The sequence below is a fragment of the Etheostoma cragini genome, chromosome 5 (genome assembly GCF_013103735.1).
Source record: "Etheostoma cragini isolate CJK2018 chromosome 5, CSU_Ecrag_1.0, whole genome shotgun sequence".
In the NCBI taxonomy this organism is placed as follows: domain Eukaryota; kingdom Metazoa; phylum Chordata; class Actinopteri; order Perciformes; family Percidae; genus Etheostoma; species Etheostoma cragini.
Window position 1 is genome coordinate 12,904,046 of NC_048411.1, and position 143,079 is coordinate 13,047,124.

At 41.2% G+C, this 143,079-nt stretch overlaps 8 protein-coding genes and 1 long non-coding RNA gene across 29 annotated transcripts in view; 5 read left to right on the forward strand and 4 right to left on the reverse strand.

The window, feature by feature from the left end:
* Positions 1-754, reverse strand: part of sgsm1a (small G protein signaling modulator 1a) — a 27,088-nt gene extending 26,334 nt beyond the window's left edge. For all 5 annotated transcript variants that reach the window (XM_034871971.1, XM_034871970.1, XM_034871969.1 and 2 more), the window contains exons 1-2: positions 683-754; positions 499-542 (exon numbers count right to left, since the gene is read on the reverse strand). In XM_034871971.1, coding sequence (XP_034727862.1) covers positions 499-542; positions 683-701 — 63 coding nt within the window. In that variant the 5' untranslated portion in view covers positions 702-754. The remainder of the gene's footprint in view (positions 1-498; positions 543-682) is intronic.
* Positions 755-4,826: 4,072 nt separating this feature from the next.
* On the forward strand, positions 4,827-11,619 carry slc6a4b (solute carrier family 6 member 4b). The gene is made up of 13 exons (XM_034871972.1): positions 4,827-5,112; positions 6,057-6,191; positions 6,386-6,605; positions 6,756-6,894; positions 7,006-7,140; positions 8,398-8,501; positions 9,558-9,685; positions 9,787-9,899; positions 10,088-10,219; positions 10,397-10,496; positions 10,612-10,712; positions 11,266-11,433; positions 11,517-11,619. Exons 1-13 carry the CDS (start codon positions 4,887-4,889, stop codon positions 11,595-11,597), a joined length of 1,782 nt encoding a protein of 593 aa, XP_034727863.1. The 5' UTR covers positions 4,827-4,886; the 3' UTR covers positions 11,598-11,619.
* A 4,883-nt stretch (positions 11,620-16,502) lies between these two features.
* Positions 16,503-17,774, forward strand: LOC117944917. The gene is made up of 2 exons (XR_004656695.1): positions 16,503-16,723; positions 16,903-17,774. It is a non-coding gene; the product is annotated as an uncharacterized LOC117944917 (long non-coding RNA).
* An 862-nt stretch (positions 17,775-18,636) lies between these two features.
* Positions 18,637-26,341, reverse strand: ankrd13a (ankyrin repeat domain 13A). Its single transcript, XM_034872129.1, has 15 exons — positions 25,844-26,341; positions 25,021-25,156; positions 24,546-24,670; positions 24,393-24,438; positions 23,917-24,060; positions 23,626-23,815; positions 22,533-22,599; positions 22,343-22,424; positions 22,092-22,153; positions 21,874-22,004; positions 21,582-21,739; positions 21,295-21,426; positions 21,050-21,210; positions 20,853-20,917; positions 18,637-20,134 (listed from the first exon to the last, which is right to left on the reverse strand). Exons 1-15 carry the CDS (start codon positions 25,949-25,951, stop codon positions 19,936-19,938), a joined length of 1,806 nt encoding a protein of 601 aa, XP_034728020.1. The 5' UTR covers positions 25,952-26,341; the 3' UTR covers positions 18,637-19,935.
* Positions 26,342-26,704: 363 nt separating this feature from the next.
* git2a (G protein-coupled receptor kinase interacting ArfGAP 2a) lies at positions 26,705-42,511 on the forward strand. 12 transcript variants are annotated; one of them, XM_034871655.1, is made up of 22 exons: positions 26,705-27,270; positions 30,001-30,134; positions 30,516-30,628; positions 30,780-30,885; positions 31,552-31,638; positions 31,745-31,875; positions 31,980-32,074; positions 32,401-32,446; positions 32,809-32,814; positions 32,896-32,947; positions 33,035-33,107; positions 33,269-33,366; positions 33,482-33,593; positions 33,712-33,854; positions 33,956-34,105; positions 36,073-36,321; positions 37,131-37,220; positions 38,699-38,781; positions 38,936-39,121; positions 39,381-39,512; positions 40,649-40,712; positions 41,118-42,511. In XM_034871655.1, exons 1-22 carry the CDS (start codon positions 27,219-27,221, stop codon positions 41,328-41,330), a joined length of 2,415 nt encoding a protein of 804 aa, XP_034727546.1. In that variant the 5' UTR covers positions 26,705-27,218; the 3' UTR covers positions 41,331-42,511. The 12 variants fall into 12 exon arrangements, with proteins under 12 accessions (XP_034727546.1, XP_034727547.1, XP_034727550.1 ...); XM_034871656.1 differs by having other exon boundaries at positions 32,899-32,947; XM_034871659.1 differs by lacking the exon at positions 37,131-37,220.
* Positions 42,512-42,582: 71 nt separating this feature from the next.
* Positions 42,583-48,679, reverse strand: tchp (trichoplein, keratin filament binding). 3 transcript variants are annotated; one of them, XM_034871667.1, is made up of 13 exons: positions 48,513-48,679; positions 48,074-48,268; positions 46,914-47,124; positions 46,761-46,817; positions 46,354-46,422; positions 45,505-45,678; positions 45,296-45,408; positions 45,134-45,200; positions 44,861-45,033; positions 44,702-44,783; positions 44,423-44,608; positions 43,412-43,555; positions 42,583-43,305 (listed from the first exon to the last, which is right to left on the reverse strand). In XM_034871667.1, exons 2-13 carry the CDS (start codon positions 48,262-48,264, stop codon positions 43,273-43,275), a joined length of 1,500 nt encoding a protein of 499 aa, XP_034727558.1. In that variant the 5' UTR covers positions 48,265-48,268; positions 48,513-48,679; the 3' UTR covers positions 42,583-43,272. The 3 variants fall into 3 exon arrangements, with proteins under 3 accessions (XP_034727558.1, XP_034727560.1, XP_034727559.1); XM_034871669.1 differs by lacking the exon at positions 48,074-48,268 and having other exon boundaries at positions 48,513-48,672; XM_034871668.1 differs by lacking the exons at positions 48,074-48,268; positions 48,513-48,679 and adding an exon at positions 47,842-47,864.
* Positions 48,680-49,437: 758 nt separating this feature from the next.
* Positions 49,438-54,002, forward strand: gltpa (glycolipid transfer protein a). 3 transcript variants are annotated; one of them, XM_034872820.1, is made up of 6 exons: positions 49,438-49,580; positions 49,759-49,886; positions 52,486-52,544; positions 52,654-52,787; positions 52,878-53,028; positions 53,184-53,366. In XM_034872820.1, exons 2-6 carry the CDS (start codon positions 49,784-49,786, stop codon positions 53,364-53,366), a joined length of 630 nt encoding a protein of 209 aa, XP_034728711.1. In that variant the 5' UTR covers positions 49,438-49,580; positions 49,759-49,783. The 3 variants fall into 3 exon arrangements, with proteins under 3 accessions (XP_034728711.1, XP_034728712.1, XP_034728710.1); XM_034872821.1 differs by lacking the exon at positions 49,438-49,580 and adding an exon at positions 49,616-49,634; XM_034872819.1 differs by lacking the exon at positions 49,438-49,580 and having other exon boundaries at positions 49,652-49,886; positions 53,184-54,002.
* Positions 54,003-56,238: 2,236 nt separating this feature from the next.
* trpv4 (transient receptor potential cation channel, subfamily V, member 4) lies at positions 56,239-69,150 on the forward strand. Of its 2 annotated transcripts, XM_034872386.1 has the most exons (17): positions 56,239-56,649; positions 57,778-57,859; positions 58,519-58,967; positions 59,569-59,747; positions 60,783-60,935; positions 61,718-61,858; positions 63,299-63,597; positions 63,700-63,879; positions 64,079-64,237; positions 64,750-64,842; positions 64,962-65,035; positions 65,363-65,528; positions 65,623-65,689; positions 65,983-66,287; positions 66,799-66,926; positions 67,016-67,137; positions 67,271-67,371. In XM_034872386.1, exons 2-17 carry the CDS (start codon positions 57,851-57,853, stop codon positions 67,369-67,371), a joined length of 2,625 nt encoding a protein of 874 aa, XP_034728277.1. In that variant the 5' UTR covers positions 56,239-56,649; positions 57,778-57,850. The 2 variants fall into 2 exon arrangements, with proteins under 2 accessions (XP_034728277.1, XP_034728276.1); XM_034872385.1 differs by lacking the exon at positions 56,239-56,649 and having other exon boundaries at positions 57,851-57,859; positions 67,271-69,150.
* A 3,370-nt stretch (positions 69,151-72,520) lies between these two features.
* On the reverse strand, positions 72,521-121,401 carry fam222a (family with sequence similarity 222 member A). Its single transcript, XM_034871552.1, has 3 exons — positions 120,492-121,401; positions 95,294-95,436; positions 72,521-79,495 (listed from the first exon to the last, which is right to left on the reverse strand). The coding sequence occupies exons 2-3, from the start codon at positions 95,388-95,390 to the stop codon at positions 78,030-78,032; spliced, it is 1,563 nt and encodes a 520-aa protein (XP_034727443.1). The 5' UTR covers positions 95,391-95,436; positions 120,492-121,401; the 3' UTR covers positions 72,521-78,029.
* Between the last annotated feature and the right edge of the window lie 21,678 nt (positions 121,402-143,079).

Consider the following 143,079-nt stretch of genomic DNA (forward strand, 5'->3'; position numbering starts at 1 on the left):
CACACACACACACACACACACACACACACACACACACACACACACACACACACACACACACACACACAGTTTGTGTGAATAACCACCAGAAGGCTGATGGTTTGCTCTCCCATAAACACCACAAACACTATCCTACAGACAATCTGTTTCCTTCGTGCTGCTTCTCCACCCGAATAATTACAGAGCTGCAGCACGAACACTCATAAACAGGCAACAGCGATAAGATATAGTGATTTTTTTAAAGGAAAAAAACAATCAATACTTTAAAGACTATATTAGTATTATTATATTTGGTATCGGCTTGTTTTAAAATCTTTCCAAAGAGGTTGCGATTCAGATGAGCATCCAAGCCATTTGTCACAGGTGTCATCATCAGTAGGCCTAAATACAGATGTTTGTTAGGGATCACCTATCTGTGGACAGGATGAACTATTATACAGCTTCACACAAACCAACGTGTTGTTTTTTTCCGATAACTGCTTAGCTGAAAACACCCACCTCCTTCTTGACGGTGCGCAGCAGCCTCTGACGGGTCTCTGCCTCTAAAACACAGCACAAACAGTCCCACACAGGACATTTTTTTTTTTAACAATATGTCTCAACTTTGCTTAGCCAAATTGTCAAAAGAAACACAAACAGAATTTTGAAAGATGTATTCCTCATATGTTTTTGTTGCTCCCACCTGCCATGTTTGTTGCCATGGATCCTGTCTCTTGTCCGCAAGCGGCACCCTCCCATCCGCTGAGTGCTGCCTGTAGCCGACACTGCGATGTAGATCACACAACTCCACCTCCTCGTGCACACCCGTCTTAAAGGCACATGCAGCGCTTCCACAGAGAGGCACGAATGTCAATGAAACAGGCTTATAATTAAAGCAAAAAAGGTTTCTAGCATGGCAATCAGAATATGATCTCCATTAGATTTAGTTATACAGTAAATTAAACTACAATGTGTATAAGTTTGACTAAAAAGTCATAATGCCGTGACTACTTATTAAATTTGTTAAAAAAGATAGTCAAAACAAATGGAAAAATAAACAGGGACATATAAATTATAATGCATGGAGATAGGATTCATAGTGCCCGATATCAAAACATTAAGCCAATATCTTTACGCCATCTTGTGGTCCAGATAAGGAAATACTAGGAGACAAAATGATGAACCAGATACTGTATCTTTAAAGATCTTTTAAAAAATGTAGGCCTATTAATCTGGTCAAGTCATTCAACACTTATGTGATTCAGTATCTATGATGAGACAGAAATCGGATAGGCTACATTACATTTTAAAGGAATTTGCTCCACCTGTTACTGGATCCACTTGGTAGAAACGCCCAGAGTTCAACACGTAGGGCATAGCAGGTTGAATTTCTGGTTTAATATCACAAATAGAATAGTGATGCCGATAGACATCTAACTTTAATTAAATGCTCTTGTTAAAGGAACGGGTACATATGCCAGGGAATTTGACAACTCCATGTAATCCTTCTATACTCCATATACTACACTTGTTACCTGGAAGCCTACTAATTACACACATTATATTGCATATTGTCCAGAAGATGGCGACTGTGTCATTTTTTTTTGAGCCCAAGACCCTAAAAGAGAAAAATTAATTCCGTATGAGGTACACATTTTCAGCTTTAATCTAAACAAAAATCATGCTTCCCATCTAGCAACACTTTTACATTTAAGTGTGTATTGTATGAGTGAGAACACGTTTAGGAAAACCATCTGAGTCAAAGTCTGAGCAGGAGGGGTCGGTAGGCTTCAGTGCACCAGAGTGTGGAGTTTCTTTGGGCCATGGGTGCATTTCTGCCTGCAGATCTGAGCTGTCAGGTAGATCAGGATGTGAAAGGATGGAGGACATAACACAGGATGACAGACTGAGCCCCCCCCCTTTCCTGTTGTTAACAGAACCAACAAAATGCACATTCTGTGAATGAACACGTTAAGATGCGATTCTTGTCCTAAAGCTCTAAACCTTGAATCCTATTCACTTGTTGAGAAATAATAATACCTGACCAAAAACAATAACTAAACAAGTTAGACAGTCAAGTGCTATTTTGGGATATTGTTACAATATTGTTTATTTCTTTTGCTGAGAACAAGGAGCCCTCTTTCTGCTTCTTACTGAAAATGCTTTGGTCCCAATTTGGTCCTCTATTTTCTTCACACGTATCTTCTTCAACCAAGGATTCCCTTGCTGGGATGACTCACAACTTGCAGCGGCTTTAGCTAATGTGAGGTAACGGCATTCCTTGTCAGATGCCATACCAGCAGGACTTCTGCCTGAGTAAATAGCACACCAGAGCGCCTCTTTGGCTTGCCTTTGCTTACTTGTCAATAGTAAAAAACAGTACTATTTTTATGTGTTAGTAAATTCATTACTCACAAACAACAACATTTATTTAAAGTAAAGAGTGAAATGGATTATCAGCAGAAACATAGACACGTCTATGTGGACTGATGTTGTCACATTTACGCAGATAATAATAATAATAATAATAAATTGAATTTGTATTTGTATTTCCCGAGCTCAAAGTCGCTTAACAGAGTAGAGACAGTTATTAAAAAAAAAAAAAAAACTAAGGATAGGCAGATCAGAAAAACTTCAGTGAAGAGGAAAGTTTCATATGTGCACTTCTACGTGCTAAGGAGACAATGAAGATAAGAAGAGTTTACAAGGGAGCCAGCAGAAAACAATTCAAATCAAATCCTACATTTGAGAAATAACAGTGCTGTGTCATGCCAACGTCTGTTTGTCTGTCAGCGAAGAGGGGCAACATGCACATGTCCATGTGTGATTAGACTCGACATGCTCTAACAAGCACCAGGTCAGGCAATAGAGGCTCCTGTCAGTCTGATGTTCTTCTGCCCATGTGTGCCAATGCAGATTGACAGGATTGTATGTTAGAGAAGGCCAGTGCTGTATGGTTTGTTGTTATGTTGTTATGCTTTTGACCCTCAGGGGCTACCACACTTCGGCTGAGCAACCACAGCCCTTTTCCTCTGGCTGATTGTTTACTCTTCCTAGTCCTAACTCTGGCAAAGAGAAGACATCTGGAGAAAATTTCTGGAGACCTGTGCAAAAAAAGTCTATGCATTTTTCTATTGTTAACAGTTCACCATTTCTCAGCTTCAGGTAATGCAGCCAGACAATAAATCATTCTTAGTAAATGACTATTTGTGATGGCACTGGATGTCAATTGTCCTATCTCTGTGTCATATCCATTTCCTAAAGTAACTTCATTTGATGCACTCTCTCCTGCGTGACTGCCGCTCCCAGAATATCCTGTTAGCAGCCTTTTCAATGTGCTCACTGCTAAAAGCGATGGATTTGATTACGTCTTTCTATTAGGTTTTTTTTCTAATTAGTGCAGTTGAGCTGCTGTGATTCTCTACTACTGTCTTCACCAAACGATATTAACAAAGGATCTCAGAAAGGCAAGATGGCTCAAGGTGCTATTACAGCTTTCAATGTCAAACCTTTGGAAGTGCCTGCTTATTGGTTTGACCATTTTACCAATTTAACTTTTTCTTTATCTTTGACCCACCTGTTTATTGCCTTTACATTGTTTTATTTATTTTATCTATAATGTATTTATTACTTCTATAATATATATATATATATATATATATATATATATATATATATATATATATATATATATATATATATATATAGTCTTTTTTCATGTAGAAAAAGATCATGTTAGAACGCTTTAGGACAGCTAAATATGTCGTTGTTTTCGCAACTGCTGTTTTCAAATCATGAACTTTGAACCGCAGCTTTTAAGCCCACATGGAAGAGAAATCTTACAAATGCTCAGACATATTTACATTTCCACGACTGGGCAACTCCATCTGCTGGTGAAGATCATGTGATACGATTGAAAGCCCCAGGACAACCACCAAATGGACCTTGAGGTGGGATTGCTTCCTTTACTGTAATCACTGTTTTTCATATATTGTTAAAATGGTATCATAACTCATGTTGTTCAAAAGAATATGTTCTGGTGTATATATAGGCCACTGTGATTTTGTGAAGACAGAGCTCTACGTATGCATCATTGGTATTGGAGGATGATAAACAGCAGACATAAATCTTGATAACCATAACTGTCAAATCAGTATTTACTCATTTCTGGGCAACCTGTTGCTTAAACAGAATAAATACATATATTTTAAGAGCGCTAATTTATTAAGCTCACGTTTAGAAGCTTTAACACAACATTGGCCAGTGTTTTTTTTTACATGTTGTTGGATTATTAGAACTCAAATAGACTTAAAATGTCTAATTTTCCATTGAAAAGTGTGGCCTGAAACCTCATGGAAAATGATACATTCAAAGCCTCTATCTAAATACTGGAATATCCAATTCAAAAATCGGGTGTTGTTATGTGTGAATGTGATTTGCAACATAAAGTTGATTTAAGCAAAAGGTAACCGTGGTGAGCTCTGCCTGTCACATCATTGCCAGTAAAGGGAGGTGATCTAAAAACCATTAAGATCAGCATTTTATTTTTTGGAAATCTTGTCGCTGTTAAATTGGAATGAAATAGAATATAGCTAAAAACACAATTCATTAATTATTTAATGGAAAAATGAACTAAAAGTAAGCAGAGGTGCAGTCCTGTCAGTTTAAGCTTAACACGTACATCTTATTGTTCAGCAATAACACATAGGACCTCTAAATCAGCTTGAACTTTTTTGGTTGAAAGTGTGTGCCATCAGTAAACACTTCTGTGATCTCTCTCCACTAACAGGTATCCCCAAGTGTCCGCTGCAGCTCCAACAACTCCTCCCACTCCTCCCTGTCATCACCACAGGAGAAACATCCTCCTCTCTGTGGAGCTGCTCCTCTGACTGCCTTTCCACAGTCCGATGCCCCGACAGGACTCAGCAGCCATGGCCGGCAGTCTGACCCACCAAGGCTCCCCGAGCCCCGGCTACAGCTCCAACAACGCGGCCCCGGTGCCGGTCATCACACAGACGGACTCAAGGGACAAATGGAGCAAAAAGATGGATTTTCTCTTGTCTGTCATTGGCTTTGCGGTGGACCTGGGAAATGTTTGGAGATTTCCGTACGTATGTTATCAAAACGGTGGCGGTAAGTAGTTTAGAGATTTTAAACCAGGCCAATCCAGCTTCATTTCATACATTAGGATTTGTGTAACTTGACGTCTAACGTAAGAAGCCACTTTGCAAACACTTTTCAATCGATTCAATCTCTCTGGCTTTGAATTATTCAAAGGACAGGCTGAAGCTTTGCATCTGGCAGCAGAAACTGTCCATGGTGCTGAAGCGCATCTGTCGCCTTCTCGACAATAAAAAGTTTTTTTAAACACTTTTCCTAAGACATAGCCTGTGTCTAGCCTACTTTTCTTTGGTCCCTTTTCAAACATTTGGTTTTTGCAATACATGAGATTTGAAAATTCAAACGGTTTTTAACGCTTTATTTCCAGTTTTTTGTTAATACCCTTTTTATCTGATTGGATCAGACATTACGTTTTTTTGTTTGGAAAAGGTTTTCCTTTTAGTTCTACTTTAACATCGGCAACTACGTTCGGTTACATTACAGCAGCCAATCCGGTTGTAAAGCAAGGCAAGTTTAATTACACACACACCCTCCAACATGGAAATTCAAAGCGACGCAGACTAGACATAAAACGGTATTTAGACAAGATTTAAAATACAAGTAAAATCACATAAAAAGATTGGAAAAGCATTAAGATAAAGAAGATTTAAAAAAAAATATTTAAAAAAGATTTTGTGTGTGAATATCCATGTTTAAATAAAGATTTTGAGTCTTGTAAATCCGTAGTCATCCCCAAACATGCCCTGCAGCTTAATTAGCTGACATAAAAATGAAGCCAATGAGAAGTCAGTTTTTTTCAAATTTCCATTTATTTCGTAATTTTGTAATTCTTAAGTCCTCATTCTTGACTTCATAAATGCCCTCACCTTGTCATTACACACCAGACAGACAAACAGTCATCCAGACCTTCATATAAAAACCCTACATAACATGTACCCCCGTGCATCTCTGTGCAGGTGCTTTCCTTATTCCCTACATTTTGATGGCCATCTTCGGTGGTGTGCCACTCTTTTACATGGAGCTGGCACTTGGACAGTTCCACAGAACCGGAGCCATATCCATATGGAAACACATCTGTCCCATTTTCAAAGGTGAGGCCTCACACTGCGCTGCTCAACAGAAGACATTCAGATAGTTACCTTGGTAATCTGTGACACAGTGATAGGGTTTTCACATGAATCTTCTATCTCTATGTTGTTCAAAAGTAATTTGATCCCTGCAAACGTGTCCCCCAGTGAATCATTAGAGAGACTTTCACAGGTGACTTCCTCCTCTTCTGTTTCAGGTATAGGATATGCCATTTGTATCATCGCCCTGTATGTGTCCTTCTACTACAATACCATCATTGCCTGGGCCCTCTTCTACTTCTACTCCTCTTTCTCAACCATCTTGCCTTGGACAAACTGCGACAATGTGTGGAACACCCCCGACTGCACCAACTATTTTGGCATTGACAACGTCACCTGGACGAATTCCTCAAAGTCTCCGGCAGAGGAATTTTACACGTAAGTGCATGTAAGTGTGAGTAACAAAAACCACATGTATAAATAGCTTTTACAGTAATACTCTACACAAACATTGACGGCTAGGGATGTAATACGGGAAATGTTGTCTTGCATGCTGAAACTCTGGATGTATGTGTTTTATGATTACAGGAGGAATGTCCTTGAGATCCACAAGTCATCAGGGCTGAGAAACGTTGGGGGTGTTCGCTGGCAGCTGATGCTCTGCCTTTTTCTCATTTTCACCATTGTATACTTCAGCCTCTGGAAGGGCGTGAAGACTTCAGGGAAGGTAACACATTGCAGTTGCTTCATTACCATCACAGTGTAGAATATAACGTGTGTCTTCCTTACTTTAATCATACTTCCATGATCTCTAATTTACCTCTTTCTTCCACACCAGGTTGTGTGGGTGACCGCCACCTTGCCCTACATAGTGCTTTTCATCCTGCTAATTCGAGGCGCCACTCTGCCAGGAGCCTGGAGAGGTGTGGTGTTTTACCTGAAACCCCAGTGGGGGAAGCTGCTGGAGACCAGTGTGAGTTGTTCAAAGTTGGCCAGTCAGCTGGTTTGTCAGAAAAGGTTACAATTCACTCTTCTCTAAAGAGGAAAGCATGGTCACACATCATATGTTTGGTCCCTTGAGAATTGTGTAGTCTTAATTAAAAAGATCCATATCAAAGCATAAGAAAGAAGAAAGAAGATGAAGACAGACAAGCTTAATTACATAAATACATGCAGATAATAAACTGAGGAATCTCAGTTTGCCCCAGGTAATGTGGCATCACTACATGCTGGTTTAACATCAAAGAAATGTTGCTTTGTAGTGTGTATGATATTTTATTCCGTGTGTTTAATTTGACCTATTATTTTTTATTTTTTTATTTTTATTTTTTTCGACAGATGTGGACATTCAAAGCATTTATTCATCCACAGATATAATCTCTTTTGTCCAGAGAAGTTTGTGTATTGGTTTATGAAAAACAAAAATGTACTAATGTGCTCAATTTTACTGTGTATAACTTCCTAAAAGGACTTTCACTCTGGGCAAGAACAGATCATATGTCTAAGTTGTGTTTCTCCACTGTCTTGCCAACATTTAGGGGTTCCTGATTTGTATTTAACTTGTTGCACTGGTGTAATAATACATCTAGATCATCTAAGCATGAGAGGCAGTAGTTTAATATATACCTCCATTCCTTTCGAGACAAATCCATGAGAATCTGCCTATGTATGTTTTTCATTTAGATCTATGAAACATCCTAATTTTCCTCTCCAGCTCACTGCGGTTGTTTGCTGAACATGTGTGAGTGCTTTGGTTGGAAGAGAATATGGATGAGACTAAATGAGATGCATAAATAAGCCACAGAGCAGGATAATAAGATGCATAATTGGTTTAGATTTTCTGCCCATTAACAAAGGCCTCCCTTTCTGTCTCCCTCACCAATATCCAACGCTGCACTCTTCTTTTTAATGCCGAATGCGTGCAGCTCTTTAGATCTCCCTGCGTACAGCTGTGCGACAACTAGATTTATACACGACTGACACCACACCTCTATTGCATGGCAAATTATATAAAAGGATCAGAACACACAAATAAAAAGGGGAATTTGAAGATATTTATTTCATTTGGAGGGTGACTTAAATCGCTAAAAGTAAAGACAGGGCAGAAACTGAATCGAATCTGTGTACAAAATACTCGGTTTGCATGCTGATAAATTCAATAGCAACCTAAAGCATCCTAGAACGTGGAGTCTTAGAAAGTGTAATGTCTGTAATGTTCTGTCTCTTCTAGGTTTGGGTGGATGCTGCTGCTCAGATATTCTTCTCATTGGGGCCCGGGTTTGGGGTTCTCCTGGCCCTCTCCAGCTACAACCCTTTCACAAATAACTGCTATCGGTAAGGGCTAAGCTTTAATGTAGACCCCCCCCCACCCCCAAACGCTAAGTCATGTGGACGTACATTTGTGGTTTGAACACAGTTTAATAACCTGCTGTTGGATTTAATGATTGAGTTTAATAACTTAAGTGCACAGTACATGGTCAGAACTTTAAGAGCAGCTGTGGGATTTATGATCATGCACTAAATGAGACAGTGTGGTCGAGACATTGTTATTAGAGACATGAGTGGTAAATACTACATGCTGGTTATAAATGCCATGCTGTACACAGCAGATTAAACTGTACAACATGACTAACAGTGGGTGAGTGTCTGATGTGATTAGTAGAGCAGAGTGGCATTGGAAGGAATACACGGATCATGAACCAATGCTGCCGTTTCCTGAACCATCAAACATATTTCAAACACACACACACCGACACCCACACACACACCCACACACACACACACATATATACATATATTTCCAGACCCATTCCAGATTTAGCTTTTCAATTTAGTTTTTGATTGAAAAAATATAGTGTGCATGCATTATTTGCCATTCAATTGTCTTCTTTAACATTGGAAAAGTAAATTCCAATTGCAAAATACCTGGCAAACCAATTCTGGCTCAAAACATTAATTAAAAAAAAATACTAACCGGAAGTCCTTTTTGGAGCGTGAGTTGTAAAGCTGATGTTTATTTATTTATTTAAAACACTTAATGATGAATATGAATGAATAATGCTGTCAAGGCTGCCTGCAAATGGAAGATTTTCCATTACTAAAAGCCTTCTGCTGATTGACGCTTGTTTATTAATCCAATGACAGGTCTCTAATGAACACACAGCAAAAATCCTTCAGTAGGGTAGCGTTGTGAGATGGCTAGTTGCTAGCCAGGAGCAGCATCATGTGTCAGACACAAAGCTGAAAAGAAACTATAAAGGACCTCATCAAACAAAGGTCAGAAGGGTTTCAGCTCAGACAGCAAGAAAGATTTGGTTTAAAGAAGGATTTTATGAATGACGATTATTATGCTGCATATCCATGAACAGGATTTCATTTCTTCCTCAACAGTGACGCCATTGTGACAAGTTTGGTGAACTGTCTGACCAGCTTCGTGTCAGGGTTTGTGATCTTCACGGTGCTGGGCTACATGGCAGAGATGAGGAAGGTGGAGGTGGAGGATGTAGCCAAGGATAAAGGTCAGCAAATTAGTTTCATATTTAAAATCATGGGAAGACTCTTGGTTATGAATCAAATGCTTGCCCTAATCTCTTCACCATCAATATTGTCATGCTTTCAGGGCCAAGTTTACTCTTCATAACATACCCAGAAGCCATTGCAAACATGATGGGCTCAACCTTTTTTGCAATCATCTTTTTTGTGATGATGATTACGCTGGGACTGGACAGCACGGTAAGAACTGAGAACTTTGGATGTACATGGTGTCCACACGGTCACTTTATGTACAGTATAGCAGAAAACTATTCAGCTGTATGCAATGGTGTTGTGATGACATTAATTGAATGGCTTTAATATCGCTACAATATAATAACGTATAGTTTAAACTTTCTCACAATAACAGCGCTCTCTGTGTGTTTCAGTTTGGTGGGCTGGAGGCGATCATCACTGCTGTGTTGGACGAATACCCAGATCATCTTGCCCACAGACGTGAACTTTTTGTTCTGGGCTTGGTAGTTGTCTGCTTTTTGGGCTCTCTAAGCACTCTTACAAATGTAAGTTCTTCACATTTTAAATTAGTTGAACCAAAGAGAACAACCCCTTGTGATTTCAATCAATCAGATTTACAGTAAGGTTTGGGTGGTTCTGGATACATTGTAGTGAATTAAAAAGTGACATTTGCAGTTTGATGATGGATTATGTAAACAGTCAGTGTTCAATGTTATTGACAGGGTGGTGCCTATGTGGTGAAACTGCTGGAGGAATTCGGAGTAGGATGCTCCATTATTGCTGTGGGTTTCCTTGAGGTCATTGCGGTCTCCTGGTTCTACGGTAAACAAGAGATTATTATCAGCTGACTGGTTTTCAGTGTCCCTCAATAATCAAATGCATTGTTAGCGGGTTAAAAACAAATAGCTGCATTGCATGTTCATTTTGTTGCTTTCAGGCATCAAAAGATTTAGCAATGACATTGAGTCCATGCTGGGCAAATCTCCAGGATTATTCTGGAAGGTGTGCTGGGTTGCCATCAGTCCAGCATTTCTAGCGGTAAGATATGAAATATTCTGAACCTTACAACAAGTGGAGCTTAATATCCATAATGCCAACAATTACTGAGATTAAATAAAAAGACAATATAAGTAATATCCAACCTGTAGTCCTTAAATAAGATCAAATAAGCATCATTTACTTAAGTCATCCAGAGACCAATGGACAAAAAATGGACCAGGACAAAACAAGCTCTGTGTAACATTAAAAGACTACTGGACCAATAGCCTTTGAAGACATAACAACTGACCCCCGCTCTGTAGATTAAACCCTCCTCTAAATAAAATATCTTTCTCAAGCTCAACCAAATGTCAATTTCCCTTCTTTACATATAGTTTAATATCATTATCTCTTATTTAAAACCATCTCTCTGGTTGTCTTCCTGTTGAAATTTTGCCTTATTACACTATCAAAACATCCCATTTTTCTTTGACATTGTGCGGAAGTGTGATAGATATATTATCTTTCCCCAATCCTATGTTTGAATACAAAAGTTACATTTACATATGAAAATATTAAATATGGAAATGTTATGTATCCCATCTCTTCTCAGTATATTATAGTGAGCTCCTTGCTGAAAGCACCGCCCCTCACACTGTTCGACTATAAGTACCCTGACTGGAGCATCACAGTGGGATACATGATTGGCTTCTCATCCTTCATGTGGATCCCCATCTACATGGTCTACAAGCTGGTGTGGACCCCAGGATCTCTCAAACAGGTCAGTGTGCAAAATGCTGAAAACATGAACTGCTCTGACACATTTTCCTTTTCTTTAACTTCTGACTGTCTGGTTTTCCACAGAGGTTGGCGGTTTGTCTCAGACCAGAGAGGACCATACCAGACATCCACGCTGACAACCTCAACATGGTTATTGTGCCATAGAAAGGAAAACACCTTAACACAAGAAGAAGAAAAAAAAGTGTAGTTTCTATTCAAACCACAGTTTTAAGTTATTATTTGTGACTGAACCAGAAAATCTGACATCGTGACTGTTACCTGCTGATGATGTCCAACATGTCAACTTTCACTGCGCATGTACACTCTGTAAAATGGTAAATGCTGCTAAACTCATAATTTAGGAGGAACTGAGATAGCAATACTCATACCTTACTGTAGTAGCTTCACCTGCCATCTTCAATTGTTGCATTTGTGCGGTTGTAGAAGTCAGTAGCGATTACTTAAACTTAATGTTCTGCTTTTCCCCTTAATCAGCTTAATCAGCTCAGAACAATATGCCAAGGAAAATAAAAACATGTATTTCCATATGTAACATTCAGCACATTATTGTCATTGCATGGGGCCATTTTCTCTTGTTAAGTTGCATATCTTTTGTTGTTTGTGAAAGTTAGATGAGACAATGGAAGTGTTGCACTTTGAGCAACAGTGAGGTTAGTACAGTTTTGGCAGCAGTGTTTTGCATGTAATTTCATGTAATATTAAACTGTATTCAGTGGGCTGTTTATAATCTCAGTCGACAACATACTCTACAGTTTTTTATCTAATGTTTTTCTTACCTGCTCTGACGTATTTTTGTGCCATTTTGAACAGATGCATGTTTTTGGTGGACCTAATTCTAAGCACTTATTTTAGCTGGACAGAAAGGTGAGAGAGATTAAATAGGACCATTTCTAAATCAGTTTGACAGTAAATTACAGGCCCTCCTTTATTTTTTTGCCAATGATGTATTTCATATTTATATAGTAGTAGTCTGTAATACAGTGCTTGTATAGGATTTCACACCAGCTGCTGGATATGTCTTCTAAGTGTGTTGTTTTCGATTTGTATCATAGAACGCAGAACCTATGTACTACATGGAGATACAGTACAATATGTACAGTTGGACTATGTACAACTGTAAATATATTGGTTCTTTATATTTAAAATAAATTTTGATCTTCATCTGGAGGCCTTCATTTAAGTACAGATAGCCTGTTTGCCTTAATCTACCTAAATAATACACTGTATGTACAAGCATTGTAAAGGTTCTATTAATATTGTGCCTCTCCATTGGTTTTATTCTCTAATTTAAGACTGATCAAATACTTTCTTGCAGATACACAGCATATCTCTTGTGTCTTTGTTACATGTTAAACTTATCTAAAAGCGCTTTATACTTTATTTATATTCACAGAATAATGTGATGAACAAGGTGATGATTGTTGTGTGATTTATGTCCTTTTCAACCTGGCTTATGTACTAGTTAGATCTGTATAAACTAATCATAGTGTATATTACATATTTCATCTTTGTGCTTCTTTTCGTTCCTGGAGGTTAAACATAAATATAAACAAACAAAGCAAACACCATTTAGAAAAATTCCACTATCTGTATTATGTTAAAACTAAGACTTAACGCACTCAACTCACATTGAAACTTAAAAAACTGGGTGCTGGATCCTTAATGTGGATAACAATATAATATTGCATCTAAAGTCTTTGTAATGGTTGGCAATGAAAAAACTATTAATTGTAGTCCTGTTCAAAGTACCGTTATATATAGTAATATGTATATTACAAAAGGCACTGTATTTTTTACTGAATTGGACATGTATAGCAGGCCACATATGAGATGATTTGTTCATGTAAATCTCCATATGGTGATCTACAGGTCTTTGTAATGGCTGTTGGCGGTTACTGCTCACCTCTATTAGATATTCTAATTAACAAGCTAATTTACAATATCCAGGATCCATCAACATACAAGGGAATAGAGCTGCCTACACACACACACACACACACACATATATACACACAATTCAGAGCTTTACTTATTCAACTGATCTTTATAACCAGGCCCAATCACTTTAAGGGCAATAGGAATGAAAGTATAGCAGAGTAGAAAGTGCTTTGGAACACATGATTCCCCATTGAGCTGCTGGTTGATGGACGTGCAGATCAAAGCCCTTTTGTGTCACTGAGTGTCCATTGAAGTAGAGAACAGGCAAGCGCAGGAGACATGTAAAAAAGACACTGCTAAGTAGATGTTTTTTTCTTTAACTGACAAGAACAGGTCGACAGGCAGTATTAAAGGAGAATTCCTGTCGATTCCAACATGAAGCTCTGTTGTTTGTAAATTTGGAGTGCTATCAGTAGAGAAAAACTAAACCAATCGGTGCTGCCTACACCGTGTTATCCTCCTACTAGAGTTAGTAGTCCAACAGGCTTAAACAGGGCATGTTTTGATCGTGTTTTTAGCCTCTAACCATGTTCAAAATTTCATTAAAAGTGCCTGCCCATGTGCAGTGATTCCTTCTGAGGGCACACAATGAATCTGACTGCAGTAGATGTGAAAGAAATGCATGAAACTTGTGTTAATTCAGCTCTGTTTGGTTCCTGGGTTGATACTGCAAGGAGTGCTTTGGGACCCTCTACAAACTACAACACCAAAAAGAAGCGACTGTTATGACTCTGCTCCGTTTCAGCCAAAGCACCTCTGCTACATACGCAGCTCAAGACATATTGTGTAGGAGAGACAGGGATTTTGCACTCCTGTGAAATAAATTCCACTAACACAACAGAGCAGAAACCTGAATGTACAGGTATTACTTCTTCCTTTTTGTTGCATCAGGAATATATTTACAGGTCCTAACGTGGTTTTCTTTGGTTGCAATATTCTGTTACAGTAATAATGAGGGGCCACAAGAAAAAATATATTTATTAGCTGCCATATTGTTTACAGTACATCATGATGTATTTCCCCTTAGTATCTCTGGGTGTATTAGACTGATTTATGGCAATGCTGGATATTTGTATAATCATTGTATCAATGTGCTGATTTGTATGGCATTTCATTTGCTGGATTTTCTTGATTTTGTGATATTAAATTACTTATACTGTAATAGAAGATCTAATCAACATCGCCAACCAAAATTAGAAACACAGTGAAGAAGATGCTCATTAGTTCTCACATGCAACTTAGGAGTTTTGTAGGCCGGCCAAACCTGCAATAAACAGTCAGGGTAAACTAATTCACCTGAGTGTACTGTACACAGAAAGATGGAGGGTACATTTGATTTTAAATTAGCACTCTTTGTCCTCAACTAATCAGTTAGGACAAAGACTATTAAAGCCATAGTAGTGGCTCACTGCGGTGCTTTGAACAGGTTACTGTTGTGTCTAAGTTCAGTGTGCAGTATGTAGATGAAACAATCTTTTGAGTGTCATGATGTAATGACATGAACACATCAAGTAGTTTCACTGTGATTGTGTGAATGTAATGCTCTCGTACATGTGCAAATATTATGTTTATAACTAAAAAGAGTGCATTTCCTTAAGATAATTAAATGTCCCTTCCTGACTTAGGTCATAGCATAAAAAACAGTTTCATTCAGTGTAATGCCTTTGGCAGCATATTTGAATTCATACTGTAATAAAAATATTTTCTTGTTTTTATCAATTTATCTATGAAGCCTCCTGTTTTAATTTCAGGCCACCGTGAGCGACATTTCCTAACATTCATTAAGCTTCCCTGGCATATAATTAAGAGGCATAAGTGTTTGGTGTGCACTCGTAAGTTCTATAGAGGATGAAGGTAAAGGCCATAAACATCAGTCATGCAGAGTAATTACATAAGGATATAACTGCAAGCAGCTTGACCTTTATTCGTCTTCATTGCTCTATGACATTTCAGAACTGGGGAAACATGATGGTGGCCTCCCACTTGTTTACTGGATACCAGTAAGAGATACACTTTGTATTTTCACACTCAAACTAGAAAGACCTGAAGCTTTGATTAGCCTGGAGCAATCAGGGCTGCACAAAGACCCAAACTCTTTACTTTCCAGCAGTTGAGGTGTGTAATTATTAATCTGGTAGAGCTAAAATGATTAATCAATTGTCAGAAAAGTACTAATTATATAAGTAACTTTTAAGCATAAATGTCAAAAAAATTCAATGGTTCAAGCTTCACAAAAGGGAATACTCGTGTTTCCTTAGTCTTCTATATCTTTGGGTTTTGGACTCCGTTTGATCCGTTACAAATTGTGTTGGGCATTTATAGATTTTATAATGTAGATTTAACGATTCATTGAGAATATAATCTGCAAGTAAATCACTAAAATGAGACATTATTTACAACCCTACAATCAAAGATGAGCAACCCTGTAGATATTTTTTCTGTTGATATCGTGAAAAGGGTTATTTTCATCATCAATCATTTGGTTCATAAAATGTCAAAGATGTCACAATAACAGTTTTCCAGTGCTGAAGGATTTCTTTTTGTCTGACTAACAGTCCCAAATCTCTAAATTTACTTCTAGTGGGCTTAGAATGACCTGCACATTTAAGAAAGCTGAACCAGTGGACTTTGGGCATTTAAAGAAAAGGATAAATTAGTACCATTTATTTTACAGTTCGCTAATTTCAGAATAATTTTCAAGGAAGTTTTCTGGAAATATACAATTTGGTACTGACTTTAGTAAATATAACAGTGTCCAATTGGTACGCTTCTAATTAATACATTCTTATTAATGTATCAACAAGTATACGTTTCAACAATCATACAGAATTTACCTCCAATCCAATCCAAATATATTTATAAATCACATTTAAAAACAACAAAAGTCAACTAAAGTGCTGTACCATCTGAGAACAACAACACATGTAGAATGCAGCATAGGCTACTTATTTGGGCAACTTCTTTTTTTTTTTTTATCTTTGATTGGCAAAATAAAGTGTTTCCAAAAATGACTTAAATATTTAACCTCTAAATCTCAAAATAGTTGTCAATTAACCTTCTGCCAGTTGACAAATCGATGAATCAACAATATAACCCAGCGGCTTTAGGACCCCGATCATACAGCGGAAGAAGAAACGCCTCACTGTCATCATCATCATCATCATCATCATCATCACCACCACCACCACCACCAACAGCATCCTCCACCGCTATGATGCTCCATCTCATCCCACAAGCTCTAATCATGTGTTTCAGTGTGCTAGTTGAGGGACAACCCGAGGACTTCAAACTGACCGAGAGAGCTTATGTTGTTCTACAGAAACAGAATTTAGGTGAGCATTGATGTCAGACTGTGGATGCAGTGTTGCTGACTGGCTCTTGTGGGGTGTTTATCGTTTTGTCTTTGCTGTAGAGTGACAAGTATTGGCTATGCATGAATTGAAATACTTAAAACCAGTAGCTAATCCTGTGTATCTGATGCTTTATTGGCGGTGTGTTTTCGTCGTCACAGTCACAATGGGGACGGTTCTCGCAGTCCTGCTGGTGCTAATGATCATCATGGCAGTCTGTGTCTACAAACCGCTGTCTCGTCGCTGAAACTGGCCCGAAACCTGCAGGAGAAAAGGACCGAGACAGAGCCTGTGTCCACCGGGAGCACCGAGGAGCTGCAGCCCCGGGGCCTCGGCCGGCTCCGGACTGGAGGGACCAGACTCGGGGGATGAACCGAGCTCTGCCACCACAGCTACCATCCACCCAGACTGCACAATTCACTAAGCCTTTAATCATATACAAGTTACTGGATGTTTGGACGCATCAGACGATCACACATATTTTGATTTTCTGTAATTCCTTTCTTAAATTTACATCTGTAAACAGTGGGGAACATGATCGATATAATGATTTGTCTAATTTACCTCTCAATAATCTGGGCTATTACATCTATTATTACTATTTAACTATTAATTAACTTCTACTATTTAAATGTATCACGTTTTCTTTGTATTTAATTATTTGAACTTTGCACCTGAAGGAAATGCTGTATTTGTATTTTCTTATTAAAAAACAAAACGTGGTCTATAAATTGTAGTTCTGCAACCATTAAATTCCTTTAAGTGGGATTATTATGTGAAAGAATTGGCACTGTTTAGATGTAAATCAAACAGTTTAACAGTTTCTTTTCTCTAAATGTGGAAATCTATTCTTCAGTTTTCTGAAATTAGCTGTAAACCTATTTGTTTTATTTATTTAGTGGATTGCTTGAAACATACTGACTTTAAATCAAAAAGTTGTAGATAGTTTTACTATGTTTACATTTAGGGCCAGGTTGTTGTTTTAGAAAATGAGAAGGCTTCTGTGCAGATTAAATCCAGTGACACCAAGAAATAACTCTTTTAATCTGCTTAATTAATCGACTTGATTTCCTCAAATAAAAGTCTATATAATTTTGTTCTGTGATTGATTATTAAGATGAAGATGGCCCATTTCCTGCTTTGTACTTTATATTGTGACTAGAAGCTCTACAAATAAACTGCCAAGAGACAACTAGGTTCATCGATCGTACGAAAGTAATACACAATAACAATTAAATGGAGGCGGTCATCACTGTATCAATTTAGTCATTGAAACTGGCTCCCATTCAAAATTTAAATTTAGACACCTACTATTATTAGAACTGATTCTTCAGTACACGGTGGCTCTGTATCCTGCATTATCCAATTGTCCAACACTACATGACCATGTCAATATGACCATATTTAGCAGCTATCCAAAACATAATGCTGTGTTGAAGAGGTTAACACTGACCCGACAACAAACATCATAGAAAAGTATGTAAGGTTGTCTACTCTGTTATCAGCTGCCTTGTAAATAAAGTACATGAGCAAAGTCACGTTTAGTCCTCAAGGAAATAAAGTGCTTTTATTTTACAAACATTTTGAAACAGACACATTTTCTTAAAATTTAAAAAAAAAAAAAAAAAAAAAAAAAAACTTGCAGCTGAAACGGTGCATTACAAAGAGCTGCATTTAATTAACCAAAGCTTGCCTTTTTAAATTGACTGTTCAGCAGTTTTGCAGAGTGGGATCTTTACGAAATAAGAAGAGCTTTAGCTGCAGCCCCTGAAAGTCGGACACAGCCACGCGGAGAGAGAAGTGGTTGGTTGTCAGTGAAATCAACTATAGTGGTTAATGCATGTTACTCAGCATCACGCACCCTGGTACAACTGAAATCGGTTCATCTTGTTTTGAAGTTACAAAATAAAATAAAAATAAAAAAATCTGTTCAAAACTTTAGTCTATGTGGCACATCAAATCTCCACCACCTCTTGCTTCCTCCAAGCGTCGTCAGAGCAAAGGAATCCCTTGGCACATGCTGAAGAAACTAATCCTACATATGGCGGGCGTGTTTAATCTTAAACCTGTGCTGTCTGTCTCAGAGGTCTAGAGTTGTTTGTGGCTACAAAAGGCTAAAAGACTTCCGTTAGGAATCTGAATAATCTCTGCAGCATTGGTTACGGGACTGCTTTATAACTGCATGAAGGCTGTAAATCCACAGACAGACTGGTCCCTGCATTTGCGTTTTTTAACAGAGGTGATGATGCTTAAAGTCGCTCAGTGATAGTTAACAACAATATGTCCCTTCTCACCATGAAATCTCCGAAAATGTTAAAATAAAAATCAACCCTGGAAAGTTAGAGCCCCATCCTTGTTGCAGCGAAGATATTACGTTACCATGCAGCTGATTTTTAGTTCCTCTCACATTAACATTGCTTCTGTTTAGCCATCTGTAGAGTGTATGTACAAGGAAATTCATTTACCTGTGAACCTTTGACTCAATGAACCCAACTTTCTGAATGAATATTGATATGGCAGATATGCACGAGTGATACCATCTTGCACCAAAGAAACAATAACCGGGCCACAATTTCCCATAGATTTACAAACTAATTCCAAAGGGATAGGACAATTTGTACAGTTGGAACCCTGAGATTTCTTTTACTCCGTGAGCCTAGGGTCATCAACAAAGTGATTCTCCAGGAAGACCTTGCAGTGAAAAATCTTACATCTGTCCCTTTAGGTCCACAGTACTGGTCGCTTTCTATTAGGCTAGGCTGTTTTTAATCTAGCCATCTAAGATCCAGGGATAGGTACCTTGGGAGGGGGGGGGGGGGGGGGCATTTGCCACTCTGGGCAACAATAGGATTACCACGTGGGGGTTGCTGCTGTGACTCATTTGGATAGAAAATAAATAAAGCAAAGAACCAAGCCAGAATGATCTGATCTGTCCATGAGTTGAGGATGAAGACGCACTATGCTAAGATATAAATATATAAAGGAGTATGATCTTACCAAAAATACTTTTTGGAAAATATTGGATAGCGAGAATCTGATATTGCCTGTGCAAGAACGATCTGCTACATAAAGAAACTTGCAGTTGCATAGATGACTACAGTGGTAAGGAAGGACAATTGAGGTGTGGTAGTTGCTTCTGGATCTGGAAAAGTTGCATTATTATTCCCTCTTATTTTTTTATTTCTATTTTTATTTTACTTGTCAGTGAGCGATAGCTGCAAGATCCTCTCCAGATCCTCTTCCTCCTGCTTCCTCAGCCTATCCTCTTCCTCTTGAGCCCTTGCAGAGAGCTCCATGGCCAGGCAGAGCTCTGACTCGGGGCTTGAGGCAGAGGGGGAGCTGACAGAGCTGGGGGTGTCTCCATATTCCACTAGCAACCCCTCTGGGATACTCCTAGAATGACAGAGATGAGAAAGTAGCCCCTTTCACACAGATATTTCACAATATTGCCTCAATGAAGGTGTGCCTTTATGCCAGCTTTGTTTATTCACTCACAGAGGCATTCAGGGACCAAAAGAGGCATGACTTGTAACAACAACCTCGGCGTCTAGCGTGTGTGAACCGATCTGCACCGTTAATCAACTATGCAAACTCAACTGGACCTTTATGAATAGTCTTTATGTAGTATAGTAGCACAAATGTCAGTAGAGAGGACAGAGGCAGCCACGGTGCCTGCTTGTGTGTGTGTGTGTGTGTGTGAGAGAGAGAGAGGGGAGAGCGAGTGGAAGATTAGGTGAACTATTGCATGCAGTGTTTCTGCAAGTTATTAAAAAGTTTAGCTACTCAAAACGCTGCTTTTTAACTTTTTGACTGTGGGCCGACTCATATATTGTACAGTAGCTCGTGCCATCTGTCTATTTCACACAGACATTGGTTAGGCTCTGTGTCTATTTCTGCTGCCGGCTTAAAGGCACAACAACTCTGTCCCCTCTTTCCGTCTTTGTATCTTTCACAGACTGCGAGGTGGCTTAAAGGTGCATAAGTTCCGCCAAGCTGAGTGAAAGGAGCTAGCGGGATCCAGCTGTTCTGTGGCTTTCACTAACACAAGCAATCAAGAAAAAGGACTGTTCCTTTTACTACATGTAATTTCAACATTGACCCGTGTTCCTACCTGTCACTCTGGCTACTGGGCATTACATCAGTGAAATCCCCCTCAGCATCATCCCAAATCCCCTCCTACAATGAAAAACATCAGGAGTATTTTAAGGATACAGCGAATAGCAAGGACAGCATGGCAAAATGATTGAAACAGATCTGTGTGTGTGTGTTATGGTATTTGCTAGCCAGCTGAGTGATGATTGTTCTGACCTGGCCTGGGACTCTGCGAGACTCCAGTAGACTCTGATGGATGGCGTACTGCAAAAGCTCCTCGTCGTTGTTGGATACGGTTGTGTGTCGGCTGCCTCCTCGCCGATGGTAACTGGCGGGAACCTCAAACACTGAAGGACACACTTGAAACGGAGGCAGAGCTGGAAGGATGGAAAAAAGAAAAGCGGTTTAGGAATCACAGATGTGAAGGTCATATTTAAAAGTTAAACTGGCCGCATTCCTACCTGCAGCTTCTTCCTCTTCTCCTGAGGATGTTGGTGTAGCTGCTGGTGTTATGTTGGCCTCCTCTTCAGTACTGCATTTATTGACATTTCCAAATGTAATCCTGGCATTCAGCACATGAAACAGGGGAATCTCTGCCCCAGAGGAAAACACAACATATGTAAAAACAGACTTCAGAGGGGGGGGGGGGGGGGGGGGGGGGGGGGGGGGGGGGGATGAGAATAGAGACTAGCTTTATGTGCTTATTGAAAGAGTAGATTCCATTTAACTTGATAAGAACGTCACATACCTATTTTAACAGGAAATCCAGGAGGAAATTTTAGGGTTACGAAGTCTCGTAGCCGTGCAAAATGGGAACTGGTCCGAGCCATGAGGTCAATAATGGGGGTCACCTGCTCCACCAGGGACAGAGGATGTTCCTCACTCATCCACAATGTACCTTTGAACCTGTTGGAAACACGATAAAAAGGAAAATGATGTTCAAATGTGCACACACACAACTTTATTTATTGATATAGATATTGCAGAGCAAAGAGAAATAAAGTCTGATGTTTCTGTGGCCATAAATCTGTGTTTCTTACTTCTGAGTTCGAATGCTCAGTTCGATGGGCCGGCCGATGTCTCTGTTCCCCAGGTCAAAGTCAGGGTCAAAGTATTCCTCTGGAGTGATCGCAGTGGGATTGGTGGCAGTTGCATGCTCAAGAGTCAGGTCCTATAAAGTGTAGCACTTGTATCAAATCAGCTACCAGGTGGGAACCAAACACATAACTCTAATGCAATTCCTAAATGCCCGTTTTACCCCTTGTGCACTGATGTGCTGCTCCACAGTCCCAAGCAGAGACTCCAGGATGTTCTTTTCACCTTTTAAACAAAACAGTCAAACTTCAGTACTCTCATTCAATTTGGTCAAATGTCGATTTGTTATTCTTTTGGAAAATAGTATTTACATTACTATTACTATTTACATCATAATTTACTATCTATCTGTATGCTGAAAATATAAACACTGAAGGAAAGAAAAGTCATACATGAAGAATATATTTCACCTACTTTTTATCCTGGTAATCTCTTCGTCTGTGAGATGCTCGGTCCTTGTCCTGATTACCACACTCACATTGTTCACACTGAAAACCTGAGAAAACAACCAGAGCTTAAAGTCACACTACCGTAAATGGGCTCCACAGTTTTCAGTGGCACTAATCTTTAGTTGTAATTAAAAGAAATAAAAACTTATGTGAACCTTTGCTTCAAATCCATTGACCATTTCAGTTTTGTCAGCTCTCCAGCCCCAAATCCCAGACTTGATCCTGTGAAAATCGAATTTTGTGAAAACAAAAGCTTTATTTAAGTCAAAATAGACCATTACATTTTTCAGCGTGGAATATCTTCCACAACACAGATAATTCAACAATGCAATACATTATAGATATGGGACATTTTAAGTAGACTGTTAATGCATTTAAATGATTACATTAATCTGGGATTCTTCACTCATTTTAAAAGGCTTTAGCAGTGTTGCAGTCCAATGTTAAGTTTTGTTTATAAATACGATATATTCTTTTTAGCCTCAATTAACCATTTATGAGCTTCAATAATAAAGATATTCTCTTATCAGCAATCGTAACTGCTTGAGCAGGAGAAGCACAGGAACAATTAATAACATGAACGATAGCACAGTTGTTGTTCCACTAAGCAGCTTAGCATCTATACAGAATATCAAGGCTGCGGCACGGACAACCTGTATGGGGTGCAGCCGTCTCTAATGTTCCTAGGTACATCTGTTTGTGTCCACTGTGACAAAGGCCTGTCAATCATGACCTCTATAATCACGGTTGTCTGTCAACTGTCATCAGTGTATGAGGACGCTATCCAGAAGAAGATTATCAAGATAAAATAAAGACAATATATTACCCCAAACTAATCACATTATGTAAGACTAACATTCCTAGTTCAATTTGCTCACATTTTTAATATCCATTGTAAATTCTTAGTTTGTAGGGTTACATAAGGCGTCCACTTAAAAATGAGCATTGACGGTCAGACAACCTTTGAATGAATAAGTCATTGTAAATATTACATGTTACAGACAATTGGATGCCAGAATGATACTGGAAATATCATCCAGATGTGCAAATGATTATTAATAAGCCTAATGGTATCACTGTTACACTGTAACCTTACTCAGGGAGTAATGACAAGTGGGAAAATGCCCCGAGATGTCAACTCTTATGAAACAATATCCCTGTGGAAGAGCTTGTTCTTGGCTGATCAGAGGAAGTTAGATCTTTACATGTTGCGTGAAAAAGGACAACAGAAAAAGATGCGACTCTTGCCTCTCGAAAGCAATATCCTTGGTGTCCAAGTAGGTGTTGACAATCGGACTGGTCAATCTTTTGGCAACTTCCTGCTCAGCTGGCTGCATTGACTCTAGCGTGACATCCTCGATTTCTTGGGATATGTTGAAGCGCTCAGTGTCCACAACTTCATCTTCATGGTTCACCTCCATCAACTCTGCATATGAATCTGTAAAAATACAGTCAAGGATTGACCTAAATTATTTTACAGAAAGAGAACAGATCATAAAGAAAACTCTATTTTGTGAAAGAGAGTTAAAGCACACACACCATCTCCTTTGAAGATGTAGCTTCTGCGCCCTCTGATCCAAGTCATGTTTTCAAAGCCTAGAAGAGTGGCATCTACTCGCAGACTGGCGCCACTTTTCCAAATGCGACAAACATCACTTGGACAAACCCGGGACAGAAGAGGGACTGTGAAGCAACAGCATATGAATGTCTCACACATGAAAATCAACGTCAATCATTACTTAACCAAAACAAATTATTCCCCTAACACGAAGCAGGTATGTAGTTTATCATGTATGACCTGATCAAACCTCTGAACTGGCAAAGATGATGTATTTTGCCTAGATATTTATTTGCACTTTCGATACTTTCTTCTTTACATACTGAATGCTGAAAACAAGCATGTACTACATGAACAGGTCACTATGCACACACAATGTACTTTACTTTTATAATGCACGCGCGCACGCACACACGCACACATCCACACATGCACGCACGCAGACGCACACACTTACTCCAACTGGTGAATTCCCACTTCATTTCCATATAGAAGTCTGGAGACTGTAGATGAAATGATAGAGCAATTAACATTAATTTTGTATTTTTTTTTTAATCAGGCACACTTATAGATGTATCACAAGACCAGGACAAAATGGAAAATGGAAAACCTCTCGGATCTTTGCCAGCAGCTGAGGCACTCCTCCCAGAGCAGTGGAGGCTTTGAGGTAGTCTCTGCGCTGAAGCACTAACTGAACCATCTCTGGATCTCCCGTGCTGACTGCCTCTTGAAGCACTACGTAGAAACAGACAAGTTTAAACAATACCACCAAACCTTTTAAGATAACAGCATCTGTTACCCAGGAGTAGCAACTATCCATTAAAAAAACCTCAACAATGACAGTAATAACAATGGAAAGTGAAACTGTTTCACTGCAGACAGAGGATAGAATATGGATTTCTTTCTACCAGAAACCCCATTAACAGCAGATGTTAATGGGGGGGTAATATGAGAAGGGTTCTAATTGATCAAACAACTCACAATCCTCAAAAAGCCAATCTACAGGATGTGAAGTGACAAGTGAAGGAAACAGTGATGATATCATCGTATTATTTGTCGGTAATGTAGCCAGGTGTATATCTAACCTGTCCAATTCTTGCCGTTTTCTTTAGTCACTTCAGCACCGTGTCTCAGAAGGACTCTCACTGACTCCAGGTGCCCGAGCGACACAGCCAGGTGTAGAGGTGTCTTACCTCTGGGATCCACGGCCTCAATGTCATTCTGAGAAAATCCATCAACAAGAAGCCAACACATTATTAGTAAGCCTAAATCCTGCAACATTGACATGGCAACCTGCTATAATATATAAACAACAGGTCACTGCAATTAGATCTTGTAGAGTGCTTTTACACCTTTAAATCAAGGTCATCACTGGTAATGACATAGACCTGCGGTAGCCAGTACACAACATTATGTCTGGTCCTCGTATGGGTCATGAGGCAAATGTGTTATTGATTAGCATTGCCGGGTAGTAACAGTTATAGCAATTGGATCGTAGTAATTATATTTCCCCAATACACAGTATAAATTTGTTAATACACCAACGATCTATATATTTATTTGGTAAAGAATTTCTTATTTTATCACATCTACTCTCATTTTATACTGTGTTTAAGTAATGCAATAAATTATGTTAGCTAGCAGTATGCATTAACAGCTGAAAACAGGATTTGAATCTGAACTGGAATAGAGTTTTTAAAGTTAACTTCCAAACCTGTGGATCGGTGAACAACTATGTCCTCATAGACATTTCAAATGGTATCTGTGTGGTTGGCATAACAGAGCATCTGTCAACACGACTGGCCTACTTTTCCTGAACGGCTACGGCTGTGGTGATTTAACAGCTCACTCCTGGCTTCAGCTAGCTAGCAAGCATCTGTGTACAGGCATATTCCGTATTTAACCAACCTGTGCCGACTTTATTTGTTCTTCCAGTGTCCTGTAGTCATTCTCCCACACTGCGGAATGCAGGGGAAACTTCGCTCGGACGTCTTCGCTAACGTTAGCCGTGGACATCTTCCTCTTTGTAGAGTCGCTCAGTGCAACGTTAGCCAGCTTCTAACAATTACAGCCATGGAGAAAACTGCGGTAGCTGCACGCTAGTTCTGCGAAAATGTACGATAAATATGACCCATGCCCTTCATATTTGACAATAACAACGTCGAGATATGTAAACCAGTGTCCAACTTTTCACCGAGCCTTTCCCTAAATAAAACTTTTGAATAAGGAAGTGCCAGAAGCACTTCCTTACCCAATGATGACAGGGGTGTCCTATGTAGAAATAGAATCACAACTGAATTAATCCAATCTAATTAAGACCGGAGGCCGTAACTTTTTAAACGAACCTTAATGTATGTGTAATAACATTGTCCTTGATAAATTCACGACGGAAATATGATTTTAAAAAAAATATTTAAAAAAAACCACACATCGCCTTTAGGTAGATAAAAAGGAATAGTCCATAGTTCCAGTTGGACTGAACCATTTCACATGTTTGAATGGGGGTTGCGAAACATCCAACCAAAAGTAATTCCTACATAAATGTGATTCCTTGTTACACTTGTACGCGTTTGATATGTTAAATAATTAGAAATTAACGCAGTTTTTCCTGAAAATATTAAGAAAACAAAACAAATAAAATCCATACTTCAAATTCAAATCAAATCATACGTTTTACGATTCATCCCTCAGTAAGGTCTATCAGGTTGTGTACCGCACAATAACAAAGCAAACTCCAACAATCATATTGTGTTGAATTTTAGTTTTAATCTTAGTTGTCAGGATTGGAGTTTGCTTATCCAAGCGAAAGAGACAAGGAGGCGTAATTTCCGGGGAGCAAGAGAGAAATGCATTTCCTGTGAGGCATGCATCTGGGCAAACCCTCCCCTCTCCATTAGGTCACAGACGCAGCTGCCACTGGTGCTCTAGCTCCCCTGTAATCCTGTCTGCCAGACACTGAAGAGTAAACTACCAAACGCACACAGGCTAGTTAGCTAGCAAATCAGGTGCTAAATCAGCTAACTTGCAGAACTGCAACATTGTACCTTAGTTACTCTTGTGGGGTAGCGTTATAATGCTTGTAATTCAAACACTGGCCAATACGAAAAGGCTAGCAACAGTTAAATGAAGAGCAGTTTGTTGGGTTGTTTTAATTAGCTAGGTCTAACGTTAGCTATCGCGTATTGAAAGCGGAAGGCATCCCCACAGAAAAATAAATGGTTAGCAGAACGCAACGGGCATAATACTCTGCTCATTTTAAAAGGCAATTCTTCCTGAGTAAAGGATGTCTAAACGCCTGCGAAACACTGAGCTCTGCGCTGATTGCAATGTTCCAGGTAAGCAAATTTACACCCTCCCTCTTTTAGCTGTTCCGTTATTCTTATTACTAAAGTGCCCATCAAGTAACGTTAACGTTAAGACCAATGCGCTGCACTTCACCACTCTTCTGGTTTAAATCAGATTATCATTGCTGGCCCATGCTGCTTTCTGCTTTACAGTCAATTAGATTAATGTTGCATGTACTTTTGTTTTGACAGGGCAAGTTGTTAGTGTTGTTGACAGTTCACTAACGTTATAGGTCTCTATTGAGGATGCAATTACAACTGAAGCAGCTGTCATAATTTTAACTGTTTCACAGGTAACAATATGTGTGAAATAACGTCTGCGGCATCCAAACGTTTCCAGCGAATTTGAGATGTAAACTTATTAGGAAATGTCATAGATCAGCAGGAAACGGCTCTGTAAGATCTCACTAGCATGACTGAACCTTAATAGAAGGTCAGTGGGTAACGTTACAGTGGTCCCCTGTCCAGGTGCCTTTTGTACTCCACACCGGGGTGTTGGTAGTATATACAACATAGATAGTATATGTTGTATCAATATGAGACTAGATATCGCCTTAGATTTTGGATATATCATAATTTCGTAATATGGTAAGTGTTGTCTTTACCTGGTTTTAAAGGCTGCATTACAGTAAAGTGATGTAATTTTCTGAACTTACCAGACTGTTCTAGCTGTTCTATTATTTAGTATTAAGTCATTAAATCATTTCTGGAGATAATATTTATCAAAAATCTCATTGTGTAAATAACAACAAGTATCAATAGTCACTCATACAATATCGTCGCAATATTGACATTGAGGTATTTGGTCAAGAATATCGTGATATTTGATTTTCTCTATATCTACCAGCCCTAATTGGTAGTAAACGACAAGTCCATCCCATGTTGACAATGTGTGACTGAATTTGAAACTAGGAGATTTAATAGTCCAGATGAATACAACTTAATCCTGCTTTCTTCATATGTCATCAGAGTAATACCAGTATCTTTTGAAAGAGATGTTTGTAAAAAAAAAGGTCATAAAAATAGTATAAGGAATGATAGAAAATGGCCGAAGCTTTTCAAATCAAATGTTTCTGTGAAATCTGAACAAGTTATAGTTGCAATGTGTGTGAGGTACTTTTAGGAGTCCCATTTATAAAGAAAGGATGTGATGTGTTTCAGCAGCACAGGAAGCAAAACAGGATGCTGAGTGAATTGACTGCATGTTTTGTTTTCTATTGTGGCACCACAATGTATTGTAAATGTAATATACTGCAAGAGTAGAATGTGAATTGTTTGAAGTAATGGCAAACAATATGAAAAAAATGATGCTGGTCTCTTTCCTTTTTCACAATAAAAATGAAGATAAACAATGTCAAGTATGGTAAATATTTAGTAATGCTCAAGTTTTAGTACCTTGTCTATTATCATGTCGTTTAGACTAGTTAAACCTCTCAGGTCTCCACAGCAGCTGGCCTGGATTGCCCTTCCATACGGCTGTTACCAGTTGTTGGCTGTGAATATTTTTAGAGTTTTAAGATGTGGTATTGAATTTAGCAGCACTTGTTGAGGAAAGGGTAAAAAAAGGCATGTCAGCTCCAACTCTCAGGTCTTAGTGGAGATGAGACTGAACACTGAGGACCAGGTGCCAGAATTTGACCAGCAACCCCTGCAGCTGTTCCTCCTACACCGCAGCTGCTGCTAAGACACTTAGAGTCTTCACTGTGCTGTCACAATGCCAGACACTCAATCTGCCTAACAGTTTATCGGCTATCGGGGTATCATGTGAATTTACAGTATTCCTGGCCTTGAGATTATCGCAGTCAGAAGAATCTCTGTATGAATGGCACATGGCACAACTCTGACATTTGTATAAGAGGAAGTGTTTTAACTGGGTCATGTTTAAGTAAACATATTTATTTTGGTCATAGCTTACTGTGTTTTGTAAATGCGCTGTCTCTTTTTCTCTATGCATTTCCTGAATATGCAGCACCAAAAGTTTTGATAGCACTTGGCTTTTTTTCTTCTTCTACAATGTTTTGAAGGAGGAAGCTGCTCTTTTACTCAACAACAAGGTTGTGGCGCTTCAAGCTACAACTGCTAGTCTTCACTTCCTGTTTTCACAGTGCTCAACTAAGATTTGTCCTTTTTCAAATATCCCATGAAAAGACCATGACCAACAATACCTAGGCTCATCTAGTATGTACACCTGGTACAACGGTGTGGCCCACTACTGTGTGCCTCAGAGTTTTTAAACAACAATGGACGTCAATGGCGCGGAACAATAAGTTGTATCAGGCTTTGGCTGCACAGACAACATTTGTTGGTAGGATCTATTAGATGTGGGTTTTGATCTTTTTCTGGCATTTGTTGACAATAGGATAATTAAAATCACTAGTCATAGCCTTTATGTGTCTGTCTGTATGGTTTTGAGGCCATTAGTAAGAGTGGGTCCAGTCAATGAGGAACCGAAAAAGAGAAGTAGAGTGCTACCATCTAGCTTGTAAGTGAGTTGAATGATAGTGCTGAGAAGTGGAAATGAAGGAAATGAGTTGATACATTTCTGAGTCATTTTAAAACACCTACAAAAAAAGCTAGAGCAAATCAAATCTGTGAGAGCCAGATAATACAATATTGTACCATTGGCTAGCCTTTAAATCACATCTTTTATAAGTTGCGATACATGATTAGATCACTGCAAGTGTGATGATTTTTACATTGTAGTTTTCTCTTCCCTCTCAGAACCCCGCTGGGCCTCGGTGAACCGGGGTGTGTTGATTTGCGACGAGTGCTGCAGTGTTCATCGAAGTCTGGGCAGACACAGCTCCCAAGTCCGCCACCTGATACACACACCATGGCCACCTACACAGCTACAGGTAATAACCACAAGCTGAAAAAAGGTATATTAATATTTGCCTGTGTAAGGCTACATATCTTTATGCTTTCAGCTGTGAAGCTTTGTAAAGGTTGAGTTCTATGAGGCTGTGGTTTGTCACTCCTGAGATGCCTTGAGATCACATCATCCTTGCACACAATCTGTATTACTGCAGTGTTAAATTCAGCACGCCTCTATCTTCGCTCAAGATCAATCTGGTGACAACAGTTGTACATCCGATCCCACTGAGGTGTATTGATGTTATCCAAATATAGAAAGTGTTTGTTCGGAATAAGAACGGTTAAAAGCCAGTCAGCATTCTGCAGTTTCAATCAATGGGACACATTTTACAGATGTATTTTTATTTTTTATTTCATTCCAGATGGTTCAGATGTTATACAGCAATGGTGCAAATTCAATATGGGAGCACTCTCTTCTGGACCCTGCATCTGTGATGAGTGGAAAACGCAAGGCCAACCCTCAGGACAAACTGCAGTGGGTCATTATTTTCTGAAAATGTTCACAGAGAAGTTAATTCATTAAACAAAAAATGAATTGTTTAACTTCCACGTGTAGTATGTGCCACTGACTCATTATTGCTTCCTTCTTTCTGTTTGGATCTCTGTGCTTCATGTTGTTCCAAAAGCCCAAACAAATCAGAGTTTATAAAAGCCAAATATCAAATGCTGGCATTTGTCCATCGCATGCCTTGCCGGGAGGACGACAGCTCTACAGCCAAGGATTTAAGCAAGGTGAGGAGAATTGGCAGCTCAATGTGCTTTGGAGAAAACTGAAAGATGTTTTTGTACAAAGATTTGTTGTTAAACTTGATCAATTCATAGTAATAGTTTTTATCCATCCATTCGTCTGTCCCATTCTTGAACGTGGCATCTCAGGACTCACAATTTCTTTAAATTCCGTGTAGCCGTCCACTTAGACTCAAGGATGAACTCATTAGATTTTGGAGGTCCTGGTCACTGTGACCTCACAATACATGTTCTTTGGCCAAAACTCACTCATTCCTACCCTAATTATGACAACAATTTACACAAATGTCTAATTGGATAAAATGAGGAAGGGATGGCATTTTATATCCAAAAGGTCAACTGTGACATCATAACATAACTCGGGCAACATCATGGCATCATCACAGATAACCCAGCAACAGACGGTGAGACATTTGGTCCTATAGTGATTTTGGAACATTCATCCTTAACCTGTTATTTAGATTTGCTGTGCTGCCTGGTTGAAGAGGTGTGTCTTAAACATCCACATTTCACCAACAATGCACTTAATCCTAATTAATAATTAATATTGTATGAGATGGGTGCGGACAGACAGGGACGTAAACTGCGACTTCATTGGTTTGGCCAAGGCATACATCCGCAACGCGATAATTCTAGTTTTTCCCCCCCCAGCAACTTCACTCAAGTGTACGCACCGGGAATCTAGAGACTTGTTTGAGGTTGCTATCCCTGGGAGCACAAGCAAATTTTTTTCACCCGGTAAGATTCCTCTGCTATTTTAAATTCAGTATTGTAATCTTTGCATTTACTTTTCTGTTGATTTTAGATCACAATGGTTTGTCCTGTGAATCAACCTCTCCTCTAGGAAAAAGGAAACACTCCCTTGCATGTAGCTGCAAAGGCAGGACAAGTATCTCAGGCTGAACTATTAACTGTTTATGGAGCAGATCCTGGAGCCCCTGACAGCAATGGCAAGACTCCCATAGACCATGCAAGGTTTGCTTTTTTTTTCAATAATCTTTTATAATTCAAAAACAACATATTATTTCAGCCATGGAAGTAACATATAATGTTTGTTCTTTTAACATGTCTCTTTGTAGGGAAGCTGGCCACCATAACCTGGCAGATCGATTGGTGGAGATTCAGTATGAACTAACTGATCGACTGGCGTTCTACCTGTGTGGGAGAAAGCCAGGTATCTCTCTCTCTCTCTCTCTCTCTCTCTCTCTCTCTCTCTCTCTCTCTCTCTCTCTCTCTCTCTATTGTGTATATATATACACAATGAGTGACTGAGTATTTCAAATTTTTGATGGTTTGCAAGTTACCTGATAGGTGCATTAAATCTCATCAGTGTGGCACTCCAAGCAGATAAAAACAAACTCCTCACTGTAATTCATTTACTTTGTAAATAACGATTTGTATAGTATATTTAAATCATGCTTAAAATAAAATGTTTACATTTCCCATAAGTATTGATGATGTTTTGGCAGTCCTCCAGAACATTCTTGTTGTTCCTTTCAGATCATAAAAACGGCCAGCACTTCATTGTTCCACAAATGGCCGACAGGTAAGAAAACACAAGCTGTAAGGCAACATGATGCACGTCGATATTAAGTGATGTGTCTGTGAATTAGGTCTAAGTAAACAGGCTTAACTTGAATTGAGCCAACGAGAGAGTAGAGCGAGGCAGTTGTGTATGGTTGTACTGTTGCTCTGAGGCCTGTTCTGTTTCTATGGAGATCGCTGAAGCATCTACTATCTGTGTCAACGTAAACAGACCCAGTAAAGTAGCTGAAATACTCTGTAACTGCTGCAAATACTGAAAAAATGTTAATCCAAACAACTCTAACTCTAACTGCGAAGAACAGTCATATTATCACTTTAAATGACACATTTGATCTTTGTTATTGCTCTCTTTTGATGGAAAAGGAATATGTAAGTATTTCATAATAAGTAAGTGTGCATTATGCCTATATGACCATTCATCAGCTTATGAAAGTTATGTTCTGCTTGTAGCAGTTTAGATTTATCTGAACTGGCCAAGGCAGCGAAGAAGAAACTGCAGTCTGTAAGTAGTTTTGCAGAGTTTCACTGTACTGAGCTATCGTCTCTCCCCTAACTTAAGTCTAAGTGTCATTTACTGATTTCCATGCAGCTTAGCAATCATTTATTCGAGGAGCTGGCCATGGATGTGTACGATGAGGTGGACAGACGAGAGACTGATGCAGGTAAGATGAATTATCCAGAAAGAGCTCTGTTTTGTATCCAGAGAAGACATTTGTACTGGATCACCTCACTATGACACTTTAAACCCTCCACTGGTGCTGCAGCTACACTCCATCCTCTAATCCCGACAACATTGAGCTCATTCTTAACCTATTATTTGTAGTTTGGTTGACTACACAGAATCACAGCACTCTGGTGACAGAGACGACTGTGGTGCCTTTCCTTCCTGTGAATCCAGAGTATTCATCAACACGAAACCAGGCGAGTCATCTTTACAGCTACTCCCTGCAAATGTTGTAGTGTTTCCCTCCGCGCACATTTACTTTGAAGTAAAATTGCATTCCACTAATTTGACCTTGTTTTTATTTTTATTCAGGGACGACAGAAGCTGGCAAGATTTAATGCACATGAATTTGCAACTCTTGTGATTGACATATTAGGCGACGCTAAGCGCAGACAACAAGGGAATTCAATAACCAGTCCCAAAGGTCAGCACCTTAAAGTTACTTTATTTCAAGACCTGTTACTTGATTCCAAGCTCTTGCTGACACTGAATCCTCATGCATATGTACAGTAACTATTCCAGCCTGGGTCTCTTTATTCCAGATAATGTTGAATTTATCCTGAAGAGTGTGGCTGTCAGGCATTGCAGTGACAGCCAGGACAACGATCAGCCTGACTACGACAGCGTGGCGTCTGACGAGGATACCGATCAAGAGCTCTCCACAAGCAAAGGAGATAGGACCAAGGTAGTCTGGCATCACTTTCACAATCTTAACCCCTGAAACAGTCTCTCTCTCTCTCTCTAGGTGCCTTTACCATTTTTGTTTTCAACCCCTCTTCCAAACAGAGCCTGGATTCTGACCTCTCAGATGGCCCCGTTACTGTGCATGAATACATGGAGGTGAAAAACGCGCTCTCTGCCTCTGAGGCCAAGATCCAGCATCTCATGAAAGCCAACAACAGCCTGAGTGATGAGCTGAGGCTGATGCAGAAAAAGGTATCCACCTCGCTCCACCAATAAGATCACTAACACGGGGGGCCGGACTGAGGGGGGGCCACAGTGGTCAGCAGAGCTCTTCTCCTGCCCAGTGGGATCGCTCTCTGGTGGGGAGGCCGAGCTGTCTGAACAGGAATGCTGTGACACCCTGCTGGTCCACCCTCTGTTTTGGCCAGCATGTTTGATTTCAAAGCTTTTTTTTTGTTGTAATTTGATTTTTTTTCTGTATTTGAGAAGAAGAAATGCAACCTTTCTACAGTAAATAACAAAAATAGTTTACCAGTAGTCCTTTTTTTTGTAACGAAACTATGCTGTCTAATGTTACTAACGAGCATGTTTTAAGAAAAAGCATGAAGTAATTTACAGTGGTTTTTAACCCCTATGTAGTGACTAACTGAGGTTGTATGTGTGTGCCTTGCTTCATCACATATACTATGTTTACTGCATATCATTAATTTGGATGGTTTCCAGCTGTTGTTTTTTGTAACAGCCTTTTACTACATGTGGATTTATTGTTTGACATGTCTTAGTGGTCTGGTTACATTTCATAGAAATGTAATAGAAAGAGTATTCCTCAGCTGATACAAACCAGGAATACTGTTCCTCTATTCCATAAACTGCTGATTAAAAGTTTGAGATTCTGCACATTTGTATGCACTGTGCTTCAACTTAGCAATATATATCCTGCTAAACCCATACTATTTTGAAAATTATAATTTCTAGCCACAGATGTTCTCAGCATGTAACAGGTTTTATTTTGTTTAAATTAACCTTTTTTCTGGTTGATTTTTTTTTTTGTATGTTAAAATTGCTTTAATTTGGCTGATTTAAAGGCAAGGCGAGATATATATATATATATATATATATATATATATATATATATATATATATATATATATATATTTCCTGTTGCTTTTAATTCTGTTTGTGTGATTCTCGCTTGCACACACAGCGTCATTACGACACTGCAGTCAACATACAGCACTGTAGCGTACTGTATTGTTTTCGGATGATTGTGTGATGGGTTATGTTTGAACAGATTCACTCAAATGACCATATTCAGATAAAGATGTGGAGGAGAAAGCAGGACATGAGGCTTGTCATGACATACATATACTTATATATTTACGTGGAATGACAGTACTTACCAAACATAATTCAGTCATTATTGCAAAGGTTATTAACTAAACCATATTCTTACTCCATACTTTTTCTGACTTCACACCAGATCAGATAAATGCAAGTAGTTGCGTTTTTTTTCTTCCCCTAAACTGTTATATCCTTGAAAAAATCTGCATGATTTTGTTCCTTCTTGAATGCCCCTTATGCTCTTATAATTCTTGATTCTTAAGTACTTCTTTGACTTAAACTGCATCTGTGTTGCTTACCTACGCAACAATCTTTGGCTTGCTTATCACTTGCTTTGCTTCTTCTTTTTTGTTTTAGACCAAGCCAAAATCCCTCCCAAAGCAAAATGAATGTTATTCCTATGCTTTTTATGAGGTTGCTGTTCAACTTGATGAATAATTAAAAGAGATCATAAGATGATATTTTTGGGAAAAGGTTCTAAGTCATGTTTCTAACCTAGAGTCTGTAAGCTCAAAGCCACAAGACTTACAGAGTTTCTCTGTAAGTCATTATCATTGCAGCAGCTTCTGCTTTTCTAGAATATATTATATCCTAAGTTTGTGTTAGAGAGCATTTTTCAAATATTGACTGAACCTTTTGTATTGGGAAGAACAAAAATCTAAAAAGTTAGATTCTCCAATTTTATGACACCCACAAAGATGTTTTTATTTTTGCCAAATAAAGACCTTGGCAAAAGTAATTTGACTAAGCATGCTGACAGTACAAAAAATTTCACAAAGCTGAAATTGTATGCTTTAAAGATAGAGTGGATCATAACAGGCAACACCACTTGCTTTGCTGAGAGCACTTCTTAGTGTATTGCTGACCGTCTCTTCCAGCTGCAATCTCTGCAAAGCGAGAACAACTCTCTCAGGCGGCACGTCCCAACCAATATCTATCAGATCCCCAGCGGTTCAGACTACCCCGACCCCTCCAGTCCCTCAGCCCTGAAACGCCGGCAGTCTGCACGGGCCAGTCGGCCCATGTCTATGTATGAGACCGGCTCAGGCCTGAAGCCCTATGTCCCTAAAGGGGAAACTCCCTACCCAGAGGAGGGTATCCCCACCCTGCAACCCTTCCCACCTCATGTAAGTAAGACCTGTTCCCTGCTCTCCTTTGCCATTTCCTCTCCACTGCCCTGTTTCCCTGTCTTTCCCTCATGTGTTCATCCTGACTGCAAAACCTTTATCTCTGCCTTTTGGGGGTTTTTGAACTGATTTGCCACTGGGTAGTTTTTTGGATCATCATAGACACTCCTCCGAAACACCATGCCATTTATTTAGCCACACAGCCAGTCACATCTCATCTTGTCCAGATACATGTTCAAATCCATTATTTGCATAAATGTGTTACTAGAGTGCTGCTTGTTTGTCAGACGAAGTTAGCTGTAACCACGAGGAGATGCTATTATCATGATATACCTTGAAGGTCTGTACTGTGTTTTATGTGGATGAAGCATTAAAACAACCATACAAATACTCTGCGGTTTTGTAATGCATGATAATTTCACAAACTCACTTGATTTTCTCATCTGTTTGGATTCTCTCTTTAATTTAGATACAGTATTAATGCAGTTAAATTTGAGCCTGTGAATAATCATTTTCTGGTACTTTTCTCTTATTGGATCAACTCCCAGATTCTTCAGTCAAATGTTTTCCAGCACACTGCTCAGAAAGGAAATGTAGCAGGATAAACAACCAAGATCCTTTTGACTACATAGCATTAAATTATGTTAAGATCTTCCCTATAGTTTTCTATAAATTCCATTCTCAATACATAGTATCTGCTTAAGCCACAACTGGCTCAAAGAGACTTCTGGGACATCTAATCTCTTTCATTTAACCTTTTTTAGTTTTTTCATTTTAAATTTAAAATGTGATTTGAACCCTGTCTTTAGACGGAAAGGGGCGCTTTTGTGACCACCTCTTCATCCCTTCCCTCATTTCCATCCACCCTGTCTTGGTCGAAGGATGAAAGTGCTCAAAAGGTTAAGTACATCCTCACTCGGTGCACATCTTGTGGGACAAAACGAATCCACTTGGAGCCATTTCCACCACTTCCCTGTCCCTCGCCTCCCTCTGTTCTCCATATGCTGCTCCCTCTCTGCCTTGCTGCATGAGCTGCCCCTCCACCAGCTGCCCTCACCATCAGATACCTGCCTTCATCAGCACCATGCTCACAGCGCCGCTAAACAACCAGAATTATGTGGTTTTGTCAAGGCAAAATCTCTGTCTGATTGCTGAACGTTGAGCAGAAAGTTGCGCTTGTGATGCTACTTAGCACCAGAAACCTGTGTAGCAGATGATATTGGAAAGGTTTGATTGGAAAAAGTCTGTTAGTAGTGTTTCATTTTTTATCAAACCTGTCTGTTAAAAGAAGGAAACACATTGAGTGAATTAGATTGTTACATGTATACTTATTTCCTCTTGAGTTGTTAAACTCATGTTAAATTTCAACCACTCATAGTATAAAGAGAAGTGCTTTTCTAACCCTGTTTTGACAACTGCTTGGCCATTTTGCACAGTGAGCTTCCAACAGCATGCTCTCACTTCCTCCAGTAACTCACAAACATCGTGGTGCTCCAGGAGTTTACAGTCTAAAAAGATGCGTCTTCTGTTCAGGAGGAACAAAGATGTATCTAAACATGTATGTGCTTATTGCATTTCCTGAGGCCAGTTTATGTGTGCTGCATTTTGTTCTGCATACAAGAGGAGGATGTGTTCAGATTCTTTGACATGGATTGACCAATATGTCATATGTGGCTTGAGTGTACGTTTTTGTCTCTGCTTCCTGTTTTATACATTTAGCTGTAAGTCTGATAAGGAATCGGCATTAAGGGAAGTTACAGTAAACCCTGTCTGTTGTGAAGAAAAGGCGTGTGATTTAGATTCTTTATAATCTCATCTGCTTGACTCAAATGACCCTCTAGGGTCTCCTGCTCTATATTTTGGAGAATGAGTAAAGCTTGTGTGTCGTGGTTCTCATACAATGTTTCTAGCCACGTGTCGAATATTAGAATTGGCTTTTTGTTTGACCGTTTTGTTAATTGTCATCCATGAATCATCCTTATTTCAACACATTGTCACATTTGATGATGATCATAGTCACTTCCAATCGTCAGCATTAGTGATTATGTCATACTGATGTGAGTAAATTATCTGAACCTATCTGCATAATTGGTTTTACTAATCCTATATTGAATGCTTTGAATTGATTATGCGCTTTCGCTTCACAGCTTTATTCGCTTTATTTCAGTCAGTCGTCTCCATCGCTTTTACTTGTTTATATTCCAATTTCACACACACCAAACAAAGAAAGGGGTACATTGACAATACATGTGTTTATTTGTCAATGAGCATTAAAATAGTGATGTCACTACAGCGGTTTCTGGTTTATATCCTCAGTGGCAGGGGACGTCTTGCATGAGGCACTTTATCATTTTTGTGCCCCCTCTCTCCCTTCTAGGCCTCGAAGTTAGAGATGCAAAGCAGCATGCCGGAAAGTGACTATGACAACACATTCAATGACTCTGAGATGGATGATTCGGGGTAAGAGCATCACCCAGAATTATGCTTTTTTTTCTAAATGATGAGTGAAAGTTTTCTGGCTCCTTAATACAGTTTAAAGGGGGTTTGTCTTCAGAGTTAAAACAATAAGCAGAGATTTGGGCATTAGACATTTCTTCTGAATTTCCATCTGCAGTTTGTGCAGGAGAGGGAGGCTGAGGAGCAGTGGCTGGCTGGGGGAGAGCAGCTCTATCTCCGAGCTGGATGATCTGGAGTCAGACCCCGCGCTTCCCAGCACAGAAGACGTCATCCGCAAAACAGAGCAGATCACCAAGAATATCCAAGAGCTGTTGCGATCTGCTCAGGAGAACAAACATGACAGGTCAGAATCTGAAGGAGAAAAAAAGGATATTTGTTTATCAGTTTAGGATCTTTTTTTGTTTTTTTTTTAGGTTTCATTTCCTTGCTTCTATTTTTACCCCTAGGTTCCTCTTACATTCATCATTATTGTCATGTTTTTTTGCATTTGTCTCTTATTATTTCCCCTTTTTTGTTAACTTCACTCTTCGTCATTCAACTTCAACTTTTCTCCGCTGTTATGATGTTGTTTCGGTGTCCCCGTGCCTCACCCCTGTGAGCAGACCATGTGAGCGGGAAGGTGTGCGCCGGCTCAGGCACAGCCTGGGATGTTTCAGCACTCTGGTGCCCTGGGCAGAGAAGCCCCCCCCTTCCCTTCAGCCACTCAGCCTGCGCTCCCCTGACCCCATCTCCTGGTACTCTGGCCTCTGTCCCTGCCTACCAGGCACACTTTTATTTTCCTCTCCCTCTCATTGTTTCTGCCTCACCCTTTTACCCTTTGCCTCACCCGCTAACAAGCTATCTCTTGTTTTTATGATTTGCTGACTTTCGAATCTTCTTAACCCTCCTGTTTTCCTCGGGTCAAATTTGACCCATTTACTAAAACCTTCTATATCACAACAATGACAAAAGAATATTGAAAAAGTAACATATGTTGGAAAAAGCTAGAAAGGCACAGGAAAAAAAAATCTACAAAGACATGTTTTTTTTAACCCTTGTGTTGTCTTACTGTCAACCATGACAAAAAAAAAACGTTTTGGTCACTTTTTTTCAACATTATAATCACTTTTTCCGACATTTTGTTGACATATTTTTAATGTTGACATTTTTAGCGCTTATTTTGACTTATTTTAAATTTGATAAATAACTAACTGAAAACGGGTCAAATTTGACCCAAGGACAACATGAGGGTTGAAAATATTTTTTAGAAAGAGTGACATGAAAAACATCGGCAAAGGTGACAAAAACATTTAAAAAGTGGACAAAAATATTCGGAAAAATTTGTTAAAAAATTGACAAAACATAGCACAAATTTTTTTTCTTTAATAACATCCTCAAAAACGTGTGTAGAAAAAAAACAACAAAATGTTGACATTTTGACCCAGAAAAACCCCAAGTTGCATGGTTGACAGGAAGACAACACAAAGGTTAGGTTAGTTGATGCAAAGTTAAGCTTTATCTCTCCAGTGACTTGCTCTTGATTTATAGGTGACATTGAATTTAATGCACATTCTCAGGTTGATGTTGTTTCTACTGTGTCGCCATAATTCTTTAATGCTAAAATGTGCTATGTAATAAAACTGCCTGGTACTTACAATGCTAAAAATATGTGCAAGAAATATCTGTAAAACGGCATGTTCTGTTGGTGTTAACCTGAAGGAGAAGTTGATAATGCAATGTGTGGTGTGAATACTACATAACACTGGACTTTGCTTGCATTTAGGAGCTTTTGGTTGATTGATATTTTCTCCATGTTTGTTATGTAATTTTGAGATTTTTTATGAAATGTGACATCAATATGTTGAACTCAACAAATCTCTTCTTCTCACAGCTTCATACCCTGCTCAGAAAGAATACATGTGGCTGTGACAGAAATGGCTGCCCTCTTTCCCAAGGTATGGAAACAAGTTTGGAGATGTTTTATTTGAGGGAATGGGTGATTCACCCATTACGTTTTCCATGCGTTACTTTAACGGTATCACAAGCACAAAGACCAGCGCCCCAACTACAGCAATATTTTCAGTTGTGCCCATTTCTGCTGCTGTATTTTACTTGGTCTTTTACTCTAAAAAAACAATGAATTTCACCTAAATGTTTATGTTTTTGTGTGTTAAATATAAATTTGTTTCAGTTTGTTAAAAGAAAAGAGAGTATGGTAAACAAACCAAAATAGTTTCTGGCCGGATTCAGTCCTAAACCTGCAGAGGTCAATGTGCTTTAAAAAGGATCCGCACAATACCGGCTTTCTTTTGAACAAACACTGTCCATTAGTATTAAGATATTGTAACCTTTTGTTGCAGAAGCCACGCTCAGAGACTGTGAGAGGCTCGTTGCGCTTGTTGACCTCCAGTGCGTACCGGCTTCAGAGCGAGTGCAGGAAGGCGTTGCCTTCAGAGGGCTGCCCGGGACCGGACATGCAGCTGGTCACCCAGCAGGTCATCCAATGTGCTTATGACATCGCCAAGGCAGCCAAGCAGCTCGTCACCATCACCACAAAGGAGAATACCAACTAACAGCACTTACAGGGCTGCAATGCAGTCAGCATCTCAGTTTTGTTCTTTAAAAAAACTATGTTTTTTTAATTTTGTTATTATTTTGTATTTCTGGTATATGCATGCATTGTTGTTGTTTTTTTAATTTATGAATTAATACTTAAAGACAACTCTGAACAAAAGAGTGGAAAAGGCAGCACCTATACCAAGCTAATGTACAGTTATAGCACAATTTCTCTTCAGGTAAATTAATAACTTCCAAAAATGATGTTGATAAAAGCAGCAGCTAGCAGGCCTGGGGACTGTAATAGTTTATAGATTACAACTTGAGTAAAATTTGCTCTTAGCTACAAATAACATTTAATCAGTCCATATTGTAAATAGCTTTTAGAGAGAGAAGGAATTAAGCACAGCACAGTAGATCCACATGATGATATTGGTTAATGGTATCAGTCCAAAGCCAGGCATGAAAGCTGAAAAGCCATACATGTGCCATGAATCTGCTGTCATGGAATACTATTAATAACACTATTGTAGCTACAGGAGCTTCCTCCCAGTAATTGCACTGTGCAAGCATCATCATACTGTAAAGTTGAATCTCCCAAATCAAACTGACCATTAAATGTTGGGAACTTCATTTTTGCACACATTGAAGCTAAGCAATGCAAATCTTTGTTGCATCGAAAAAACAATTTCTACGGTCCAAGTGTAATCCAGTCTGCAGTGCACTTATTGCGGCTGTTCATGCGTGCCCATTGTCAAGTCAGTGAATGAAAATGATGCTCGTTCAGGGGCCATGTTGTATTCTTCACCAGCACCAAGATGTACAAATGATGTGCTGTGTTTCTCCCCACCACACTGTATTCTGCCATCTTGTGTGCCATTGCAGTGTTGGTGATGTTACAAGATATTTAGAACTAATAGCCATACAGGTTGTATGTCCATGTGTTTTGTGCTCTGTTCCGTTGCTGCTAGTTTCGTATTTTATGTGCAACATATGGGATAGAAGTCTAGACGTCTCCTGTATAATTGTGCAAACCAATGTTCATCCTCACCAAGTGTTTCAGAGTTCATTTTGAAATCTGATCAAGGTAATATCCCTCTCTGTACTTGACCAGAGTGCAGGGATATATGTGATGCAGCTGTTAAGTTGCACTTTGGAAAAATAATTATTTTCTAAATAAACTTAATTTATAAATATAGCCTGTTGTGTTTTGCCAGAATTGGTATCATGTTTCACTTTTCATGGCTTTTATACAAAATACTGAAGTTATTTGATTTTGAATAGTTTTATTGAAAAGTCTACAGATTCACAATAGAAAATATACAGCTCTAAAAGTGCAAAGAAATCATCAATTCTTTTCTACATATACATTTATGCAAACCAGCATTAACTTTACATCAAAATGGCAAAATATGTCTTTGCTTTATTCTTGCATGTCTATATGGACATTTAAAGAGACATTGGTTGACAACATTGTTCATTGTCTGCAAACTGGCCGTGAAAAGATCCCCCCACAACGCAGCTCTACTGTAAATATTCACACTCCTCGGTCTGTGCAAAAATGCATTTTAAAGTTTGCAAAAGTAAATCTGAAGCTTCGTGAGTTAGTCAGATGAAGTAGGTATCTCTCCACGCTGGCTCAGCCAGAAAACACAGCATCAATTAGAATTATAAAAGGAAAAGATCTACTTGGTAGGATGAAGTTTAAAATGCACTTTTACATTGAATAAGGACTGGGTTTTTTTGTCCCCAATCATTTACTTTGAATCCCGGTAGGAAGGGATCTCTTCATGGTCAGTATGAACAATTACAGCAACCGCTAACTTGTTACGATTTACATGTGAGCATTGTTTTGGGACACACTTGAAAAACACATGAAATTATCCCATAAAAAGGTAATTTACAGGTAGAAAAATAAACCTCTCACAATTGAGTTTTGAGCTCAGTCTTGCAGGTTGCTCATGTCCAGGCTGATCGAGGTCTGCTGTGAACCTGAAAGGAACATTTCCAAGCATATTTTAACATTGAAAATACTTTTTACCTGAAATAGGAACATTCATGACCATCAGTTTCCTGCAGCTTCAATTTCATATTTTACCTTCTCCTGGTATCCTTTCCTGGCCATCCTCTCCATCTCCCGCCTCAACTCCTCCTCCTGGGTTTGAAGAGCCACCCGGTCCTCCTCCTCCTCCTGCTCTATCCTGCACTGCTCCTCCCACTGCTCCTGGCGCTGCTGCTCCACCTATACAGTATACACATGGAAACAACTTTAGGTCTGTTTTATTATTTTTTAAAAAGAAGTATATCATCTGATTCTGTCTTTTGAGTTGTAATGCATGACAATTCAGTCAAATGTATTAAGCTGCTATCGTAAAATCATTTTGAGAGACTGTGGGCCTTATTTTGCAAAAGATGCACAGCGCAGCGCAAAGTCCGACGCAACTGTCTCTGCTAGTTTAAGACCAAGGCAGTTGTCAATTTCCTGTCCAGTGCCCACGTTGTTTAAACAGCAAATACACCCGCGCCCATGGACTTGCTGGTCTTACAGGGAGGTGTGTTCAGGTGCATTCTTGGTGTATTTCTATCTTAAAACAGCAGAAAGTGGTTGCACCATTGGCCAACACGAACCTGGTCTTAAGTCAATAACACAGCATTTCATTGTTATTTTAACAGCGCCAGGATCTATGTGTCTTTAAAGTTGCAGTAGGTAAGACTTATGAAACTCACTTTCAGTCATATTTGCTGAAAATGACATTTTGTTCGACTACATGAAGCACGTCATAAAAAACAAAACAAAACTTGTTCCTCTGGCACCACCTACAGCCTGTAGTACAATTTGCAAAAATCCACCGCTCCCTGTTCAGACCCTCCAATCATTTGCTGGGGGACGTCTAACTGCATATCAATCAATGCTCATGCACACACATTCATTCCCCCTTGTGGGGGGAGGGGCTAAGGAAATGAAGTATATAAGGGAGGAGGGACATAGAAGTTGTCAATGTTCAAATTGTTTGGCTAGGTCCTGGATCTTCTAAATCCTACCTACAGCACCTTTGAGTTATCAATTATTAACTGTGCTGTTTGGAAGGAAATTGATAAAACATAACACCTGAGCATTTATCTCTTGCATCCGTGCGGTCCTACGGCACTCTTCTTGCTCTTTCTCCTGGTGTCTGGTCTCCCTCTCCCTCTCCAGCTCCTGGATCAGCTGTTCTCGTCTCCTCAGGGACTCCTCCTGAGCCTCTCTGTTCTTCTGCATCTTAAGCTCCAGCTGCTGCTGTCTCCCTGACAGAACCTTTCCAGGAAGAAGAAAAGAGAGCTTAGTTTAGTAGTCATATCTTTTGAATGACATTCAAATAAAGTTTCATTTGATTTTAAAGCAATTCACCTCTTGCATGAGTCGTTCTCTGGCTTTCCTCTCCTTCTCCCACTGTGCTTCTCGTTTCTCCCAGACATGTTGAGCTTCTTCTCTGAAATGGATGAGATACATTGGTTTGTATTTGAGTCCCTTCCTGCACAGTCAGAACTTCCTGAATCTGGTGTTCACCTGTGTAGGATGTCAAACTCAGCCTCCCTCTCCCGCTCCAAATGAAGCTGCTCTTCAATCACATGTTTCATCCAGGCAGCATCAGCAATGGCTCTTTCCTTTCGTGCAGTCTCCATCCTCCTGTCCTCCTGCTGTCCATCCAGCAAGGCTGCCAGGATCTTACGGTCAGCCTCCTGGTGGAAACAAAGGAATTTGAGGATGGTGTGAAAGCCAGGCAAGTTAGATTACACATAGAACAATGTACTGTATCAAATGAGGGTCAAGTGGACCAACCAGCTCCTCCTGCACTTGCTGGGCTCTCCTCTTTAGCTGAGCGCGATATTGGCGGATTAAGAAATGCCTGGTGGAACACAAATCCAGTGAGCCCAATGCCTCACCAGAATAAAAGTATAATTTTACTTGTGATGAGTTTTATGCAAAAAGAACATCCCTTACCCCATCTCAGACTTCTTTCGCCTTTCCTCCACCTTTCTCCTTTCCTCGTCTATTTTCTCCAGCTCCCATTGTTTGACCAGCAGAGCCTCTTGCTCCTTCTTAAGGCGAGTTGCCTGTGACAGAAAAATGTTGTTGTTGATGCTTGAAAAAAACACATCTTCAATATAATTTTTTCCCCAGCAAAAATACTTTGTCCAAGTTCTAAATACCTCCTTTTCCCTCAGCTTCAGTTCTTCCATCTGCTTGCGAAGATCCTCTGCCCTCTTCCGCTCCTCTAACTTCCTTTTCTCCTCCGCTTGCTTCATCCTCTCCAGAGCCTCTTTTCGGGTTATCTCGTACTCATTTTCAAAGCGTTTCTTCTCATTTTGCTTCGTCACTTCTTGCTACATGTTTGGAGAGATGGGTTACTTACAGTGTGTGTCTAAACTTTCTTAATTATGCACCATGTTGATTAACATGAGTAGATTTCAGACTTGATACTGTGCTCACAGATGACATGAGCCCCGTTTAATCAAAGATAGATTTCTTACATAAATAATTAGTAGCGTAAAAGGATAAGGACACCCGTTAATGACTTGTGGGTCCTATGTGTCATCACTGACTTGAGGGAAGTGATGCTTAAAATTACTAGAGAGCGATTTCTACATAATGGTTAGAGTCAAATTGTGTAAGAATCTATGGTTGTAGCCAATATTGAATACTTAACTTGCACGTACAGTACATATAAATACATATTAATACACATACATACACACTCACACACATATACCCCCATACTCATACACATTCTTACTTTCTGCATGCATGCATGTGTAAATGTATGTATGTATGTATGTATGTATGTGTGTGTGTATGTATGAAAGTATGAATGTATGTATGTTTGTATGTATGTGTGTGTGTATGTATGTATATATTTATGTATGTATGTATGTATGAGAGTATGCATGAATGTGCAAGTGCAAATTGCAAAAACTTGTATTATCCTTAGACAGTTATTAAAACACTTGGATAAACAGACACTGGACCGTCTTGTCTGAGAGCTGTGATGAATGTCTTACCTGTTTCTTCTCAGATATCTGCGCCTGCCATTGGCCGACAACATGATCTTTATGTAATGCCGACTCCACCTGTTGACAGATTAAAAGAGCGAGTGAGGATGAGATAGAGATACTGATGAACCTGACCCTTAGCGGAAGGGATACCAGAACATTTTATTCTCTTAAGTCAACACTGGATTCGGGTTAACAGAAAGTCATGGAATATCTGCATCACAAGCCCTATTAGTTTCCAGATCAAGTGGATGTCTTGACAAAAAGTGTCTGTTTTCTCCTCTTGCGGAGCTCTTCAGACGCACAGGATGGTTACAAGATTCCTGAGGCAATTTATCACTTCATCAACAGTGACACTTGTGAAGTAAGAGGCTTTGCAACTTATCACTTTCCATGAATAGTTTAAACTTAGCTACCTCTCGCAACTCTGTGTTGTTTTTCTTCCAGTGCTCCTTCAGCAGCTCTTGTGCAAGCTAGAAATAAAGGAAAAAAATAACAGCGATTATACACTTCTGGCAGAGCACCGTGAGCAGTACTGAAAACAAATGCAACTAATTAAAAGCAACTACCTTTTTTCTTCTTTCCACTCTTGCCGTACGAAGCTCTTCAGTCTTTTGCACCAGCTGACTTGCCAATGTGCTCCTGTCAGGAACTACTTCCCTGAGCTCCGCCTCCAGCCGATCTTGCTCCTCTTGAAGCATGGCCCTAAGCCGATTCCTGCGCTGCTCAAGGCTGGCCTTCTTTTCCTCCTTCAGTCTCTCTTTATGGTACGCCGACATACTGATGGAACGGAGGAAAAGAAACATTAGTTCTTTTTCTCTGGCTTCAATTTCTGTCATTTGTCTGCTGAAACCAACATGGTTTCAGCAGACATACTAGAGGAGAAAATGCTACAGGTATATTTTTAACATTATTTATTCACACATATTGACTCACACACAAACTCACATACACACACGCACATATTATGCATTGCAACGTTGCATAGATTTATAGGAACTGACATTTAGTTCCTGAGCCTAAAACACAAACTGTGTATGTGTATGTGTATGTATAACGAATAACTAAACACTGAAAAAGAGGTCTTCCAAACTATTGCTCGTGGTAAATTTCATTACTATCCTATGATATTTCATAGTGGGAAGATTATTAATACTTTTATTAATGACTGTACATTTCTTTCACCACTTGTGAATGTTCTTTCTACAGTACATTATTACCAGCCCTTATTGTTTACACATGTAAAAGGACATGAGAACAATGAGAACGTTTTTTAAAACTAAGTCGGGCTATTTTTCACATATATAATAATATCAAAATGTCAGAAGTGAGAGAAAAATCTAAACCAACCTATTATTGTTGTTCCAAACAAAGAGCTGATGTGGGCCTAACATGTTGCCCAATTATGTACAAATTCACTGCGAGCAATAGTTTATAGATTATTGTCTCTTTTTAAACATTCATCATACAGACACCTTACATACAAAGGATACTTACAGAGCCATCTAAGTGAGGGCAGTGAAAGAGAAACGGTGTAAAAATGCTGTAGTAGCCTCTCGGTAATCATATTAATAATAAACATAAAGATGGAACAGAAAACGTCGTGAAATTGAATCAATGCATCAATGCAATGCTTTAGTTTACTTCCCACTGTTGCAGATATTTTTGCAATGCAATGATAAAAGGGAGCGTTGTGTCACTGAGTCAGTCCTGCTCTGCATGAAGTCACCTCTGCTGGAAGGACTGGCGGGAGCTCCACGCCGCCTGCCTCTGGCTGCGGACACCCTGCTCTCTCAAGTATTGAGCGTGCAGCTCCCACTGCTGCCGCCACCGGGCCTCGTGCTCCCGCTGCCGGGCCAGCTGCACGGCCACCACCCGGGACCGGCTGGGCACGTGGGCCGAGAGGGTCGGCAGAGCCATAGACCTGAATCTTAATGAACATACACTATAAGAAGTTCAATCCAATCCTAACTAACGTTTACTGACTTATTCGTTAGCTATAACACTACACTATGTGTGTGCGTTAAATTGACGCTAATGGCCACAGCCACTAATTCACACAGACAATAAGTAACGCTGTTGTGTTACCTTATGTCTTTGTATTGGGTCGTGTAACGTGAACGCTTGTATATAAGGGCTTTTCAGCTTGATAAATAACACTTACTTACCCTTTCGATGGTAAAGTGAATTGCTTACTGTTGATATTTTTCAAAAACAGTCAGCGTATTGCATTTCTACACAGACAAATTGCCGACATTCATTGTTATTACTATAGACAGTTTAAGAAAGGTTTTCAGCTACATAGCTACCGATTCACTTCCTAGTTACCCCCACGCTACGGGATGAAGTAAAGTTCAAAATTGCCTACTGGATGAAAACGCGAATCGCATTTCCGTTATTTTTTTATTTTTTTATTTTTTATTCTGTTGTACCTGTAGTGATTTTAAGTAGGATGTTTCAATATAAAAACACCCAAAGCCGAAGTCCTTCTTTCTTAAATTGTACTTTATATTCTATTATGATTGTAACCGAGGGTTTCTTGTATTGTGTAGACTATTTGGCTGTGAATGAAGACACGGGCTCCCAATGCCTTCACAATAAAAACTCTATGTTTACTGTAACTTCCTCTTAACCTTCAACTGAGATGTTACTAAAAAATATCTTACACGATCAATACATTTGTTGGATAGCTTATAAAGCTGTTATTTTTAAGAAACTTCAACAGAAATGTAGCCTACTCGTTTAACTAGGAAATATAGCAGATTTGATGATGTAGGTGATCTGGCCATGGTTGATACGTAGACATCATCTGTGGCCAGATAGCCTACATTTGTATTATGTATTTTACACTTATTTTAATCTCTGCTCTTTTAATGGAGATAATAAAACAGTTTTTTAATAGGCCTTCCATTAATATTATTACCCAGTTATTATTTTTGTGTGTTGTTTTTTTAGGCCTACACATTAAATATAGATATAATGAATATGCTTAGGCAACCATCTGTAGAACACTTTGAGATATTCCAGAAAACTCCATTAGTTGGCAGTAAAGCAGCATATGTGATTAAACGATGAAGAGTAGTCAGCTGATTAGAGCACATCAGGTGCTCTTGTTTGTTTTGGACTTCTGTCTAAAGCGCCGTTTATCGTTTATTGTTTATTATTTAATATCCAGCCGACGGCTCATGTAATCGACTTGTTACTTATAGCCGCGGGTCATCATCGCCACCTGTACGGTAGTCTAAAGCGTCCGGTATATATATTTTATAACGCCATTACCTGGGTTCAATGTGTGTGTGTGTGTGTGTGTGTGTGTGTGTGTGTGTGTGTCGGGGTGGGGTATGGCACACAGCTTCCTCTGGTGTCACTGTAAATCCGCAGTGGAGGGTTGACAGCTTGTTGCTTTCTTTTTAGAGGTAAGAGTGTGACTGGACTAGAGATGGCTCTGCTAATGGAGCACCAGTTCAGACAGCTGCCAGCTGACAGACAGGTGGAAACTAGACCGTTTCTGGAGGCTGTGTCATACCTTCCACCGTTTTTTGGTAAGTGTAGTTTCAACAGTGTGACACAGTTAGACACAGTCTAGGCACCACTGCCATTCTTGGATATAAAGTTATGTGGATATAAAAGTAAAACAATGAATTCTCAGACGGAAGTGGATGCAGAGAGAAGTGGAAATGTAGGCCTATTTCTATTCATCTTTTTATAATGGTTGAGTTGTCAGAGATGTGAAGTTAGCCTGCAGTATAGGCCAGATTGATGGCACTGAATAAGCCATTAATTCGTTTTATACATGTAGATGTATAGTGCTGTATGATTTAAGCCCATTGACTGTTAAATTGGCTGAAACATGCACACAAATGCAGGATTTTATCTGACAAGTCTCCTGCATGGACCTTTTCCACCGTCATACATCTTTCATGTGGAATTTGTTTAACTTTGATTAATAAACACAAAAGTTGTTGTGAGGGAAATCTGTCACAACACTTCCATCAAGCCAAATGAAACATTCTCCCTCTTTCAAAATTCTAATCTTTTTTGGATCGTATTTCTCTCCATCAAGCTGTCCACAATCCTTTAGCATGCATAATTTAATCAACTGGCCTGGATTTTAAGTTGTGAAAATTGATGTACGGTGTTGAGTTCCCCTTGCCCATTCACCAGCGGCATGGTGCACCAGGGCATCTTTGTGCGGGTTCATTCTGTATTAATATGCCAAAGGTCCTCTATTGAATTTGCCATGTGAAACCCTTGAGAGGATCCAAGTCTGATGTCGAAATTAAGCGCTTCCCTCCTTGTCGCCATTGTTTTTAGTGACCTAGCAATCTCTTGGCCAACTTTCCTACAAGTCATTAAAGTCCTGCACACTCTCATAGTACATTCACATAGGTGTTTTAAATTAGTTTGCCTAATTAGACCTCTTCTTCAGGACTGCATGGACAGGACGTCCTGACTCCCCCTAGTTTTACACCTGCTAGTTTTATAAGCAGGATAGTCCATATTTTTATGATTCTTTTAAGTGTGGCGTTTAGTGTCCTCAACTAACTCCCTTCATGGCTCATTTCCAACTTCAACCTGAGAAGACGTCTAATAAGCCACCATAATTAACACCTGTTTGGGTGTGCAGAGCCTTTAACGGGCCAAGAACTGAACAACTGTTTGTTGATACAAAAGTAGTCAAGGAAGAAGTTTATATATTTTACTGTTTCTGTTTTATAGACATAATTGTTACTCTTCAGAAAGTTGTTAACTTGTTTCCAGATGCATTGTGTCTTTGCAACAAAAATCTTGTGAGGACAGTGGAAAGTATCGAGATAGCCACACAAGATGTGGATGTCTCCGAAACAAGATATGGTGCGGTGCCATCATTGTTGTGGCGATGCATCCCGTCAGCACAGTACAGCAGACTTTGTCATGAGTAGTTTCCACTAACAGCTAAGAAGCTGAAAGCCGTGTGTGGTCGGGGCTCTAGATGTGTCATTGTTCGCCATCCCGTCACCAAATAGCCTACTTCTCTAGTAACCTAATTAAAGGACACCTAATGATAATACTGTGATGATGGGTATGTGAAAACAGCAGAGACTGATGGCCCAAATCAGCCTTGTAGAGTTATTGTAGGCCACATCAGTGTTTTAACCACTTTGGTATGTTCCCAGTATTTCACAAAGGCCAGAAACAAGGTTCACGCATCTAAGCAAAACGCAAGATCAATTTAATGCGTTTTTGCGTTCTTGAATGTGTCACCTGAAAATTGTTATACAAGTCAAGCTGCAATCTGTTTGTTGCTGCTAAGCGCGCAATACCATTAAACAACAAGAGAAAGCCAACCCTTTCTTTTTGGGTTCACTATAGCTCAAAATAACCACGGCCTCTAGCTGAACATCTCCGTCTATGTCTATGTTAGGACACTTTTTCACTTCTTCATAATTTTCTTCTTCCTTCTGTGCAAAAAGCAGTAGTACCACCTCAGAAGCCATGTTTGTTTACTACTATAGTCATTGATAAAGTCAATGCTTTGCATAGCTCTATACTGAAGACTGGGGTTTCTTACCTCCACCAGTGCATAAGAGCTATGTTGACTGCAGGACACATAGTTTTTCCATCTGGGCCAGGCATTGTAATTTGCGTGTGTATAAAACCTCCTGAAAATCTTATTTTTGCCAACCTTCAGTGGTTTAGCTTCTCACCTTGCTGCAGTGACATACAGGTGTACTCCAGGGCCCTGTGACAGTTGGGTGTGGTGGTTACATATGCAGCAAAGCCCACTTTTCAACACCCAACTTCACCCATCCGTGGTGAAACCGGCTTGAAAGTTTCAACCAGATAGGGGTTCTCAAACACAGCTTTTCAGCCGGATGTTAGTCTTTGCCTTGTGTAGGTCTGCTTGGTCCACCACTTAACTAACACTACATACATTGCAAATTCATAAAAGCAATAAAAAAAGATAATATCTTGCAATCAGCCGAGTTTTTAAAGTTACTCATTTAGCTTCTGTGTTGATAGAGGCTGGTGATCAACATGAGAAGCTGTACATGATGCTGATATTCTTGTTATAGGCTCAATAGTTTTTGGTTACATGTCCTATATGTTGGGATCCACTCCTTATGTTCTCAGCCCCTGTCTGTAAATATTTCTCCTCAGACTGTCTTGGCTCTACTATTTTTGCACCAATAAAGGCAGATATATCTGGTAACATCACAGTAAGTATGATTATTCTTTCATTTAACCTGAGTTAAATCTGTGGCTCTTCTCTTACATCTCTCAGTAACGTTATAATACTTTTTTTTTTCCCATTGTTTTACTTAATAGAAAATCAAGGCGGTTTTCGATACCAACCCAGTGCGGTTCAAGACACTCCAGCATATTGTGGAGGCAGAAAAGGAAATGCATGGAGCCGAATGGCCCAAAGCTGGAGCAACGTTGGCACTTATGTGGCTAAAAAGGTTTAAGAAATTTTTAAATATGAGGTTTTCTAGATTTATGGGTAACATTTTAAGCCCATAATCACTGTGCATGTCTTCTTTGTTGACCAGGGGTCTACGATTTATTCAAGTGTTCCTACAGAGCCTAGCGGATGGTGAAAAGGATGATAGCAACCCAAACCTCATTCGAGTCAATGTCACCAAGGCCTATGAAATAGCCCTGAAAAGATATCATGGCTGGTTCGTGCAACAGCTCTTCAAGGTGAGTTTAGGATTGATAGACAGGTCTTTTATGAAAGCTACATATGCCCCAGAGCAGATGTAAAACTCTGTCCGTGTTTTATGTGAAGAAATGTACTCGCTCAACATACAAAGTGAAATTGTGTGTAAATTTGGCATTTTAATTTGCTCTTCCAGGCAGCTCTTTTTGCTGCTCCATATAAGACGGATTTCTTGAAGGCCCTCTCCAAGGGTCGGGATGTCAAGGAAGAGGAATGCTTGGAAAAAATACGAAAATTTCTCATCAACTTCACTCCCACTGTTGATGCTATTTATGAGATGTACAATAAGCTGCATGCTGAGCTTGATTATACAGTGTGACTGCAAGAAGTTCCTCTTTCCTCCACTGATTCACTTACAAAGTACAAAGTCATTTACATTCTGCACTCTACATTTTGACATGGTTCCCTTCAGGTCATCTTACAGCTCACTGTGGGAGCGTATTTTTAATACTCTGTCTTTACACATCAAGTATTTGTGTCATCTGCGTGCCTGTTCTGGCTTTCTCATTACGCCTTTTCCTCACTGTTCTTTGACTCTGAGGAAATTTTCCCAAAGCAGTTGTAGATTTACACTCAGTATTTCTTTGTTCTCTATTTTAAGTCATGAAAACTATGATAATGATATTAGTACAGATTTGTATGTGTGTGATCATGAGATAATTATACCAAGAATGAAAATGCTACTCAACATATGTTTTGGAACTAGGACTTTTCCAGAACTTAAAACGCTTAAAAAGCTTTAAGTAAGTGAGTAAGGTGTCCGATGTTGAGAGATTGAATGAGCCACATCCCTATCAACGCTAATTGTAATACCACAATGTTACATTTGCTGTAATCCTTCACACCTTTTGTAGTGATTTAAAATGTCTTAAATTTGAAATGTTATTGTTATATATCCCGAGATAAGAAAAGGGCTGCATTTACTTTTAATAATACAAAAATTTGAAAAATGACTTAGAGTAACTTATAAAATTCCAAAGCACATACTTTCCATGATTTACAGACAAAAAAGTCATATGTTTTCATCATACACAACAGTGTGTAGTTGTCTTTTATCCAACAATTTTCCTTGTAAGGTATTAAAAATTACTGAATTAATTAAATTAAGTAATTTAATAAAAGTTATTAAAAAAACATACAAAACACATGAATAGAATATTTTACCGGCTTCATATTTCAAAATCTCCCAGAAACAAGAAGCCATACACAGTTCTATACGGCTTCTAATATTTAACACCTGTTTAAGATGGAGCTACGCAGCATTTCAGTAACCATGTCAGCCTCTTGCCTTCAGTCCTTTTATCTTTTTTATACATGTCACATTGTACAAACAAGGCGGTCTAATTAGTTCAAATAATTACTGAAGGTGTGGTCTACCTCTTTTATACTTCCATGCTATGCAGGACTTCTAATGTTCCAAAGCAATGCTTCATCAGTACTACTTGCTTCTCCGTCCACGCTGCTCTCAGGTGTTTACATAAAACTCAGTGTGTATTTTCTTTAAACCTCTTTTTTTTGAGGGGATATCAAGAGTTGCATTATGACTTTTGCCTTTTACAACATGTTTGACGAAGCTAGATTAAATTTCAATAGTGATACTTTGTCAGCATCTCCACCTTTAAATAAAGGTTATTTTTGTGGCCTTTGGTTAGTCAGTATTGTTTGGAGTGTGCTTAAATGCTTGTCCAATGTGTCTCTGAAATAATGTTGCTGTGCGTGTATGGTGTAAAATAACAAATCTTGTAATTTCAATTTATGTAGACCATAATTTGCAATAAAATTTGTGCAATAAGTCCTGTAATTTTCTTTGCTTCTTCTTCTTCTTTCTTTGCTACAGAGTAGAAATTGTCCATTAGTTGTGGAAAGTAAATATGTTCTTTAATCCAGTTCCATACTTGCACTGTACTTGACTATATTTATTTGTTTCCACTTTAAATTTCTACTCCTCTCTACATTACACATACTGTACTTTTTAGTCTATTACAATTATTTGACCCCTATAGTTAGGCTAATTGTTACTTTGAAGATCAGCATTTTACACACACAAACACACACATATATATATATGTATATGTTATGTAATTGAGTATTTTTTACAAAGAGGCCCTCATACATTTACTTAAGTAGGTGATCTTTATACTTTGTCTTGCATTGTGTCTTGCCTGGAAGGGTCAACTACAGCATAAGGAGAAATTAGTTAATATTTTACGTTGAAAAAGCATTAACAGTTATAGATAAACACAAGACAATAAACTGTAAGAACAGGGGTACTTTTTTGTGTCTGGCTCTTCATGCTGTCTTTGTCTGCCTCACCGCTACTTACCTCAAGAGATTTATTAAACCACTTCATTGTGTGATTTTGAACTGCCAACAAATGGGGTAATATTTGTGATTAATTATCACAGTAGGCATGTTGGTTGCATGGTTCGGCAGCAAAGTCACCTGCAAAGTGCACACTGGGATAGAAACGCTCCCAAACGATCTTACACTTTTAACTCTTTACTTTAAACCAACAAAGACAAGATGAGTGCTCAGACAATTTAAACATCTGTAGTACCATGACAACTGGTATACAATGGAGAGCAGTGGTGTAGTCTACGTGATGTGCAGGTATACACAGTAAACCCACTAAGAAAGTCCCAGGATTTCCATATACCAACTTAAAAATACCCAATGACACGCAAAACACACACTTTCCATTATGTTTTTGATATATTTTAAAATTAAGGTATTTCCACCGTAAATTGGTGCATAAAGGTGTGTCCAGAAACAGGAAATGAAATCGATGCTTTAGACCACCCCACTGATGGAAAACTCCAGACTATTAGATTGACCTTGTGGAGAATTTACTACGAATGGGTGCCATTTACACTTTAGGAAAGAAGGCAACAGGTAGCAATAGTGAGCAAGTGACCTTTCAATAACACGCTTCAGTCAAAACCAACACATCAACTCGTCGCTTTTATCAATGGAAGAAGAGTTTATGAAAATGACCAGCGCTCTCAGGAGAAACATCCTGCTCAGACCATGATGTCTTGTTGAAGACATCTAAACTGTACAAACTTTACAAAGGAATAAATAAGAGGCTTCAAAAATATCATGTTAAAAATGTGTTTTCAGTCAGCACCTAGCGGGCATCACCGGTACTACATCGCATTAAACTGGCAGGTTTGAGAACGTTGTAGCCGGGAGCGTTGCAGGTAGTTGCATGTTTCAGCTGAAACTGGTTTTTCCACTTCAGCGTTGGCTCCAGCTTTCAGCTTTTTTTTTGGTCGGCCACCTTGTCCCACCCAAAATCTGTGTATGAAAGCCTCTGTTGTTCTGGTGGACACTAGAAGACTTTACTCCCTACCGGCAGTCGCACGCACGTATCAGAGGAAGGGGCTACTGTAAGTTGTCAAAGCATTTTGGGTCATCTGGCAGGAGCAGTTTTATCCAGTCTATGGGCAGGAGGTTGGCACGTTAGACCCAAGGAGGCAGCAGAGGAGCGTTCAACACAAGAGACACCAGAGAGAACGTTACATATTTTAAACTATGGAAAAAAGCTGCAAAATAGTTTATTTTTGAAGAAAAACTAAATAAGATCAACGTATTGGAACAAGGTAAGTAACACATCTGATTCTTATATCCTTCATTACATGCATTTGAAGGCATCCTAAACATATTTAACTGAGCTTCGTATTAGTTAATGATTCCTCATTTATTGCTGTAATTTAACATTTTAACACAAGTTTTGTTTTCTGTAGCCTAATTATTTATGACTTATTACTTGTATTGTATTTGTGATTTGTTTCTCCTTCTGAAAATCTCTATTTTATTTTAAACCTACGGTATGACCTTTAAAACCTTAAATCCATTATTGTTTAGAACAAGCATTTGGCTCCAGGAAGAGTCTCCAGTCTCTCTTGTTCTGGATAATGTCCCATCAGCAGTGATAGTGAGCAGGAAGTCCCATATCTCTGAGGCTACAACAGAGTCACTCACATTTAGAAACTTTCACACTTGAACTTCCACTTTTTGACCCAATGAGTGGATAATATGTGAGCTTTGGGTGTACTTTTTAAAATGATTTCAAGATCCAGCTTTATCACTCTGACAAGTGTAATACACAGTGGGTCTTCTCCATCGAAATACACCTCCACCTAACAACTTAATCCTTTGCTCTCAGTCTGTTCTAATAGTTATATATCACGGGAAGCCTTTTTTTGTTCCTCTGTCTTTTTACTATCAAATGGCCATTGAAGTGTAAAGGCATGATAATCCCCCTGTGTGTCAGACAGGGTTGTGAGTCATGCCTTCCCCTACCCCAACTCCCCTGTTTGTGTTGCTCCTTTGCAGCCCAGTCTGGCTAAGATAGGTTGTCAATGTCATGAACAAACTCAAAAAAGTGTACGATTTGAAAGGAAGCTGCAGTGGTGAACGTGAGGATGTCATGTACAAATTTCCATGTGATAGCATACTGTTGCAGTAAAGAGTTTGAATGTGCAAGGAAGCACCAGTTGTTGTGAGTAAATAGGTTAGGTGGTGTGATTCTGCCCGCAAAAGGAAATATCCTTCTGACCAATGAGAGGCCGTTGTCACAGCGTGTTATTGGTGTTGGCATCAGCCCCTTCCTACTTTTTCCATATATTGCAACCTGACAGAGCTCTTTTCATATCACTCAGGACCTACAGATTTGTTTTTGTCTGAACTTCCGTGTTAATCAATGATGACTCTTGTTGTTTCTACAGGACGCCCACATGCTTCAGCATCATTTCCAGTTTCCCCTGAAGAGGAATTTGGCACATCATTGTGATAAAAGGGATGAATGAGGTACAGAGGGGTTAAATACCAACTTTAAACTTCAAGTTGGCACTTCCAAGGTTCCTTTGCTAATTATAGTCTCAATTATTTAAACTGTTTTTATATTTTGTCCACTTTGCACTTGTTGTAATGGCTAGCATCCACACATTTGTGTTGCTATTTCCTACAGTAGTTGAGGTGGTTTTGACTTATTTAAAAAAAACATATCTAAAATAATACCAACAATTCAATAAGATTATTTATTAAAAAGGGTACGCAATTTGGCCTGTTGGCGATTCCTGTCAGCTGCATCTCACATCTCTCATTTGCACATCATTCTTCCTTCTTCCTGATATGGCCTTGAATTATATCAGATTCCCCATCATTAAATACATCAAAATTATTTTAATGCTGCTTCAATAAGCAGAAAAACATACTCATGGGGAAATAAAAGATCCAAATAATATAATAAGTCCCACCATGGGCTTTGGAAATGTTTCACAAAGAAGGAATTACATTCACATTTGTTAGACCCCAATGGTCGTTAAGGGAGCAACACTGAATGTATATAACTTTTGTTTATACGTGTATACATAACAAGAAAACTCCACAGGGCACCTTTAAGACTTTTTTTTCCAGCTGACAGCCTAAAGGCCAGAAACTCACCCTGAACATTTTTTGTATTCCAGGGTCGTTCTGCTCTCCTCAGAAGGTGCCACCTCGCCTTGTCTAAGGCCGACACCCTCGGCTCTGTTCCTGCCAGAGCTGCTCTCTCTGTGGACACAGAAGATGACGGGGCCGCTCAGCCCGGGGGCGATGCAGCGTTCAGCCCGTCTGAGCTCTCACACCTGTTTGAGAATGAGGATGGCTTCCCGTCAACCCAGGACACGAGTCAGGATTCAGGGCCGGAGCTGGTTCAGCCCGGCCAGCAAGCGGACGGCAGACAGAACCTGCGGATGAAGTTCCAGGGTGCTTTCAAGAAGGGCATTTCCACCCCGATGGACCTATTTGAATCCACCATGTATGAATCAAATGTGGTTCCAGGCCCCAAGAAAGCACCCATGGACTCGCTCTTTGACTATGGTACCTACAGGAACGCCAGCAACCAGAAGCGACGCAGGAAGAAGCTCCCAAGAGGGTGAGAAGGGGTCTCACTGTATCTAAAATACAATTTACGTGTGTTTCCAGGACGTAATAATTGTTCCTTTAGACTTTATAGTTTCGGGGTTTCTGACTTAACATTAGTGAACCTAGACTGGATTTTTTTCTAGGGACATAAAGACTGGTTCAGAAAAATGTGGTCATAAAAATGAAAACCTCCTACAACTGCCACTCTGTAGACAGAGGTGGGCCACATGAGGAAGTATGTTCACAAACACACACACACACACACACACACACACACACACACACACACACACACACACACACACACACACACACACACACACACACACACACACACACACTGAACTAAGCTTTATTCAGCCCATTCACTGACCTAACAGAGAACATGTTGTTGGTCCCTCTGCAGCCGTTGAGGTAATATTTAGGCTGCTGTACCTGTCCCAAACACACAGAGCTCTATTTACTTTAGAACTTGAGGGTGTGGATCATTGCTTAAAAGATGGTTTGTGCATTAAACACCCATTCAGTTTTTAATTTTATGTCAGTGAAATAAAACTCAACAACAGTACTGTAATTGTGTGACATGATGTCATGTTTTTGTTTCTCCTTAGTAAAACTGAGCCGGAGTCCTGTGATGAGGGTCAAAGCTCGGACCCACCAAAAGTAATGAAAATGTTCAACCGCTCTCTCCTCTTTGAAGGCGTGTCACATGCAGACCCAGAGGCCCTCGAGGGCCTGTTGGAGTACCTGCAAATTCACGAAAAGAGGTTAACTGATGAGGAGTTCAAAGGTGAGAATAAACGGTGTAGGCTGTCACTCACATCAGACATCTGTGTACTGCTTTTTTGCCTGTCTAACCCAACCACTGACTACCACGACAACAAAACGGCTCTGGGTTCAACAGTCAAAATTCTCTCTACTTTAGGTCTAAAGAATAAACTCAGTTTGACTCAAAGGATGTGAGAGGGAAAAGGTGGAGTTGAGTCTTTGTCCTGCTAGAGGCAGGCCCAAGGAAAGCTTCCCGTGTGTCTAAGAAGTTTTTTTCTGGCTTATAACAAGGAGCCTAGAAAAATCACAGCTAACTGTCATCTCCTTCAAAAACTCAAACAGGGCTTTACAGTGTTTTTTCAAAAACTGAAGGGCTAAAAATAGTGAAGGGCTGTCTTGACCCCTGTCTTTTTACCGTTTGATCTCATGAACCCTACTTAAATATCTGCATGCGACAATTCCAAAAATGTACGTCCTTTTTCGTGATGTACTCATTTGACGGTACAGTGGACTCCCAACCAGGGTAGAAGAACCTTCTACCTGAGGGGGGGCTTCTGCAGTTACCAGGGGGTACGTGGAAAGATAATGGAGGAGAACAACTAATTAAAAAAGTAGAAATCACGATTTGATTTAAATGAAGAAGAAAAAACATGTTACAATTAATAATGTATAAAAAAGATTTAACATTAGCAAGCAAGTGGAGAAATCTAAGCAGCTAGCTAAAGTAATGTATGAACTGTAAAAAACGTAGCTGAAAGCATTGAATACATAGTTGAGATAGCAAAAAATGATATGTAATAAACAGTTCAAAGGGGCTAAGTTATAGTCATACGTTAACTAAAAGTAATGGATAAATGGTTGTAATGTCTAGCAAACTTGACCAAACCAATCCAAACATTAACAGTTTAATTTGATGGAAAATATCCACTTTTACATAGTTGATAGCAACAGCCTGTTAAAAAGTAATTAAAATGAACACATTTGGAGAATGAAGAGTGTTGATGAAGGTGTACTTATACTACAAATATTATTTGTTTTAATTTCATTTTTCCATCAGAGCTGTCCACGGGTAAGACATGTCTGCCTAAAGCCCTGTTGAACCTTTATGGAAGGCAGAACGTCACCATCCCACTGCTGATAGACATAGCAGAGAAGACCGGGAACCTCAGAGAGTTCATTAATACGCCCTTCAGGGACGTCTACTACAGAGGTACGGACAATGGACATAACCAAATAATGATACCAAGCATTTACATACAAGTCATTTGCAATTTAAAGGAGTTGTTGAAGAAATAAGTCATTTGAATTTTGCAATTTTATACAAGACGAGGATCCCTTCATCTTCCACTGAGTTGAAGCTGTTTGGTTAAGAGTTACTGTAGCTTGCCTCGATGGTGGTTTACAACCCATTATGGGTAAAAGGACTGTATTTATAATAGATATGTGCACATGAAAAGATCCAGGCCTCATTTGTTTGGCTTTCCATCCCTTACATTGACCACGTTGTCTTACCACTAAATTTGGTGTTGCTCTTAGTCATTTCTCCATGCTCTATTCTCCATTCTCCATTATCTGTACTTTGTACTTTTCACAAGCATGTTACTCAGTTTAAAAAGAAAATCAGCCTTTTTTTTTGCTCATGTAGGAAACACATTTTTATGTGACAACATAAAAACCTTTAAGGGCTCGGCTTCTTTGGGTTGACCCCATAGAAACAGCCTGCACATAAATAAAGCCCTAACCCCTTGTGGCTTTTAGTCTGTTCTTTTATGACCTCGACCCTCTAGCTAATAATTGGGCAGACACTCTTGAAACTCTTTCTCTTGTGCAACTGTGCCTATTTTTGCTTACAGAATGCCTGTCAACATCTCATTTAACAATTACCTCTGTGAAAACACATTTTTTCAGCTGATATTTATGTGATTGAACAAAACACGCAAAACACGCACCTTGAAATACTAAGTAATAGTTTTGATTTTTTTGTATTGCCAGGCCAGACAGCTCTCCACATTGCTATTGAGCGACGCTGTAAGCACTATGTGGAGCTGCTGGTGGAGAAAGGAGCTGATGTTCACGCCCAGGCGAGGGGACGCTTCTTCCAGCCCAGAGACGAGGGGGGCTACTTCTACTTTGGTAAGGAACTTTTTCTTCATTCATTGTTCTTCCATATTTCCATTTTTAGCAGACCTTTAACTCTCTACTTAGGTGATAAAGCACAGTAGACCGACGGTCACAGGAAGAGTTCTGGAAAACTGTTGCTGTATTTTCTGCCTCGTACGGCGGTAATGATGTGGTGTGTCTGAGGTTTCTATGACTTCACTGGTCACTCAGTCAGTTTCCACACTGGCTCTAAGTTTTTGCTTTGCTCGCAAGAAGTTATTCCGTCTTTTACTGCACAGAGTTGACGTCAAAGTTTTTCTGTGTTCTACACTAGCTGCCAATGTAAAATAGTTTGTACATGGCAAAGAACCCTCCGTTGCCATGGTGAAATGAAGTGACATATAAAACCCCACCCTTTTTCTTAACGTGGCAGGTTTTGGAAGCAAATGCTTTCAGGATACTGCTGTGGTCCAGACGTGAAGTCCACATCATAGCCAAATGTTTTCTAAAGCATCTTTCAAGAAACCATCATTAGTGGTTCTCCAAAAACACTTGAAAAGTCTAGCACTGTGTCATATGTTAAAGAGGTTCTCCAGTCAAAGGTGTCAGTGTTCTGCAGTGAAGAAAAGTAAACATCCTTGGCTGACCCTCCTTTGGGCAGAACTTCACTGACCTGTAAGAGAGGGAAAATAAATCAGAGCCTTAAACTTAACTCAACACTGCCCTCTGTGGTGTCTGTTTAGGCACAACCTCCTTCATCACATGTGGAATTTGTTATTTATAACACTGTGTCCTTTTAGCCTCCTGAAGTTAATTATAGCAGATATAATTGATTTGAGTGTAACTCTCCAAAAACACTGAAATAAAGGTTGCCTTTTATCGACTCTATTTTACTTCTCACCCAACCTTTTTTTTTTTTGATAACATTCATGCGATATATTTCTCCCTCATCACAGAAGAGATGATTTCTATTTGCACTTAACACGGTTGTCATTCTCCCCAATCCCAGCGTATCCACGCACAGTGTGAGTAATTTGCCGCGGAGCTTTGTAGTGAGGTGAACAGGAACCTGGCAAGGCTGATGGCTAATAGGATTTAGACTCACGCTAACACTCTGCATGCACCCGTGCAAATCCATGAAGAGGAGTGTTTCTATGTGAGGTGACAAAGTAATCTGTCACCCATGGCAACGGCTCATTTTCAGCAGCTGCTTTTGGCACTCTGGCCCCATTGCGCCCCTCCCTCAAACAACTGCTAATTGTGTTGTTTTCATAGCAGGGATTTAAGTCAAATCCATGTTTAGTATGCTTTGCAAAAACATACAGACGTCAGCTACGGTTCATAATTAACCCTCCTGTTGATTTGCTTATTTTTAATCTGAAATACAGTTTAATCTCCTGTGAATTCAATATGTAATAATGAGTGCACTTTCTCTCTCTCTCTCTCTCTCTCTCTCTCTCTCTGTCTGCCTAGGTGAGTTGCCTCTCTCCCTGGCTGCATGCACTAACCAGCCTGACATAGTGCACTACCTGACTGAGAATCCACACAAGAAGGCCGACCTGCGGCGCCAGGATTCACGTGGAAACACGGTGCTGCACGCCCTAGTGCACATTGCGGACAACACTAAGGACAACACACGTTTCCTCACAAAGATGTACGACCTGCTGCTAATCAAAAGTGCCAAGCTTTACCCAGACTGCAGCCTGGAGAAGGTGTTTAACAATGATGGCATGTCACCCCTCATGATGGCCGCCAAGCTGGGCAAGATTGGGGTAGATACAATATAACACAATAAGTTGTTCAATAACATTTCCATAGGGCACACTATTTTTTAGTTAAAGGTTCAGTAGGTCAGCTTTTCCTTATTCCTCCAGGTTTTTCAGCACATTATCCGGCGTGAGATCAAAGATGAGGAAGTTCGTCATCTGTCACGTAAGTTTAAGGACTGGGCGTATGGGCCAGTGTACTCCTCCCTATATGACCTGTCTTCACTCGATACGTGTGGAGAGGAACCGTCTGTGCTGGAAATCCTGGTCTACAACAGCCGCAATGAGGTGAATAGCAATAATTTGCTCACGTCAATGTTTTTATTCCAACTGTTTGAAAAAGTACAGATGAAAATACATGTTGTTTTTCTCATGATCATAGTATTAAGAGCAACAAGACACCATGCATAACATAAAACATGTATAGGTGCATCAAAAACCAGAGTGCGATAAAGGTTTCTGTGTGTGTACATTCTGTCTGTTGCAGAACCGCCATGAGATGCTTGCGGTGGAGCCTATCAATGAGCTGTTGAGGGCCAAATGGCAGAAGTTTGCTGCTGTCACCTTTTACATCAGTGTGGTTTCCTACCTTGTCACCATGATCATCTTCACCCTAGTGGCCTATTACCGCCCAACGCAGGAAACGGTGGGTGTGGAACTGTGGGAAACGTGGACGTTTCCACAGCGCAGACAGATCTCATAGGGCCAAATCAATGCTTTATGATGTGAAATTGTTGAATGTGCCCACATATTTTGAATTCTGAATTTGTATCAATTTTGCACCAAGTGATCACTTACTGCCATATATTAAAGGAATATTTAAAGGTTTGGGGAAATACATTTATCTGCCTTCTTGCAAAGAGGTAGATGATAAGATTGATACCACTTTCATATCTGTATTTTTACAGATAGAGCTATATGCTAATGCTAAGCTAAGGCAACCGGCAACTGGCAGCTGGCTCTAGCTTTATTCTTAATGGACAGATTAGATCTCACTCTTGGTAAGAAAGCAAATCAGTATAGTTCTCAAACTGTTGAAATTATCCTTTAACTCTCTGTTGAGTTGTATCAACTGATATTGTGTATTTTGTATATATTGTTTTTTTCTGAAATGTTCAGATTGAGTTAACTGGGGTGTCTCGTCTTCCTTCCCTCCAGCCTCCGTACTCTTACATCACATCCTCTGACTACCTGCGCATGGCGGGAGAAATCATCACCTTAGCATCAGGAATCTTCTTCTTCCTCACCAATGTGAGTCAGTATGCTCTGATGCCTCTTTATAGTTGGTCATTGGTTGCCCACTGCTGTCTCCAAGTCTCTTGCCTACAGTGTTGTTGTCATTATGGAAATATCCACCCTGCTCTTTGCAGATTAAGGACCTCTTCTTGAAGAAGTGGCCTGGGGTTAAGTCTTTATTTATTGATGGATCCTTTCAACTGCTGTAGTAAGTCTCCGCCCTTCCTCCCCCCTCTTCCTTACCTCTGCTGTAGCTCTTGCTGACTTTTACTCAAGGCAAATTTTGCTTCCTCTAAATTAAGTAATCTAATTAATTTCTCAACCTCCTCCCCAACATGTTTTATAGGTCTTTAATTAAACCTATGGTCAAAACAAAGAGCAGAGGATGTCGAGCAACTCTCTGAACTGTGTTAATTTAAACCATTAGCAACAATATCTCCATTCTTTTAAAGATGCAATCAAGTCTTCTTGCGTGTATCACAGACTTTAGCATTTGGAAGCTTTCCTTGACACACTTTCTCTCTGTCCTCTCCAGCTTCATCTACTCTGTGCTGATTGTAGTCACAGCTGCTCTCTACCTGTCTGGCATTAAGGCCTATGTGGCTGTTATGGTGTTTGCACTTGTCCTGGGCTGGATGAACACTCTTTACTTCACCAGAGGCCTAAAGCTCACCGGCACCTACAGTATCATGATACAGAAGGTTGGAAAATGGAGAAAATGGTCTAATGAAAATGAATGGGCCATTAATATCACCATCCACGTGGCTTTACTCTTATTTTATTTTTGGTTCACAGATTCTTTTCAAAGACCTTTTCAGATTTCTGCTGGTGTACGTGCTCTTCATGATTGGATATGCATCAGGTAGGCTTGGCTCACCTAACCTTACAGGTGTTTGTCAACATTACTAATAGGGATGGTTTGACATTTTGGATGTCTCTAAAGTTGTTAAGTATTTGTTCTGATCTGTTCTGTACATAAAACGTAGTGGTGTAAAAATGTTCCAGGCTGGCTGTAGCTTCATATTAAATGGACAGATATAAGAGCGGTATCGACCTTATCTAACTTTTGGCAAGAAAGTGAATAGGCAGCTTTCCCAAAAACTATTGCTTTAAGTGCTCACAGACACACAACCCTCCTCTGTTTCTACCCCACAGCCCTGGTGTCCCTGCTGACAGTTTGTCCTCCACCGGGCACAATGTGTGAAGGGGGCTGTCCCACATACCCTAACTGCAGGGACCAAGACACCTTCAGTACTTTCCTGCTGGACCTCTTTAAGCTGAGCATTGGGATGGGAGACATGGAGATGATCCACAGTGCACAGTATCCTGAAGTCTTCCTCATCTTGTTGGTTACCTACATCATCCTCACCTTTGTCCTGCTGCTGAACATGTTGATCGCTTTGATGGGGCAGACGGTGGGACAGGTGTCGAAGGAGAGCAAGAAGATCTGGAAGCTTCAGGTGAGCTGGAAGTAACTGTTTGTGGGGGTCAGTGTCACTGAAAATGGATGTCTTGCTTTTAAGCGTCAGTTTTCCCAAATTATGAAAACACATATTGTCTTATATGTGTATGTTAGCATCATCCTTGTGAGGAAGTTAGCCAAATTATGTTAGCCTTTAGCTCAAAGAGAACCAAAGTAAAGTCTCACGGAGCCACTAGCATGGCTGCAGAAGATGGTATTATTCAAAACTGTAAGCACCAGTATTTTATAATTTCACCATTCATGTGTTGGAGTGGATGCAAAAATCTTGAATGAATGTCTCCAAACCTGCCACAATAAACCAAAACTATCTGCATGCTTAGATAGCAGAGCATTTCCATGCACTTCAACAGTTTTATATCTCATAACCTGGACAAATAAAATCAAAACTACAGTATCTGCATGGCTAAAGTTGTGAGTAATAAAATAGTTTTTTGTTATTTGAGGGGCTTAGATACTGTGACATAAACATAATTTACTCGTACTCACAGTGGGCAACGACCATCTTGGACATCGAGCGCTCTTTCCCAGTCTGCCTTCGGAAGTCTTTTCGAGCCGGGGAGATGGTGACTGTGGGGAAGAGCTGGGATGGCACACCTGACCGACGCTGGTGCTTCAGGTATTGATGACTTATAATCATGGTTACTCCAAAGCACCACTGCCACTTCAAAGAAAACTATCTAACCCTATGGTATCTTGTTCTATTAGGGTGGATGAGGTGAACTGGTGCCACTGGAATCAGAACCTGGCAATAATCAACGAGGATCCAGGAAAGAATGAGACATGCCAAGCCAACGGGTTGCAGCAGAGCGTCAAAGCCTTGCGGAGAGGTGAGGTTCTCACTGTGCTCTCATGAATAAATGCATCGACAAATAAGTATAGATTCATGTGGAGCGCAGACTAAGTTATTCATACAGATCAAAGCAAATCCTTTTTTTATTTATTTTTTTGATACCCCTCCAGATCGCTGGTCCACAGTGGTTCCGCGGGTGGTGGAGATGAATAAGAGTCCGCGGCCTCGTGATCTGGTAATAGAGATGGAGACGCAGACGGCCAGGAACTGACTCCTGCCAAAGATTAGTGCTGTCCTTCTTATAAAAAGACAGCAGAGAACCATCAGCACAGTAAGCTCACTATGCAGGCGACGATTCAACCAATAAGTGCACTAATTTTCCCAGATGTTACGTGCCTATTTTTAAGAGAAAGTATAATAAATATAACATTAAGGTTGTGTCCTAAATTCCATACTGACATGCTAGGCTGAAACAGTATGTGAGATTTTTTAGTACGTCAAAAATCTAAGTGTGAAACCAATAGTATGTAAATTGCATGCCATTTCCAGTGAAATGTTACAGTATGCAAACACTGGACACTACGCCTAAGTTTCCAAAAATGCAATGCAGTAGTAACAACAATGTTCGAAAAAGGACAAACGGACAGCAACCAAGGCAGCTCTGCCACATTTAAAACTCTTTAATTTATATTTTTACATATACAAATCTGTAATTTTGTCATCTGCAACTGTTGGTCTAGTTGCTTACCTTTTTCAGTAATGTAAGCGTTATCCTGTGATGAAGCTAGAGCTGAGGTTGGCCACGGTTAGGCTCACAGGAAGTGACATTGATAATTGCAGCTTAGTGCGTCCAAAAGTTACACACTACTGATCATTTACATAAAAGTATGTCAGTGTACTGTAATAGGACAGAGCACACAGACGCTGGATGTAAACTGTCTTAAAGAATCACTGATCTGAAAAACACAGAACAGGGTTAAAAACACCAAAGCTGAGATAAAAAGTTTTTTTTTTTACTTGTCACAGAAATATAAATATGTATTATAAAAATGTACTGTACTGCATTTTCAGACATCAGTGTCTGATCTCTCAGGGATTCAAGAGAGTCAAAATATTTTAGCATTTCCAGTCTCATCATAATGTTCATGGGGTTTTGTGATAGCTAGCAGAAGCACATTTACTGTATTATTGCATTAGGATGGTAAACAAAAGCTTCGCTAGAAATGCCATTTACAGATATAATCACAATGGGAGATATTTTTTAATCATTGAAACAATTATTCATAAACCTGTAGTTATGCTTGTATTTGCGTGCTGTATACTTAAGAGGTCCCTATGTACGCATATGTATCGTTAAGATTATATCCTGTATGATAATTTGAATGTGTATTGTTCAGGCTATGGCGGTTTAATGTATATATGCATTGTATAAAGTGTATTTTATCTCCATTGTTTTATACCATATTAAATAAGTAGACTCAAAGTCTCAGGCTTAGTGTGCTTGCTCAGGCAGCACGGCTTTCATTTGAACTGAAACAATGCACTATCCCAATTTCTGATGTGTGCATTATTATAAGAACACAAAGACATTATTCTGAACACGATGGGCATGATGAGCAGGTTATAGTTGTCAAGTAAATATGCAAATGCAAGACAATAGCCTTCCGTGTTATGGTTTGTCTTTGAATTTCCAGAGTTATTGTTCCTTTGCAGCTGGGGTATTTGCATAATCAACTCTCAGTTCTTGCTATTATGTGCTTCCCCCTATTTACTGCAGTGTTTTCATTGCAATTGGTGCCTTGCCCTATAGAGCATCTTGTTTATGCACAACTGCTGTATGTGTACATGTATTTATGTTATTGTACTTCATGACAAGGTTTTAACAAGAACAGATAGGCCATACCATCACTAATTAATTACTGTTGGAGGCCACAGGTCATTGTTCATTATGTTTACATTGCTTTTTATAAAGAGACATGTCTATGTATTTCATATTGTTTTTACATTGCTGCACAGCACATTAAACACTGAATTAATTTTATGAACCATACAATACTCTGTCTTCCATATCTTGCATGGAATTATGAGATTTTTTTCTGAAGACGTTTTGCAATCTGAAATTGAATGATTGATTAAGTTATTTTATCCTATTTGCTCCCAATCAACATCAGCCAGAAATGAGTTAATTTGACCAAATGTCCCATATTTGGACAAATTAAAGACCTTTGTAAGGGAAGCTTAAATGACAAAACCCAGTTTAAAAAGTGCTGAAAACAATACCCATTAAAAGAAAGAAAGAATAGTTTAATATGGAATATGTAAGTGGAATTTTAAAATCTGGTTTTCTGTTTCCAATTTGTGTTTTAACAAGAAAGATATAGTATAGTTGGACAAACCTTTAAATATCTACATGTATTTTCATCTCAGTACTATGACAACATTGTTCTATAATTTGTTGCATGAAAACCCTTCAAATTATATTACCATATGGATAGTCAAGTATGACATTTTTGGTGGCCAACCAAATACATAATCTTTCCCAGAAGGTTTTGACGACATTACATGTGTGAAAAATGTGTCCTTGATATTGAAGAGCAGTTCCTTCTCCGGCCTGCTGATGGCTGCAGAGGTCTAAATTCCCCTGCTGTGTTCCTGCAGAAAGTGAAAGGCACAAATCTATATTTAGTAATTATAGCTGTAAATATTAAATTGTCAGTACTAACTGTTATTAGCATCATAACCTTCAATAGGTTATAGTTTGTAGCAAACATTTCACTATGACATCTTTTCTCCCATGGATCTCAGGTCTCATTGAACTCGCTGGAACACCCGGCCAGTAATTACGGGCTTTTGCCTTTGTAATGAAACCACAAGCTGGCAACAATTTATAAACTGCCTCACTTCTTTTCACCTTTCATCATTACACCTCACCTTTCCTTTTCTTCTTTAAAATGCTACAGTGGTGATTCTCACTTATGATAACTAGGGTCTCACCCCTCACCCCTCACCTCCCATCCTCCCATCCTCCCCTCTCTGTGGCCAGCAGCGCTGAAGGACACAGGGAATCTCTCACCACCTCAGAGGGCTAATCCTCTTTGCCCCAACTTTAACTGGGCCACTAATCCTCCAGGTTTATCTAAGCAGTGAGCACCTAGCGCTGCTGACAACTTGGCCTGCCCTCCTCCCCGCAGCCTGTTAAGTAGGGCAGGGTTCGGTCCTGCAAGTGTCACTGTCAGCAACTCTGGAACCACACACTTGCACAGGAAGTGTGAGCTGTTAACAAAATGGCTCACTTGCTTGCAGCATGTGTGTGCTCGCTGCCACAAATGTGTCTCAACAAACCAAAGTGACAGCCAGGCAGGATCATGTTGTAACGGCCCTCATTTAGCAACCACATATAAGGAAAAGTTGACAGTCTCAGACTTAAGTAAACTAACTATCTTAGATTTTGGCAGTACAAATTGTTCAGCTATTGTCCAGACAGATAAGCTTTAAGGTGTTTAGGCTGATGAGTCTCAAGCGGACACGAGGCTGGACTTAGGCCAACTCACAATTTATTCCCTGAGCAACTGTCTGATAGCTTTAAGTGCATTTATTGTCTGCCTGAGGTCCAGTAGCCGGAAAAAGAGAGGGAAACCTCCCTGCATATTGGTTGCACTCTCACTAAACATTTCACCAACTAATATTGTAAAAGAGGTGGATAGATCATCACTGAATAATTCTCTAGACTAACAATTAAAGTAAGGTTTGGAGCTAAAAGCAGGCTTCTCACAGACTTAAGTCAGTGCTAATTTTATCCCTTGAAATAATTCCTTGAAATTCCCTCCATAATTCTCCAGTGAAATGTTCACCAAGGTGTGGTATTTCTAAATGGAATGAGCAATCATTGGAAGCACTGGGAGATGAGAAGCCAGACATATTGGTTAGGTGGCGTGTGAGATGACCTTTCAGTTCATCTAAGATGAAACGACGCTGCTGAACCCGAAATGATTCAGAGTGTCTAAACTGACAGGCGAGGGCAGAGCGTCATCCTGCTGCCTGGCCTCTATAGGCATCTCTCATGATTTATTGTGAAATTGCCAGGGACTCAATGTGGCGTGCAGGTGGATGAGTTTTGCTAATAAGAGAAGCATTTCTGCTCCACAGAGCTCTTTTTCTGTCTGAGTGAGTGTGTATGAAATCAGTGTGCAGTCTCCCAGTACCACATGCTCTGGTGGAGGCGGCTAGCTCACCAGTCTACAGCTTATCTGATGTTTTAGGTGGGTGGAAAAGGTTGGGAGCGAGGCGAGAAAAGGAGGATAAAAAGTGTCAACTGTGAGTTCCTGAAGGTACTTGTGTTGTTAAACATTTAGATTGGATCCATGTTGTGTTCCTCATCTTCTTGTATAGTGAGACCATGTAGTACTGGCAAAATCCTACAAAAAAAACAATTTTTTAACAAAAATTACAACATGTTCTTGATGGCTTGACGTTAGAATATAGACCAAGAATCTTCAACAAGAGTCAATACAGGGGGACCTCCAAATTATTTTAAATTTTTCCAAGAAGTTAACATGAATCCAACTTCTTATTAAATATAACCCACTGCATACTGGCCTTTAGGTGAGATAGCCACTAAGGCCATCCACAGCTACAGTTAATCCTAAGAATTCACTGTGCCACATGTATTTTTAACGTTAAAATATAATTTATAAAATCATGCATACAATTATTAGTATCTTAATGTTCTATACAAAAAAGGTATGTGTAAAGGCTTTCCGACCCCCTGGACATTACCAGTTTATTATGCAACTTCAATTTATACAATATACTTATGTAGTAGATGGTCCCGCTCCGTCTATATTTTAGTTAGGGACACTTGGCTTAAAAAACGTTGAAGACTCTTGACATAGACTATTAATGCTAAAATTAAAATATAATGCAAATCTGAAGCCCTAGCGTAGTTTTTTAGTCATTTTGGTGTGTTTTCGGATGAGACATATGGAGCAAACAAGTGTGAGCTGCAGTAAGAGACCATTGACTGTGCTTTGTAACAAATTACGTTAAGTTAAATGTTTTTTTAAACAGCTGGTATTCCCTTATTGTCTTACTTATAATCCAGTCTTGTCCAAAAAGTAGTTTCTTTAAATCCTCATCCAGGAAAAATGTCAAAAAAATCATGTCGGCAGTATAAAAGGTATATTGCGGTCCTACTGATGCCGCAATATACTGCTGCAAAGGAGAAAAAGGTCATGCGACCAACAGGATTGTAGAGGCCGGCATATGGTGGTGATGTGCAACGTGAATCCTAGGACTAATATGCTTACCTTCATTACAGTGAGGTCTCGTCCAGAGTCTGAACATTTGTATAAGACGATCTTTACAGCAAGGGACAGAGAAGAAGAAAGACCACGGATGAGTAAAGCAACAAGAGAGGCATGGAAGTCATCTGCTTTATTTACTTATGTCAAACAATAATATATAAGAGAGGAAAGGTCAAATGAAAACCAACCATCTACATTAAAATAAAGAAATTTGAGTCCTGAGATTGACAAAAAGCAGGGAACAGACAAATTATCTACTGTGGTCATTGGGATGGAGGGAGAACTCTGGCAGTTTCAGCAAATTGAAGATGATGGTTGTGGAGAGATTAGGGGCAGATTACAGAAGTGGAGAGGGGGTTGAAGGTAAGCAATCACTGGGATGCTTGGCTGTAGGCACATTCAAAAGTTGAAAACCCCACGACTAAAGGATTTTACAGCTCTCTTTTATATTCCGACTTCTTATTTCGAAATCTAAGACTCATAGATATATCATTTTCAAAAAAAGCAAGGTCTTCTTTACGTTTTTTTATCCTGAGGAGACAAAATCATTTTTTAAACATAAATACAACACTGCAGGGAGAACAATAAGAAAGATGCTTAATAGATTTCCCATTTCCATATATATTATTTTCTCAAGGTTGCGGCACCCTCAGACTTTGGCAGGGTTGGTGCATTTGAGATCATGTGGGAAAAACAGCCCTGTTTGTTCACAGGAACAGTCGGAGAGCCACACAAACAGTAAAAGGAAACAGGAAGAAAGAAAGCAAAATCCCCAGACTTTTGTGTTTAGATTGGATACAGAAATATACCCACCACATAAACTAGATGAATATTTGGTGGCCATAAGCTTTTTCAGCTGAACATACATAGTTGTGATGCTGAAGAAATAAAAGCTGTAAGCTCCTGGAATTACGACCTGCTGCATCGCCTTTTAGAAAAAAAGTCTCTGGGGCTGTGCCTTTGGAAAAGATCCTGGTTTATTTTGTGATCCGTGCTGATTTTTACCTTGTGTTGTATTTATTAAAAATGCTTAAAACAACATTTAAATTGTATGGTGCTCACACACGCCCCATCCAGTTTTATTCAGTAGCACTATAGAGATGACAATGTGCTGTAACTCTGTAGCAAAACACAACAAATCTTTTAGAGATATTGTGCAATAAAGCTATACGGCTGGTGAGTTAACTATACAAGCCTCTTCAGGACCAACTGTATTATTGATTAAAGTATTTTCTTGCTAGGTCGGAGAGGACCCGCCTCATGACTTTATCTTCTGCAGACGGTGATGAGGGATGCTGGGAAGGACTCTTAGATGAGAGCACCAGGGGCCCAAGGGCAGCCAGGGGACATGACTGAGGTTGACCAAAGCGGTGTGGAGGGGACGTCACCCCCCTACTCCCCTCCTTTGTCATCTGTAGGTTAGAGAAGCAGCGCCAAGACTCAACAGAGTGAGCAGCTGCCTTTATTTTCTCTGTCCCTCCTGTCCCCTCCCGTCCCCTCTGTTTTGAGAGTGAAAGAGCTGGTCTGCATGCTTTCCTTCCTTCTCAGCAGTTTTTAAGGTGCGTAATGTGTGACTTGACCTTTCTACTGGGTAAGGGTCTTCATGGACTTACTGGGATTTACTAAGGGATTTTTACAACCAGCATACGTCAATTCCTCTCCACTTTGCCCTCAGGCCATCCTTGTGAGTGTCTCAGTGCCCTTGAAAATGTGTTAACAGTCGATAGCCTGTATCCACAGAGATAAGTTATAGATTGAAACGTCCTCCCTCATTCAGAAGGTGTGTGATCGACAATCGATAATGTATAATTTCCTGGGCAGCTTGACTTGAAATATTTTTTCTAAGAATTAAAAAGTTAATTACAAATGAAGATTTCACTCACTAGATTTTAGTAAATTGAGGCACAATAAGTCTTTGAGGGAGGAATGTGATTTCCTCAGAGCTTGAATCTGAATGAGGCCGCAGAGCCAAAGAGGGGACGCTGAAACTAGCACCAGGAACATGGCAATTATCCTGATTACTGATGCTTCGAGGCTCCTCTGACCCCAAAATCCCTCCCTGTATCTCTCTCCCTCTTTCTTTTTTTTTGCTGAGATCTGTCACATTGCACAGGGCCCCTCAGCCAGGCAGGGAGCAACCATGTATAATCCAACAGAAAACAAATCCCCTCGATCAAACACAGGCCAGCTTTTTAAAGCAGGCTTCTCAGCCCAGGCGCCATGGTGCGGTGCTGAGGCCCTCTGAGACGCTGTGGAGGCTCAGATGCCCCCCCCTTTAAAAACCCTTCTGTCCTCCCCTTCAATGCCAGCCAGCCAGTCCTAACCTTCAGTTTGTTTAAGCACTGCTGAACCCTGTTGGCCTCGGACAGGGGGAGAGTGGGCTTAGATAATGACATGCCATATGCCACTCTGCCTCTGCAGCTGAGTGAGCCACGCATGGATCAGCTCAGGCACAAATCTATTTGAAATTTAATTCTATTATCCTAATATGGGCTAAGCGTCCATTGTCCAAATCGGGAATTGTGGAATGGAGTTGCAGGGCTAAGATGCATCCCATCAATAGGAGCTCATTACCGTGTGTAAAGGACCAGGGGGACAGACAGTTTGGAGCCTGTACAGTAGTTACAGATATAATTATCTTAATACCACCATATATTTATTGCAACATGTGAATTCACTTAATATTCTTTCATATTTCTGCTAAAAAGGAAAGAAAAATGCTTCATTTGGTGTTTTCCTTTCTCTGTTTCACTCAGCTGAACTTAGCTCAAAATGGCCAGATTCCTCACAGTGTCTAATAGGAAATCCCTTGCCATTTGAAAAGAGTTTGATTTCAACCCTTTGAGTGAATGAATACTCTCCACTGGCAGTGTCCAGCAGCCAGGCGTCACCCAATATTCCCATTAGCAGAGAGGCCTGGTGCCTCAGAACTCCACTGGTGGGAAAGGCCAGACACCAGAAACTCCACTGCCTCAAGTGTCTCCTCTTCACTTCAACATCATGTGACAGGGTTTAATGCTTGGATGCAGAAGCCAAACGGAGGGGATTTAGGGATGGGATGTATCTGTAAATCTGTCAAAATATTTCTACAAGACAGAAAATATGCTGGAATCACAGTGTGGCTGGGGTATTAAGCTGTTGAAACAACATGAACATTTTTCAGTGGAATGTAAAGGAGGCTTACTGTGCAAATTTAAGCCAAGGGGGCTTCGTATTCTTTCGATTGAAATCTTTGTCAGCCTTCAAAGACAGTAGAGGGTCTACAAACACCATTAGCTCAAAATTAAAGGTGCATAGTTAAGATAAAGCAGGGGTTATCTTAAGGAGAAACTTGACCTATTTACGAAGTACAAATGTTCACGGAAACATCATTTCCTGCTTCATCTTTAATGTCGAATTCCTTTCCCTTTTTTTTAGATGGCCGAAGTCTTAATTAAATATAGTAGGTTTTTCTCATTGGCAGAGGTACAGTATAGTAAAGGGTCTACAACACACATAACACTCCGCTCTGGATTTCACAGAGCTGCTGCTGAAACGAGGGCCCAATCTTCCGCTGACTTCTAGAGGACATGCGTTAAAAAATAATGACAGACTTCAAAGCCGAGATGTGGCTTCTGAATATATTCTTAAAGAAATTTATTTTACACCTCAAAACAAAAAGGATAGGGTTTAGGGATGTGGTACATTGGGAATGTATTGACAACTGTAGTTTACATTTTTTTGGTGTAAGCTCAGAGAAAAATGTTAATACAGTCATAATAATTGCACTTCATAAATCTAGACTGATGCCAGTATTTCCCCACAACAAAGCTCCGGCTCCTTCTCTCCAGGTACTAAATTCAATTTACCATTGAAATTTGACGGACAAAAGAAATGCTAATTTAAGACCAGAGGACTGCTGCACTGATCCAATTTTTCTCTTTTACTTGGGTCCCACAAGGCAAGAAAACATCGCAGTAATTTAAGTGCAGTACATTCAAGAGAATCTCACAGTCATAATAAATGTTTCACTGCTCTGAATCATCGAGTTAAGACTGGCCCTGGCTAAATGTCTCCCACCCAGGGGCTGAAAAGGACAAGGCAAAGCACTGAGCCTCGTCTCATTTCATCTGATACCAGAGGACAGGGCATGATTGTTTCCATTTTGTATGTTTGCAGGATCAGGGGTGAATAGTACCCCCAAACATTAGTTTGTCCCAACGTCTTTCTGTCATAATGATAACATTTGACAGAAGGGATGTAGCACTGTAACTACGGGTAGAAAGGAGTCATGAGAGAACTTGATCTCTACTCTAGCTCCAGAGAATATCTCATAGCCTCTGAGAAAAGGGAGCGAGATTTGCAAAAATACCTCCTGTACATTACTCAGATATGATGTTGATGGGACTGGTGATCAGTTTTTCAGTCTTGGTGATAGTATTCTTATAATGACACAATTACAAAAAAAAGTCTGAGGATTTTGATAAACACAAACTAAAATGCGCACACGCGCATGCACTCAGTCACATACACGCATAAACATACATGTAAAGTTATGTAAATAACCTCCCAATCACATTCTTCATTGTAACATTTCTTTTTCATGGTTGTTTTTTGCGACATTTTCTTTTTTAAATAAGTATTTCAAGATTTATTGTAGATTCCAGTGTTGGATAGGAAAAAGAGCTCTCCAACCAGGTTCTAACAGAACCAAAGCAGCGACTATGCCTTACACCAGGACATAAGAAACTGCACATCAGCTGGAGGAAGAATTATTAAATCATCAAAACAAAAGTGAAAAAAAAATAGAAATGATAAAAGCATTTGAGACAATTTCCCCCATAGCAGCCAAAGCATATAATATACCTACAAATATATAAAACAACAAAAAATAGGTTCAAGTTTTTCAAGTTTCTTAAATATATCATATCCAATCTACCCAATTCCAAACTTCAAAGTTAACAAGATTCAAGCAGTGCAATTTATGTATCAATTATAACAGCAATCATAACTAATATTGTACTATCCTTTTAATTCAACCTTATGATCCATGTACATACACACCCGAGTATTATTTAGTCTCCTCACGTATCAGTACATTGTGTATCTGTATGTGTTTGTTTATGTGTGTGTTTATTTGTGTATTGTTACAGAGTTTTGGATTTGAAAGCAGCCCTAAACGTCGGCCCTTTTAAGACCCTTTCAGTGACAACCTACACAGTAGCTTCATCCTTAGTATTTGGAAGGGGGATACAAGTGCTATATGCACTTAATGTCAAGCTATGATTCTCCTCAAAAAGTTCAGGTAAGTAAAACAAAAGCAAAAAAAACTGAAGAAAAAATAAATCAATCCAAAATTCCTATTGGCAAACCACACAATGGAACATCTGGAGAATCTTGAAATCCCTTTTTCTCTCCCACTGGCAATCATTACCGTGTTTCATATGGGGATTGCCACAGCGTGCCTTGAAACCACCAAACCTAGGGTCACATAGCACAACAACCGCTCTTCTATAAGCTCCCACACTAGTTAAAGCAGTGCCACTGCCAATAATCTGTTCCTATAAAAAAAACATCTCTGTTCTTTAACTTTGATTTTCTTCACAAATTCAAAACTCTTGATTCTCTTTCTCCTCTACTTCCCCCTCTATCTGTAAACAGGGAGGCGGATGTGTGCATGCTGGTGGTCTAACAGACGTGGCACCGACACAGTCTCGTAGCCTTTGCCAAGCATCTGCTCCTTGATGCAGGGTGGGTGGATGTCGTTGATCAGGTACTCCAGAGACTGCAAGCTGCTGCTCAGCACTGATGTGTTGCACAAGCTCTTGCTGGGCAGGCTGCAGCATAAACCTCCCCCGCTGTCTATAGCAGGGTGATGATGGTGGTAGTGGTGATGGTGGTGGGGGTAACCCAGCTCTCTGTGCCCCGTGACCGGCCCTCCTGTGGACGTGGCCAAAAGCTCCTGGGGATTGTAGCAGTCACTGTCAGGTGTCACCAACACACTGTTCCACGGAGGGGCAAAGTATTGACCCACTGAGAAATTCCCATGCATACCCACACAGTTCAAAGGGGATGAGCTGACTTTGTCCATCCCACCTCCTCCGCTGGCACTCGCTGTCAGGTGGTAAGGTCTGGAGGAAGAGGAGGACATTTGTGCCGCCATAATCCCTCCACCTGGAACACAAGTTTCGGGGGACTTGCTGATGGCACCCCCTCCTCCGCTACCTCCGCTGTACATGCGGAGCACAGCCTGTTGATGATGCTGCTGCTGTTGGTGCTGCTGTTGTTGTTGGTGCTGCTGCTTCTGCCAAAGAATGTAATCCATACTATCTGCGTACACACCAGACTTCATTGCCTCTGCATTTTGGGCCGGCAGCCCTGGCCCTGTGTATACCATATTAGCCTGGGAACCCATTCCTACTACGTAGCCTCCTCCCGAGGAGCTAGATGAGACCCCCATGACAGTTGTTCCCTGCTTGGAAGGGCTGGAATTTGACGGTCCAGTGGCAGTCCCCTGGCACACCTGCTGCAGAGCCTGGGCCTGGCAATGCTGGTTGATCTGGTAGATAATGCTCTGAATGGAGGGGAGGTTGGACTGTGCGGGCAGGGCCAAGCCTCGGCCCCCTGTTACAGGAATTACTGAGCCAGCTACAGTGACATTTGGGGGAACCGACAGTACGGGGCATTCTGGAGGCTTTGATGGCCCAGTGTGGTATACCATTTGGCCGCGGCCACTGGCTAAAGTGCTACTATTAGGGGGAGGGTATGGGGCAACAGCTATGTGGGCTGGAGAGAGCTTAGTCCGTCTGCCTTCAGAGTTCTTGAGAACACCTTTTGATGGGCCAAAGGTTGCTGTTGATAATGATGATGATGAGGAAGTCTTGACAATGGCGAGCAGGCCCTGGTTGCCCCCTGTTTGGGTATAGGGACTGTAGCGTTGCCCTGTTGTGTCAAATCCATTCACAGTCCGATTAAGGTGCTTGTGCTGCGGAACCCTGATGTTGGTGGGGAAGATCTTGATGGACAGAGGGCTGTTGGCCGTTTTCTGAGCGAAAGCATTCAGTTCTGCCGCAGTGGGGTAGCTTGGGGAATGTGTGGGCACCACCAGCTCACCTGCAAATCAAACAAAGAGAAAAGTATTACTGAAATGAAAGATGTAGATTAAAATTTTTTACAGAAAAACCTAGTGCACTCAAGGAGTTTAATAACCAGAAATATCAAAGGAGCCAACAGCAGTGGCAGCCACAAAGTCAGATAAATCAATCCATTGCAATAACCACCACTCTGCTGCAACAGTAAAGGCTGGCAGCATAACAGTGACTGCATCTAAAGCAGACTGAAAAATGAGAGTGTTAGACAAGCAAAGATGCAAAAGATGCAAAGAGCGGACACACTGCAGAACAACCCAAACAGAGTCTGCACATTGTAAATCAGGACTGACATTCATTTATGTTCCATCACTCCCCTCCTTCATTTGAGCTGTCTCTCCATCTCATTTTCACACCCTCCTGTGGAGTTTCATCCCTAGGCAAATGGATCTTTTTAAAAACTCATTCTGTCAAATCCTGGTACCTTAGGCGCGGTTAAATCAGTGCATACTGAAATTAATTCGGACCTTCTTTAGCATTAAATTGGGTTAGCCTTGGATACCAGGCACGCACGGACACAGGGGAGGGGATAAAAGCTTGTGTAATTGCAGTGGCACATTGAGACTTAAAAGTGGTATCACTGACTGGGTCTTACCAGTGGCCACAGAATTTCAAAACATTTTATTACAGGAGTACGTGTAGAGGCCCTGACAACAACAAAAAACATCCATGGGGAATTACTAGCCTGGTTAGGCCATCAGACCGGAGCCAAGTCAAGATTGCTATAATGTTGCTATCTGCTAACTTATATATATAATATGTATATAGATGTTGCATGTTGTTGCATCTCTTTATTTTACATTTACAGAATAATACATGACAGAACAGAAAAAATACAAGTAAAAATACATATGTGTTATAGATGCACATGTAAATGCTGTGTATTTTGCCATATGAAAGCAATCCAAATTCCAAATTCAATTCTGCAGTAAACGCGGCGGGTACGACTAGCAATGGCCCTCGCTCAATGAGCCAAGGCTTGGCCACTGTGAATTGAGGTGGCAAACAGGAAAATGGCAATTTCTAAAAACCCCACCATGTGTCATTGTTTGGGGGCTGGGCATGGAGGTGAGAGGCCGCAGTGAGATTGGATTTAAACGACATTATTCAGGCAATTTCATGGCTACTTAGTTCAGTGTAACAAAAAGGGTGGGGGGTTGGAAAAATAACTCAATTTACAAGCAATATATCAACTGCCACAAATGACTTGCAACCCTTTCAGAAATGACATTTTTATGCAAAAGTTAACAAAAACGCACAAAATTAACTGCCATAACTGTGCCGTCAGCAAATGTCCTGGCGACCTAAGGAGTCTGCAGGGCGCTGGCTGTGACTAGGACTCACTCCATTTCCTCTCCGATTGCAAAATCATTTTAAAGAGACTCCACAGCCAAGTAGACACAATTCTCATTTCTTTACTCCCATTACAGATAGCACGGGGAGTTCATTTCAACAACCCTATGGGTCTCCAACTGTGGAAATGATTAAATCTACAAGATCCATATCATAAAAGAAATAAATTGGGAATTTAACAGCAGAGGAGAGACTGTGAATATCCCAAGCCAAATTAAGTGCCTATTCCAGTCAGTTTGGTTCATCCTGCAGACAGCATGCTTTCTGAATCAGAAACACTCTACTTCAAATTAGAATTTAGATTTGTAAAAATGACCTGGATTTAATGACTTAGTCTTAATCGGAGTGAGGGAAGTCCAGTCCAGCCTATCGTAGATATTACCATCCTTACTGAGGCAAAGCTCAGGTTCCCTGGTGACGGCAGTGCCATTTGCTTTGATGTTCTGACTTGCAGTGGAAAACTGACAGAAGACTTATTTAATTTGCTCAGAAGACGAAAAAAAACATGCTCATTTCAAAGCACATTGCTGGTCCACATGCAAATGGAATGGTAGCATTTTTTTCTGATGTTCTTTACATGAGGGCAAAAAAAGATCTTTGATCATCACATGGTCTAAATGAGGAAAAATACTTGTCTTTCAGGCATATCAAGGGCCTGTGCCCTGCTGTCCCTACAAGCCCCCAGCTGCAATATGCCCATCCTTCCACCTAATTACTGCCACATGAGGGGAAAAAACTATATAATCAGCCAGGAAATTCATTAAAGGGTGGCTAATTCTATTCCTTCTCACTGACTGCGTCCATATTTTCCATGCCTGAGCCTGCATTTCTTCTGAGAGAGACAAGAAAGCCTTCTCCCTCCGTCTTTTCCCAGCTTGGCCCTTGTTTGTCAATAGGCAGAGCCTTTGGCACACCAACCTGGCATCAAAGGGTTTCACACTTCACAGGCCACAGGGATTAGAGGCCTTTCAGGCCTACAAAACCCATCTCAGCTCCACAAAGGCTTCCGGTTATTAGAACCCACAGGCATAAAGGAAGAAGAGGAGTAGGAGGCAAATGAGCATCTGGATGCTTCTGATTCCAGCTTCCTCAATAAAAAGTTCCATGGTATAAATGTTATAGTAAAGTTGATTACAGTTTGTATGGCCAGAAACTGGAGTGTAATTTCACTCTCATTCATAAACTATTATACACTCTGTGTCTTTGATGTGCAGGGTCTCCACATCTCTCTCTTCCAGAGCAGTAAGTCTATACATGTGAGTGAGGACATGGAGGTTAAAGGAGAGTCTCTTTTTAGTCTGGCCATCTCGCTGACTTATTGGTTTAGGCTGCAGTAGATCATAGCTATGAGCAGCGGCATACAGATGGAGCTGGCTGATGAACAACCTCTGAGGCAGCCAGCACTGACTCAGTTGTGTGAGCCCTCACCTCCTCATAAGGTAGGGGGTTTCCTGCACCTGTGCACACTCTCCAGTGTGGCCGTGCATGCAAAAACAATGCATGAAAATAGAAAAACAGGCAAACAAACACACACATACACACACACAAAGTTGCATCTGCAGTTGTGTGTCTCATTTGCCATCAGTGGAGCATGTTGTTATCCTTTGCTCAGCTCTCTCATGAAATGTAGGGCAGGGACAACAACAGGTGCCTGTGCGGGCGACAGCCTGCAATGCCTCCTGGGCTAAATGCTTCACACTCGCTTCATTTCGACATGCGACAGCCTTGTAAGGATTAATTATTTCCCTGGGGATGGAAGAATATGTTTTTCCCTTCCTGTGAGCAGGAGGCTATGTGCGCTCACAAGCACATGAAACAGCTTATAGTAAATGAACAGGGAAACCTGGGCTAGCACTGCTTTAACAATAAGCAAGAAAAAAAGTTTCACATGAAAGGAATGTAAACAAACCAAGCATATGATTGAACTGCATTGCAGATGAGATAACAGCTCAGGCAAACACATGCATTAGTTCTGAGAGATCAGGCACCAGGGAGCGGAGATGGCAGGGAGGCAATTAATGGGCTGACCTTCGTCCCTAATCACCCAGTGCCTGGCACACAATGCCCATGTGTCAGAGCAGCACATCTCTAAATGCCACCCCTCATTAGCACCATGCACGTAGAGACAGAGGCTATCTGTGCAGCGTTATACTCTCCAGCGGTCAGACAGTGATAGCAAGGCTGCGATAGGATAAAATAGCAGCACAGAGCCAGACTGAGCTGCAGTAGGCCATGATATGATCTAGAAATCCCATTTCACTTGGAGGATGGGCACTCTCCTTTCTCTCTATTTTTGATAGGCATGAAACTCCCCATGCACAACGTCCTTGGTGTACCCATTGCTGTTACTGTGATTGCATGTGTGCTTATGTGTATGCACGTCTGTGTGTGTGTGTGTGTGTGTGTGTGCGCGCGCACACGTTTGGTAAAAGGGGTACCCAATTCTGAACACTCAATTAACACTCCTTTAATTAGCAAGCAGTACATTTTGAATTCTGATGAACTAATTTTCTTCATGTGAGGGTGGAGGGCTGGTAAAGATGAGGTCCACTGGGTACAAAACAGCAATAAAGAGGGAACTGGTTAGATTAGACTGTAAAAAAATCCATTAAATTCTGCGCACTTCTTCCAAGTGAGAGGTCAAATTGTGTTGATCACAAGGAGCAAAAGCAGACGGAGAGAATATGAGAGCAGGGAGTTAGGTGAGGTGGAAAGGGGAGGGGGGTTAGCAGGGGAGTGGAGAAAAAGGGAGAGGAGATAGGGAGTCAGAGGCTGTGCGAGAGTGCAGCACCAAATCCAGAGGACCACGAGAATGCTTTGCATTTTAATTAGAGGTTTAAATGAATAAGCTGAGGGAAAAGTCTGAGAGAACTGACTGAAATGCCCTTGCTCCCATTTATTAGTGTTCCGAGTGTTCTAAAATTACGGGCAGGTTGGAGAAGTTTCTTCTTATTAGTGGAGAAAACGCTCCAACACATCAAAAAGCTCTTGCCGTTTCCTCACTTACTCCTGCATGCCCATATTACCGCATCTTTTGATCCCCTCTGACCATGTACATTGGTGAGCAGTGGGAAAAAAGTGCTTGTTTAAATGAAGGGAGAGAGCCGTTTGGTTGAACTGCAATTAAGTTTTCACAGAATGAGTTCAAAGTACACATAACTTTGGCTAAACAAACTGAGCTTTCTGTGATGAGGTTAGGGCAAACAACAGGAGCAGAGACGAAAGAAAACACGGGGTCAGCATCTGTCCAACGTCAACCAAGTTCACTGAGGGAGCCATTTACCCCTGGTAGGGATAGCTTAAGGTGTGTGAGCTAAGAGGTGACATTACCTGCTGTAATCAGAATAGGTTCCTTCTATCTACAAGCAGCATGGTGGGGTAATTACATGCAACAAATGATCCTCACAGGATTCAGATTGGGGATTTCTCAAATATGTGGTACACGTTTTAGACCACTAGGCCAGCAGGTTGCCCCTTCTATTCACATTCCACCACTAATGGACACTTTTCCCTTAACCTCATTGTAAATTATTCAAATATAATAATAATTCATGGCTAAGACAGTCTGTAATTTCTCAGCTTGGAAAAATGTCTGACCTGTCAAATGTGTTGCAGCTTAGTAAGGGCAGATTCAAGTGCATTGTTCCATGGAGGAACCCTTGACCTAAGGCTGTTGTTTAGTTCTCAGCAGATAGGACTATGGTCTAAGACATTCTCTCCCCACCTCCGTTAGCATGCTGTAAAAGGATGGGCAGGCGGGGGGGGGGGGGGAAGCCAGAAGCAGCTTTGCGTCCTGAACAATACCTGCCTTGTGCTAATGGAGGTGTCATCTGGCACAAGGCTGATTAGTCAGCGATTACAGCCAGGCCTCAATTGCCGTGACAACTGCTGCAAACACAATGGGCCCTGATAGAGCCAGCTGTTTGGTCCTCTGCAATTAACCCTGCATCCCACTCATCTCCGGCAGTGCGCTGCCTCTAATTGACTATCGGGCACACAAAGCATGGGCTGTCGGCCAGACCCCCTGGACCTAGCACCCCACCCCTCTGCAAGGGTGGAGATGATAATAATAGAGGCATCCTGTGGACTCGACCATCACTCAATCAAAGCCTTGGAGCCCCACAGGAGCTTCCTGGAGAGAGAGGGAGCAGCGTTGCAGGGGGCAGACATGTTGAATATGCCCTCAGCTGGAGTACTGATCCATTGAAGTGCAAGTGAGGGGAAAGGGAACCCTGCTGCTTGCTTGATATCAAAAAAGCCATTTTTAGGAACACTCATCTCCCTCTGTTCATGTCAAGGTTGATTTTCTTGTGCAACAACACAGCGAGAGAAAAAAATCAAGGCAATTATTTGTCAGGCCTTTGCTATCTATAATTGCAAAGATAAAAATCAAACTGCAATGATTTCTCAGAGGATAGAGCTGTCTGAATTCACAGCTGCTTGTGTCATCATAATCATTAAACAACTGCATGTTGTAAGACAGTCTTCACCAAACTCCTCTGTGTCTCCTCTAAATTCTTCACATTGATTTTTAAAGGGGGGGGGGGGGGGGGGTGGACTTATCACTTGTAATTTTAAACGTAACTTGTTACATTAAAAATCTGTATTATGCAAAGTGATCAACCTGTATATTTTATAGTTACATAGTGTTACGTTTAAATCAAATGACAGACGCTAAATACCGGGAAAATAATTTAATCGAATGAATCACTATATAAATAAAATCAGTAGTTGGACAACATTTTTCAACAAGCGGTGCCATGCTGCTGTCACATATTGGGCTTTTAACCTGCCAACATGTTTCACGAATAGCAAAGAGGATAATGAGAATGTTAAAGCAATCTGCACACTGATCCTTCCAGGCACACAGACGTGGCACAATGTCAAAAATGGATTTATTCATTAAAAGAGATTAGAAAAAACTTGGACAAAACTCCCAAATCTAATCTTTCATTTCATTAAAACCAATCTCATCTCAGATTTAATCTGTTTAACCTATTTCCTGCACAAGCAGATGGAAGAAATACCAAATTGAGAGCCTAATTTAGGCTTTCTTCTCACACAGACTGCAGCATGAGGTCATTTAGTTAGCCTGCAGTCCACGTGTGCAGTTAATACAGTACACTGAGACAGAGATAAGGGCTACAGGTACAGATAATTCTAGGAAGGAGCAGATGAAAAACCCAATAAGTTTTCCCTTTCTGCTTGTGTTTGCCTATCAATATAATTACTCTTTTACAGTTATATATGTGTAACGTGATGGTGGACAAAGTGTCCGATCAAACAACTAATTAGGTTTCTGTTATAAAGGCTTCCTCCCAAGAAATGTGAAATATTATACCACCAGGACACTGTCGTGTTTTCGTTTTCTCGTTAGAATTTATCTCTAAAGCCAGATGTTCCTGAATCAGCCATGAAAATTAATTAGCTGGTTTGATGTGGCAACCTCATGCTCCTTCCAGACAGACCTGGCTTTTATGAGCTGTAGGGGAAATTACTGAGAATTGATTGATCCTGAAGGAGTCTCCTGTACACATGGCATGGCAGACACAAACACACACACACACACACACACACACTGCTGCCAACAGCTGACCCAAACTATTTACCCTGCTGTTGATCCTTTCTCTTTAATGGCTACAACATCGATAATGATTAATCGTCAACATCCATTAATATAACGAAGCTTCATCCATGTTCTTTATTTTCAGTTCTAAATAGCAGGCAAATAAATGTAATATACAATTAAAACCTGGCTCAATTTCCCTCTATGGATGTCCTCATTAGCCCCTCTCTATATTTTTTATGTCTCTTCTCTTGCATCCCCCTCTCTGTCTCTTCAGTCTCCTTCTCGGAGTAAGTGAGTTTCATCTGGGGTGCTTGCCGGGCGAAATCACCTCAGGGCGAACACTTTATTATCTGTAGTCAAAGCGTCACCACAAATACCATTCTACACACACAAGTGTCACTTTCCATTTGTCTGCACTCTGGCTGCATTAGCGGAGCCTAGCCGGCCCAGAGGCTTGTCTCAAACACGCCCGGCAGAAGAAAACTAACAGCGTGGGAAAGCACTCGTCCTGCATTCCTGCCCCATTAACACCACTGGCATCGCCAGAGGAGACCTACTGCCTCTCCCGGGTATTAAAAACAGTAGCACTAACCTTTGTGAAGATATCATTTGAAAAGACAGAAAGATTAAGATATTTAGGGAGACATCTTACAGTGTTGGCCTTTTATGTTATGTTTAACGCAAGAAGTCATAGCATGCATGAAAGAGAACAAAACTCCAAGCAGATCCCTACACATTAAACATTACACACACACACACACACACACACAAACACACACACACACACTAACACATATTAATTGACCTAGCTAACTGTCCAGCAAAAACAACACCAGTAAGTAGTTTAACTCCTCTTTGAGCCACAAAGGAATGCAGGCCAGCAGCAGCCATTTCAGGCTTTTTGTGGGACACCCGTGTACCAAACAAACACAGAAACTGGGGCAACATGTTTACCCAACACTACAAATTGCACTCCATAAACAAAATGGACAAACAAAAGAATGGGCTTCATGTTTGTTCCAATGACGGACAATAATAAAAAGCCATTTCAATAGAAAATATCAACCCTGAATATATCACAGAGCAGCTCACAGCCACAACCTCATTTCAGGCACGAGTTTCACCAGGCTCTTTCCATTTGTAATAATTTATGGGCCTAGATGGGCAACATAATAGATTATAAATGGAAAAAATAACTTTATTCATCACAAAACTGCACTCTGTTTAATAATCAAGTTTGGCCAAAGGGCTTAGTGGAGTGCAGGGTTCTGTTTAGATGGGGATCCTAGCCTCCAGTTGGTTGGCTGCCTGTGATGAGCCAGCCCTCAGGCCTGCCTGGGCCACCCTCATTGTGCATACAGCATGGTCTAGAAAGCAGAGCTTTATCAGCAAATACCCCGAGTCAGCACAAGCAGCGGGGTGGTTATGCGTTGCGACTGGCACACCAGCCGATATTGTCATGTGCGATTAGGCCTGTGCTCATGGGCCTGTGAACTCATTCCTATGGCATCTAAAAAGTCAACCCCCCACCCCCCAACTGTCCTCCATTTATATCCCTGCCTCTCTGCTGCCCTCTCTTCCTCCATCTCGAGGTTTTTACATTTTACAGTCAGCCCTGCCACTTCACATTGTACCCTCACCAAAAATTTGTGAAAAGCTGTGCTCCGGTACAAGCAGATAGAGAGTCAAAATACATCAACAGGTCAGACTGGTTTGATTTCCGAAACAAATCTCTGCAGCTCAATTAACTCGGCCCACAAGGGTCACCCACAAGTTAGAACTAGCTAGTGCACGAAAAAGGCAGCTGGTGCCAGTCGTTTTGTCTCGGTACAACTTTCCAGATGACAATGCTGATAAAGAGGAACAAAGGCCGGCTCATGGAAGAAAGAATTTCAAACTGTGAAACGAGCTATGGAAACATCAGGAAGAAGAACTAGAGATTAAACTATTCAGTGACAAGGCAGAGAAGAGCCTAAGACACAGAACCAAGAAAGAAATACAACAAGCTAAAATCCTGACCTGAAAGATTTATATCAAGCCTTCCCTATCCTGTATTTAAGAGAATATGCCACACTGTGACACAGTTTTCTCAAAGGGCTACATGTTCAGCCAAGAGCAAGCAGCATTTACAGTGATGCACAAACTCAAATGGACACAGCAACAACACAAGCACACACACAGGTTTGGAGCATGGGACCCCAGAGGTAGAGATTGTAAGTGCATACACAGATAAGAAAAGGAACCAGTGCAGAGAGCAGAGAAAGAAGAAAAAAGAGAGAGAGTGGGAGTTAGAGGGAGAGATGAAGGGAGGCTATAGGCGCCTGGGCAGGCCTGTCAGACTGGAGGAAGTGCTGGTGCGCAGGCCTGCAGGTAAATGGAAGAAGAAAGGCGCCTGCAGGCTGCCTGAGGCAAGCCTGGGTCCTTCTGTTCTATCATTTAGGAGACAAGTCCTCCACTGATTCCCAATTAATATTTAACACTGCACAGACAACGAGGCACTCGGCTGCAGTACATAGGGAGAGGAGAGGAGAGGAGAGGGTACATTTTCAGCCAGAAAAAGATTTTTCAAACGTTTAATGTCAATAGAGTTGTGGAGGCAAAGATTTAACAGAAGCTATGTGTTATATTTTAAGTGCTGCTGCTTCTCAATTTATATTCTTTCATTTTTTTCCATCTAATGGACTGAGGTGAAACATAAATGCAGACATAGCTTTAATCACTTCATTAAGTAATATTTTTGCTTTCATGTAACCTAGGTAGGTCGATAACATTTTTAATGCATAGCAACATCAGAAAGCTGAAAACAACTTTACAAAGTAAACACTTTGGAAATCTGTTCAAAGGCCTAAAGGTCAAGTGGAAATTTTTTAGAGTTAGAAGTGGCAATAAGAGGTCAGCAAAGAACACGCCCTGCCCCTGAACCTATAACCAAATCTAAAATGATGTTGCAGCATATGCATGAGAAGATCGCCTTCATGAGAATGAAGCCAACAAGCAAACCACAGTAGATGTGGTAAAATGTCCCACAGGAGCATTGATTTCAACATTGTGCTGTCGTCTGTTAACAGTCACATGTTTTCTCCACAAAGCCATACACACTATTAGAGTGTACTGAAAAACCACAGCCAGGGATGGTATTAAAGTTAGGTGCAAGTTCCCAACTGGTTCGGACCAAAACACCAAACTCTAGTGCTGTCGGCTCTGTGGTTTCAATTTTATTCACATAAACAATATACGTAATGGCACTCTTTACAAGTGACCCCTAGCAACAACATACTGATCAATATTCACCTTCTGTGAATTTCAATCATGGCTGAGAGAATGTGTGGGCCAATTAACTAAATTAAAATTAACAGTTACAGCTATGGTAGATGTAATTTATGTAACAATAAACTGTGTTCGAGGGTGTAACCCAGTGTGACCACAAAATACAACGTTGCTGAATGAGGACTTTTTTTGTATACTTATCAAACAACATAACTACGTTATACAATATTTATTTAGCAGACACATACATACAAATACACGTACATATAATAAAATTGTGACTCATACTTTTAAATGTGCTGTAATTTCTTCACGATTTGGATGGAGTGACTGGACAGAAATAGAGTAAAGGCTGGAAATCTAGTTAAAAAGGTAAAAAACCTTTCTTCCTACTTACAAACTTTGTAAGTCCAAATCTTTGCCAAAAACTAGATTTTTATTCTGAGTTTTCTATCAAAGAGGCCACTTCAAAACACTAAGAGCGTGCCAGGAGCGTGCAACACCTCCTGAACGCCTCTCATGGTAAGTCTGTGGTGGGCTCAGCACTGAGATGACACAAGCTGTGTGTCATTTCCTGTGGGACAGCAAGGGACTGCGGACACTCTCTGTATACTCGCTTACATCCCCCCAACCCACCCCCACACTCTGGCAGGCGAAGACAGAGGGTGTCAAAGCCTTGCACCTGGGATGCCCAAATGCCAGCTCGAAGGCTTTTTCAACCCAAGTCCCGCTGTGAAAAAACTAAACCAGAGCCCCTCTTCCTCAAGCTCCGCTCTCAAGGCGATAAGATTGCTTCGCCCCCTGTGTTCACAGCAGAAGGCAGAGGGCAGAGGGAAGGCATGGCTCCATGGGACACCACCATGCGGAAATGATCTTCTGTGTGCCAGCGCTGAGACGGCAACATGACATAAGAGCCAGTAGTATGCATGAGGTAAGTAGTACTAGTACAGCCAATATCACAGAGCTGTCCCTCAGAAATAAAGTGAAACCTGATGAATGATGATGATGAGTGAATACTCTGGATTTTGCAATATAGCAATGTGATGAAGGTGTGAATGACATATTTCATGTGGCTATGAAAACCCAATGATCTCCAAAATGAGATTGCATAAGTAGGCACCCAGGAGGAGGCAGGCCATGGATAGCTGTCAATCTTCTTCCACAATGAAAAATACCTCATGACCTCTGCTTACCTGCTGCAGACAGTGGAATAATGACAGTCTCTGTGGGCACTCTGTGGAATTCCAAATGGGAGTCAGGAACGAGGTAGTTCAATCAGTGGGAAAAGGTCAAGTGCATGCATATTCTCTCTCCTTCCTCCATCTCCATTCGTTTCCCCCAAGTTCCATTTTATGCCCTCCAACTCCAGGGTACTGAGGCAATCAGGGGAAAGGTTGTTATTTCTGCTGCTGCTCGTGACCACATTTAAATATTCAACAGAAAATGCTGCCCGCGTTTTTTTTTTCCTCCCCTACCTAACAGCCGTTGGAAAATCATGCTGCAATTTGATACAGCCAGCTAATTCCCCTGTTATGTCTCACAGTGGATGAGAGGTGGCGGGAGGTCATTACCTGAGCATATTCCCTCTCACTGGTGGTGTACCTTAAGGAAGGAAAGCTCCGTCTGCAGAGGCACAAGGCTATTAGGAAAACTACAATCCCCAGGTGAAACCCCATGTCATGTCCCGAGGCGGTGTGTGACATGGTCAGGTTGTCTCTGTCGATCAAGCCAAAAGAAGGCTGAACATGGCCTGACATGGCATGAACCTAGGAAATCAGGCCTTCTGGGAACTTCTCATCTCCACCCGGATGATTGGCACCTCAGGCCTCCTGGGTGGTGTCACAGAAAATTACAGTGCCATGTGTGCTTGTGTGTATGTGCATGTGTGTACGTGTGTGTCTCTTACAAGACGACACATTCTGGACCTTGAGCCAGTTGGTTGGAGACATTCAACTGGGAAAAAAAAATTCTGAGCTTGTTTTCACCACAGTTGCATTCATCATGATGTGATAGGATAGTTTGTCTTAATTAGGGTTAGATAAGTCATTGCAAGGCAACCACAAGTATCCTGAATCAGTGTGTGTGTGTGTGTGTGTGTGTGTGTGTGTGTGTGTATATGTGTATGTGTATGTGTGTGTGTGTGTGTGTGTGTATGTGTATGTGTATGTGTATGTGTATGTGTATGTGTGTGTGTATGTGTGTGTGTGTGTGTGTGTGTCTGGATTGCAGCCAGGCCCTGCTGGGGTTAGAGACACAAGGGAACACCCGGGCCTTAGACCAAAGACTGATCCAATCACAGGACAAATTTGGGCGGGGCAGCGAGCTGTGTGGTTAATCAGGGCAGAACCTGCAGCAGGCCTGGATAAAGAGCACAAACATGGGACATGTGACAATGGCAATCTCATAAAATGTCATGCCTGGCTCAAATATAACCACTAAGTAATGAATAAACAAATGAAAACCTGCAAAAATCGGAAAATATAATTTTGGAAGATAGCCAGGCAGAAATATCCCCATCAACCAGTCAAGTGAGGGACTCTGGACCTGTTATACTTTAGCTGACATGTGGCAGAGTAATTGCTGTCTGGGCCAGAGAAGACGCAGGGTAGTGGTGGGGGCTGCTGGGCATCCTGTCCAGCCCTCTCAGTGTTACTCATCACTGGACCAGTGCACCTCCCTCTTCCCTCCAGGAGCAGTGCTGTTACGCTCACCCCTACTCCCCGGACTTTCAGACCCACAGTGGAGGACGACGATCAAGAAGAGGGATGGGTGGCGAGGGAGGTAGCTGCTGGCCGAGGATGGCCAAGGTCAGTGGCATTCATCGAACCCTTTCCCCTTACGACCCTTTCTCTCTCATCTGTCTGGATGGGTGCCCTGTCTCTGGGGCACAACACGATGAGAGGCCCTGGCTCCGCTGCCGTCTCTGCCTTTCATGTCTCCATCTAGGGCAGTGGTAGAGAGACGTGGAGGGGAGGACAGAGGAGGGGGCAAGCTACAAATGTCACCCATAAGGGGGGATTTAATTAAAAATGAAAGGGGCTGGCGCTGGAGAGTTCAGCCACATACGTGTGGAATTTGGGAGAAGTGAAAGCAAGTGCCTATGATTTATAATTCAAGAAATGCTCTGCACTCCTTTTAATTCTACGGCCAAAAAAAAATCAAAAAAATCAAAAGGCCGCCTCTGTGAGGCTAATTCAATATGATATTTTTAAGGGCAGGCGGTCCTCTCTTTCTCTCAATCTCTCTCTCTCTCACTGTCAGTCTTTCCCCTTCTCCCTCTGCCACTCCTCCCTTCTCTCCCCTGCACTCCCTGCTCTACAGTACCTTACCCAACCCCCCCGAGTCCAGACACAGAGCGGGCTGTGATAATGGAAACATCCCGCTCTCCGCCTCCCGTTTCTCCCGCTAAGCTCTGTGCGCTTGGGGGAAATTGATTGTCTGGCGAGCCGATCTGAACGCTTCCAGCTGATGGTAGAGCCAGTTAAGTCCTTTTATTGAGGGAATGAGGGATTTTTAATGGGAGTCGCATCAATGATCTGGGCAGCCACTCGGCATCTGCATGCAGGGGCTTTTGCTGAAACCCTCCTTGCCCTCTCATGCCACCCTAGTCCTCACACACGTACACATCTCAATACTTTTGTGTAATGGACAGCAGATGCAAATGACACACCTCACCTCTGTCTCAATACCGGGTAATCCCCCTACTCTGGTCTCACTCACTCTGTCTCTTTGAGGGCTGTATTCTGGTATTCAGCCTTGTGTTGAGAGCCCAGGTCACCTTATGCACAACCACCATTCCACGTTGGCCCAAACTGGGCCACAAACAATCAATCAAGGGGACCTGCTCAGCATGGTGACCTGAGTGTGTCCACTTCTGCAGCCGGACCCACTGTCTGCCTTTCTGCACCCCTTCTGGGCTTGGATGAACAATTGCCTTATTGAGGCCGAGAGCTACACAGTGATGGAAATCCAACACTTGCTCTCCCCTCCCCCTCCAAGGACAGAAAGGAGGCTATTATGTTTAAACATCCTCATTATGAACCTCAAGTCAAGGTAGTTTTTCAATCAAAGGGTTTAACAGGTGGAGAAAGAGAGGGAGAGGAACAGACAGGGTTGGTGAGAGGGAGGGCGAGGGGAAGACTGGAGACTGTTCTTTTTCTCTATTGATTTGAGTCCTGACTCCCACTGGCTGCTCCTCAATAAAGGACCCTAAGAGGAAGTGGGCTAATCCTGTGAAATTGGAAGGAGGGAATCGATTAAGACAACTATTGAGGACTCCCTCTATTTCCCTCCCTTCCTCTCTATCTTTACCTTCTCTGATTCTATTTTGTGCAGATTCTATTGTTCTCCCTTTCACTTCACCTCTCTCTGAAACCTGATTAGTGAACCCCACTCAGCTGAAGAGCTGCCCCTTCGAAATGCACTTGGAGCTCTGTTTATGTCTCATGTTTTCTCTCTTTTTCACACACATCTATACAGCTCCATATGAAACGTCCATAGAGACTAGCTACATACAACGCCGGATCTAAGGACAGAGGCAGCACCTAGTCACCTTGTTATTTGTGACTCTCCTCTCCTCTGTAGAAGTCGACTGGAGTGTGATGTTGAGCTGAGAAGTAGCTAATTGGCCAGCGAGAAGCTGAGAAAGAATGCAGGCAGTGCTTTATTTCTTCGTCTTTCACTTGGCTGGTTACAGGCCTGATACAATGCCCCACTGATGAGGAAGCGCAGAACCTGACATTCACACTAAGCCTCTTTAAGCTGAGGTAAAAACTGGTAGGTTAGTGTTCCCCAGCTCTCCATTCGCCAGTCCTTTTAATCGGCTTGAGGTAGCTCGTAGGCCTGCCACGTAAACAAAGGCCACTAAAGACTCTTGGAGCATTCAATAAGGCGGAAAGACCTTTCTTTCACTCATCGGAAAACATACTCTTACCGTAAAAGGCTTATCCAAAGGTTTCAACAAAATTAGGGAGAAATGCACCTTCCAGATGCCTGACTCCCATAGCTATCTCTAATCTCAAACTGGTTAGAACTAGTTTTGTCAGCTCTGTAACAGTTTTCAGCTCTTGCTCATCTCTGTCCCTTTACACCATTTTGTGAGTGGACAGAGGGTGGTGCTCGGGGAGCAAACAGAGCAGCTGTCATGCTTTACAGGCGGCCGGCACAGCCAGGGCCAGACACTGTAAATGTTTACAGACCCTCAGGGTCACCCAGGGCCAGCGAGGCACGTTAAACACTGTCTGTTCAGCCCTGTTGCCACGACTGCACAATCAGCACTGCTAAACAGCACCCCTCACAATGAGTAGCCAAACAACATGGAAATCCAAGGTCTAAGTGCAGAGTGAATGAAACTGTTTAGAATTCCTCAAAGTAGCAAGGGAACACAGTGACAAACAGCAGAAACCGGAAAGTCTATTTTCCTTTGCTTATCCACAGTCGGGGTTAACTACCCGTTTCTATCATTCACCATGACCGATTAAATCCAAACGACAAACACAAGCCCCTCTCATTCCTAAGCTTTGAGCGAGTTGAACACCTGACCTTTCCACGCTCCCTGTCACTTTTTTAACTTACATTTCCGTCCAAGGGCTTGCGGGAGCTCCAGGGTCTTGCTGGCACACACCGGGTGCTGGGGTGGAGGGTTTTGCCTCCTCTGCAGACAGGCCAGCATGGCGAGGTGGGCACAGTACTATAGCCGGGGGAGTTCTGCGGCAAACCTGGAGCAAAAGAGAAGGAGAGGAACGCTGAGTATGTTAAGCAGGATGATTCGAGGTCAAAGCTCCATGGCTGTGTCCGGTAAGCCGGCAGGAGCTGGCCCTGGGCTAGATGGTGTAGGTTTCTCACCCAGGCTTTAATTGGGAAAGCATGCCTACAGCTGCCTGCCTCTCAGCTCTGCGTGCTGAATGATAAACACACACCTGCACTGGGGCAGCACGGTTGACACGGGTTCAGAGCACAGTCCGGGCCAGTCACTCTGCAGCTTCAAACAGCACATCCACACAGCCATTCAACCGTATCTCCCGTCTAAGAAACCATCCTCAAAACAAACACACAGGCACACATAGAAAGTAGCAGCACTCAGGCACATTCCTTCCAGGGCAGTGTGTACGTGGTGATTGATGGTGTTATCTGTGGACAGCAAAAAAATGGTAATGCTGAGAAAACAGCAGTCTGTCTGCTACAACTTAACATGCAACAGCTCTGGGGGACTGTCAGGAAAAGCCTGGGGGACTGAGCGGTGTCTAGATGTATGTGCAGGTGTGTGTTGAACCGTGTGGTTCCGTGTGTGTGTGTGTGTGTGTGTGTGTGTTTGTGTGTGTGTACGTGTGTGTGTGAAATGCAATGGGTTGGGAGGGGTAGACTGCCAACCGTACATCAGGGCTAGTGACGGCACTAATCAATCTCCCTCTAGGCCATAAATCTCTAGCTCTACACTCCCCCTTTTCCCCACAGCCACCTTCACTCATGAACAGGGAGGCAGTTGCTGCTAGTTTCCTCTCAAAAAAGCCCATCACAGCCCCAGAGGAAACACAGGACACAGTTACAGTGAGGGAAAAAAGTATTTGATCCCCTGCTGTTTTTATACGTTCGCACACTGACAAAGAAATGATCAGTCTATAATTTTAGTGGTAGATTTATTTGAACAGTGAGAAACAGAATAACAACAAGAAAATACAGAAAAAAGCATTTAAAAAAAGTTATAAATTGATTTGCATTTTAATGAGGGAAATGAGTATTTGACCCCATCTCAACCAGAAAGATTTCTGTCTCCCAGGTGTCTTTTATACAGTTAACGAGTTAAGATTAGCAGCACACTTTTAAAGGGAGTAATCCTAATCTTAGTTTGTTACCTGTATAAAAGACATACCTGTCCACCGAAGCAATCAATCAATCATATTCCAAACTCTACCACCATGACGTTAAAGAGCTCTCCAAGGATGTCGCGGACATGATTGTAGACCTACACAAGTCTGGAATGGGCTACAAGACCTTTGCCAAGCAGCTTGGTGAGAAGGTGACAACAGTTGGCGCGATTATTTGTAAATGGAAGAAACACAAAAGACTTGTCATTCTCCCTCGGCCTGGGGCTCCATGCAAGATCTCACCTCGTTGAGTTGCAATGGTCATCATGTATCAGAATGATTCAGAGGACAACTGGGTGAAAGTGTTGTGGTCAGATAAGACCAAAGTGGAGCTCTTTGGCATCAACTCAACTCGCAGTGTTTGGAGAAGGAGGGATGCTGCCTTTGACCCCAAGAACACCATCCTTAAAGTCGAACATGGACGTGTAAACATTATGCTTTGGGGGTGTTTTTCTGCTAAGGGGACAGGACAACTTTACCGCATCAAAGGGGATAAAATCCCTCCTGTGATTTGTCATGTCATGTGTCAAGTCTTGTTCATTAAAATGCAAATCAAATTATAAAATTTTTATAAAAGCATTTTTCTGGATTTTGTTGTTGTTATTCTGTCTCTCACTGTTAAAATAAATCTACCATTAAAAATATACATTTATCATTTTTTTGTCAGTGGGCAAATGTGCTAAATCCGCAGGGGATCAAATAATTTTTCTCTCTCTCTCTCTCTATATATATATATATATATATATATATATATATATATATATATATATTAATATATATATTTTTCCTACTTCTTCCTCACCCCAAGGACCCTCAACAATCGAGTATAGCATGGTAGGTATCATTCATCAGCAACATACCAGTGTCACATAGCACAATGATGACTGATTACTAAGTCTTCTACTTGGATTATGTTTCATATGAGAACAGCTAAAGCAAACCATTTAGGTCCAGAGAGTGTTTTTATGTGATAAGGATCGAGATTCACTCTTCTATAGTTCACTTAGCGGATATTGTTTGGTTTGAAGGAAACAATGTGCTCACTGCAGACGCCCAGTCTCACCTAAAAAGCATGGCTGTCTCTGTATAAAGCATTGCTGCCTTAATCTAAGCTCTGCATGTGTTTGAGTCCAAAATGCATTGATATGAAACACTATCATTTCCATTTGGGCCGGTCTCCTCCCATATTAAAACAAAGAACAGAGGCAAATATTTCATCTGTGCTGTCAGCGCCAGCGTCTCCTGCCATGATGCGTGGCAGATTATTGAAAAATGATTTCTCATGCGCCTGTCACAGGCTTGTCCCCTGTTATTTATTTTCTCAGTGAATCACTAAATGAACATTTAGCCACCTGCCATCAGTCCATTACTTAGTTTTATTGATTATCATTTAAAGAAAGCAATTATAATGATTACGAGATAAATTAATGGCAGTCCATAAAGCGCCTGCTCCTGTTCTTTTTCATTGAAGGAATAAAGCAAAATATAGATCACCAGAGAAAAACATCAACATATTAAACCACTGATAGAAGCATTCAATCAAAGTAACCTTTACACGACATGTTTCTGCAATAGTTGATGGAAAACCATCATTCAAAAGTAAGATGAGTTTAAAAATACATCTATGCAAAATATGTACATGCAGTTTGATGAATGTTATTTCTGAAAAGGTCTAACAGAATCAAAGAATTCACACATATTCAAGATGGTTACTTTAATTTAATACATGTTTACTTTTCAGACCACGCTAAATAACCTGGCCATTAACAAAAATAACTATGATAGCGTCTTTTGTTTGAGAAGATGAGTTTGACAAATTTCTTCTTGTGAGTTTTCACATTCTGCACCCACTAAATGGGTTTACGTAAAATGAAGATAGTACCATTTAAAGTATAATTTAAATCAGGTGCATGTGTGTGAACCTTAACTGCCCTCACAGATGGTGTGTAAAGTGCTAAAGTTTGGATTGAGAAATGGAGGAAGGAAGCATGATCAACAACCACAACACAATTTACAGCCTATAATTAAGGTTAAATGCCTTTCCTGGTTTGAATAGTTTAAAAAAGATTAGAAGCAGGTGTTACAGAAAAAAGCACCACCCCTGCAAAGGATTCAGTCTTTCACTAATAAAAAAGATTTTATAATAAAACATTTTTTACTAGACATTTAATTTGACCTCAGACCCTGAAGCTTTTATAACACACCTAACAATATAGGTTAAAACACACACACACACACACACACACACACACACACACACACACACACACACACACACACACACACAAAACACACAAACTGCAGATGGAATAGAGGGGCCACTCTATTTCAGGCCAGGTGCTTGAGCAAAAAAAAAGGTCGCTTGCAGTGCCATTTCCTCTCGCACACAGGCAGGCCTGGCCCAAACACACTGGCACTTTGAGCTCATTACTGGCTATTCACATAATCCTTTCTCTGTGTCCTCTCTGTAAGGATACTAATTTCACAACGAGCCCATCCTCACAGCCCATTTGTTAAAAGATAGTGGTTGAGAGAGAGGAAAGGGACATGGTGTGGATTGAGACTAAAAGCTAGTCTTAACAGGGGGATACCTCCACAGTTTTCCCTCTGAAATGAAAGACAATCGTGTAACTACCCTCCATTTTTCTCCATTTGCTGCTCAGCAAATGTATTCTGAGGCATTATACTTGGCTGAAAGAGACCCACTTTTTTCAATTCAATTTCAAGAACCAATTTTCTCCTATTACTGACTTTAAGAGCGAGGCAGAAGGAGCAAGTCTTTGGCTTGTTTGTCATGTTACCCCTTTCCCCTCATCTCCTGCTATTAGGTTATTGTACTACTTAGCAGATGTCTATCAGAGGCAGGAAATTATCTCCAAACCAAAAAACCCTGTTACCCATCATCCAGCTGCCCTAAAAACATGCCTGGGTCATGAAGGTGCTTGTGTGAACACACACACACACACACACACACACACACACACACACACACACACACACACACACACACACACACACACACACACACATACATACACGCTGCACTCTGCTCAAAAAAACACCTGCACTTCACTCACTCATCAAATCCACTCACAAGTCTCCTATTACACCAGTGCGGGGATATCTCAAAAGCCAGGATGTCTATCGGCTCTTTGCCGTTCTGCTAACGCTGCTGCGGGGTTTGCAATGGGGGCACAAGATCAGTCCCGTGAGACGAGCGAATAAGCTGGAATCAAGAGGCAGTGGGCTTGGCAAAGGGCTATTTCTAAGTTAAAAGGTTCTTAAACTGCAGAGGAGATGGCTCCACGCGCCCAAAGCTGTCTGCCCAGATAAGCTTCCTGCCGAGTGCGGCGTGTTCCAGGGTGGTCATGGGTGAATAAACAGAATATGTGTGTGTTTTGAACTAAACACTCAGGTAAAAGACAAAGTGAAGCAGTTGATGCTGGGTATTGAAGCTCACTATGTTTTTGTATGGGCTCAAATGTGTCTCAACCACTTATCAAAAGATGGAATTTAATGTTTGGTCAGAGTCATTGTTTCCTTTTGATCAGATGGTTGCTGTATGCAAAGTCCTTGTAGGGCTGGTTTTATTTTTGGAAAAAACATTGAACATTTGTGACCTTTGGCTTCTTTTGTCAACTGGTTTTATAGAAAAACCAGCTTAGTATCCTATGAATTATGTTTATATTAGATGTATCCGCATCTCAGGATATATGTGTAGTGTCAAGTAGCGTACTCTATATGTAGCGAGGGTAAAAGCTAAGGTGTGAAGGTCGGTGTGGTAGATGGGCATGTAGCATGTCTGACAGGAAACTGGAGTTCACATCCCGTTACAACCTTCAACTGATGTCTGCCTATTTTATTAACTTTCCTAACCTTAACCATGATGTAACCTGTAACCGATTATTTGCCATAACCACAAACTTTACATAGCAATTACCACATAGTATATACATGTTCAGATGCAAGAATTTTAAAACAATAGCATTTAGTGTAAAAAACAAACAAACAAAAAACTTCACAAGTGTTGTAATCTAAGGTTTTGCAGAATCATCCAATGCCAAGGTTCTTGTTTAGCAATAAAGGTGTTACAAACCATGCTAATATTTCTCCAACTAACATATCAGAAAAGGTATCATGTTGGTATTAATTTTGAAACTCAATTGTATTACAATACTCACTATTGTATCATCATTAGTAGCAAATAAAAATATTCCCAGCCTTACCTAATATTATCCCTCAGTGATATTTATAGAGCGCAAATCACCAAGGTTTTATAGATGTTTGACTATCTTGGTTAAAGTGTCCCCAGTGAAGTTCCCCCTTCCAGTGGAGGACCAGCCATGGTCCAGGAGCCCGGCAGACAGCCTCCACAATGAGCAAAGGCGGGGCTTCGACCTAATTGAATGGTGACCCTGCCGTCTCGCTGTGGGACGCCCCATGCAGTGCTTTTAACAAGCTGCTGTGTCTCCCCTCTTAATAAGCCCAAACAAGTTAATCCAATCGACACACTCAAACCCTTTCTTTTTCTTTAACAAGGCACTGCCTCTACCCCCTTAATCCCCGGCTCCCCCTTTTCCGTCACCATACCGTCACATGAATGGAAGGAGAGTGAAAGGCTCCATTAGGAAGGACTGGCAGTAAACCCTACAGCTTGGCACTTTTAACACATCCACACTAAATAATTTGCACTCATACTGTATATTCAAAACACACTCACACACACACACACACACACACACACACACTCACACACACACACACACACACACACACTCACACACACACACACACACACACTAACACTAACACTCACATGTGCCTGATTATAAAACTGGTCTACTTGGACGTGGCACACAATGAGAGGGTTATGTTCGCTGACCCTGATCCACACACCAACAACAAAACAACACACAAACAAAAATTCTGAAGGGACAATTGCCGACGGGCACGCACTCTGGGACATAAAAAAGGCATTGTTAACAAACCCTCCCAGCTCCACAAACAAGAGCCACTGATTCGCTAACAATACAAGCCCCTGGATGCACTCACCCACCGGCTCTGCACAACCTCAAACCAGCACAATAAATAACCTGCACAACAAAAGGCCATTGTGTGTAAAAGCCTACATTACAGTTTATGTATTATTGCCATGATATACTGTGTTGGAACAACATATCGGCAGCTGGTTCTTATATCATATATATATATACACAGTATATACATTGCACCATGTCACAGTTATTGTGACTTATACAACATTGTACACCATGCAGTCCTATTTATAAGAGGTTACTCTGCAGATTAGGGGCGTCTTGAGAAAAAAACACAATACACGTCTATATTCCAGTCAGCATCAATAGCGTCACCCATGGGATGAAGATTGAGGAATGTCTGGCAGTCCAAAAGCAGTGAGTCGTCTGTCATCTCTAATCAAAACACGCCTGCCCAGACTAATGTCAGCCCTGTAATAGCAATGACGACTAATTGACTTCACAGCCAACTGCTGCATCTTTGCACTGGGCTAGATTTCATTAATGGTAAACAACAAGCTCAGAAGGCAGCAAGCCTTCATGGCTGTGTGGTAACCACATTCACAAAGCAGAAAATGCAAAGAGCTAAAGTCAAGAAAATTAAAGTCGAATGAACTTTAGATACATCCAGATCCAACTGAGGTTGGGTGGATATGTAACAAATACTGGGATGAGGACTGTTGAAGGTCTTATAAAAAGATAAAATTAGTATACTGAATTGAACTACATATTTTCAGCCACTGCCTGAGCAGCATTCTGAAGGTAAAATTTAATCTGGTCCGGTAGTGTGGCATTTCCACAAATCAAATTGTTTTGGTAGATCCTAACCTATAGGAATGGGAGGAAAATCGATACAGCATAGTATGGAAAAGGGGTAAAAAATTGCAATATATTGCAGAATATCACAATAATATCGTATCGTGAAACTATTGAACCTTTGGTGATTCCCACCCCTACTAGCCTACAGAAGGTTATTGTGGAATGGACTCTTGTTTTTCTTCTTTTAGGCTCAATGTTAGTGAGCATCTCTAGAGTTGTCCAGCTCACATGGCACATGCATAGATTCATAAAATACTCTGCTTCCTTGTGTGATTGTGGGAAGAGAAAAAAAAGTTGTTTGAAACATTGTAGCAGGATTGTTCCTCTATGGCTACACAAGCTAGTAAGGAAAACAACCAGAGATGGCAATTCTCTAAAGTATTACATGTGCAGCCTTTGGTGGAGCTTGCCACAGAATCAGTTATATAAGTCTCTGCATACTGCTCTTTTTACACCTACACTAAAGGTGAGCAGTGCACAGGGGCATACAGAAAGCTAAGCCCTGATCAGCTTGACCAAGACATGAGCTGATCACATCATTTCCATAAAAGTGCCCTGAGCATATAAACTCATTATGCGTGCAACAACACGGTACAATAAAATAGCAGTGTGGCAAGACATGCACAGTACATTACAAGAGAAGAAATTGAGTCTGCCATTTGTAGCTTTAAAAAGCGGCACACTTTATTTTTTTTATATTTCTCAAAAAATAAAATAGAGCAAAGTGCAACAATATGAAAAAACCCACAACAAACAAATCCACAAGTCCTAACTGGCATGTAGCCTTGGATTGTAGTTCTGATTTTAAAAGCTTTATATCCTGTGCTCCAATAACCCTTCTGGAACCCAACACTTGCATGTAATCCCACGCTGGTAGAGCCCCTTTCGGTAAAATCTGTTGGTTTCCAGCACAATACAACCAAGGTGCTCTTACAACATGACTGAGCCTCTGTGCTCCTGCAGATGTCAGGGAGGGACTTTGAGCAATAAGAGCGTGGCTTAAGATTGTCAGACAAACCACAGGGGAAACACATCTCCTTCTCCTCTTATTGCCTCAGCCTTTGTTGCATTGTTTTGCGAAGCAGCACCAGCGGTTGTCATCTAACACCACTTCCACACAGAAACCCTGCAAATGTTGTGACATATTAAACAGATGTGGAGAGTTGCTGTGGAGTTTATACTGAACTGTTGATCGCAGAAACGCCAGAGTGTGTGAAAATACTTCTGCAAAGGACAAAATCAAATCAAATCCGGCTGCAAAAAATTTCAAATATCACTTTTTAAAACAGGTTTTTGCTGCAGATGCAACCTCACCAGGCAGGACTTTCATACATAAATCACAATCCCTCCACACTAACTTCAGCCAATTATGAAAAATTAGCTGTGCCAGCTTGGTTTTAATGCTAGGCAGTAAACCTTATTACACACAATTTGTAAAGCATTGTTGATATTGCAAAATTTCTTATCCCAATGTGACACAATCCTTTATTGTCTCAGACAGGTCCATTCACGGCTTAACACACAAACAATAAAACAAGGGTTCTTTTTTCCACTCTATCCATCCTATGGCGGCTCACTTGAATATTCAAATAGTGTTCATTGTCTTTTTGTGTTGTGTTCATTGTTTGTTGCGCTGTCATTCCTCAGCTTGGCTCCTGAACTTCAAAGAAAGGATTATGTCAATGTATGATGAAATGGAGTGAGCAGGCGAAGAAAATAAGAGAGAGAGAGAGAGAGAGAGAAAGAGAGAGAAAGAAAGAAAGAGAAAGAGAGAAAACCTTCACGCAAAATGTATGCTTATTAATGGGTGTTCAATAAATCAATGGAATATAATTAAATTCAAACAATGTGATTTCTTCTCTCACTTGCCGAAGCCTGACTCCAAACATCGCTCTCTGCCGGGCCTAAGGTGACCCCAATTCCCATGGTCCAAAGGACAACTCCGCCGTCTTTCACTGGAGGGTGTTATAGATCCAATACTCAGTCATGCATAACATTAGTGTGTTGTGAAGCCCACAAGGCAATCAAATAGTGCACCGCTGAAATGTTGACACTGATCTCATTTGATATATTTGAAGTGTGACGAAGCCATTTTTGCTCTGCTGTATATTAGGGACTATAAAAGAGAAGATGACACGAGTGCTCACAGCTAAGCTTGCTGGAAAAGGAGGCACATTTTTTCTCCCCATTGCAGTTTCTGTTTTTCCCTTTACTCCATAATGTGTGCTATCCAGCTGTTGTCATCCTGCTCCCTCTCAAAGCCAGTCCTGACCATGCCAGCAGAGGGAATCCAATTGGACAGAGTGGGAGGTGAGTCTGCGGTTGGTAATCACCTGCTGGCTAAAGGCACAGATGGCACAAACACCAGCAAGATGTTGTTGTGCAGCAGCAATCCAAGAAGTCTTTCTGACAGGCAGATAGACAAACACAGAAACCTGAGAAACTCACAGCGAGCTGAGGAATCGCAGCATGCAGATTTGATGCAGAAACCTGGCAACCTGGCAGCCGGCGAGCTACCTAAAGTAGAAAGTGTTAAATCATCGATCTTGTGTTTTCACAGGCAAGGTCTTGGTGTCACTGCTCAATGATTGGGGAAGTGAAAAAATGGGCAGATTGTAATGATTTAAAATGGTAGATGCTTTCCATGACAAAAGCAACCGATAAGGGCTCCTGTTATCAGCGAGTTCGACCAGCCACGGAGAGAATAGAGGAGCGAGGTCATCGCAGAGATAACAGAACATGTGCCGACTGATTATCTTTTCCCTCTAAAGGATTTTTGATACATTTCGTCGCTCCTGTGGTTTATGTGTTAGACCAAAGACATGCCTTCCTGTTTTAGGTCTCAGAACTACACTTCAAGGAGAACACTGGCTGGTCTCCACCTGTTAAGATTTACTCTTGAGCTGCCGTGACTTTAAATCTTCTGACAAACTGGAGATAGTCCATTTAAGTTTCCACCGGGATTAACGGAAGATATATGCGGATACATTTAACTACAACAGCAAACACTCAACTGTCACTGAACTCAGCTACAGAGCGTGTTAGCTTTTCTCTCCCAGCTAGATGAAGGAAGTTGGACGTAGTCATTTAGTTTACTGATGTTACTAGCAGAGATTTGTTGTGGTAGTCAAGGCTCCCAACACATCAAACATATTAGAGTAAAAACACCCCGGAGAGTGTTACTGCTTTTGTACGTGCCTTGGTTTGTCCTTCACAAGAGACAGGTAACACTGCCAAGACCCAGTAATTAGTGCAGATGGAGACTGTAATACTCTCTTCCCCTCCCTGCAGAAATGCCAAGGGAGGCAATCTATAAATTCCTGCATATTAATGCAATTTAAAACCACTCCCGACACCTTGCTGGAGGCAGGTGATAAAAAGGTGAAAGGCAGACTACCTAGCACACAGCTGCTGATATGTCGCTGACATCTGTCCTTTGATAGCAACTTACTGGCCCCGACAACCCACATCACACACACACCAAAATAACTTGATAGTTTATCTCCTTTACTAGAAAAAGCTCTCCAAATCCTGACCTTAAGCCTTACAAGTCTCTCTATCAATAATTAAATGGTAATCTAAAAACCCATTTTAGTTGGGTCATCTTTCTGCGCCATTGTCCCCACTTCGCTTCTTCCTCCGTCTATTTTTCCTCTTTCTGTAAGATCTAGTTAGAGATTCCATTAGCATGAGAGAGCAGGCTGGTAATTGTCTTCACCCTACTGAGTGATCCCTGGATAGAGGATTAGGCGGAGTGAAAGCCCTATTTCAACTCGGAGCACAGATGCTGCCCAAAGCCACCCACTCCATATTAGATTAGACTGCAAAGGGATGAAACCACCGTAACTTCAAGCAACATTAAACAGGAAGTGTGGACAGGAGGTTAAAACCAATACACTTTTGTTCACTTTTCACAACCAGGTGTGACCCAGCATGTTTTCCTTTTTCTGTCCTCTTTTTGGAAATTTTCTTTTTAATCTACTAATATGCTTTTCTGTTGAAAGTAGGGATTGGGGAAGGCAGTTTATAATCTCTCTCTCTCTGATATACAGTATTATTTATATATAGAGTATTTAGAGCTGAATCTCCCTAAATCATCCCCCTGGGCCACCCTGTCCGTCACTAATCTGCCTGCCACCGCCCACTCATAAGGAGGTGTCACATTTCTGGCACTCCTTCATGGGATAAGCACTTCAAACACCAGAGCTTCTCCTCTTGACCTTTCCACGGAGATGATCGATTAATCCTGTTGGATTTATTCCATAAACAGGCAACCATTACATCAAGAAGGCGAGGAATTTACCTCAGAGGCAGAACTTAAAATCCATATAAGCTTCATGAGTGTTCCAATTTTTATTGGCTTTTTCAATCCTCTTCTTGCAGCACATTAATAGGGATTAATTGGAATCACTGCGGTTTTCTACCTGTAATTATTGAAGCAAATCACGACAACAGAGTGAAATTCAACTGCTATCTGTACTCTATAAAACCTGTGATGCAGAAAAACAGTTTAGCCCACTCCCCCTCAAGATAAAGTGGAGTACACAATAACTGAAAAGTTTGAACAGTAAAAACGGCACCGTGGAAAATTTTCACTCTGCTTTTCAACTGTCCAGGAAGCTCTGTGAGGTAAACCAAGGAACTGTAAAAAGGTATGCTGCTCGCTTGATGCAGGAGCCATTAAGTTACAACACTGCAGGCGTCCTGTTTTCATGCTTGAACACTTTCCACATGCTTTCAGCAAGGACAAGACTAAACAATCTTGAGTGAAACACCAGGGAGGAGAAACGCAAGTAGACAAATAGCAGCTCAACGACAGAGTGCTTTGAACCACAACAAATCACGCGTCACTTCGAATCCCATTTGTGAAAGTTAAAACAGGAAATCTTAAACCAGTTTCATTGAACTAAAAAAGGGAGAGCAGTAGCCAGTGAGCTCTGCATCAGCTCTGAGGGACTCCTGCTCTATGGTAATCATATCCTATTTGAATAATGAGGCAATACCACCGCTCCTGCTGCCCCTGCATCCTTGACTGGAGTCTTTGATAGACACTAATTCTAGCTCCATCTATAAAGCTCCTCTCATGCATTTTTAATAGAATCTATTACTTTAGGATTAAATTATAAAAGACTGTCCTCCTTAAATTTTTAATAGTTTGCATAATTGGTATCAGGGCCTGAATGTGAACCTTAAAAACCCAGTTTGTACAGGACTGCGCTACAAAACGAGCACGGCACAGCACCGTTGCACAATAATGAAACACATGGCACAACACTAAAACTGACTAGCATGTATCTGCACACACTTGTGCACGCCCATGCAAGCAACAGCCATTATTGCTTTGGGTTCATTGCTGTGGAGAATAGGGTGGTGTGAGCCCAGCGCTGTGAATGAAGGGGACAATAAGGTCAGGGACCATGAGATCTGCCTTTGGCTGCTGAGCTTCTGCAGGAGCCTGAGGCAGGAGGAGTCAGCTGAAACAGGAGACATAAACCAGGTGTCCATAGACACCTGCCGCCACTGATGTCAACTGTGACCACAACACTCGCCGGGGCAAACAGCAAAAACTACTTAGCAGGTTTACAGCCTGCCTTTGTCCCTACAGTCACTGATAAGTGTGTTCAGTTAGCTTAAATGGAAATGTATTTCGCTTTGCTGCTCCAGGTTCCAGGCAGATCAGCCATGAGTTAAATGTCACCTGCACTCTCTGCACCTCCAGTCTAGCTCTTTCTAACAACAGACAGAGCATACAGGAGAGCAAACGTGTCTGAGGAGGCTCTTATAAACTAAAGCCCCCTTAGAAATATATATGCATGTCACCATCCCCCAAATTAGCACCACAGGGACACCCCCCTCGCCGCCCCCGCTTGCTGGCGGCTGCTATTTGGCATATCTGTACCGGGAAAAATATTTCACACTGTATGAATTATTAAGTGCGGGGCCAGTGCTAAGCAGTGTGGAGATAGACCAGTTATTCACAGCTCTATTGGGACAGATGTGTCGGAAACCCTATCAGATCGTTTGTCACGAGCAATAGACAATTTACAATGAGAGAGTTTTTCAATTTATTCATTCTGCTGTCACTGCAGTTTTCTACCTCCACTCAATTCACTCAGCAGCCCCCTTTTCCTTTAACTCTGTCTCGTCTGGTGAGGGGGCTCCACGCCTGAACCAACCACCTGCTTCTCTGTCTGATAATGTTGCTCACTTGGTCTTTCCTCAATCATAAGGAGAAAGGTAGAGGAAAAAGACATGGGGCAACCATATCCTGATACTTTAATCAATATGCTGAGGTACACACACACATGTACACACACACACACAAAAGAAAAAGAACTGGATTAAAATGCTGAGTCTAAGTGAAGATATGAAAGAGAGAAAAAAAAGTTTATAAATGCCTAGATAATACAAGGATCAATAAATATGTACAACTATTTGGATCTGTATTGTAATGAAATAATCTTTCAAAGGGTAAAATCATCCCAAACATAGGCTATTCTTTTAGTTTATGGGGCTTTTTTATACAGGAGAAAGAATAGGATCTCAGAGGGCAGCACACTGTTCATTTTCACTTAAGAGGAAATGCAAAATAACATCTCCCACGCTGACAGACAGAGGACCTCAGCACAAACTGCGAACTGCAATGTCAACATTAATTACTAAAGGTGAACCAGGAGTCAAAACAGCCAGACATTTGTTTTCAATTCAAATAAAATTCACAAGAACTACAAAACAGACCAGACTCTAAAGACAATTTCAAGAGATAGGCACTCAAATTCAGGAGCGACAAAAGCTAAGTTAAGCTGAATGTACAAGAGAAATAGAAAATGGCATCAGCAGCTTTGTTAGTCTAAATGTTCAGTGAGGGCAGTTTGACCTGTAAAGAAGCCTAAAATGTTTCTCTATCTGTGATGCCCTTTGAAAGCCCGACGCAGACGGGTTGCACTGAATAGGCCTTGATGTGAAAGGCAGAGATGTTAGATAAATGTCCTCACAGCCAAGGCCCCTGCCCTCTTCATGATGATGCATTCTTATACTCGAATACCCACTCCCCCTAACGAACACACACACACACAAACAAACACACACACACACACACACTCACACACACACCCACACAGTGCCAACAATCGCACTGAGGGCAGCATTTGTTTGGGGACAAGGTGACCCTGTTGCCTAGGGGCCTGTGAACAGGCACAATGAAGGCCTCTCATCCTGCACACACCCAGCCGGCTGTGTTGAGCTGATGACGGGTGGAGGGGCGGGGTGTGAGGGGCATCACAACACCCAACTACTGCAGTTTTAAAACCCTATTCAGGAAGCCCCCTGAGATAGCTCCTTTCACACCCTGCACAGACGGAGCAAAATCCCCGCTTGTAACCCAGAGTCAGGCAGTCAACAGATGGGGCAGCTATTGAGTGAAGGATCGTGCCGGCAGAGGCGGCTCCCCATCCATCCCTGCTGGAAACAATGGGGCAGCAGGTCAAGAGTGCTGTCTCCAGAAGGAAGGGTCAGGGAGGAGGGGCAAGCTTTAACACAGTTCAGCTATGCGAGCGCTTTTAAACTGGAGGAACTGAGAGAATCTCTTTTGGGTGGTGGGTGGAGGGGAGGAGGCTTGTGGCTGGCTGCCGGGGATCAGACTCAGGTGGTGGGGGGTTGTGTTTGAATCTGGGGCAGCAGTGTTTGTGTTTAACCTGCAAACAAGAACAGAAAGACATCCCTGCGTGCACACATTTGCATGTTCAGAGGAAACACAGACTCACAGTTTACAATCACTTGTCTTTGTGCACAAAAAGAGAGAACTTCATTGTTGATAAAAACCACTGCAGTGAGGCTAAACACACAGAGAATAGAGAACACCCTTACAACTGCAAAACAGTCGCAGCGCCCTCAGGATATTCTTTCATAAAAATTGAAGTGGATACATTTAAAACTGGTGTCAAATATTATACAACCAGGCCAAAATTCTTTCTAGGTATTAAAGTCCATAATTCACTGATTCCTCATTGTTCAAACACTCAAGATACTCCCAGCAGCACCATGTGAGATTATAAGGAATTGCCTGAATAAAGTCAATTAAAAACAGTTTTTTATTTTTCTGAAGTTGTTATTAATGGATCAATTTGCTGTGTTTTTAAAGTGGAGGAGCAACTGTGAGACAATGGGTGAACAGCCAAAGCTACATGCTCAAATGTTGATGCATGTGTGCGTGCACAGGTGCGTGATCACACAGATGATCACAAAGCAGTCATAGCTCCCTGAAGGGGAAAGTATATCCATTTCCATTGACCAGCAGTCTTCCTATCATGTGGCTCTGACCTGGAGTCAATTAGTCATCAGTTGCCCTGCCTCACTGGGTTTCCATGGCCTGAGATGAGACAAAGACACAAGGAGGGTATACAATGATCCCATAACTTCAGTATCTTTATATACTGTAAACATCCAAACTACTGAGCTGCTGAATACTGCCACCACATGTTCCCTAATCCTTAAAAGGTTTGGTTTATGTGGCTATTTTGCACAGGTAGGCTCTCATTACAAAGCAGAAGGTGTCAAGAGCATTGAAGCAATTCTACATTAACAACCACTTGACAAGAAAGTACAGAGACTCAAAAAAGACACACTACCACTTGGGAAATGTTCACAAATCACACCTAGTTAAACACAAAAGCCTTGTCCATGAAATCACAGTGCAGGAGAGCAGCCTTTTCAACATAGAGGTTTTCTGGGTTGTACTAAACATACATTTGTGCATAAACACTGTTATTTCATTCATGTTTGTGTTTCCTTCCAACAAATTATCAGCTTGGTACAGAGGGACAAAGATTTGAGCTATAATTCGTCCTTCTCTAGGTCAGAGCACAATACATCAATGGTTTGCTATTTCAGAATATGATGCTGTTATGCTGTTTGAGCCCAGAATTGAAGAAAAAAATAAATAAAGCCTGTTCCAAACATGCTGAAAGGGATCAAGTGCATGGAAAAAGAAAAGGGCCATAAACATTGAGGCTTTTATTCAGAGTGCCACGATGCAGATGCAAGCACAGAATGCACCTGGAGAGCAAAGCTGAGAGCGGCAGTAGACGACAGAAATCCCGGAGAGTAATCAGTTGGGGCCAGAGAGCGCTGGCTATATTCAGACCTTAGCACCATCCATCTCCACAGCAGCTATTAGATTTCTAATATTGTTGGTTTTAAGGAGGATCGGCTTTCCTGCCACAATGAAGCGGATTCAGCCCCAGTTGCCCCCTTTTCCTTTTCAGTGTGGTCTCACAATGTCCTCTCGGTTTTCGGCAAACAATACAGCAGGGCTGCAGCCCTTATTTAAAAGATTAATAGGATGCTGTCTTGGCAGAGAAGCAATCAGTGAGGTTTCTGTGACAGCAGAAAAACTGTGAAAACAAGGCAAAGAGGAGAAACCATTGTCACGGTTACCAACTGGCTGCCGCAGCTCAATTGAGATAGCTGTGGCTTTCAAGCCCAGCTGTCAATCACGGCAGCAAGCATCAATGGGGTAAATTTGAATGATAAAACGATAAGTCATGAGCAGGCGATTTCCCTGTCATTGGGACAGGGGCTGGTTGAGTGTAACTTACTACGGGTGGAGAGATTTCACTGCAACCATATGGAATTTGTTGTTTTTTTTCGAGTTGCCGGCTTCACCCCTCAATCATGACAAAATGTGTAATCACAAAATGTCTTCCTCTCAATCCACGTTACAATTGGCAGCACAGTGCTGTCACTAGAGATGGGGGGAACAAAATGGAAAGCTGACTAAAAGACGAGCTTTAAGTGACACCTAATTTGAGACACCCAGGCATTCTCTCAGCTCCAGTAAACAGGATCCATCAAACTTCGCCCGGAGCCTGTGTGAGTCTGCAGCTGTCTGTGGGGAGAGGCACAGTATGCCTGAGAGGCCCGCAGTTACCAAGAGGACTGATGAAGGAATCAAGTCCTTTAAAAGTTCCTAAAAACAACAAGAAGAGGCACAGGAACGATAATGGTACTTTCAAAGAGCAAATGTTCATCTCATCCATGTCTACAGTAACACTCAAAGCCTTTCCTCCTTTAAAGGCAAACAAAAAAGAACATGACAGAAGCTAATGACAGGCTCAGAGAAGAGGGTACAAAAACACAAGAAGAGAAAAACACTGAACAGCTGCTTTTTCCCTTCTTCCCTTTGCTCATCCCAGGAGAGAGTCCCATGCGATCTCCCTAATCCTAGTTTGTGGCTGACAGAGGGGACCGCAGCTCTGTTGATCTCCCCACTCACATGGCTCTGTGCCCCCCCGCTGCCCGCCTCACCGTCGCTCCGCTGCCAGGAGGAAAAGATGATGGGGAGGGGGAGCGGGGGGCTACATCAATGAGAGACTCTCCCAATGGGTTCTCGTCAGTTCCAGGCCATTGCACCTTGCTCGCTGGGATTTTGTTTACACATGCGCACATGCACGCACCCGCACGCATGCACACACACACACACACACACACTCACGCACACACACAAACACGCAGAGGCAGATGACTATTAATGGATACGATAATGTGGTGTGTGTTTTTGGCTGTACAGTTACATTTGGGTTTTAAGAATTGTTGTAATATTGTGAATCATTTCAGTGACAGATCACTAGAAGTCGGTGACATAAAAATAAGTCTGATGTCTCACAAAGCGTATTTAAGTGGCACAGGAGCAGATCACGTTTAATCAAAACCCACTGATACGGTTGATATGGTCAGTGGTAATGTGCAGCCAAAAGGCCTGACACACTTTCGTGGTCTTTGGGGACGAGCAGAGAACGGCAGGCTGCCCTTGTGCGTTCAGTCTCTACAGATGTTGCCTTGGAGAGCGGCTGACTGGCTGGCTGCAGTGACAGCTGGACAGCTGTTCCTATAGACGCAGCCACAGAAGCATGCCACGGAGATGGGGGTGGGGGATAGCACTGTATGTTTAGTTTATCTGTATGAAGTTCCCAGGACGTGCAAAGCTGTCACTCTTAGCAATGGTGCATGAGCCTGGATAAGAAAAGATGGCACTGAACAGAATATGGAGAGAGAGCACAGATGGGTAAATATCAGACACGGCTGACATTATTTGAAGAAGCTCCATTAACAAAACAAACTTATTTGCGATTTGAAATTTGTCTTTCCAAAAATGAACAGTCTAATGTAACACCAACAGGCTACACTGGCATAAGTCAAAACATTTTATTTGATCCATGAGGTCTGTTTGAGCAGCCGCGACTTTTTTTTATCATCATAAACAAGTAAAAGTTTAAAGTGAACTTCACAGGGAATTTCAAATAAAAAAAAAATCTTTTTCATAAAAGAGGGACGAAGAAAATCTACACTCAACTGCAGAGAGGATAATTGGCATTGAAACGACTCTGGACTTTGTGCCAACATCAGTGACTGCTGGTGATGAAAGGCAGTATAAATTAGGGTCATGTTCAGATATTATACCTTCATCCTGCCACTCAAAAACACAGTTACCTAAAGTTATGAAGACCTACTGGAAAACAGTGCAGGTTAAAGACAGTTTTAAGATTAAGGTCCTAACTGAGGAGTAAGATTTTTTTTTAAAGCAGTTGAAAAAGCATTGCAATGTTGGAAAACACTCAGCAGTATTAAATGCTGTCACCTGCTGAATAAACACACTGCAAATCATGAGTTAAAATGCTTGGATTGACGCCAGTCACTTCCGCCAAAACTCTCTTTTCCTAAGCAGGCCAGGCTATTCATTATGCCACAAAAGGTCAGCAATTTGTTCAACTCAATAAAAATGTTAATAAAACTAAGAGCTCACAAGAACAAGCACTCTGGCCGGCCATCAAAAAATGTGAACATGTGACTGTGTGTGCAGATGCATTTATTTGAATGTGACTCTGCCACTGCAGCATTATGTGGGTCAAAGGTTGTACAGCAGCGGCTATCAAGCAGGAAATATAGCTTTGGCCTGGTCGTAATCCCGGTCAAACTCCACCAACTACTCAACACAAAGCCGATATTAACACATGCTGACAAACACACAAACAAATCTACAATAACCAGTGTTATTGGTATTGTGTCATTGTACAAACACACAAACACACACACACACACACACACACACACACACACACACACACACAGCAATATCTCAAATTTCTCAACCCACTCTGCTAAATAAATGAAAAGACCCATTAGGCAGATTTCAAAGGCCGGCATTTGGTTTATAATTATATATGAAATCTTTTAGAGGAAAAAAGTGATTACTCTGGATGCAAGTCTGGAAGTGGGTGGGGGCGGGTTATTGCTAAGCAACCAGTCATTATCCTCCAGAGTGGAGCGAGGTGACCGGCCATCCGTCTAACTCCGGTGGCTTGCCTGGCTCCTGTGCAACCCCCCCTTTCCTCCGCCACTCTCTCTCTTTCTCTCTCCGCTTCCTCGCTCCCTCGCTCTCTCCCTGCCGTCTCCCCGTCCGAATACAAACAGAGATAAAGAACGCTGCAATCGCTCTTGACACACAAATAGGTTAACACAATAAAGCCGGCTTTGCCTGGCTCACTCGAGGGAGGAAAGCAATTCCAGCAGCAGGCAGGAGGTAATAAAACAGGGCTAGGAGTGTGTGTGTGTGTGTGTGTGTGTGTGTGTGTGTGTCCATACATGCCCTTATGTCAATTTTCCTATGTTTTTGTATGTGAGTGGAGGCAGGCATACAGAAGCTCTTTGGCCTCTGGGCCTAATATCCCACTGATTTCCAACCCTTTCTTGACACAAATAATAAGGACAAGAAAATGACGGAAATTGCAGGCTACTCCTCCATTTAGATTAGGAAATGGTTGCATTATGTTAACAATATAGCTGACCTGCATCATCCCTATACAAACACATAAACGGTTCTCTGTGGATTATATGCCGGCTCTCTTGTAAATGGTCTCCGGCTTGGTTAAAATTCAACAAGTAAATTGAATGAGTTTTATCTGTGCAAGCCTCAGCTTACTCTCCCTGATGTGGCTGCCAGGCCTGGCAATAACCGATAAAAATCTCCAGAGTTTTATTAAATCGTGTTGCATTCACGCTGAACTCAGGAAAATGGTGAGGTGGCTCCTGCAATTACAATCCAGACCAGACAACATTGTTTTCTCCAGTCAGTGGAAATTTCATTACCTTACAGCAACCGCCTTAGAATTGGGTAACAGCCTCTTTTTGTCACAGACACAAACAGTCTGTGTGAGGTGTGGCACTCCATAAGTGTTATCCATTTGCAACAATATGCATCTAGCCAGTCACAATGTGGATGCCGGTCAGCATAATGTGCACGGTTATTCAGTGATATGAAGGAACTGAATGGAGGAAATAGCGGCCAATAGCTCATTCCTGGATTGACTGTGGTGTAATCAAAGGCATTGAACCTTAATAGATCCATGCAGCTGACTGTATCTCACCTCCAGGCTATTACAGACGGATGACGTGGGTCACACATGGCCTCATCTCTTGCATGTCAATAAATAGACAGAGGGTGAGCATGTGTGTTTATCCCCTGTGGAATGATTGTGGGGAAAAAAACTCAATTAAAGCTTGTGGAAAAGTTTCAAACGTGTAGGTTATACAGGGTAGCCATTTGTAAGTGTCAATTAATTTCCCCGCTTTTACCTTGTTGTTCTTTCAACCAGGTAATCAAACAGCAGAGAAGTAACATGGTGGCCATCGTCAACAGGGAATAAATTACCAAAGCATGACGAGAAAACACCTTATCTGTCTGATGTATTTCCTGCTTCTGCAGAAAGCTACAAAGCCCGAGGGAGAGCAGTCAACCAAAATGCAGGGAGATGGAGATTAGGATGATGTGCAGTTCCTTGTTCCATTAAAGTTTGATCTTCCTCAATAGCCGAGGAGAATCAGATATCTCCCATTCAAGATTAAAGTACACCAGCATTGGGGGAGAGATTAATCAGAGACCTGGATGAGATAAAATAAAAAAAAGCCTTGCTTCTGGCATGGAAAACAGTAGCAATAAAGAGTTCAGCTGATAATGTGAAACATGGCGAGGCACAATAGCAAATCAAACAGCATACACGGGCCTCCAAAACAAATCAAAGCACAGTCTAGACTGCGATACAGTGGCTGAAGAAGTACAGCAGGGGCTGATCTGATAGTAACCGAGGCCTTCATTTTATTACTGGTTAAGGTTGAAGAGGGCACACTGAGGATTTTCCCATGTTGCTCACTGTCGCAAGGCTCTCATTCCCTCTTCTCCTCCTCTCCTTGAGATCAATGGCGCTAGGGTGATTTCACAGCAGCCTGCACTGTCACCCAGAACAAATCAATGTGACCATGAGGAAGGCAAGAGCGGCATTGTTTTTAAGGAGAGCAAATTCGCTGTTGGAGAGCTTGTCAGATTTGCTTTATTCTCTTTCTTCCACCAAGAACACTTTGGAAGGAGCATGCCTCCTCTAACTTTTCTGGCTGGGTTATGGAGCAAACTATAAACTGCCCAGCACTCTGCCTCTCTATACTGCTATAGTGTACTCATTAACCACATATAAGCTGCACAGTTACTTTTGACTATATTTCACACGCACAAGGGCATTTAAAAAAAAAATTGACTGACGGCCCTAACCTTTCCAAATTAAAGGCTAAACATTAACTCCGGGGGCCTAGTGAGACGTGACTTCCACTCAGTCTGACAGGGGGTGAGAGGGGAAGAGAGGGTGGAGGTGGAAGATCATCGCTGCCCGTCATGCAATAAGTGGCTGCAGATAACCCTGATGAAGAGCTGCCAACATCTACCATCACAGCAGATCGGGTCACATGAGCCGAGCTGTGGTCAGGTGAACATTTTACTACAGCCTAAACAGGAAATCATAGTCGGGGTAAGGAGCACAGAACCACACGGCGTCTCGATAACAAATAGCACTCATCAGAAACACTGCAGGGGTGCACGTATGCAATCATATGCCTGTAGTCTATTTTTGTGTGGCTAGCCTATGCCACATCAAAGACATACATGCTTGAATTGAAATGCTTAAGCTGTTTATGATACCAAAACGCCAGCACTGTGCTAGACAATTGTTGACACGTCTCAGTCGATTTACTGATGATTTTTGTATTCGTCTGTGTGATATGAAGCTAATACCACTGAGGGTCAATCACCCGGCAGTAGAATAAAGTGTGAAGCTTGATGAATTGTAGCAGCTAACCACGTCGAGCCTAAAGAACTGCAAACACTAACAAAAAATAGACAAACAGAAGCGTTGGTACTAATCCTGCCTGCACATTCAATGTCAAATCCTATCAACATCACTATCTCTGCTGGAAACTGAACGTCGCTTTCACCTCTATTCATTCACACTGACTGGCTGAAGGGTGTGTTTGTTTCTCCACAATCACTTCTGCGTGATGATTTTGTTTTATGTTGCGTTTTTTTCATGCTCTGTCTCCACATCCTGAGTACTGGTATGCGAGACAAATCTTGCTGCAGGGACAACAGAGTTTTTATTAAATCATGTAATATTGTAAAGTACAAGAAAGGTCACATCTCTTCTGTTTGCCTGCACATGAGAAGTGTTAAAATAAGGACTGTTGTAGACTTTTCAAGAAACAAAACACTTTGATCAGGCATCTAATGAGCTGCTGGTGACATGGCTTTGAGAGAAAACGTTCATGTTCCTTAAAATGTCCGATGATATTAAGAGGTAAGCTTTGTGCTTTTCTAGGATATCAGATAATCTAAGAATGATTTTCTTTTTTCTTTTCTTTGACAGGAGAAGGAAAGGTTTTTCATGATTTTTTACATCAACATCGATTTACACATTTGTGTAAATGAAAAAAAAAGCACTTTTATTAATAGAGCCTGCAAAGGAATGGACATGCATTGCTTAGACACTTCAGGGGTGGGTACATCTAGTAACACACATACACACACACACACACACACACACACACACGCAGACACACACAGACACACAACCACACACACAACCACAACCACACACACACACACACACACACACAGACACACATCTGTATCTACTATTTTAGTCATCTTATGTGCCAAAATGAGTTTTGCTGCCTCTGGGTATGTGTTGAGACAATCAAACCATGCAGGGATTAAAAAAGATTAATACACAGTGCAGGAAATTAAACTTCAGCGACTTTAACAATATTCATGAGTGGAGCTCACTTATTCACTTCAGGCAGGCGCTTTAATAAGAAAAGAATACAGTAAGGAACCCGAACGCTATCAATCAATCAAACTGATATGCAATTTGAGTTGGAAATTGATTAAAAAAAAAAAGGAAAGAAACACCAGGCTTCTTATGGTGCATTACTTTCATTAATACTGGGGTAAAATATTTTCTCCACCTCCTAGCTGTTGCCAGCATAATTGAGTAGAGTAGTAGTAGTTCAGTTTTGACTTTAGTAATTAAGGATTGCTGATTAATTTCATCAGCAAGTAAGGTAGATAAGAGGAAATTGCTGATGTGAACAGGATTTGTGCAACACAAGCTTTCTTTTAAGATTATATGTGGACATTTGCCTTTGTCACACAGTCAATAGCAGTGAGCAACAGGAAACATGGTGACATAAATGTGAGTAAATTCTTGCAGCAGGACACTTGAAGGTCCAATGTGACATGTAATAGCAAGCCAGAAAATAAAGAGGCAAAAACAAGAGCTACAAACTCCAAAAGGTAATTCAGTGACCTAGATATTAAAGCTGTTCTGCCATTCTCTTCTCCCCGGCCTGTCCAACCTTCATGTTCAGTTAAGGCAAGCATTATGCTGGGAAGACTATTTGTTTAGGTGAGGAGCAGCCGCAGAGCTAATATGAGCACAATTTGCTCAGCAGGTCATAGGCGCAGAGTGGAGGAAGTAAATGAGGCAGTTCTGCCCCCTCGGGTGCAGCCCCTGCCTCATACATCACTGGATGTTTTATTCAATACAAGCAGGAAGGCTCTATGGCAGGTGCCCTAACTGTGGGGGTGCCTGCCCTGCTGTAGGGGCCTATATTACATTCAGCAAGCTGCCTGTCTGCCGGGCTGCTGGAGAGAGAATGACTGGAGCCAGTGAGGAAGTGAGGGAGATACATTTTGAGGATGCTTGTAGTCTAATGATAAAACATACTGTGTGCAGTTTTTTCACTGCACAGTCAGCATAATGTGCACGCTCGTTTATGTGCAGTGTGAGCGATGAAGCTAAATATTGCAGAGCAACCTCAGCAACCCATGAGGCTCAAAGTTCACAGGAGTGAAAAGTGCCTGAACTTTATCAGCCAGCATTTATTTTCAAATAAAACATGGACTTCAGTTACATTGAAGATAATAAGACCTTTATATTCTCAATTCAAGACTCTGGCTGCAGAGGACACACTTGCCAAAGAATTCAAAGGACAAAGACAAATTGCCTCCAGATCTCAATGCAGCACAGTGCATCATCCATGTCCCCGAGTACAAAGTGAAAAGTTTTACAGTGGTCCGCAAAAGTCTCCATGAATTATATGAGTCCCTTGATCCAAACCTAACACAATATGCAGCCACGCTATAAAAAAGAGATTGTATATCATTAACCCACCAGGGTGAAAAATCCCTAATTGCAGCAACCACTATAGTCACCCTACCCACACGTGACGCACGGGGGCGTCTACACAGGAGAAATTCGCACCTTTTGCTCGGAGCCGCAACTCCTCCAGTGCCATATCCCTGCCTGTGGGGCGATACCCTCGACAATACACTTAATTGCTATCCATACTTGAAAAGACCCAATATTACACATCAAAGCAGTTCCTAAAGCCATTCGGGAGCGTCTCTCTAACAAGTCGATTTTACAACACTTCCTTTATTGGGTCACGCAGAGAAACAAAGGGTTTAAATCTGAGACATCGTTATGTGTGCAGCATCCTGGGAAAGAAGGGAGCAATGACAAACATTCATTATTTTCTGCTGTAGGTCTATTTACCATCATAAAAGGATTCAGCGAGGCTTTGACAGTAACTACTACGTTTATGGTTACAAAGAATGACCCAAATCACTCTGAATCCGCAAGACTTGGATACAAAATAAATAAAGTAAAATACATTTACCATAAATTGCTCGGTAGTGCAGACTAGAACTCCATGCAGATCGTAGCATTCACTGAGCAATCTGCCTCATACTTCTGTGGTCCAAATTAAAAAGGATTCATTCTGTTCTCCAAAATCCAGCAGCCGCTTAGTCGATGTCAAATGTTGATTAAGTTTATCCTCCTCTTCCAATTGTATGCAAATATACCGGTGACCCTGGGAATTAGATTCCACACTAGCCTCTAGCAAGCGAAGTTAATAAGCTTTGCCTTTTCTCTCGAGTCGGCTGCCAATTTTTGGCGAGGGCAAAAGCGCAGGTCGGCAATTTCAGGAGCGTTTCGGAAGGATTGCGCACCAAGTGCGCTTCGGGTTTTCAAGGTTCAGCCTCCGGAACAAAGTAAAAGGTCCTGGTTGCTCTTCTTTTCGCTTGTAAACACCTCCAAATAACAGAAGTGATAACCGAAAGACTGGATGGTTGAACTGCTAAGCAGTATTCCAAAATCCACCGCTGTTACGCATGGGTTTAAAGTGGTCCGCCTGCTCACTATAGACGACCTTAGGTGAAATGTATCATGCGAATGTTAGTAATATTATCTAGGCAATAGTGTGTGAAGGTACCCTTTGGCTGGGCCAAAGCAGCTGCCTGAAATATCCTTAAGTGACGCGATGTAAATCCCGGTATCAGGCTCTGCTCCGTCCGTCACTTTCTCCGTGGTGTCGGCAGCCGCTCGGAGATGTCTTGGCTCCCGATTCAGACTCAGATTTCCAGCTGCGACTGTGGAGTAACCTCGATAGCAAAGCTCCGAGATACTCTCTTTGGTGTATTAACCAAATAAGAAATGGTTATGTCTGAATAAAGAGCTAGCTGCTTCAGGCAGCTCCGGGATGCGGTCCTGCCCTTGTGCCGAGCTGCCGAGACTGACAATAACCCGGAACGCTGCAGACTGTCAGGCTGCACAGACCGCCCACCGACCAATCACTGTACTGAGGGAATACAAACATTCCCACGGGTTGGCCAATCATCGGTAATTGAGGACTGTTACCATAGAGATGATCGGCGTCCAAGCGTCTGAAACCACGTTGTTTATTCGCGGAAAAAGAAAAGAAAAAAAACCCGTCGGATATAAATTGCCGTGACAGAATACAGATTGAGATCTTTAATCACTAGTTTATCCTTCTCATCATCAGCCTGGCTAAAGGTTAAAGGCTCCATCACTTCGTGGGAAGAGCTGGGCTCAAACCTGCAAGTAGACACTGCCCTTGAGCAAGCCACTGAATCCTTTCCATGCTGCTCTGTGGCTGGTCTACAGGGAGAAATCAAGTTCTATCATGCAAACAGAATACAATTAAATATGATTAGTAGGCCTATGCAGAATTAATCTAGCCTACTGTTTATGAATTAGCGACTGTATACTGTTTAACTTAATTGGTTTATAACTCCTATAGGATAAATATTCCATACAGATAATAACCCTGACATTAATCATATTATTATATATTTGTATAATGTAATATCAAAAGATCACCTGTGGTTATCTGAGTTTATTGTCCTTTATGAGCTCAGATTTAGATGATATATAGGCTACTGTGGGATGCATCAGCTGCACTTTTCTCCAGGCCTATGTAAGTATAGTATAGGTCTGTATACTATAATAAGTATGTAGTGTTATCATCGTTCACACTGATAATTTCTTTCAACAACTTTTTCAACTTTTTCAGCAAGGCAATCTTTTTTTTTTTTAAAGCATGGCATGTACAGTATGTGACTGTGTACTTAACAGTGCAGATTTCCTTCACTGGCACCTCCAGCTTATGTGAGTCACAGGAAACCTTGTTAAACACCTATTTTTGTGAAATGTCATTACAACAGAGGGAAAGTGGAGGTGACTGAGACCCTTAGCATTCCTTTTCAAGATTCAAGATTCAAGATTTCTTTATTGTCTTACCACAGTACACTGTAGACTGTAAAAGACTACAGCACAGAAACAATTAAAAACACTGTTGAGATATTATTTATATGAATTAAAATAAATAAATGCTTAAATGCCTATATGGGTTTGCAGAGCATGTAGAGTGATAAATATAAAGATAAATATATGGCTTCTAAAAAAAATATATATATGTATATATAAATATCTAGATACTAGATACATACAGCTGGAAAGAGTATAAAGTATAAATATCCGTATTTAAAGTGAACTAGTGCGGTAGAGAATAAGGTGCATTCCAAACAGATTATTTTGGACATAAATAGTCAGATTGATTGGACTGTTTTGTGTGTGTTGTTGTTCAACAGTCTGACAACCGTGGGGTAGAAGCTGTTGTTGAACCTTGCGGTCCGTGCTCCCAGACTGCGGTACCTCCTGCCAGAGAGAAGGTGGGCAAACAGTCTGTGACCAAGGTGAATGGGGTCCTTGATGGGGTCTTCTTCTTCTTGCCAACTATGTCCGGTGCAGACAAACCCCGGGACACACAAAGGCAGTACAAGCAATCACACATCATGGACTCTCATAATAAGCTGATGCTGGAAAGTGGGTGATGCAGCACTCAGCTTATGCCAGTGCTGATAAGAGCCTGAAAGTATTACCTCGGTCTGGCAGCCCGCTCCAAGAAATCCATCCTGAGCCAGGTCATCAATTCTGCCCTATCTGATTGCTCACCGATCCCTGGCAGCTCCATGTCGCTGTCCTGGCTTCTGCCTTTGAAATTCTCTCTATGACTTGCACTTTCATGCTAGTTCTTTAAAAAAAAAATAGGTACACTGTATGTACATGTGGTCTTTTGTGTAATCTTACACTTACATGACAAAAAAATAAAATTGCATCTGGGGAGTTAAAAAGACAAAGCCTGACTCAGTAAATACCTTAAATGTATTCACTGCAATCACAGATCCCCCTTATTGCTGCAGTGGACCTATAGAGCATACATTAAAGTGTGTGGGGTTCAAGCAAATCACCTACGTCGTGCGGCTGCATAGTCAATCAAACAGATGAACAATTAATTGAAAGATACTCAACCAGGGCTGTGTTGTGCTCCAGCGAGGCAGGCAGGCAAATAAGCCATTTGATTAGCTGATAAGCAGATGACTCAACAAACATTCAAGGCATGTTTACTGTGGTTTGATTAGAGTACGCCCAATACGCAGAAGATTGGACACAAATACGTTGTGAAAACACTCAGCTGTTCCAATCCCCAAGGCAGCATGAGGGCACATAAAAACAATGAATTATTTATAGGGGGAGACTGGCAAAATATCACAGTGGATAATTTTCTGTGGGCTATATTAAATGCAGTTTTAAAAATAATATGTCTGAACCTGTGCATTCCCCAGAAATCATTCCCATTGACAGGATCTAGAGCCCGGAGATTGGATATGAAATCACATTAGATATTTACCTGCCAAGAAACCTAAGAGTCTTTTTTAAAATACCAAAGCAAGGGTTATTCACATGTTACTTCCACCTCCATCTTTCTTACTAAATGTGATCAAAGGATATTTGCTTTGTCTCTGTTTGAGGTATTAGCTTTGGTTCGAAATGAAAGTCCTCACTATTAAGGAAAGCCTTTGACATGCCTCATCTGAAAGAGGTTTCACAATACCCATAAATAAAGCTCTTGTACGCCCCCATCCAGAGCTAACGTTAGTGTCTGTCTCCGAGCTGAAAGCCTTACGCTGTTACAATTTGTTCCAGAAAGTGAACTCAGTTTAATTGAGCAAAGTTTAAGTCTCCACAAACAGCAAAGTAACAGGAAAAAAATCGATGGCAGCAGAGGCATGGAAAAAGGAGATAGCATTGATTTATCTGCCATTGATTCGCAGGGATCGCTGCATTGTGCCCGCCGGGTGAAATGCACGCTGTCTGCCAACTGGTTGGGATGAATCTGAAAAGGTGTCAAGTGGTCAGAGGACACAGAGGTGGAGGATGAGCCAGAGGTGGCAGGGGACTAAGAGTAGACTGGAGAGGAAGCAAGGGAATGTAGTATCAAACAGCAAGAAGGCGGTAGACCAAGGCTTGATAAGAGAGGATAATGTTGCGATGATGACACCACTTCACAGGGTTGAGTCTCTGTAGAGTTGCGTTAAATGTCTTTGACAGAAGCGAGAAGAGATCAACATGAAAGCAGAGAGCTGAGCAAAAGGCCTGAAGGTATAATCATCTTTTAAACCAAGACACCAGTTGAAACCATGACTTTCCTGTCCTGTTCATAGTATCATCCTCTGAAATGAACGACTGTTATAAGCACAAAACAACAGCGGGCCAACTTCAGTTTATTCAGTGTGAAGTCAAAGCTGTTGGCTACGATGATACTGTATGAGTAAGCATATATCATATCCCGCTGTTGCAAGTGCTTGACAAGTAAAGCATCTTTTGCAATATTTTAAGTCTCAGCAATTGGCAAACAGATCTCTCTTCAGAGGCTTTATACTGACAGCCAAATGTTGTTGAGAAGAGGGGAAGCCAGGACAGAGATCAGAGGCCAGAGCAGCCACGCAGACCCAGACGTAGAAGTGTTACACCAGAACTCTGGTATCTTTACAACATCCTTCTGTCTCCTCTGTGGGCTGCTGGCCATCTCTAGTCCACACTACTGAAGAGGAAGTATGTCTTTGATATTGCGGTCTGTTGCTTGTGAAGCAACCTTCAAAAAAGGTACAATAACACCTATTCTTTCCTACTGCCTTGCTTTGTGAAGACGGTGATATATTACACGTTTTCTTTTAAGTTTCTAATTTTGGTGTTCTTTTTTCTTGTTTCAGTAAATATTATTACAAGTTCTCTGTTTCAGTGTTTTGTGTTAAAGCTGTAAATGCAGTTGACTTGACAGGACATGTGTCACTCTTTCTGTATTTAAAAGACAAGATGTTTGGTTCTACCTTCATTTTTATTCAAGGTGCAGTTGAAGTGAACCTGACTTGACTTGACTTGACACAAAGATTGTCACTTGTTTATGTCTCTAAAGCGGTTTTCTTGTGCAGTGTTTTGGTTCAACCCTTGAAAGCATCTTGTTTCCTGTGTGTGACCAACGAAGACATACACACAGGAAACTGTTTGCATACTGACTGAGTTAAGTTACCTGGTGCTTTTTATGTTTGGGATGAGTGTGTTTTTTGGGTGTTGACTGACTGTTCTTGCCATTCACAGGCCCAATTTTTACTTATAAAAAAGCTAAATCAATCACTGCAATAGCAAAATGGTGTGAGAAGCAGAAACTGAACTGGAAACAAGAAATAGTAACAGTAATTTCTGCATATCTTATATTAAACTTGCAGGTGTAGGTGATCCATGCAGATCGTAGCATTCACCTGCAGGCATGCAGGTGGTCAGAGATGAAGTGTTGTTTATTTCACATTGTCAAGTCTTTACATTTACACCCCATTAAACAGAAGCATAAAGTGCTGGAGTGGGGGGAGGCCAAGCACAGTGTGACCTCTGTCAACCTGGGCCTGTTAAATTTCATGGCCGCTCTTCCTCCTCATAAAGGCTGAAGGCACCCTGAGGAGACACCCAAACTATTTGAATTTGCTACATCTGAAAGTTATGTTGCAGTAATTGGAAAAGCTTTGAGGCAGAAGTTCTTCTAGCTGTCACCACCCTGTAAGAACATGAAATACTTTTTAACGCCTTTTCTGGTGTTTGTCAGCAACTTAATACTTGCTGCAGCTCCCAGGATCATGTTAAAAAAACAATCCGTAAATTAAAAAAGACACACTTAAGCATATTGTTAATTAATAACAACTTAATTGATGCTGCTGTCTCTCAAGGAAGTGTCTATGTGACCACACAAACACACACACCCCAAACACACATTGTTTATTTACGCTGTTGTTTCCATTAAAACAGCAGCTGGTTAAGGCAGGTCTGCCAAGAACACAGCTATTCTTGATGTGGTTTGAGAGCTTCGCTTGTTGTACACAACACAATGCAGAGTCAACTTAGCACTGGTGTCTCTGACAGGTGACGGCCACTGAATACACTTTGTTTTAGTTAAGACCTATTTTAATAAGAAAGCACCCGAGGGAACAGCTAAAACACAAGCATTCACCTATAATCAATATGTGTGTAAAAGACCAGTACAACATAAAACACACTCCATTTGATATTTATGCTCTGGACTTACATTCCCCCTCAATGTAACAAAGAAGGATTGTGATGATCTCTACACTAATTATATACAGTATCTTAACCTTGACCTTGTCCCAGTTCCCTGATACATATTTCCTCTAACAGGGTTTCAAATATGTTGCACGTTGATTTTGGAAAAGTAACTAAATATGTATTTGGTGAGTGAACTCTCACCATGATTGATTTATTTTGTGTAATGTTGAAGCATGGCAAACATTGCTTGATATATACATACATTTATATATATATATATATATATATATATATATATATATATATATATATATATATATATATATATATATATATATATATATATATATATTTACATACATACATATATATATATATATATATATATATAGTGGGTCTGCTGACATGTGAGTTCAGTAGCTATTCTGATTTTGTCTATAGCACATTTTAAATTTGATTCTATAATAATTCTGGTGGGCTGTTTTCAATTTGTATGCTAAGCTAAGCTAAACATCTCCTGGCTCTAGCTATTTACCCTACAGATATGAGAGGGGTGTTGATCTTCCCATCTGCAGTAGCTCTCAGCATAAAATAAGCATATTCAAGTCTCAGACCTTCTTTTAAAAAAACAATAGCTGCAGTGCAGTCACTTATTTGCATTATGGATAAAACATATCAGAACATTTCAGAGGATTTTGTCATCCCTGTTGCCAGTTACTGTATTCTGAATTCCCCGTGTTGCATTTTAAATTGCTTAGGCTTGTTCATTTCAAGTTTTGAGGCTGCTGGTTGAACACTTTCCATGTCTCCCCATCTCAGTCAGTCAGGCTCCAGTGGACAGAGGGACCATCATACTCTGCTTTGCACAGTGCTCAGCTCTGCCCAATTTTGCACCTCCGTTCACAAGTGATAGAGCACTATCAGTTCTGACAGCTCCCCAGAGCCACAGGGATTTGAGTGCTCCCTCCATTCACCCACCCTGCACCCCCAAAACACACAGACATACACAATCACTCACGCACACACACATTCACCTCTTCTCTGCTGTCTGTCTGTTAAAAGGATGAAGGCTGGAAATGAAAGGCAGAACAAAAGCTGTCAAAGTAAAGAAAGAAACAGAGAAGTGAGGATATCTGTAGGGATGCTAAGGACAATGGGTTACTTTGTCCCTCGTTTCATTATTGGCTTGTGTTTAATTTGAAACAGACAGCTAATCACATTAGAGACAACCTCTCCACAACACTCGAGCACCGCTGTCTCCTGGAAGCAATCACCACGCTGAAAATGTCTCATTGGATTCTCGGTCCAATTACTTAACTCCGTCCAAATTGTCCTCGATGCAACTGAATTGTGACTCTAAAATGATCACAAAGACATTTACACCATAAATTAAGAATTGCTAAACTACAGGAAGCATAACTATGATGATAATGACGATGATGCCAATCATTTCAATAATGATAATGACAACCATGATGATGTTAAACTGTCCTAGCTTCTTATTTTAGCCTTGATGTATGCATTTGTCTTTTTGCAGGATTTTAAATGTCTGTTTCTCGTAAAAAAAAAATCCTTTATGGGGGGGTTTGCGGTGAACCAACTTAACTCCTGTTATGAAGTAACAAAAGCGGCTACTGGTTGTGGGCCTAAAGATGAAATAAAAAAGGGATGAAATATGCTAAAAAAGAGCTCCCCTCAGCTGTGGGTCACTGCAAGAGACCACTTTTACATTCAAGTAGCCATGTGATCCATTGGTAATATCAGCAAACAAAGAACACATGGTTGAAAATAATGGGTTTGGACATAACCAGGAAGGAGAGAGCAGGTTAAAAGTCTGTGTTGGAAGCTGGTTAACAATCCCGGCAGGACATCTATAGCTCAAAGCACAAAGTATGAACGAGATCAGAGACAAATCTTAAACCGAGGTGCTGGGGGCAGAGAGCCAGAGTGAGATAGAAACATCACATGGGAAAAGAAACCAGCAGCAAGAGCAGCATGCAATTAGCGGAGTTAGAGGTTGCTTTGTTAAAAATTAAATAGTCCGTTTAAAAATGTGCACAGGCAGAGGTAAATGCTCAAACTAGAGGGTGGATGCCGGATGTGGATTAAGGAAAACTTTGACCTCTGTCTAGCACCACATACTCTTCTTTCTCCAACTGATCTGTCTCCACTATTCCTCAGTTCCTTCAGTTTTCTTCAACACCCACCTGACTCATTTCCATCTTTCTCTCCACAACTGCTTCTAACCTTTGACTCTTACCACACTTAATCCCTTTTTTGTTTCAAGGAAGGATCTTGACTGCATTATTCAATATTCATATTTCCATCTTCATAATTCCTCTTCACTCAACTCTGACCTCAAAAAAGCTGTCTTTCTTTTGCTTGGTGAATTATTATCCCATCTTCTGTGAGACCTTGCCAATCTATTAATCTAACTTGCCATTTGCTGTCTTTTCTCTCCAGCTCTGTTAAAGGTTGGCTGCCTCTCCTCTCACTCTATCTGTCAGTCAGTCTTTGTGTGCAAATCCCACGTCTTTCTCCCCAGACTGAATTATTCAATTTAGATGCCATTTGTTTCACAGTTGGCAACAGGGACTGTACGCACTCTCCTCTATATAAACTGCGGTTTCTAATCGCCAACTGCACGCAACCCTACTCCCCTTCGACTGTTAATATTCTCTGGCAATGCAACCCCATTTTCTATTTCACATTCATTTTGTGTCCTTTCCTCTAAATTAGCAGCATATACGTGTGAAGAGGGTTTTAGGAGCTGTTGTCTCCGGAGACAACTCTCTGTTTCACACATGGAAATCAATTTGTCGAGACGAGCGTTTCACAGAAAGGTGCCATTAGGATTCACTTTATCAGCGAGGAAGGGGTTGAGGTGTCTGCACCAAAGACCTTACTTCTTTTTAATCGGTTTCTTTCCTCCAAAGGGACCACACCTTGCTGACTATACACATTTTTTCTTGATGATGAATAGAAAGATGTAAATTGACAGGAGCATTTTCAAAAAGGTTACTTGAACTGCTTTTAAAAAAGCATTAAAACAACAAAATAATTAAATAGAACCAAGGCATCAAACACGTTCATACATAATCAGGATTGGCTTACCGTATCTGAATTTTCAAAAAGAAAAAGAATGTCATTTTCAAACATAAACACAAACTTAAGGAGCATAGGTTTTTCTGGTTTATTTTATGTTAATCAATAGATACCATTCCAACTCCCACTTTGGTCACACTATAGATGCCCAGAAAGCTATTTATAGTTTCTAACAGGAATTCCAAAGAGAAAACTGACCTTCACCTATCTATTATGCATACAATTCCTACAACAATCAACCCTACATTTAGAGATGCCCATTTTTCATGTGTTTATAAGATTAATAGTTCTGCATCATGTGGAATAATTAACTTTCCAAACTTAAACTTTCATGTCCCAGATTTTACAGAAACAATCAGCTAAATTCCCTAGTTTATGCCATTTAAAGTGAAATGTGTCAACATATCTATTCAAATGTAAATGCCTCTGCTGATCCCTGCAAGCTGAAAGGGTCAAAACACAAGATATTCTCGTTAAAATGGGAATGGATGATATTTGGTGCCAGAAATGCACTCTATTACCTTAGCCATGACAAACATGTATTCTTCTTATCTAATCTCTGATGCCATGGTTTCAAACTCCTCTAGTAACACCTCTGCTCCAACTGCAAATGGAGGCAATCCGTTGCCCGGGCAACAAACTTCTCTACTGGCTTCTGTCATGCAAATCCCTCTGAAGAAAGGGCAAAAAGTTAAGGAAGCCGATCCAGCCAGTTTGCAGAGAGGTATGACAGAGACGGGATTCAGTGAAGGTGGAGAGACTCCTTTCACAGTAGAGCTGCAGGGTTGTCTCGCTCTCCTTTTAATTCTCTCTTCTCCAATGTTCTCATCTTTTCTGGAAAGATGGTCAATATGGCGTGTAAATATTACAGTCCTAATCGCTTATTGGCTCACATAGAAACATGACTCAAAAAGCTACTTTTGTCAGGTACGTTATAAATTTCCCAAAACCAAAGTGCATTGTTCTTTCATTTAATGAACAAAATTACAAAGAGGACCAAAGCGATAACATGTAAAAATCTAATAACACAGAGAAAAAAAGGGAATGACTAGTCTGGCAAATTAAATCTACGAGAGCCTCCGTGTACCCAGAGACCCTCACAGGAGCATTTTTTCCTCGGTGGCCTTAGAGCACCCATCCTCCTAATGGAAGGGAAGCAGAACAGATGGGACACAAATTGCACTTTCATACACCTCAAGGTTCAAGGCAATTTCCCCTCTGCGCCTGTGAAGTTCTAGGATTGCCTCTCCATCCTTTGAGCCTTTCACTCTTCAAAGGGGTTTGGGTTTGTTCAGTGCCCAGACTTATACCCACACACTGAAACATACTCTAACACCAACATGTGAACACACACACACACACACACACACATGCACTAACTAACCTATACGTTTTCATAGTTACGTTTTTATTGTCGACACTGATACCATCGGAAACATTACCTACTGTAAAAAAAAAGAAAGATTACTTGTAAAAAAAACTTTGATTGGTCTGGCAGACAAGTGCACTCTCATGTTCTTTATAATGCAGCTCACTTTTTTCAAGACATTACACGTGGCAGGGATTTTTGCAGTCTGTAATGGCTTTACATGTTGTTTGACGCATTACAACATCTTCATGTCAGGCAGCTATTAGTCTCCGTTTCCCCATCTCACTAACCATGAGAGCCAAAAGAATTGCTATTTCATTGGATGTTGTGTGTACAGTGTGCTGTTGAATGGCCCAGGTGCTAGCAGAGCTGCTGAGGAGGTAATAAAAGACTTCCAGCAGTATTGTTTACTGCTCCATTAACAAACAAACATTAGGGCCCATTTGACTAAATACTGCTGATAGAGAATATGGTGATCAATCACCATGGCAACCATCCCCATTAATTAATATTGCACTAGGGGATTTAGGAATGGATGATGAGGACGGAGTGTGCACAGATTTTTTCTTGTCTTTTTGATGAGGGTTGGGGGGTTGTGGGTGGAGTTTCCAGTGCACCATCTTTCATTTCTGGCCTTTGTGCCATGCTGGCAGGAGTGGCCTCACTCTACATACCAACCAAGGGGTTAACTGTGTCCCCAAAGCAATTACAGCCAATTGAGGAGCTAGTTAGCAATTAGTGGATTAAATGTAATGAGTCTGCCGTTGCCATGGAGACAACATTTTTCAATGATACTTGTCAAAATGAAGAGCCCTTTTAAAAAAAAAAAACAGTGGTTTTAACAAATGAGTCAGATAGGTCCAGTCCATTTAGTGTGATCAACACTTTGGTTTGTTATTGAAAATAATTTGTTGTTTTCATGTGAACCTAAATATGAAAAAAAAGCAAAAGCAATGCAATTAACCTGCATAATCAATGTGACCAGCGAAGAAGGCTAAGCATAAGATGAACCCTCATCTGTGGATAAGAGCACCTGGTGTGGGCGGTTTGAAAGCAACCGCAAACTCATTCAAGGTCCCAAACAGTTTAATTGGGTTTTTCAGCTCCTTTCTATTATGTACAAAATTTGTTGCAATCACGCAAATTTGAATGTTCTGTATATTACTAATACCGAGGCAGGCTTGTTTTGAGTTGAGTTAAGTTGTGTGCACCCAGCTTGTATTTCGTTCACTCCGCTGTCAGCCACAGTTATTAGACTGTTCAGTCATATGAATATTGCACATATACAGTACCATCTGTGCTTTTGTCCCTTCAGGGCCGGAGCTGACATATTACAGTGAGAAGACCCTTATTGAGTAGTATAATGGATTCCAAACTACTGCATTTCATATCCCGTGTAATTTGATCGCTATTTAGGCTGGATATCTGATGCCCATTCCGCTCCCTTTATGAAACCGTCTGTGCAAACGGGGCCAGAATCCAAAAATGATTTATGACAGATTCATGAAGAGAGGCCAAGGGGAGAGAAACAGATTAGGTAGAAATCTGGAGAGATAAAGATGAGAAGTCTGTCTGCTGCTGAGGGCAGCGAGACAAGCCCTGTCTGTATCAAGCTCAGGGAAATGTGCTCAGGGCCCTGACAGACAGCATCGAACCATCTCAGAGCTGACACAGACATCATCTTTCTTTTCTTTTCTTAGGGCAAGGGTAGAACTGTGACATTGCCAATTATAGTGTCCTTAGGTGGCCATCTACTTTATTTAGCTGGTTCTGCAAAAGTAAACAACCCTGATGAGGCTTTTGTAGACATTTCTACTCAATAAACATGTTGTCATGTTTCCAACCAGAGTGTCACAAGAGAATGGTATTTCGTGCCCAGAAGTGTGTGCAGTTGAAGCTTCTGATAGCAGCTGTAAAAGGAGAGATCTGATCCTGTGAGCTGAGCACATGTGGAGTGGACAACATGATTTATCCAGTGTGCTCCTCTGCTGTACTCAGCTGTGGCAGCAACTAGAATCAACAGCAGCAACGAAGAGTGTTCCGATAGCGTACATATATATCCACGTTAAAACAGCAAACAGCCACTTCCTGGCATTCACAACCCCTTATCATTCAGGGACTGTCTGTTCAAGTCCTATCCCCGTTACTTCACCCAGTGCACAGGGTCGGGCGGACTTTGACATTCGATCACACTGAAAGTGTTGATGTTTTCTCATTGTGTAAACCGGCATTTGTGCTGACAAATCACCAGTAAAACCGGGCTGATTCAGCCCATTCCTCCAGTTTTCAGCTTCCATCTCCTTTTCATTTCTCCCCTCCTCTCAGGTATGACGACTGTCAGCCATAATGCCGGTCAGCATGAGCCCGGCTGCAGTTGAGCAGAGTGCTGGAAGGCCTGTGTGATTACCCCTGCCCCCCTGCTGCGAGCACTGCAGCGGTGGAGGGACTGAGAGGGAGAGTGGTGAGCTTTTAATACCACGCACAACAGGGCACCTCAACCCCAGACAGGCCCCATATTTACACTGAGCTAAGGCTCTCCCTGAGCCTTATGACAGAGCAGGCGGAATGATCACCCCTCGCCTTGCAGCCTGGGATCCATAATTCATGAGTAGAGGTGGATGGGGTGCAAACAGGGCATGCTTACGGGGGGGGGGGGGGGGGGGGGGGGGGGGGGGGGGGGGGGGGGGGGGGGGGGGGGGGGGGGGGGGGGGGGGGGGGGGGGGGGGGGTTGCCTGAGGAGTGTGTCCTGAGCCCTGTGTGTCTAAGTAATTAAATGGGATTAGGTATGCGCTGAACCCATTTTCAGAGAGATTGGCTTGCAATGCCATTATTATTGGAAAGGATCAGAGGGGCTTATAGGCATTGGGGAGGAAGGTAACTGAAGAGAGAGGTTTGAGGAGATTTATTAAAAGAAAAAAACTACTCTCTCAAATGTGGGTGGCAGGTTGGAGACAATGATCTTTTACGTCCCCTTCCCTCTTTGAGGGAGAAAGAGGTGAGAGAGACTTTAGCTTCCTGTGGAGGAGTGGAAAGAGACGCAAACACGTCAATGAAACCAGGCCTAACTATGTCCACAGACTCTGCACCTCTGCTCTGCCCGAAACATCCGTTTCTAATTTGTGTGACAATGCCACTGCGGATGGTACCTGATTTGCAAGAGGGTGCCCGGAGCAAAACCCATTTGAATAAGCACACATCCGAGTTATCAGGGATCAGGAGGAAGAGCTCGCAGACAGACAGGGTGCTACCTCTTTCCTCAGTAGCTCAACACCTCAACATACTCAGCTAACAATGTGTCTCTGTGTGCACCTGGACTGTAATCCTAACAATGTAGCTAACAACAAGGTCCATACACAATCATGTATTGTAACCCAAACATTTTATTCCTTATCGCAATGGATGGTAAATCCCAGCTAGTTTGCCCTACTGAGGAATGATTTCCTCTTGCCAGAAGAACTGAAGCAACTTCTTGTTTGTGTCTCCTTTTTCCCTTACAGAGAACCTTTTGGCGACAGCAACCCTGGGAGAGATGCAGAAAGCACGTCCCCTGGGGAGAAAAGCTGCCTCGGGCTTCAGAAAGCCTATTTACAACAAGCTGTGCTTGTTACTTTCATCAAAATAGAGCACTGAGCTTTTCTCCTGCCTTGTTGTTTTGTGCTTTTGGCAGGAGGTTGTTATTGTAAAGCACTGACTCCATTGTGCTCAGCGGTGCAGTGAATGTCCACCGCCATGGAGAAGACAAGAGAGAAGAGAAGGTTGGACGGAAGACACACCCTTTTTCCCTGAGACCCCAGCCTGTTTTAGAGACTCTGAAGTAGTGTCTTTGGGAGGAGTGGAGAAACCAGCTAGGTCACCAAAATTTCCCAACTTCTGATCCTCAACTGTACTCCATCAAGTTCAATTAGAGGATCGGTGGTCTCTTTGTCATAATCTATTGGGTATTGTGCATTCCAGATGTTCAAGGAGAGGACAGAAAATCAATAAACTGGATTGGGCTGCCAGGCCCAGAGGGAGGTCTCCTTACACCGGCTCGCATGGCTCAGGCTCAACTCTCCTCCATCAAGCCTCAGTTTGGGCCATCAAATTGAATTTCATCAAACGGTCTTGACGAAAAAGGGATAAAGTCTTTTGTATTCCACAGACTCTCAATTTGCCCTCCAGACAAACATGCAATCACATATAGTCAATGTTCAGGAAGGGCTCCTGTTTGCTTTGGATTTTTATAAAAAGCAAACACCATCTGAGTTATCACTGCAGTAATCTTAACTCACCAGTAGGATAGACCCTCACTTTTGTTTGTTATCGTCAAACACAGACACAGATGATGGTTCGGGTAAAATTCTAAAATATTTGACATTTTTGTTACATCTTAAATGTGTAGTGAGACAAAAAGTGTTGATCTGATAGATCTTTTGATGCTGCGCGCTTGCTCAGATCAACCCTGAGCACAGCGAACAAAAAGGAACTCAGGGAGGAATCAAGGTCAATAACTCCTTGACAACTGTTCCATCTGCAAGGTATTATCATTTCATTACCTGCCCACGTCAATAGGCACTGCTGTTTTCTTTTTGACTCCATTTCCATAGTAACTAGTAATTCATTGTTTGTAAGGGGCCAATCATTCTTGGAGAATTGCCTCTTAATGGTGCAATATCGGAAGTGTTCAGCTGTCTGAAAACTAAGTGTGTGTTCAGAGGACAAGGCTAAAGGCGATACATACTGTCTATTGTTCCTGAGAGGTAATAATCATTGAAAAAGTACGCAATTTTCCCACAAGGCGGGGATTTTCATACACATGACTGACTGTGTAGCTGATCTGGTTATTGTCACTGTCACCATCAACCCCTGCGCTCCCTCCACCCTTTCTCTTTTTTGCTTCAAGTATGTAGAAAGAAGAAAAGAAATATCACCCAAAGGAGGTGGTCCACCTACAAAATCTATAAAGTCCTCCATCAAAATCAGCTCCCTTGCTTTATGAGGACATTAATCTGCTGCTGCAGTGCTCTGCTCTTCAAAGCACCTTGACAGTGTGATTGTCCTTTTTTTTCTTCTTGTGGCTGCTGTTTCTTGTGTGCTTTGTTATACAAAATCTCAAAAGTTTATCAAACGAAGGGGAGGCTGTAAGAAAGAGACAGCGCCTCGGAGAGAAATAAAGGATGGAGATGAAGAGAGGACAGAGATAGATAGAGAGGAAGAGAGGAAAGAGCAGCGCTTCTGAGTAACAGCCCTGCCAAAATAAATCCTCTACGGGAAAAACAAAACATCCTGTGAAATAAAACTCTGGCATCCCCTTCCAAAAATGCTGCAACCTTCATCTATTACTCTCAAGTGTCAGATAAATGTCTGAAAGAGATGGAGAAGTTGCCCTTGCAGTTGTGCTTTCTCTGCCTAAACTCTGCATGTACCTTCTCCCCCACCAATATGCTACCCACAAAGCGTACACACACAGCCCTGCCTACTGTAGCTGGGTCAGTCGAGTGAGAGCATCCAGGTTAGACTCTATACCAATTTAATTGGCTGCCTCTAGGTGGGAAATGAGTGATATCTGTCAAACTAGTGAGAACAAAGAGGGGACAAAGTTAAAGATCCATCATTCCTGCCTGATACTATTGTCTTCACATTGATAATGATAAATGCAGCTCACGAAAGCTCCCCATCCGCTATTATAATTAGATTCCTCTCTGGCTGCGCTCAGTGGCCCCAGTAAAGTCTGCAACAGAGATTCTTTACGACACACGAGGAAAGCTCTGCTCGGTTCTTTAACAGCTCTGACGGTGAGGAGAGTGTTGCCGGGAACATAAGCGGAGCTGAGCCAAAGGCGCTGCTTTGTTTAGTAAATAAATTAAGTGGGTAAATGAGAGCAGCAAGCAACAAAAGTGGGACCCCACTCCTGTTAATTACAGCCTTAGCTGCAGCTCCGTTACTCCTGAGCTAAGAGGTAGGGTCCGGGATACTGAAGTTTTCAGGTTGGATTGCCAAATCAGGCCCCTCTGTGCGCTGGAAAGACTGCTGGGGGTCTTCAGAAAGGATTTTAGAAACATTGGCCTACAGTTTGAGCTGTCAATGGAGAGAAGGCAAATAAAATGTGTGCAGAATCATCTCCACTAAGGAGGCTCCACTCCAGTCGTTTCATTTAACAGCCTGTCCTTTTTTTTAAGATTCACTTCGTAATCACAGATGAGAGATGTGCACATCAAACAAGACGAGCGACTTTGGTCTACACAGCTGCCTTATAAAAAGCAAACAAGCTATAAATAAAAGAGAATTTTATAGAGGGGTGTCTGTCGGGCATGTGGGGTTGAAATAGAAAGAGAGAAGTGGAAAGGAAAGGAAAAGTGGATCTGCAAGACATCAGAGACCGCAGTGCATGACATTACCTATTATGAATACAATGTGAAGCTATTTAAATGTGATGGTAGGAACAGGTTGGCTCAGGGTGGGGCTGGTGTCACAGCTCGTAATGAGATCCTTTGATGTGGCAGATAAGGGGGAACTGAATAAGGGAGAGAGAGCCCTCTGGGGAGGAGAGGTGAGAGGACACCCAGCCATAACCACCACAGCAAAGGAGAGGAAAAGGGGGGAATGTGTGAGTGGAGACAGGAAGCAGTTTAACAGCATCCAGACAAAAGAAAGCGTCTCATATTCTAGCTGGTGACTTTTGATTTTGTTGGTTGAAATGACAACTGTCGCTGGCTTTTCTCAGCTGAAGTTAGCTAACTTAAACCCCATCCACACTTACCAAAACAATCTATTTTTTTTAATCATTTCAAGGTAAATCATTTCAGTTTATAAATGACTTAACACACTACTTCATATTCCAGGCCTATAGGTGGTGCTGTTTCTGCTATAGTAATTCACCTAAAAAACTGAGAAGAAGGGGCGGAGCATGTGCATGAAGCTGGCGTGCTGTATACAAACAGACAGTAGAAGAAGAAACCATTACACAAGAAGAAGACAACGAAAATGGCTAGTCCAAGGAAACCAGAATCGTTTGTGTGGACCAATTGCTGCCGCGAACTGCTGTGACTCGTACTGTGATACTGTTGTTATGAGGCATCGTCGCGGGGTAAGAGGTCGAGGGGTGTGGCGATGACATCATCGATACACAATGCGACTTCGCCATCCAAACGTAAAAGCAAGGACGCCGTTCTCGCCCTGGGACCAGATTTTAAAAAAGTGCATTTTCAAGCAGTGCGTTCACAGGATTCGTTTAGACGATTATCCAAAACAATGAAAACGTGCGTTTGCACCAAAAAGCTTATCCGTTTGGATGGCCCCTAATTCCGCTAATATTAGCTTCATGAGTTAAATGAAAACGCCCTCTCTGCTGCTGCTGGCCACATTTTTAAATGTTTCCAGCAGACTCCTTTTAAAAGGAGAACCTTGTCAAATATTAACTTGATTTCTACATACATGATACCGTGGTAACACACAGAAGGAGACATGGAAATAAAGAAACACACTTCTTCATTGTGAAGCCAATCAGTCTTAATATTAAACTGTAAGCATGATAAGGCAATCTATGTATTAAATGTTATTTAATTATTCCATTGTAGCTGCTTACTTGGAGTAGCAAGATGTTCAAACAGTATGTTTCCATTGTTACAAGAGAAAAGGCTTTTAGTGGGATAACTAACCAATGTTTGGTGGATGTAAAAGTCTTGGAACCTGTTTGTGGTGGCTGCTGGAGTGTAAACATCCCCAAAGCCAATAAAAAGCAGGACGGACCCGCTAAGGTTACCCTACATTGGACCGGCTGCCTCATACAGTAGTGGGAAAATATTACACAGTGGCTATGCTATATACACTATCCACTTAGTCGCTTGGCCTTTGAAATAAGACTTGGTTACTAAAAGTACATAGTAAGCTAATTAGCTAGGCATGCTAATGTTAGCAGCTTACGTTAAAGCAGAAAAACACAGTTTAAGCCTTTCCTCAAAGGTCCCATGACATGGCGCTTTTTCAGTGCTTTTATATGGACCTTAACAGAGATGGCGACTCGAGTCTGAGGCTCAGACTCAAGTCGCACTTAAGTAGCACAAACAGCTGACTTTAGACTTGACTTCCGACTCAACCCAAAAGACTTTAGACTTGACTTGGACTCAAGCTTTCAGACTCTTCAAAAACCTGTTTTTGTGCAATTATTTCTTTTTAAATCTACATTTATTTATGTATTTCTATTTTCTTTTATTGGCGCATATGCGTTGGGGAAATGTATATGACGAGATGCATGTCCCCTGGCCCTTTGCTATAATGCAAACGCATGTGCCTAGCCTTAAAAAAATGCATTGACGAAGGTGACACCAAGTCCTCCCGGAGTTGTGCCTTTTGTCATTAGATTAGCTTTCAATAACTTTGTCAACAATGGCAGTAAGCAAACAGCTACATGCAAGGTATGTGGCACCAAGAGAAATGATGCCAGATCAGCGTCGAACTTCATCAGGCATCACAAAACAAACCCAGATAGGTCAGTCACTAGCAATGTAAAAAATACGTTACATTTAGCATATATCATCACAGTTAACAAGCTAACCATTGCAAAGTGTTTTTCTAATGTTTCTAATGACATTCATGGCGAACAGTAGGCAGGACTCACGGAGCCATCTCCCCAGGAACAAATGCCTTGTCGGGTGAGCAAACTCACGTGATGCATAACTGATCCTGTGGATGATTTGAAGACTATTAAGTGAACAAGGTGTACCTGGTCCCCCAAACACTGGGCCGTCTTGAATGTCTTAATTCTGCACATATTTCGATTTGTGCACACTGTCACCTGCCGTGGAGACGCAGGCCTCACTAACCTCTCCTACTCTGAGTCAGATCTCCCTCGCGCTGGACTCAGTTTCACTGAGTGTATTATGACTTTGGAAAAAAAACTGCATTACATAAGTGGGTTCAAACGGCTTATTGTGCGTAATTTGGACTGAAACTGAGATGCATGTTGTTCTATAATTGGTGTGGCGCTGCCACTATTCTTTTGATTTCCACTTTGACATTAGAATGAAAGAGACGTTATGTTTAGCATATAACATCACAGGTAACAAGCTCACCATAGAAAAGTGTGGTGCTAATGCTGGGAACAGGCAAATTGTACTTTTATAGTCGCATCCATGTGATGTGACAGACCAAGGTTAATATTTCACCAGGTCCGAGGGCTAGAGGGATGTGTTAAGAAAACCAACTGATTTTGATACTGTACTGTGTGGATGGTAGCTACAGGGCATGCTTTGAATTCACAAGATTCAACAGAACAAATCAGGTGGCCAGAGACTTGAGACTTGACTTGAACTTGCCCCTCAAAGACTTAAGACTTAACTTGGACTCAAGCTCTTGGACTTCCAAAAGTGAATTGTGAACATCTCTGGGCCTTAGTGGTCTCCTAAGACTGTATCTGAAGTCTCTCTCCCGAAATTCAGCCTTGCTGCAGAATTACAGCCACTAGAACCAGTCCCACAATGAGCTTTCCTTAGTAGGTGCCATTTCTGTAGCTAATGAGGAGGAGAGAGTAGGAGGGTGGGGGTGTGGCCTTGACCAACTGCCACTTTGCTCGTTTAATAGCCATGATGTCTCTCTCTTTTTCATGGGTGAGCCAAATTCTCTGGGTGGGTAAAGCAAAGAATGGGGAGGATCTATACCTATTGCCATTTCTAGCCACTGGGGGACCATAGGCTGGCTTGGGGAACTCATTAATGTTAAAAAAACTCATAAAGTGAAATTGTCATGCCATGGGACCTTTAAACTTCTTTTTGCAGAGGTTGGAAAAAAGACGCCACCCTCAAAACTTTTTATGTACTTGGCATCTTTCTTTGTTTCTACAGGCCCATGCACACTGCATCAACATCAATAAAAAGCTTGACAGAGCTGCGGTGCTTAGTTATGGTTCCTAGACTATTTGCGGTTGAGAAAAAGAAAAAAGGAAGGATTTTAGTTACCATCCAATTATCTTTTATTCAATGAATGAAAAATCAAGGAAACACAGCCTGTATCAAACATTATGAGATGCAGTTTTGGTGTGTATGTTTTGCATGTTGACCACACACACACACACACACACACACACACACACACAAAAACAGGGGCGTCAGTCTGATGGGAAAAAAAGGACTGAGTAGGTCCCTCATGTTAAGAGAGTACACAAAGATACTAGAATGAATAGCCTTTAATGTGGGGAGGGGCCCATAGAGAAGGTCTAAGTTCTACACCCCTGCCCGCCCCTGCCCACACACACACACACACACACAGCACACACAGACCTTAAGAGCACTATACTCACTCCAGGTGTAGAGTCCAGTGTAGTCTCCCTGGGCCGCTCTGCCATTAACAAAAAATCTCAAGGTGGCCTCGGCTTACTTTGTTTTTTGACAGAAATCAATCGTGCCGTCACAAGCCATTATCAGCTTGTCATGTGCACACCCACAGTGCACATGAAACGCATGCACTCACACAATCACATATGCAAACACAAACAGAAGCCTGAAAACAACATGCGGGCCCCCTGCTTGATGTTTTTTTTGATGGCAAACAAAGTGCAAAGACAGAGAGGAATAATTTGACAGAAAGAGAGAATGTGACACTGTGTATTCGGAGGCCTTGTATGCTTGACACCTGCAAGTGAGGCAGTGTTTTTGAAGCTTACTTTGAAGGCAAAGGCAGAACAATAATGAAGGCCTGCTTCTGAAAACACAGAAGAATTTCGGCACAAGGTGTTCTTTCTGATTGAAAACAAATTGGTTTTATTACCAATGTCACCTCACATGATCTTACATACCAAAAAGCATGGGTGGTCTTTGATTTTTTTGGTATGCGTAAACACAGACTGCTTTCATCTCTAAGAAGTTTATTTTCACCAACTGTTGGGCTTTAACTGATTTATAGCTGAAGTATCTGCAGCTGATCAAGGCTGCTTTTGTTTCTATCTCACCATCAGGCCAGGTGTGAGGTTATCGTGAAGGCGGCTGCCCAACAGAGCTTGTAGTGTACTGGTCTACTGCAGACAAAAATCAAATATAATCAATTATCAGCATCCTCCAAATTATCAGATTCAATCTCCTCTCATTTTTTCACGCAGACAGTCTAGAACACACAAAACAAAGGATAATAATCTACTGAGCTGTTGCTTTGTAATGCAACAAATCAGGAAAGTTCTCGGGAAGACGGTGAATAACACATAAGGTGAACTAACATGAAAGTCAAACCCCTACTTGTGTGGTGCAGACAACAGTAGGATATTTACAGTCAACGTCTGGGACAAGATGCGTTTCACCTGGAGACCCATAAGCTCGCAGAATCATCAAAGCAACAACTGCCACAACCTGGCGTGTGTGGGCCCGTGTGTCACACCTCATTTCCCCCGAGTCTTTGTGTCTGTTGGCAGGCAAATGACTCGAGGCAAACATTCACATTTACACACCAGAGGTTACGTGACTTTTCTTTATTTTACATCAGGATACCCCATATGGAAATGTGACTCTTACATACTGGTAGTTAAAGAACTGTCAGCTCTGATTTAATAACTATGTTGGTCATATCCTTACAGTGAATTTGAATACAATTGAAACATATTTATTACTATCAGTAAATAAGATTTTTTTTTAAAGTACATTCTGATTTTATTTGGATCAAATATTAACACTCAACCCAATATTTTCAGACTATATTGATTTAACAGTTAAGATGATGTTGACATTTAGGGATAAGGCTTTGCTCAGCTGATACTCAATTCTAAATAAAGTGTATTTCTATTAGCTTTTTTGTCTTTTTGTCATCTTGTCGGTATGTTGTTATTGTATAATGATTATGTGGGGATTTCATTATGTTTATACAGAAAATGACACGTTTGATTGTCAAAGAAAACAGTGCTACATTTCGAAAAATGCCTTTTTGCTGACATCAACCTAATGTCTGCGTTTTAAAGTAACCATATTCTGACATGACAATGACAATGTGAAAGCAATGTGACAATGTTAAAGGAAAATTCCGGTTGATTCCAACATGTAGCTCTGTTGTTTCTAAATTTGGAGTGCTGTCAGTAGAGAAA

Coding starts and splice junctions, on each gene's coding strand:
- slc6a4b (XM_034871972.1), top strand. CDS start 4,887: ATGCCCCGACAGGACTCAGCAGCCATGGCCGGCAGTCTGACCCACCAA. Junction 6,192..6,385: donor CATCTGTCCCATTTTCAAAG/GTGAGGCCTCAC, acceptor CTTCTGTTTCAG/GTATAGGATATGCCATTTGT. Junction 11,434..11,516: donor CCCCAGGATCTCTCAAACAG/GTCAGTGTGCAA, acceptor GGTTTTCCACAG/AGGTTGGCGGTTTGTCTCAG.
- ankrd13a (XM_034872129.1), bottom strand. CDS start 25,951: ATGTCCACGGCTAACGTTAGCGAAGACGTCCGAGCGAAGTTTCCCCTG. Junction 24,061..24,392: donor GTGGGAATTCACCAGTTGGA/GTAAGTGTGTGC, acceptor GTTGCTTCACAG/TCCCTCTTCTGTCCCGGGTT. Junction 20,918..21,049: donor CTCGCAGAGTCCCAGGCCAG/GTCAGAACAATC, acceptor TTTTCATTGTAG/GAGGGGATTTGGGATGATGC.
- git2a (XM_034871655.1), top strand. CDS start 27,219: ATGTCTAAACGCCTGCGAAACACTGAGCTCTGCGCTGATTGCAATGTT. Junction 32,075..32,400: donor CCTGTGTGGGAGAAAGCCAG/GTATCTCTCTCT, acceptor TGTTCCTTTCAG/ATCATAAAAACGGCCAGCAC. Junction 33,594..33,711: donor TTCAATAACCAGTCCCAAAG/GTCAGCACCTTA, acceptor TCTTTATTCCAG/ATAATGTTGAATTTATCCTG.
- tchp (XM_034871667.1), bottom strand. CDS start 48,264: ATGGCTCTGCCGACCCTCTCGGCCCACGTGCCCAGCCGGTCCCGGGTG. Junction 46,423..46,760: donor ACAACACAGAGTTGCGAGAG/GTAGCTAAGTTT, acceptor ATCTGTCAACAG/GTGGAGTCGGCATTACATAA. Junction 43,306..43,411: donor GGAAAGGATACCAGGAGAAG/GTAAAATATGAA, acceptor TGTTCCTTTCAG/GTTCACAGCAGACCTCGATC.
- gltpa (XM_034872820.1), top strand. CDS start 49,784: ATGGCTCTGCTAATGGAGCACCAGTTCAGACAGCTGCCAGCTGACAGA. Junction 52,545..52,653: donor ATATATCTGGTAACATCACA/GTAAGTATGATT, acceptor TTTACTTAATAG/AAAATCAAGGCGGTTTTCGA. Junction 52,788..52,877: donor GCACTTATGTGGCTAAAAAG/GTTTAAGAAATT, acceptor TTTGTTGACCAG/GGGTCTACGATTTATTCAAG.
- trpv4 (XM_034872386.1), top strand. Junction 61,859..63,298: donor GGGGGGCTACTTCTACTTTG/GTAAGGAACTTT, acceptor CTGTCTGCCTAG/GTGAGTTGCCTCTCTCCCTG. Junction 65,529..65,622: donor ACAGTATCATGATACAGAAG/GTTGGAAAATGG, acceptor TTTGGTTCACAG/ATTCTTTTCAAAGACCTTTT.
- fam222a (XM_034871552.1), bottom strand. CDS start 95,390: ATGCTGGCCTGTCTGCAGAGGAGGCAAAACCCTCCACCCCAGCACCCG. Junction 79,496..95,293: donor GCAAGCCCTTGGACGGAAAT/GTAAGTTAAAAA, acceptor TTTGATTTGCAG/GTGAGCTGGTGGTGCCCACA.